Source organism: Crinia signifera, chromosome 2 (assembly GCF_055691185.1).
Source record: "Crinia signifera chromosome 2, ASM5569118v1, whole genome shotgun sequence".
NCBI classification, from domain to species: domain Eukaryota; kingdom Metazoa; phylum Chordata; class Amphibia; order Anura; family Myobatrachidae; genus Crinia; species Crinia signifera.
Window position 1 is genome coordinate 369,708,291 of NC_139218.1, and position 144,179 is coordinate 369,852,469.

A 144,179-nucleotide genomic window follows, 5' to 3' on the forward strand; every position below is an offset into this window, starting at 1 on the left:
TGGCAAATGTTATGGAGGGCCTATTTTCATGGTAGTGTCGGAGCCCATTAATTCATGTGGATCATTATTAAAATCCATGCCTAGAAGAATTCCAGCCGCATTAAGGGTAAACAGCAACCCAACAAAATACTAACCCATGTCATAATCATTTGGCCACAATGTGGTGTATATACAAAGATTGTGAATCTCTCCAGTAACTTCTGACATGCCTATGGTCATGTCTGGAAATGACACGGATACTTTTCTTGTAAAGAAACAGTAAATCGCAGAAGTTCTGCTTAGTAGATCAAAAAGTTTTGCTTCCACAGATTACTCATGTCTATCATAAAATTCCATACACAAACAAAAAGGGGTAAATTCTTATTATGAACCATAATTTTGACCAAAAATATGGGGTACTTGTTTCCTAGCACAGCGCCCACTACTCCAATTGCGTAATGGGCTATTCAGGGTAGTGAAATCGCATCGCATGCCATTATTGTGCATGGCATGCGATGCGTTTTTTTTTTTACCATCCTATCTTTTTAATGGGCTAAGTCAATGAATACTTTAAAAAGATATTTTGCAATGGGATGCCATTTTTTATCGCATCCTGGGCCAGATTCTCTAAGCTTCAAAAGTGATAAAATAGAGAGTGATAAACAGCCAGCCAATCAGCTCCTGCCTGACATTTTTTAAACACAGTCTGTGATATGGCAGGTAGGAGCTGATTGGCTGGCTGTTTATCACTCTGGATTTTATCACTTTTGAAGCTTAGAGAATCTGGCCCAGGATCTTTTTAATGTATTCACTGACTTAGCCCATTAAAAAGACAGGATGCGATAAAAAAATCGCATTGCATGCCAGTAATGGCACCAGCTGCAGCATCCCACATGCCCCCATCTGCCACGCCCCACCACAGCTCGCACCCCACATGCCCCTGGCACCTCACTGCCATGCCCCATCACAGCTTGCACCCCACATGCCCCAGCACCTCCCTGCGATGCCCCACCACAGCTTGCACCCCACATGCCCCCAGCACCTCCTTGCTATACCCCACCACAGATTTCCCCCTACATGCCCCGGCCCCCCAGCACCTCCCTGCCATGCCCCCCACATGCCCCCAGCACCTCCCGGCGATGCCCCACCACAGCTTGCACCCCACATGCCCCCAGCACCTCCTTGCTATACCCCACCACCAGCTGCAGCAGCCTGCTAATCCCTACATACCCCCAGCACCTCCCTACCATGCTTCACCACCAGCAGCAATGCACATGCCCCACCACCAGCTGCAGCATCCCACATGCCTACTTTCTCCCTGCCATGTCCTTATTACCAGCTACAACCCACATGCCTAGCGTCTCCCTGCCATGCCCCATCACCAGCTGCACCCCACATGCCCTTAAGCAGAGACAGTAACGGCCCCAGCAGCTGAGCTTGCTAGCTACAGATTCGGGACCCGGTTCGGGGTAATGCGAGAGAGTGGTCACATGATCTGGTCACATGATCGGACTTCTCCTAATGACATTAGTTGTACATTTACCGAAGGGGGTGTATCGCTACTGTATCGGTTCCGTACAGGACGGTTTGCGACAGCCAGAAAGCTGATGTTTCGCACTTTGCGGCCACATGTGTCTCGCTGTACGGCAGCGCAGTAATGGCGGCGTACGGGAGCAGTTTTCAGAGTGAGCAGAGCATCGAAGAGAAGAAAGAGAGTAAGAGGAGAGCCCGGGAGCAGCTGCTGAGCCAGGTACTGTACTGTACTTCACTGCACTGTCCGGATCTATCTGCATTCACAGCGCTGTCTGACTATATCCCTGCTCCAGACCCCCTGCCCTCTACTGAGCAGATCCACCTGTCACACCACCTTACTCAGCAATGCCACCTTTACTAGCTCCCTGCCCTCTACCCAGCAGTGCCACTCTTACCAGCCCCCTGTCCAGTAGTGCCACATCTGCCTCCTGCCCTTTACCCAGCAGTGCCACTCTTACCAGCATCCTGCCTTCTGCCCAGCAGTTCCACATCTGCCTCATGCCCTTTACCCAGCAGTGCCACCCTTACCAGCTCCCTGCTCTCTACCCAGCATTACCATTCTTACCAGCACCCTGCCCTCTACACAGCAGTGCCACCTCTTCTAGTCCCCTGCCCTCTACCCAGCAGTGCCACTCTTTCCAGCCCCCTGCCTTCTGCTCAGCAGTGCCACATCTGCCTACTGCCATTTACCCAGCAGTGCCACTCTTACCAGCACCCTGCTCTTTACTCAGCAGTGCCACCTCTGCCCGCGCCTTGCCCTCTACTCTGCAGTGCCACCCTTTGTTTTTAGCAACCAGTGAGGCCTTTGGGGACACAAAAGACCACATGGGCTGAGACCAGGATTATGCTGCAAGCCACATAAAGCTGGGGAACTTTTGTACCACGGATGCGCTAAATAAAGCAAATGTACATAATATCCATGGAATGATTTTAACTTTGTTTTCATTATTCTAGGCTAAAGAAGAGTATGAAAAAGAAGAAAGGAGAAAAGAGCAGAGACGGTTACGTGGTGAAGACACGTGGATGCTGAATGATGTCACTCAACGACTTGAGCAGATACAAGAGGTAAAGTATTAATTATGTTTTCGTTGTGCATTAAGATAGTGGTTCCCGAGCTGGGTGCCACGGGTTGGTGGTCCGGTGTCAATCAAAATTTTTAATCTCAATGTGATAGGCCACACCATGCCAATGACTGCAAATCATAAAAGGCAGCAGAGACCTAAACCTGCTTACCACCACATATTTGTACCAAAGGGTGATGGTTAAGCACAATACAGGGTACTTGTATGTTAGCTGGGCGCCCACTATAGTTAGTACGCTCATACCCCCCACTATCCATGTGGGTGTGGAGTTGATTTTATATAGTGTGGTGAGCGCAGCGAGCCCGAAGCGTGGCGAGCGGACGCGGAAAACTAAGCAAATAGCTTAGTGGGCGCCCAACTAACATATAAGTACCCAATACAGGAAAAAAAAAATTCTGGTACTCTAGGGTGCCGTGGTTCAGGAAAAATTGGGAACCAATGCACTAGGTTTGCGAAAGACAAATTGTCTAGAGAACTAGACTGGAATGTATGACTTTCGAGAAGCAGCTCGTTGATGCTGTTCTACTTCTTAAGGTTAATGATACCATGCATAACCTAGTCCGCACCAGTGCATAACTTAGGCCCTTATTCTGATCGGTGCGGCCGGATCCGAATATGCAGCCAGGACCGTGCGTGCGAAACCCCGCCTTCCATACGGATCGCCAACTCCGTCCGTACGCGGTAAGAAGCAGGCCGAACGGACCGCACGTGTATTTTTCATGGAATACGCCTCCTCCATCTCAGGGAACCTCCCCCATCATTCGATGGTCGCAGACCATCGAATGCAGGACCGAGTGGTCCACCAGCTCCCGCAACCTCAGACCACACGGGCATTTCTCCGTGCAAAAGCAGGGATCTGGGCGGGCAGCTGACATCCGGCGATGTCATATGTCCGCCCCCTACACGTGCGTCACGGCCGCATTACCATACGTACACCCAGCGTTTGTATGGGAACGCCCATGAAACGCGGGGCGTACGCATATGGTAATGAGCCCAAATAGCCCTTCACGCCCCTCTCCACCCCCTGTTCGGAGTGTTCACATTTCATGCGGGATTTGGCCGTACGCCCCGCTCGCACATGCGCAGAGACGCCTCTGCACATGCGCAGACACAAAACATCTGCGGTACGAACACATGCGGATATTACCGCACCAACCAGAATAAGGGCTTTAGTGACGTCATCCAATTGTGTGTGGCCTAATTCTGACGGTAATCGCTGTGACTGCTTGCAAATTTAAATTGAAAAAACTGTTGTTTTTTTATTTTATTTTGCTTTTCTGTTTTAAAACCGGCCACACACTATGCACCCCTTGTGTACAGTAAGGGGTTCATAGTGCAAACAAATGTCATTGATGACCTGAAACTAAAGATAAACCTGTACCCAAAAAGAGCTTGTAATCTAGGATAATGCGAGGTGCAATACTGGTGCACACTGGCAGATAGGTGCAAGCACTTGTGTATGTAAATTGTGGTTACAGGCTGGTCGGGGGTTACTGGTGCATGTAAGCTTTGCGGTAAAGGCAGGTATGTAGTATAGGTTACATCTGGCCCCATAATTGTTTCCTTGCAAAATTGCATGCCTTTTGCTTTTACAGGAAAATTGGCAAGGCTTGATGTATGGAATGCTCACGTCTGTTCAATAAAGAGCAAGGGTTTGTAAAAGAATATAAGTGGCCTAATAGCTTGGGACATTTGGGGACATTGACTGACTCTACCATCGCACCATCGGTTCCCAGACCGATCCCAGCTATTGGTCCCTGAGCCACGCCATCGGTTCCCAGACCGACCAGATATCACCAGTTACCATACTGACTCTGCCATCCTCAGCTTGCTCTAGTTTCCCAGTGTTTGCTATCCACAGTTGTTTCCAAGCCACCATCGGACCCACCATCGATGGTTGAACACCCCATTGATTTCCAGTGCCTGAGCATTCCACAGTCCCCACAGAGAAACCTGGGCAGAGGGTTTGTGACCTGCTTGTCAGGCACAGAAAAGACCATATCCCTTTGCAGGGGTCACTGGTGAAAACCCCAGGCAATTAGACTCTGCGCCTCTGCTTCGGGTCTCACCAATTCTCTATTTCCTTTGTATGTTCTTCCAGAGCTCTCCATCACATGAGCTATAATTATCTCAGACCACCTAGCTTCTGGTTTCCTGCGCCCTCCACTGGCTCACCCAGGTCATTACCGGGAACACGACCAGACAAGCTCGTAGCAAATGATTCTTGGTGGATGTTTGTAGACCTCAGCAGTCAGATGTCACCGGTGTCTGTGTAGAGGCCTGTCATGAAGCATATCGGGATGATTCTCCGCCCAGTAACGAAACATTTGATTGGTAAAGTAGCCAGACAGATGAAAGTGAGCTTTGTCAGGAAGCTGCAGCGATAAAGTCGCAAGTGACCTTCAGGGTGACGCCAAACTTCAGATATCGACTACAAATGGACGATATTCCAAACCAATTGAAAATAAACTGTATTCCATGCACTTATAGATCATGTACTATAATTTTGAGTAGTGTTTAATTGTATATTGGTGTAGTTTTGCACTTGAGACAAACATCGCCTTCACATCTAAATAAAAATTATAATAAATATACAAAAACAGTTAACATGTCTTCTGCCTCTCCCCAACCAAATACAACTATCACTAGAGCTCTCCCACCCTAACACATTTTACTTCTTAAGTTGTTGCGTACTTTGGGCTCTGCGTCCATTTGCAATAGCTACTGTCATTTAAGGGAACATAAACATTCTAAAGCGGCTAATAGTTCTCAAGAGATGGTCTATGAAATCCTTCATCAGACCTATCTCTCCCCTAGACTGACTTCGGTACTTATATGTTAGTTGGGCTCCCCCTATAGTTAGTACGCTCATACCCCCACTATCCACGTCGGCGTTGAGTTGATTTTATATAGTGTGGGAAGCGCAGCGAGCCACCGAGCCCGAAGCGTGGCGAGCGGACGCGGAAAACTAAGCAAATAGCTTAGTGGGCACCCAACTAACATATAAGTACCCTAACTTCTTATTGGTGTCTCCTGAGACTCCGCTTATCCATAATATGAGGGCATGGAGACTGACTTCTTTCATGGTTTCTGGCGCTGCTAATCTGTACAACATTTTTGGGTCGGCCTAGGATATTATGGCAATGCCACCCTAGATATTCCCTCCTGAGTTACCTCACAGTGGGCAATATTTGCTCCTTGGCAGTACAAGCAAATGTTCCACAGCTAGATAGGAAGTTGCTAATAATTTTGGCAGCTGTGAGTAGCGGAGCAATATTACACTAGAGCAGGGGTTCTTAAACTATGTTATTGTAACACCTCGTTGGACACTAAAAAAATATTATAAGTTACCACTGTATAGTCACCACACTTGTGATCTGCAGACTGCACATTCATTGTGGAGGCACAAAATGGAAGTGACCAATTCAGTTGCTTAATTTCTTAAACAAAAGCAGAGGCAAGCTCCTTTTTGAAATCCCTGAACTGCGTGTGTTTTTTAATATGTGCATGTGATTGTTAGTTTTCCAGATCATAGCTTGTACTCCCACATCTTGTCTTTTTCCATAGACGTATCTGCTTATGTGCACATCTGGTCCTTCGTTGGCAGGCGCAGTGCCCCTCTAAACAGCAGCCTGTCAGTGATTTGGGGGCACTGCCTGTAAATTGACTGTAAGAAGCTGATTGATTAGTACTTTATCTCTCTCATATCTTTGATAAATCTCCCCCATTGTGGCCATCACTGTACAGTCCTTTGTCCACAGGTAACAGCTCTATGCTCCCCTTCATGTCCAGCCCAGTATAGTCCTTGGACTATTTATATACCCTCTTGCCTATCACAGCGCTGTTCTGTGCCCAGTATAGCCTTGTGCCAGTCACAGCATTGTTGAGTACCCTGTATAGCACCATGCCTGTCACAGCACTGTTCTGTGCTCCGTGTAGCCCCATGCCTGTCACAGCACTGTTCTGTGCCCAGTGTAGCCTTGTGCCTGTCACAGCACTGTTCTGTGCTCCGTGTAGCCCCATGCCTGTCACAGCACTGTTCTGTGCCCAGTGTAGCCTTGTGCCTGTCACAGCACTGTTCTGTGCCCAGTGTAGCCTTGTGCCTGTCACAGCACTGTTCTGTGCCCAGTGTAGCCTTGTGCCTGTCACAGCACTGTTCTGTGCCCCGTGTAGCCATATGCCTGTCACAGCACTGTTCTGTGCTCCGTGTAGCCATATGCCTGTCACAGCACTGTTCTGTGCCCCGTGTAGCCTCTGTACTATACTGTACTGTCCTGTGCCTGCCCCCCCCCATCTCCTGCCATTATTGCTTTGCCCTACATATATATATAATATCTGGTCCATCCTTACAGCTCTATGCCCACAACAATATTATTATTGTGCCCATGCCCACAAAATCTATGCCTGTGGTCCAGTATAATCGTTCCCATGCCCATCATTAGATCCACCATGTGGCCACTATGATTAGGTCTGTGAATATCATTGTCATGGACCTCACAGGGTTACCCCTATGCCAATACTTTTATCCTTATACTGTATCCCCTACGGTACTGCTCAGTGCTACACATATCAGCAAGTTTGTCACACTACGAAAGCATCCACTGTGCACTGTGCCAGTGTGAAGCTGAGCTGTCTGTAACACTGTTTACTCCCACAGTGAGTCGCCTCTGACATATTTGGGAGTGGACCGCAAACAGAAAGTCACCGCTCAGCCTGACAGTCACCGCTCAGCCTGACAGTCACCGCTCAGCCTGACAGTCACCGCTCAGCCTGACCGTCACCGCTCAGCCTGACCGTCACCGCTCAGCCTGACCGTCACCGCACAGCCTGACCGTCACCGCTCAGCCTGACCGTCACCGCTCAGCCTGACCGTCACCGCTCAGCCTGACCGTCACCGCTCAGCCTGACCGTCACCGCTCAGCCTGACCGTCACCGCTCAGCCTGACCGTCACCGCTCAGCCTGACCGTCACCGCTCAGCCTGACCGTCACCGCTCAGCCTGACCGTCACCGCTCAGCCTGACCGTCACCGCTCAGCCTGACCGTCACCGCTCAGCCTGACCGTCACCGCTCAGCCTGACCGTCACCGCTCAGCCTGACCGTCACCGCTCAGCCTGACCGTCACCGCTCAGCCTGACCGTCACCGCTCAGCCTGACCGTCACCGCTCAGCCTGACCGTCACCGCTCAGCCTGACCGTCACCGCTCAGCCTGACCGTCACCGCTCAGCCTGACCGTCACCGCTCAGCCTGACCGTCACCGCTCAGCCTGACCGTCACCGCTCAGCCTGACCGTCACCGCTCAGCCTGACCGTCACCGCTCAGCCTGACCGTCACCGCTCAGCCTGACCGTCACCGCTCAGCCTGACCGTCACCGCTCAGCCTGACCGTCACCGCTCAGCCTGACCGTCACCGCTCAGCCTGACCGTCACCGCTCAGCCTGACCGTCACCGCTCAGCCTGACCGTCACCGCTCAGCCTGACCGTCACCGCTCAGCCTGACCGTCACCGCTCAGCCTGACCGTCACCGCTCAGCCTGACCGTCACCGCTCAGCCTGACAGTAAAAACCGCCGTACAAATTTGCAAATAAATTGTGAATTGATCGTTGACCCTTCTCCGTCCGCAAACCCATTTGCAATTCCTGAAACATCTGCGGCGGAGGCTGGAAGTGGTCAGCACTGACGCCAGAGACCCTGGCCACCGCTCTGGACCTGTAAAATGAGTATGGATTCTGCCGGTGCTGGTTTTTAGGACGCTGTCGTGTATATATGTACAGTCTGTTTATTTTGTGTAATCGCCTTTTTTGCTAGTTAGTTTTAGAATATACTTTTATGTGCTAAACTTTTATCTGCACATTGGGCCTGATTCAGACCTGTTTGCTAGGCTGCGTATGTTCGCAACCATAGCGAAAAAGTAAACCTCGCTCGAATGTCCCCCCGCCACGCGAATCCCCTCGCATGCGGCCGCACAGTTGCTGGCCATCCGCCGATAAAAGTCAGTCTAGATTGATGGTTATCTTGGCCGGAGATGGCCGAATTTGTGGTGGGCGCTGAGATCATGTGACGTCAGTCGCCGACACCCCAAGCAGGCATCGACATGCATTGGGTTCCTCCGCTCCAGCCCACTGCCCGCCCCTCCTGGAGCGAACGACCTGGCGAGTGTGAAACTCACTGAAGCCGTTCGCTCCACCCCGCATATTCAGGCATGCACAAACCCCGACCATCATCTGAATCGGCCCCATTACATGGTGCTAAAGGCCCCCTGTTGTGATGAACTGTATTTTAGGTATATTATTATTATTATTATTATTTATAACCTATAATTTGTGAATGTTATTGGAAGCTTTATTTATTTCACGTGTTCCTTTTTACTTATCATAACTTGGATTGTCACGTTCTATTAAGAATTATTATGAAATGGCGTCTGACGTCCCCACCGACCCCGGACATGGCGTCTGACATCCCTACCCGCTTATGTTTGTTCATCTGCAGCAAGACTAACATTAAATATCCACTAATATTTTGTAAGCCTGGTTATACTCCCTTCGGGGGCAGGATTATGTTTAAGCTTGTCTGAGCATCGGAATGGTCTGTTATTCATTTGAATGTCCCCGTAACCCTGCTGCTGAGGAGACGGGTTCAGCATTTTCCTGGCTAGTTACATTTATTTTTATTTTTTTTTTTTTACATATTTAAATGAAATAAATAAAATGTTTATAAAGAATAATATAATAAGTCACCTACCACATCAAATGAGCAGACGCCTGTGTCTATTGATGCCAGGATGGGGGAGGGGATCTGCTTATTAGATAACTCACTGTAGTACGTTACCGTCAGGTCATGACCAGAAAATCTGGGAGCCTTGTTTGTAAGAATGTGTGTAAGAACCAGGGTGTACAGGGATGTGCACCAAAAGGTCCACTTGAGTTTTTCATGTTTTTTTTACCCCTCCGACAGACAGGAATTTTATTCCCTATTATCCACTATGGCAGGACAGGCCAACCTGTGGCTCTTCACTCCCTTATAGCAAAACTGTGGCAAGGCATGATGGGATTTGTAGTTTGACAACATCTGCAGAGCCACAGGTTGGCCAGGCCTGCACTATGGTGTGGTGGGAGAATATAATAGTGTGCCTGAAGCATGGCGAGCACAGTGATACACTTTGATGGTGACTGTGTGGACCATGTTGACCTTCGAGACACAAAAACGTGAAAAACTCACATCAACCTTTTGACTGTCGACCTAATGCTTGTGTTGACCTTCCAACCCTTTCGACTTTAGCCATAGTTGACATATTTCACGTGTGTCTACCTAGGCCATGTCATCCTTCAGTGGTCAACTCAATGCATGTCAACCCATACCCTTTTGCTTACTCGCCACCTACTGTATTCTGCCCGCAAACCTTCTTGGCCACAAGATCCCTATTTTTCTTTCTGTATAAAAGGTGGCTATTCTTTTGATAATAAATAATGAGCAGATGTATTCAGCCTGGTCAAGTGATAATGTGGAAGGTGTTAATGCACCAGCCCAATGAGCCCTGTTTTGCAAAAATGACAGTTAGGAGTTGACTGGTTGGTGCATTATCAGCTTCCACTTTAATGTTAAACTTAAAAATGCAGTTGTATAGTATTGTAATTATGGGGTAGATGTATGAAGCAGTGATAAAGTGCCTGTTACTTTATCACTGTCCAGTGTTTTTCTTTTATTTTTTTTATTTTTATTGTGATTATAGCACATTGTATTGCTTTTATGCCAAGCAACATTTTATGTAATAGTAATTACGTTCATTATATATATATATATATATGTATTTTTTCATGCACATCGTGTCTTGAGAAAAATGTCAACATGACATTGAAACGTCGACTGCACCAGCAGCGATGTTGCATGTAAGACTGCACCAGCAGCGATGTTGCATGTAAGACTGCACCAGCAGCGATGTTGCATGTAAATTGATTCTATTTGCATCCATAAAAAGATTTATAAAGTCCTCTGGAGTGACGCCGTTTTTTACCACGTTTGCAAATTCTGTGGATGGCACCCGGGGCAGCTGATTGAAAGTTATTGGGAGTGCCGGCTTTAAACCAACTCCATATATATATATATATATCTTTCAAATGTTGCGGTACATATATGCCTGCCTCAGGAGCATTACAGCTAACAGAATTTTAGCAAAATGGTTGCGTGAGGACCTGTTATGTCTGCATTATGGCAGAAGCTTCCTGTTCCCTCATACCCCTTCACCTTTCTGTTGCTACAGGAACATTCTGGAAAGAAGAAAAAGGGCAAAAAATCGAAGAAAGAGAAAAAGAAAAAGAGTAAAAAGACCAAATCTGAGAATAGCGGCGCCTCAGACGGCTCCACGGTACGAAGCTCACGTCCTAGCGAAAGAGATGTATTTATTTATTCGGCCTGTTTGGCCTCATGCTGTAATTTAATTTAGAAGCTATAGAAGGAAAGTATGCTGCTGAGCTGCAGTGTTTATTTCCACAGAAGGGCACCATTATCATGGTATAATTTCTCCTCCCGGTGCCATTAATCCTACTGTGACTGATAAATCCTAAATAAATAGTAAGATATGCTATCCCATGATGCTTTGCTGTCAGGCCTCCATTAAGGAGATTACGTTTGTGTCTCTTACCTGTAAAGAATACGGCAGTGTGACCTTCTTTCCAGCAATTAACCTTGGTGTTTGCTTAAAGATGTAATCATTCATCTGATTCCAATATAGACTGCTAATTAATGCCAAGTCTTTCCTTCATGTTTAATCATCACATCTATTCAGTTTGTGATATTACTGTCCGCTGCCCCGTCTGCACATGTAAATTCTCCTCAGTATTCGATAAGTCTACAAAATGGCTGTCTCTGCTAACGCCATAGTGACCTGCAAACTCCATTCCCCTGAATATTATTCCAACATACAAATATGGCAGTACTCCCTGATTCAGTGGGATCTCTGTGCACGGACACTAAGGGTGAGCATTTGGACGGATCCATATGAATGTAGTGTTTATTCTAACACCCGCCATATTTGAAAACCCATGAAGTTCCTCTTCCCTGCCTGGGGTGTCGCTGTCTGCTGTAGTGCTTCTAGCACAGTGTGGTCTGTATATCAACACTGATATGCAAACCAGACCTGTGCTAGAAACACCAGAGCAGACAGTGACACGCCAGGCAGGAAAGAGGAACTGCATGGGTTTTCCAATATAGCGGGTGCTAGAATGAACACTATGAATGTATGCAACTCTGAATATGTGCATCCCATTCTGAGGCAGATGCAACAGGTGCTGGATGACTGCCCGACAGGCGGATCCCGACTCACAGGGGCTATTCTCCCTCTTTGCGGTCCACGTCTCCCAGGAGGAAGAATAGAACCTGTGGCGATTGAAGCAAGCCACGAGCCCTCAAGGGGCTTGTTTGCGTTCGCCCCCCTGTCAGAGCACAGCCAGGATTCCGATGTCAGGATACTGACCGTCGAGATCCCCCCCTGTTGGACCGCCATACCACACCGATGCAACTGGCCGGATCTGTCATCCTGTGAAATCGGAAGCTTCATGTTGAGAATTAGGTGCAAAACTAGTGAGCGCAGTCACTAGACTAGACTAGACTTATTGGTGTTGTGGGTTTGTATGTAACGCTCGGTGCGATTCAAGGGTCAAGAGTGATCCCTTGGACCTAGCATGGGTCTGGCGCATACTTCCCTACCCTCCTGGGAGGGGTGATGATCCCGGCCCCCTGGGAAAGTGGGCAAGTCTCCTGGAGCTGTCCTCATCCCGATGCAAATTACCGAGTACAATTGGTGGTCCAGGAGGCCAGTGACATAATTGGAGCTGCATTGTATCCTTGTAGCCACACCCACACTGTACAATGACCATAATCTTGGCATTGTAAAGCGGGGTGTGTGTTTACAGTGATGCAACTACACCACCCACAGCCTCTTGCTCCTCTTCCCTGCTCTCTATGCCTGCTTATTGTTATGTTATACCCATATTTTTATTATTAAGTGTATGTGACTTCATCCATATACTCCAAACTGTGTGTCCATAAACTCCCAGAGGATTCTGGGACATTTATCTCCCTTCTTTACACAGTTGCTGTCACTTAGTAATTGGTCTTCTGTTTGCAGGATTCCGAGAGTGAATGGGTCGTAGCAGAATCTGCCCAACCAGCTGCCGAAACGAAGGCCTGGAAAGTCCAAGCGGAGGCTCCTGTAAGGGAAACCGGCCCAGCAGCTGAGGTATTGTACTGCTTCATTACCAAGGCTTTTATGTCACTGTCCTTTGCCAGGGCAGTATATAGGACTCTCGATGCCCAATAGTAAGAACAGTTTATATAAATAACGCTAATGCACTGTTTCACGGAAGATTAATGAGTCTAAATGCATTGGTCTCGGTCATATTGATCACTGTGCTGTACATTATTGCATCTCGGAGATGCCTATTGACTGGCTTTATCGACAAACAGCCACGCAGTGACGGGAGAGTGCTGCCTAACTGCTGGCGGTCAGTACAGAGACTTATTCCTGGACTGCCACATCCAATCATTCCCAGTGTAATGACGTTTTAAGGAACACCGTTTGCAGTTTATTTGCAGCCTAGAGACCGTATATTATAAATCTGCTGGCAGCACAGCCGTCCGACTTAAAGGGGCCCAAAAGCTGCGATGCCGGTTGTAAACCTTTTCCCTTTCAATTTCAGATCCTCAGCAGAGTTTTGTTTTCTAGTTGTCCTATTTGACTTCTGTAATGATATTATGATGGTATTTATGTGGGTACAAAATGTACAGGAAGACTTTGTGTGCAGTGACCGTTCCTGCTACACGAAGCCACTAAACAGCCGGTATAGGGCAGATCTGTCCCGCGAGCCCTCTGTGCGATCATAGGACACCTGTGATCGCAAGCCACTCGCTGTGTGATTGACGGCGGGCGGTCAGTTGGGGGTCGTGCTGCCGGGAGTTCTCTGGACGTACACCAGAAAACACAGGCGTTCCCACTGCCTTTGCGGCACTGAGTAAGTCAGCGCTGCGAGCAGCAGGAAAGTCATTTAATGTGAGTGTGTTTCCCCCCTGTGTGCACGGTTGTGAGCGGGGTCCCAGCGTAGCGGGGGTGCTCGGCGCGGCGGCGTTTCCCTGCTCACCGGACTTCGAACACTCACAGTCTATCGAGCAGATCTGAACCAGGCCCCATGTGCGGGGAACGTCTTCACCTAATGCATCAAACTATCCCCAAGACCTCAGTCACTGCAGGACATGACGTTTTGTGACGCTTTTCTGCCAGAAACCTTGTTGGGATTTTGCTACTAATTTAAGCTAAGATGGAAAGTGACTTATTGTCTGAGCGTTTCCTTTGCTTCACGCGCCAATGTGCAGTTGTTTCCCAGCCACGGTGCGTCCTAGCTGCCTGCTCATCTAGGAATTTAATAGCACGCAGCCATCTGGGCCCACGAGCGAAATGTCCTATTAAGCCGGAGGACGCAGGTGTTCACAGTTCCCACTAGCTGCTGCCATGATGAGTTGCGCCAATGCCCCTCCCCTGGTACATGTTTGCCTGGCACACATGGGTTAATTTCTCCAGCATTCACTTTTTATATTTGTGAATACTTTATACTTTCCAAAGATTATTGTGATTCGTTCAGACCAGAGGTTCTCTGCCTGGGTAGGGGACATTGGGTGGACATGCATTAGGTCGACCATTAAAGGTCCACATGGCTTCGGTCAACACCTGAAATAGGTTGACATGTCTACGGTTGACAAAAGCATTAGGCCAACAATGGCTAGGTCGACAGTGAAAGTGTTGACATGGGATTTTCACTTTTTTCGTCCCAAATGTTGACCGCTGCACTCGCCATGCTTTGGGCACACTATTATATTCTCCCTCCACACCCTAGGGCAGGGGTGGGGAACCTCAGGCCCGGGGGCTGTATGTGGCCCCCGTGGCCGGTCTGAGTGGCCCTCCCACCCACCCGGCGGCTTTGCCAGGAGTCAAGTACAGGGGAATCTCGCGAGAGGACGATAGTGCTTGCGAGATTCCTATTAATCAACAGCAGCCGGACACTGTCAGTCCTATTCAGCGGCAGCCGCTGGAGTGTGGGACGGCTGCAGCAGGCCAATTTGTAAGACATTTTTACATATGGCCCCCGAAGGATTTTTTTCCCCATACAAACGGCCCTTGGCACAAAAAAGGTTCTCCAACCCTGCCCTAGGGCATGAAATACCGCTTGTCGGCACACGTCGGTTCAAAAGAAAGGGTGAAAACCCCATGTCGACCTTAGACATGTCAACATATTTCATATGTCGACCTTCAGGGGTCGACCCAATGCATGTCGACCTTTGCTGTGTCGACTAAAAAACCGCATACCCTCTGCCCTGGGTACTCGCATTCTGCCCCACCACGGTTTTATATTGTACTTTAGACGCACCAAATAGCCTGTCTTTGTGCACACCAGGGCCCTAGCATGGTCTATGTCAGTGGTGTCAAACTCATGGCCCTCCAGCTGTTGTGGAACTACATGCCCCAGCATGCCCTGCCATGGCTCATACCACATTGGGGTATATTCAATGTGGCGGCGAGGGAGGGGGGGTTGTACGGCGGGGATGTCTTATTTTCGGCAAAGAAAATCCATCCTTGCCGTCCAACCATCCTCACCGTATTCAATGTATAGAAATTGTCACTGTCTGATCCCCTTAAACGGCGAGGTTTGCCACAAATACAGCGAGTCCCGCCATTTTGAAGGCCACACTTGCTGTTTCCGCCTCGCCGAAAGGAACCAGCAAGATGGAAATGGCGAGTGAAGGGGAAAGCTTTGAATTCTGTGACGACAAGCTATCGGCACTGTTTACCATATAGCTCGCCGCCAGGGACTGCCGACGGTATTGATTGTACCCCATTATGTATAAAACATGGCGGATGCAGTGTGACGACTCGTTCCAGCATGGCTTCCTATAGCACTGGCTCACTAGTGTATACTAATAATGTGACGGAAGTCAGAAACAGCTTGACGATTTCTCAATGTACTGTATAGGGATATACTACCAGCTCAGATTTAGGCAAATTCAGCAAAGTTTATTGGATGGCCCTTCACAGTACAGATAGTGGCCCAAAACATACTGTGAAAGCAACTCCAGAGTTTTTGACGCAAACAGCTGGAATATTCTACAATGGCTGAATCGTCATCTGGTCTCACAACCCGGTCACGCATGCATTTTACTTGCTGAAGAGTGATATGGGGTATTCCATATGCTCCGATATTTCCCGACAGGAGCAGTATCGGCACTCACCAAATCAATACTGCCGTTAACAACAGCATTGGAGGGTGTCAGATCCGACTTAAAAAAAAAAAAAAAAGTCCAATCTGTTTTGTCGTAAACACTGCGGATTGTTCAATTTACAGTCATTTTTCAACAATCTGCTGCCGTTTTCATCGATCAACGGACTTTCCAACACTTGGCAGCCCAAACATTGAATTCTGACTATCGAGTTACTGTTGGATCAAACGAAAATGGCCTGGGATTCCGACTGTCCAAATATCATGGACATTTCCGACAGTCGGAATCCCATATTGAATACCCTCCATAGGCTTAAACTACAAACTACTGCAGTAAAGGCCTGACAGAGCATAACCAAGGAGAAAACCCAGCAATTTGGGGATATCCATTAGTACCAGACATCAGGCAGTCATTGTCTGCAAAGGATTCTCACAAAGGTTTAAAAATGAGCTTTCTATTTAGGTTTTTGTTAAATTTGTCCAATTACATTTGAGGCCCTGATAACAGAGGACTGTGTATACAAATGGTGGCCATTCCTGAACGTATCATATGATATTTTTATTCAATCCCTTGAATTAAAGTCAGACGATTTTAGGTTGAATTTACATTCCACCTATTCAATTAAAGTTCTGATTTTTCGACTCTGTTTTACAAAAGGGAATCGCCATCAGTGGGGAAAAAGTCCACAATGCAATAAGGAAAGACCTTTTTGCCTGCTAGCTGAAAAATCAAACAAATTGATTTCCCCCCCTTTTATTATTGCAGACTTAGGTATTCCGTTTCTGCATTGAAGAGGTACACTGCCTCCTGAGGTGGTGGGGTAGATGTACTAAGAGGGAGTTTTATTGAAGATGGGTTGTCCATAGCAACCAATCCCATGCTACTTATTTAGCACCTTCTAGAAAATAATAGCTAGCATCTGAATGTACGCTGTGGGTATGAGTGGTATTCACACCTAGGTTTCCATAGGATTGTATGCATAGGCGTGCGCACATAGAGTGTTAGGGGTGCACAGGCACCCCCTAATGCTGTGCCCGCCCTTATAAACACCTCCCTGCCGCTAGCAACCAACAATACTGTTTACCAAAGACTTTTGCTTTTTAGAACTGTATTCTATTAAAAGAAGAGCCCATCATTCAATTCTGTGTGTTTTGCATTGTTAATTGTACTAGACCATTGTCATATCACTACATACCTGTGTCATCCATATATGTTTTTGACTTTATTTGCATGAACTGTTACAGAGAGTAATAAGAAGATTAAAAACTGACTGAAATAGGCTGAGAGACTTTTATATTGTAGTGAGTGCCAATAGATGATGGTAGACACGCCTGATTGGTGGTGTTAGACGCACCCAATGGGTGTTGTTAGACATGCACAATAGGTGGTGCACCCCCTAATAAAACGTGCTGCGCACGCCTATGATTGTATGGTGTGAACATTGCCACAGTGTGGCATACTGTCAAACAACAATGGGATATGGTCATATTGTCGACACCACTTAGGTTGACACCGTTGGGTCGACAGGTGTCTAGGTCGACATAGGTAAAGGTCAACAGGTGTCTAGGTCCACATAAGACAAGGTCGACGTGGGTTTAGGTCGACGTGGGTTTAGGTCGACGTGGGTTTAGGTCGACGTGGGTTTAGGTCGACGTGGGTTTAGGTCGACGTGTTTAGGTCAACATAGCGTTAGGTCGACATGGGTTAGGTCGGAAAGTCGACATGTTTTTTTTTTTTTACTGTTTTTTGAGCGACATGTGCCGACAGGAGGAATTTCATGCCCTACCATCCACTAGGGAGAGCGTTGCGAGGCACCGTGCCTGAAGCATAGCGAGCGGCTGCGGTTGACTTCCATCTGTGTCCATGTCGACTGTGTCGACATTCAGGTCAAAGAACATTAAAAAAAGCCATGTTGACCTTCCGACTTGTTGACCTAACACTATGTTGACCTAGACACCTGTCGACCTTCACCTATGTTGACCTAACGGTGTCGAGCTAATAACTGTCGACCTAAGTGTGGTCGATGAAATGATCAACACCCATAACAACATACATGGACATATTTGTATGTTCAACTCTCCCTCGGAACCAGTGTTTTTTAAATCTGGAAATATGGACACCAGGCAAACTGATGTGACCCCCTTCTAACTACGGCTGTTCATCTAGACCAGTGATGGCTAACCTTGACACTCCAGCTGTTGTTGAACTACACATCCCAGCATGCCCTGCATCAGTTTTAGCATGGCCAAATAGCAAAATTGTAGCATGGCATGCTGTCATGTGTAGTTCAACAACAGCTGGAGTGTCAAGGTTAGCCATCACTGGTCTAGATTCTACCCGTCATTAAACCGGTGTTCTACGTTATGGAGAACCAATCGTACAAACTATAACACACTGTAGCCGTTCATCAGGCTGTAAAATCTGCCCTAGATAGTTTTGGCTCCGGCTACATGAAAAGACCGATCCGCACCCTCACTGCAATGTTTCATTTCAAAATAGAACCGCTCTATTGCTGATCTCTGTAGTGCTACATGTGAGCGTTCCCCATAAACAGCAGTAGCAGCTACGTGTGATGAGGTCTTAGCTGCCTGATTGGTTGGAAGCTTCTCTAATGCCCCTCACTTTATGCATATACACCATAAAATATGAGCTTGTTTCCGGGTCTTGTCTGGTGCACACATCCATGTGAAACAAGCCAGAAGCACTCCCGACTCTTACGTGAGAATCCTGCATAATATAAGGTGCTAGCGGTGCACCGATGTCGCCGAATCCACTTAGGTACCTGACAGATCTTGTGTGGTCTGCGAAAGCTTTTTACCCATGAGAACAAAGAGCCGCTGTATGTTTTTGTAATGCTAAATGAACCCGCGCTTCCATTTCAGAGGGACGAGTGGATGACCTTAGACTTTATGTCTCTGAAAGCAACATCAACAGCCGCATTAAGAGCAGAAAAACAAAAGGAAAAAACGGTGGAGCGTGAAAAAGCCGAAGCCGTAGAAAAGGTAAGAAAGTCATTCATCTGGAAGCCGTGTAAACTGGAGTCTTCGGTGAATTGCATTTAATAGTTCAGTTGGCAAACTTTGTGTTCCCAAGTTCTGTATTGGGCTGCCGGTATTGATTTGTTTCTGGAATGTGTATTTAATGCATTATTTAAAGCAGTGGTCCTCAAGTACCCCCAACAGTGCATGTTTTCCAGGTCTCCACACCGGCGCCCTTATTCAGCGCTCGCAGATCTGAGACACCTGTGCGAGGTCAGGACGTCCCCCACACCCGCGTCACCAGGCAATTTGCTTGGTAATGCCCAGCATTCTCATGGGAACACCCTTGAAACGCTGGGCGTTTCCATATGCAAATTGCCCAGCCCACCGCCCCACGCCTGGACTTCTGTGGGTTCTCGCACACAGCGGCTGCACATATGTGCATTAAAAACCAGGGGACCGATTGAATCTGAATAACCCCCAAAATCACAAGTGAACTAATTAGGGCCACCTGTGGGTAATGAGTGCACCTGTGCCCCTACCTGTGTTTTAAACATGAACAGTTGGGGGTACTTGACCAAGGTTGAGAACCACTGATTTAACCCCTTGAGTGGTGGGTTTTGTTGGGGCAGGACAAACCTACTAGGGCAGGTTTGTCCTGCCCCAGCAAAACCCACCACAGAATCTAGGAAGCCGCCGCTCCCCCCTCCTCACCTCAGCTCCCCCCCCTCACCTCCGCTCCGGCGTTAGTACGCCGGAGCTCCCCTGACGCTGCTTCCCCCTGCCGCCTGTCAGTCATCACACAGGCGGCAGGCTTGGGGATGTTTCCCGGCGGCTTGGGAGGACTCCGCAAACTCTCCCGAGTCGCGCCCCCCCCCCCGAGCCGCGCCAACCATCCCCGAGCCTTCATCACAGTGAATGGCGGCAGGAACGCTCCGGGTACGATCGCCGGAGGGGGTGGGAGGCGACAGGAGGGGGGGTGACGGGGGGGCCCTAAAGGTAGTGCGCCAGTGGTGCTCCGCTGGAGGTACCACTGGTGCTCACCTAATGTAAAGTGGTATGCCCGCTGCGGCAAGGGGTTAAAGGATAATTCCATCCAAGCTGACATACTAAGGGATCTATTTACTGAACCTTGTATGAAGCTAAAGTGGACCCAGGGCCAGAATAACAATGGGGCGGATGGAGATGCAGCTCCAGGCCTCCTTATAAAATTTGTCCCACCATCATGACCGCATGATGATCACCAGACCGACACCAGCCGGTCACATGGTTGGCCATAAATCATACGTTTTAAAATGCATTCCTATTTTACACATTTATGCAAAGTTTGTACTTTTATATATACATTTATGGAGACACTGGGGCTTATAGTGTGTGGGTTCTACATGGCATTGGCCTCGCCTGTCTACTTCTCATAGGCCCTTGAACATGTTTCAGCTCCAGGTCTATTAGGCCCTTATTCTGACCCTGAGTGAACTGAGATAAAGTACTGGCCAATCAGCTCACAACTGTCAAAGTTCAGGTTGTGTTTGAAAAATCATAGTTGGGAGCTGGTTGGCTGGTACTTTATCTCTGTCCATTTTTTCCTCCTTCCATGTCTTAGTAAATAGCTTTGAGGCTGATCTTCTTAGCTACATGTTCTTAGTCTGCTGATCTGCTCTTTTGTTCCCTCCATTGGTTGCCTGTATTGTACTGTATTCAATATAAAATACTTCTACTCACATTCAAGGCCATTAACCTGACTACACCGACTTATATCTCTTTGCTTATCTCAAAATATATCCCCACCCGACCTCTCCTCTCTGCACAAGATCTACGTCTCTCATCCACACTCATTACTAGATCCCATTCACAATTGCAGGACTTCCATCAGGCAGCATATGGAATACCCTTCCACGTACACTAAGGTGCATACACACTGTACAATTTTTTTTGACCAATTTCATTGAAAGACATTTCCCTTGAACCCAGTGTCCTGGACGAAAAATGTTGACGAAAGACGAAAGATCTAGCTACAGTTTATAGGCTCTTTTTGAAAGATATCCAAATTGAGCTGCATGCACAGTTGACGAACAACCTTGATGAACAACTGGCGGGTATGCGCATCATCATTCATCGTTCATCTCAAACACACTGAAAGATATTTTGACCAATTTCGTTCAGATTGGCCGAGATGAACGAAATTGGTCAAAAAAATTGTAGTGTGTATGCACCTTAAGACTCTCCTCTAGCTTCCAAACTTTCAAGCATTCCCTGAAAAGTCTCCTCTTTAGGCTAGCTTATCGTATTCCAGGACCCCCACACAACCTCCAGTAGCATTCATATCTCATTGCATCCCATCAGGACTTGTAATCTGGTAGGACTGCCATGCTATGGAATTCTAGGTACTTGTGGATTAACACGGCTCCCACGATGTGCATCGCATAGCAAAAAATGATTTTTAACAGAAAAGCATCCAAATGCATTGAAATTAGTATCAAACATGTTCAATGGCCCCCAAATGTCATTTTTGAGGCTGTACCACCCCCACCATCAACGCGAACCCGAAGCGTGGCGAGCGCAGCGGTACCCGTCCTACGACCTTTTCATACCCCCACTATCCACGTCGGCGTGGAGTTAAGAATAGAAAGTGTGGCGAGCGCAGCGAGCCACCGAGCCCGAAGCATGGCGAGCGGACACGGATACCTTCACAGGTATCCGCGTCCCCTCACGGGCTTCACAGGTGTCCGCGTCCCCTCGCGGGCCTCGCTGCGCTCACCACGCTTCGGGCTCAGTGGCTCGCTGCGCTCGCCACACTTTCTATTCTCAACTCCACGCCGACGTGGATAGTGGGGGTATGAAAAGGTCGTAGGACGCGTACCGCCGCCGCCGCTCGCCACGCTTCGGGTTCGCGTTGATAGTGGGGGTGGTACAGCCTCAAAAATGACATTTGGGGGCCATTGAACATGTTTGATACTAATTTCAATGCATTTGGATGCTTTTCTGTTAAAGATCGCATGCGATTTTGTAAAAGATGGTAAAAAACTGCAAAAATCGCATGCCACTATATATGGCATGCGATGGGAGCCGTGATAATCCACAAGTACCAAATTCTATCCTTATGCATCCCTCCTATTATTCCCTATCCAATTGTAAGCTTGCAAGCAGGGCCCTCTTACCTCTGTCTGTTTGTTACTACCCAGTTTGTATGATCACTGTTTCCTATTATAAAGCATAACACAATTTTCTGCGCTCTATAAGTAACTATAAATAAATAAAATTGACCCTTCAATAAGAGAAGGAAAAGCATTCAAGGGTAGAGGGTAAAGGCTTTCCGCTTATCCAGTTTACTAGGAGGTTGAAAGTGGCTTATTGAAACTGATCCCTAACATACACACTGAGCAATTTTCCCCCTGGCAAGCGATTGTCACAGAGGGCGAACGATGATTCGGTACCGCGCATCAGCCCTCATTGTCCGGCCATACACACTGTTCGGCTTTGGAGCTGAAAGCTGCTCAAATGACAAAACTGAGCTGCTTTCAGCTCAAAGTCGCCCAGTGTGTATGGGCCTTAAGAGACTTCTTTATTTCTTTACTGTCTTTTATTTGACTTCCTTCGCGTCAGCTGCCCATGAAAGACGCCGCAGTATATAGCGGTGCCCGGTGCTTCCCCGGCAGTGCAGAGCCTTCGGGGCGGCCGGGCCCGCCCCCTTCAGTGATGACGGCGACCGGGCCCGCCCCTTTTTTTGACGGTGGCCAGGCCCGCCACTTTTTCGGGGCCCCTTTTGTGACGTTGGCGGCCTGGGACCGCCCAGACCAGTGACGTCACCGGGCCCGGTCCGCCCCATTGACGCTGCCCCCATGCAGCGGCGCCCTGCCCGCCCCTGTTCCTAGAAGGAACACTAACACTCTTAATATAACAGGTACTGATGGAAGAAATCCATGGGAAATACTAGTTGAGAAGATTGAGATCTTGGATGATGTGATCATGTGACTGCCCATGTGCGGTTTGCACAGAATGATTTGTGTGTTTTCATTTTGCTAATCATTTAATGATAAATCCTGGTGAAATGAAACCTTGCTTATAAATAATGTATCTGCCGTCTTCCCGCTTCCTCCGTATTTATCTGTTATCAGGCTGTAATGTTGCTGTCTCTGCTGGGGAATATTGTTTGCCTTTGCATCTTATAAACATAACCTGTAAGCTGCGCGCGGAGCTCACTGCCTGAGGCATTTCTCTGTACCGCTGCTCTGGCGATCAGGGAGCTTTAATGTTCCTGCTGACAATATTTGTCTCTCGCTGGGGCTTTCTCAAGGTCATGCATCACACAGACTAGACAGCATTGAACTCTATGCATGTGTTCTTTCGCTGCTCTCGGCTTAATCTCCTCACGCGCAAATTGAAATGTATTGTTCAAGTTTGCTGCGTCACGTTATTAAAGTCGCTGCAGGTTCATTTTCTGCTTGGGCCGTTTGTATGGCCTGTGTTATAGTCCATGGTATGACGTTGGCATTCATTAATAGATCATTTGCAGTTGTCGCGTCTTGGTTTGAACTAATCTGACCGGTAGAAAAGTTAGGGGCCGATGTATTAAGCCTGGTAAAGTGTAACGTGATAATGCATCAGCTGTGTTTGAAAAATAACAGTTGAGTCAATTGGCTGGTGCGTTATCACATACCACTTTATCACTTTACCAGGCTGTGTTTGAAAAATGACAGGAACTGGTTGGTTGGTGCTTTATCCTTCTTTCTCCAAGGCTTAGGACATAGAACCCTGTCTCTGGTTTGCAGTATGCTTATACCATCCTTATGGTAATAAATGAAGGAGATTAAATGCAAATGATTAATAATGACAGATGGTACTGCCTCCTCTGTCGTCCCTCTCCTTCTTCCTGTTCCCACCTGGCACATCTCTTCAGTCTCTCCTTCTCATCTGGCACTGTCCTTCTGCCTTCGAGGATGCCCTTGTCTCCCCTGTTCTTAAAAAACCTACCCTTGATTCTATCTCTCTCTCTCCATCCACCGTCCAATCCCTCTCCTTCCTTTTGCCTCCAAACTCCTTGAGTACATTGTCTATAACCGCCTTGCTGCGTTTCTTCCATCCCACTCACTGCTTGATCCACTCCAGTCTGGCTTCCATCCTCTCCACTCCACTGAAACTGCTCTCACAAAAGTATGCAATGATCTTCATGCTGCCAAATCTAAGGACCACTACTCCTTGCTTATTTAACTTGACCTCTCTGTTGCTTTTGACACGGTGGACCACCCTCTCCTTCTCCAATTCCTTCACTCCCTTGGTCTGCGTGATACTGCTTACTCCTGGCTATCTTCCTGCCTCTCTGACCGCTCTTTCTCTGTCTCCTCTCATTACTCCGCCTCCCCTGCACGTCCACTGACAGTAAGTGTCCCCCAAGGCTCTTCTTGGTCCTTTCCTTTTATCTCTCTATACTTCATCGCTAGGTGAGCTCATTCAACCTCCATTGTAACCTCTATGCTGATGATACTCAAATCTACCTCTCCTCTCCTGACCTCTCTCCCTCTCTCTTCACTTGTATTTCCAGCTGTCTCTCTGCTATCTCATCTTGCATGTTCCAGCACTTTCTTAAACTTAACATGTCTAATGGTGCCCAAACACCGTGTGATGCGCGCTCCCGCACACATCGCATCGCACAGCACATAAACTATGCGCTGCCTGTATTTTTTTAACTAGATTGCATCGCATCTAGTTCAAAATGCATGCATTTTGAACTGGATGCGATCTATTTTAAAACGCACGGTGTGCAGTGCACCGTGTATGGGCACCATAAGACCTGAGCTGATCACCCCCCCCCACCGATAACCCCACCTCCCATAATTTCACTCACCATTGATGGAACGACTATCTCTTCTAGCATTCTTGACTCCTCCCTCTCCTTTAAACGGTATACGTCATTAGGACGACATGCATTGGGTTGACCACTGAAGGTCGACAATGGCTAGGTCGCTACTCAAAAAGTCGACATGAGTTTTTTTAAAAAAAATTAATTTTTGTGCCGACAGTCGGTATTTCATGCCCTACCAAAAATGTGAAAAACTCATGTTGACCTTTTGACTGTCAACCTAGCCATTGTCGACCTAGTATGAGTCGACCCAATGACCCATACCCCTTTAAACCACCCATTCAACACCTCTCACAGGGCCAGATTCTCTAAGCTTCAAAAGCGATAAAATGGAGAGTGATCAACGGCCAGCCAATCAGCTCCTGTCTGACATTTTTCAAACACAGTCGGTGACATGGCAGGTAGGAGCTGATTGGCTGGCTGTTTATCACTCTCCATTTTATCACTTTTGAAGCTTAGAGAATCTGGCCCTGTGAGAGGTGTTGAATGGGTGGTTTAAAGGGGTATGGGTCATTGGGTCGACTCATACTAGGTCGACAATGGCTAGGTTGACAGTCAAAAGGTCAACATGAGTTTTTCACATTTTTGGTAGGGCATGAAATACTGACTGTCGGCACAAAAATGTATTTTTTTTTTTTAAACTCATGTCGACCTTTTGAGTAGCGACCTAGCCATTGTCGGTCAACTGTCAGTGAGTCCAGGACAGTAATGTTTGGGGTGGCAGTTGTCGTGGCTCCCCTTTTTGAATATTGGACTGTGCTGCAGGCTCACATCTGCAGGAACAGAGCATTTTGTACCTAATGGAATGAGTCATGTTGGAGTATACTGTAATTTATCACACTAGATGCTTAGTGTTCAATCTAGTCCCCACCGTCTTTGAAAATCTTCCCTGCCTGGGGTGTCGCTGTCTGCTGTAGTGCTTCTTGCAAAGTGTGGTCTGTATATCAGCACTGATAAGGAAACCAGACCTGTGCTAGAAACACCACAGCAGACAGCGACACCCCAGGCAGGGAAGAGAAACTGCATGGGTTTTCAAAGATGGCGGGTGCTAGAATGAACACTAGATGCTGTAACATTGCGATTCTGCATTTCCCCCCGGCAGGTATTGCTCATTCTTCTACTGTGTGACTCTGCTGTTAGATGATGATAGGGAGTTTATCAATTCCACACTGATTATTTAAGCCCCTCTTATATTTCTCACATTCTAGATCTGCTTTGTACGGACTGGGGGATTTAATTCAGATATTTACAGCTGATACATGAATGGACAAATGTAGCTTTTTTGCATTACTTTCTGTATACATGCAAGGTGATATAGACTACATATGCCTATGCGTAGATAGGGCAGAACAGTCCCTGCACCATTGCAAACATCTTTACAGCCACAACATACTGTAGTTCTCCACCAGTGATCCTACATGTCATTGGTCATCCAGAGGGCGAGATATACTAAGCCTTGAAAAGTGATAAAATGGAGAGTGGTATGCCACCAACCAATCAGCTCCTACCTGTCATATTTCAAACACAGCCTCTGGCATGGCAGGTAGGAGCTGATTGGCTGGTGGTTTATCACTCTCCATTTTATCACTTTTCAAGCTTAGTACATCTGGCCCTCAATGTGTGATCAGACTGGTCTGGTTCACATCAGTGTCGGGCCTGTACAATTTTCCCTTATACACATACAGTTGGCCTCTTCAGTTGACTGGGGCAATAGGTGGTTGTGCCAAATGATGTGCATGCTGCATACATACTGTAGGTACTGTGTGATGGTTGCTGCCAGGCATGCCCTATTACTTTTCTTTTCATCATAAGTGAAGTAACATTTTAAGCATACAGATGGGTCAGGTCCCATCTTGGCAGGGGATGGCGCTGGCGTCGCCAGCCGCCATCCCCCGCCAGCGCCATGGCGATGGTGAGAAGGGGACGCGCGCGCACGAGAGGCGCGCGCGTGTCCCCTTCCGACGGCGCTTCCATCCGTTCCCCCGGGTCCCCGCCGCCTGCCCGCATCCCCCCCTAACCCTGTCCGTCTCCCTGAGGCGGAGACGGACAGGGTTTCCGTCGCGCTGGCGACGGAGACTGAGACGCGCGTGCGTCTCAGTGTATTCGCTGGTGCGGCTGCTGGCGGGTCACCAGCGAGGACGTTCTGGCGACCCGCCAGCCAGGATGGGACCTGACCCATCCGTACTTGCATTTTTCTGAGCTACTGTATCTTACAAATCATTATTACATTTTCAAGATCTCTATCACTTAGTTGCACTATACACTCACACACCTTAACACCAGAGACTCATACCCACCTTAACACTCCATGTGATGGCAGGTGAAAGAAGGAAGTGTGGATGTTTACAGGTCACACAGAGCTCAGAGGCAGTATTTCAAAGCACCACTGCTCCCTATACATCATGTGACTGTGATGGCCTTGACCATGTACATCATTTTTAATCGTTAATAACAGACAATAGAAAACAAACCAGGGAAGATGATAAATACCGACATTCTACTTTCAGCTATTTTTTTTCTTGGGTTTCCTTTTGCAAATGGGTTTCTTCACTGTTTCTAGTCTCCTGCTCAGTTGTGAAATAAGGGACCTGGCGCATACTGTGTTCTCTCTGATCTATTACACTTCTTACAAAACCGTTTTGGAGAGATTGCAGAGTTTATTGAAAATGAGCGTTTGTATTTATTTCAGGAAAAGCTTCTAGCCAGGGAATTAAACCCATTTTGGAAGGACGGTGGTTCAGGATTGCCACCAGCGGAGGGAGATGTAACCTCAGTTAAAAAAGGTAAATGCAATTTCCATTGCCGTGGCATCCTATGCTTAGCTTGTCTGCTGGTATATATCACTGTCACACTGAGGAGTCCGAGGGGCCCGAGAGAGTAGAGATTGCTGTTCTGCTGCCACAGAAATGTATTCTGATACAATTTTTATCTTTTTCATCTTTAAACCGTGTATTGCATTAACAGAAAAATATTAATCCTTCTCATGCTGGCGTCCCTCAGAGAACGGTTTTATAAAGTTCCCAGTTCTTTCTGCTGTAAATCGGAGGCGACTTTTCAGTTCGCAAGATGGAAAAATTGAGATTTAAGCCCCCAAACTTACTAGCTGACTGGGCGATGCCACCCATATCGTTCAGTTACGTCATATTTGGTCAAATTGACCTGCATGTTCTGCAGACCTCAATCATTGTTAATCGTGCACGTAGTTAACGATATTAAGACCCTTATTCAGTTCTGATCGCAGTACAAATTTGTTCTCAAAACGGGCAAAACCATGTGCACTGCAGGTGGGGCAGATGTAACATGTGCAGAGAGAGTTAGATTTGTGTGAGTTATTCTGTTTCTGTGCAGGGCAAATACTGGCTGCATTATTTTTACACTGCAATTTAGATTTCAGTTTCAACACACCCCACCCAAATTTAACTCTCTCTGCGCATGTTACATCTGCCCCACCTGCAGTGCACATGGTTTTGCCAATTTTGAGAACAAATTTGTACTGCGATCAGATCTGAATAAGGGCCGTAGTGTACACACCAGGTGATATTGTGAAAGATATAGCTCAGAAAGGAGCTTGGTGAGCGAAGCGTTATGCTAATTGGAGGTCCGAGAGCTGAGGTGGACTCCAAAAATAAGTGAAAAAACTTGCGTCGACCTTGGGCATGTCCATCTTTTGGACCTAGACATTGTTGACCTGCTATACCACACCTGTTGGCAAGAATTTTGGAACGTTGTGTGTGTGTATACAGTATGTATACCTTTCCTCACCTCTCTGAGAACCCATGTTCTAATAATGTTTCACCGTTTGACACCAAGAACCGTGGCACTCCTCTCTGTGCAGCGATAGGATATCGGTCTATAGTATTTAGAATTTTTCCATAGTCGGGAATATCCACATACGGTAGTGTCATGATCAGATTTCTTGGGGATTGTACAGAAGACTAAACAGAGAATGTATTAATGTTATATTTATACCATATACCAGTGATCTTAACCTTTTTACCTTGCGGCACACAAAATAAGATTTTAAAATTGACAAGGCACACCATGAGATCCCCACAGGGCAAAACACATTGGCCCCCACAGGAAAAAAAACAAACCTGTTTTATTTATTTATTAACAGTTTCTTATATAGCGCAGCATATTCCGTTGCGCTTTACAATAGCAGACAGTGAAACAACAAAACAGGGTATTTACAGACAGTCAAAATGTAGGAGGGCCCTGCTCGCAAGCTTACAATCCCTATATAAGAAACAATCACACTGGTCCCCACAGGTAACAAAAAAAATACATTGGCCATTTACATGAAAAGAAGAGACCAGTAAATAACACTTGCACTGGTGGTGGCTGTAAACTAGTTTGGGCATCTCTAGATCTGGAGGCACACTTGAGAACAGCTCAAGGCACACTAGCGTGCCACGGCACAGTGGTTGAAAAACACTGCCATATACACTGTATTCGTTTGGTGGCAATTTTCAATTCAACCCATTCAATTACAGTGCTGATTTGGTGAAAAAAACAGCACAAACAAAAAACACCTGGATAGGCGAATCCTAATGTTTTTACCTATTTTTAGTTTTTGTAAAGTAATCCGCATCCCCTCGCGGGGCCCGCTGCGCTCGCCACGCTTCGGGCTTGGTAGCTCCCTGCGCCCGCCACACTATATAAAATCAACTCCATGCCGACGTGGATAGTGGCACAAACAGCCTGCACTAATTTAAAATGATATGGGCACGCCCCCATCAGTGATGTTGGTGGGGCCGTCCCACCGACATTACTGAAGCCGTTACCCAGCCCTGATCCTAGCGGAATTACTACACATGCCTCATATCATTTCAGTCAATGTAGTCTGTGCTTCTTATTCACTTAGCGATGTAAATACAATGCAATTTCAGGCCACATTGTACAGGAGCTGGAGGCTCTTAAGCAAACTCTGTGCCGCAATTCATAATGTACCAAAGCTTTACCTGGAAAGACACACTAGTATGTACATGTTAAAAATTTCAATTCAGGTGATCATAAAAAAAGATGCCGTCACATTCTTCTGATTATTCAATTATTAATATGAAGGCTCAACAGCAAAATGTAATATAGCTTTGATCCCCTCGGCATATTGTAGCTTGGTCTCCATGGCAATAAAGCTTGAAGACAAAAGTTGGGATTTCCTTGCTGTCCTACCCAGTGTCCTATATTGTCACGTTTGTCCTCTAGTTCAGCTTGTTGAAGACGGGGGCCTGAGCTGGTTAAAAAAATCCTTGCAGAGAATGAAGGAACAGTCCGAAAGAGAGAAGAGGAGCCTGGAGGACATCGTGGCTCAAAGATACGGTGTAAGAATAATACAGCGACACGTTCTATATTTGCATCTTGTATTTTTTTTCCCCGTTATCAAAATGTGTAGTGAAATGTACAGACATACTGATGTGTCCTCATATACTAGTGGTACAGTCACTCCAAACAACCCTTCTCAGCGCAACAGCTCCCATCCGACTCGACTTGCGTTACTTGTCTTTGTGCAAAAGTATGTCTTTATGAGACTGCTCTGATTAATTTGATGTACAACATTTGTATATCTGTGCAACTGAGCCGAAGGGCTTTGAGGCAGTGGGTGCTGTTTTTATTTAATTTTTTTTGGGTGGGGGGTTTAACATCATGTTCCGCTTCGTATAAAGATTTGCACACGGACAAGATTTCCGGGTTTGTCTCATTGCAGTAAAGATGCAGATTCTTGTGATAAAGATGCAACAACACACTGAGGTGTAGATGTATGAAGCAGACATAAGGGAGGAGAAGTGATAAAGTGCCTGGTACATTATCACTGGCCAATCAGCTCATAACTGTCCCCTTTTAAACCCTGCCTTTAATTTAACAGTCAGGAGCTGATTGGCTGGTGATAAAGTACTGTACCAGGCGCTTTATCACTTCTCCTCCCTTATCACTGCTTTGTACATCTACCCCAGTGTGGCTCTCTTATGCAAAACCTCTTTCACTGCATGGCGTATTGAGGCTAAGGGGGGTATTCAATCGGTTGACCGGGTTGGAAGTTCGACACAAGCATTAGTCGACAATGGCAAGGTCGACATGTGGTTTGTTTTGAGCCGACGTGCCAACAGGCAGTATTTCATGCCCTACCATCCACTCGGGTGTGGAGGGAGAATAGAACAGTGGCTAGCGCAGCAGTACAATTTGACAGTGTCCATGTCAACATTTGGGACCAAAAAAAAAAAGTGAAAAACTCTTGTCAACTTTTTTACTGTCGACTTGTCATTATCAACCTTCCAACCCTGTCGACCTTAGCTATATCGATCTATTTCAGCTGTTGACCTAATGCATGTTGCTCTAAATTGCTTCGACCCAATGACCCGTACACTCCTATTTTTATCAACTTTAATTGTTTGCTGTTTTTATACATTTATTTTTTATTTTTTATCCTGGGCAGTCTATGGAAATCTTCCAAAATAAAATGGAAGCTGCAGAAAAAGCCGCATCGCACTATCCCCAAAGAGAACGCGAAGACCGGAGAGATAGCTGGAGGAGCAAAGACTCGCGGAGATTTGTAAAACCCGATGACTACGAAACCAACCGAGATCATTACAGGGACAATCGCAGACACGATCGATCTTTCCAAAGACCTTTCGGGGAACATCGCTTGGATAAACCAAATGCGGAGGAAAGCTATTCCAAGGGAACAGAACCAGAACGTACAGGTTATCTAGCAAAAGATTTTAAAGAGACTGCTGATCTGAAGAGGAGTTCTTCCAAACTCAAGCACCAGTTCTTAAAACCATCTGAAGCAGAGGATAATGCGTCCTTTGCCACTGGATTTAATCCCCAAAGACATAGGTCCGGCTTATCGCATGAGGACTCAGCAAAAAATCGTTCCTCACAACCTACAAGTGATGATCCTCAGCCATCATGGAGGAGGACATCCTCAAAAAGCCAACCTGAAACGAAGACGCAATCTAGTAATGTAGACTGTAAAATCCCCAAGACGAGTACAGAAGCCAATAATAAGGATTCAGGTGTAAAGGATTCTCCGTCTTCTGAAGCCAGACCACCATCTCCACGGTAATGTCATTCAGAGAATAAGCTTTTTCAACATTGTAGTTACGTTTTCTAATGTAGTTGTGCTGTATATTTTAGTTTATATGGCGCCACATAAGTTCCGCAGTGATGTGCACATGCATAGAACATATAGTATAGAATTACACAAGTGAACAATTCAGGCTGATACGAACAGGTGCACAAATGAACATAAATACATAATTACAGTCTACAAATGACGCACGCAGCGATGCAGGAATCTCAGAGTGCAATCACATCCCGGTAGGAGGCGATTGCAGTTTGATGGACAGCGGTGGGCAGCATTTAGGGGGTATGGTCCAGACCACGCAGGCACGTCTGGAATGGTTTCGGTGCAGCTGCGTGACGTCACACGCAGCTGCTGAAACACGAAAAATAACGGCACAGTGCCTGCCTTCGCAGCCAGAGGTGACTGCAAATATATATACAATTAACCTGCTGGGCAGCCTTGCCCTGTGCTGGGGTCGGCCCTCAGCATGCGAGAGACATGAATTGCAGCTTTCGGCAAGGACCGGCGTCGGAAAATGGAGGATTTCCTGGCGTATTTGTAGGAACTGCGGCGGCCGGCTTTCGCGACCCCATGGGTTACACAGCCGGCCAATAGTGTCACATGTAACTGAATTCTCTGTCTCAAGACACAGCACAGATCACTGATACAAGGAGAAATCTAATTATGTCCAATGCCTCGTGCTGCATAACACACTAATGCATCGCTGCTGCAGATATTGGTCATTGGGTCGACTGCTCAAGGTCGACACAGACAAAGGTCGACACCAGCATTAGATCGACATTGGGAATGTCGTCATGGGTTCTTCACTCTCCCCCCCCCCCACAAATGTAGATATAGGCAACATGGACACCTTATCAGTGCACTGCGTCCCCTAACGTGGCTCGCACGGTTCCTTGCTGCACTCTGCACACTAATTTATTCTCCCTTCACGCCCTGAAGGATGTTAGGGCATGAAATACCGCCTGCCGACACATGTCGGCTCAAAGAAAAAGCAAAAAACCCCATGTTGACTTTTTGACTGTTTTCCCGATGTCGACCTAATACTTGTGTTGACATTTTGACCCAGTCGACCTTAGACATGTCATCTGTGTCGACCTCCAGTGGTCAACTCAATGTATGTTGACCTTTTAATAGCATCGACCCACTTTCCAGTCACTTCTGAATTGTACCCCGGTGTGCATGAATACTGTAATCTAGATAGCGCACCATGTTTTAAGGTGGACGCTCTTGATGGTAGACGTTTGTGATTCCACATTAATATCTTTGTCACTTACCAATAACATATCTTTCTGTGTTTCTCATCCCAGTAGTTGTGCATCATTCCGCTATTTACAGTATTCAATGCATACAGTTTGTCCTACAAGAAAATTGAATACGTTCGATCCCTTGAGGCTAAAATAGAACATTCTCTATAACAGATTTCCGCCGTAACCCGTTTTGCTGATACGTTTTGTGCTATATATATATTTTTTTTCTCCACGTTTTTTATCCGGCAACCTTTCTACAGCGGCTGTTTGAAATAATTTAGACGAAGAAGTGTTTGCAATAATACAGGCTTTGTAGCGAGCCGCAGAGGTCAGGCCGTTCTCTTTTAAGACCTGCCATGTTGCGAATAGGTTAAGAAAACAGCATAAAAGAGGAGTGCTGCTGAAAGCTTTCCTAATTGATAACCACCTGCTGCTTCCAGTGGTTTTGCAAGCCCAAATCTCAGAAACCAGCAGAGAGGAAATATTTCCCCCCCCCCTCAAACCGCGCGGCTTCTCTGCTCTCTGGTTTCCTGCGGCTCGGCGGACCAGATCTATTAGGTTTTTATCTTTTCTTCTCCGTGTGTTATACGGCAGACTGAGTTACACCGCTCTCCTCTGATATTAGTGCCGGAGAGCTGCTGTGTAATGCGACGTCTTCTCCTCTCCATTCCCATAATGACCGCGCTCGCCTCGCAGAGAATAAATGAGCTCTTTTCCTAATGATTGTTCTACTTGGTCATTGTCCGCACACAAACAAACGTCCATGAGTCATTGTGCCCATTTACTAAAGGGCAAGGAAAAAAACTCTACTTTTTAAAAAAATTATTTCCGAATCTCATCCAGGGTGAGTTGTGACGGAGGCCTTGGGAAGACCAACAGGAATGGCAGCCCCCTTCACTGTTGTCTCCGGCATCCTAGTGTTCTATGACCATTACTAATATATGTTGTACAATGTGTCGTATAGTAAATCTTTCAGTAACTATAAAAAGGATGCAGGGGCATTTTTTAAGCGAGCACACTAGATCGCTTTTGGGCTCAACACATAGCGATGTGTGTAGGGCGGCCTAGCTTTGCTAGGTCAGGCAGTTCTGCGCCTCTGTCGCTCAGCAACACAGCTGACAGCCCACACACAGCGAGCTGACAGCGCCAGTGTTCTCCGGTGAGAGAACCCTGGCGATGCCGATAATGATGGACACTGCTTATCAATCTCGGCCAGCGACACTTGGGGACGCGCATTGCTGTCGCTATAGCCCCTACACACACTGATGTAGGGGCATTTTCTAAGCTACTTTGCCAAACTAAGCAAAGTCGCTTAGAAAATGCCTTAATACCGGCATGTGTGTAGGCCCTATTAGAAAATGCCCCTACATCGCTCCGTGTGTAGCGGCGATAGCTGTGCCTGTCACTATCGCCCGGTGATTAATATCCAGCACGCTGGATATTAATCAGTCAGGCCCAGTATTTTCACCGGAGAACTTCTGACAAGTTCTTAATGGTTACAGTTATAAAGTTTGCGGGCAGGTGCGGTAATGGGCGGTGATTGAGCAGTTCTTGTGCTAAACAAGAAGATTCTCTCCAATGTCTATTTGTCTGATTTTAGTCTTAAATCTCTGGAACGTACAGTATGTGTGATTCATGGTTCATTTATTATCTTCTGGCCAAAATATTCCTATGGGACATAGCAGACAGCTTTTATATTAGATTTGGGAAAGCTTGTTCGTTGCGCCTGTATTTTTGTGTACAGCAGCTCTGTTAGAATTTTTCAATGTTGCAGGGGTAAGAGTACTAAAGGATTTTAGCTTTTTTTAGGAGCTTTTATATAGTGATTTTTATTTCTATTTGTCCAGGGGAGGATGAGGGTAACGACACCTGAGTTAATGGCTATAGTCTTGTAAAACCCAAATTAGCAAGGTATTATTTCCTCCTTTTAGAGTAACATCGGCACTCAATGCTTTTGTGTGAGCCGCCGGAGTGAACTAAATACTTGCACGTGGCAACGGGGTCGGCCCTGCAAGGATGAGCGTGGCTACATCTGTGTGACACACATTAGAACCATACAGTGTACACAGAAGTAAACATTTCAGGAACTGAAAAACCGAAATAGCGCAGGTAACCATTAGCAGCGCAATACGATTACGTGTGAGAGGAGATGCAGGTACAGACAGCAGGAGGGAGCTGAGGTGCAAGGGAAGACGGCCCTGCTCCAAGAAGCTTACAGTCTATAGGAAGGGATAGACAGGTGGCATGAGGTGTAGACAAGGATGTCTGAAGGTATGAAGTGAACAACAAGTTAAGAGTAAGGCCTCGGTACTAGGTTATTCGGAAGAGAATGCTTTGATGAACAGATGGGTTTTCAGTACCTGTTTAAAGCTCTGCAAGGTGGATATGCATGTCCCGGGGAGTGCCACTGTGTGCTTATTTGCTGACATCTGTCTACTTCGTCCAGAAGGCACCCCCAGTCGTCAACATCTGTGGCTCGTGTTGGAGCTGGGAGCCTGTGCGTGGCTCGTGTTGGAGCTGAGAGCCTGTGCGTGGTTCGTGTTGGAGCTGGGAGCCTGTGTGTGGCTCGTGTTGGAGCTGGGAGCCTGTGCGTGGCCCGTGTTGGAGCTGGGAGCCTGTGTGTGGCTCGTGTTGGAGCTGGGAGCCTGTGCGTGGCTCGTGTTGGAGCTGGGAGCCTGTGCGTGGCTCGTGTTGGAGCTGGGAGCCTGTGCGTGGCTCGTGTTGGAGCTGGAAGCCTGTGCGTGGCTCGTGTTGGAGCTGGGAGCCTGTGTATGGTGCTGCTTGGTGCTGGGAGACTGTGTGGCTCATGTTGGGTTCAGTGCCTGTGTGTGGCACTGGGTGGAGCTTGGAGCCTGTTCATGGTGCCTGTTGGTGCTGGGAGACTGTGTGTGGCTCAAGTTGGGGCTCTTTGTGTGGCAATGGGTGGAGCTTGGAGCCTGTGCATGGTGCCTGTTGGTGCTGGGAGACTGTGTGTGGCTCGTGTTGGGGCTCTATGTGTGGCAATGGGTGGAGCTTGGAGCCTGTGCATGGTGCCTGTAGATGCTGGGAGACTGTGCGTGGCTCATGTTGGGGCTGGGAGTCTGCGTGTAGAACATGCTGGAGCTGGGAGCCAGTGCATGGTGCCTGTTGGTGCTGGGAGACTGTGTGTGACTCGTGTTGGGGCTCTATGTGTGGCAATGGGTGGAGCTTGGAGCCTGTGCATGGTGCCTCTTGGTGCTGGGAGACTGTGCGTGGCTCATGTTGGGGCTGGGAGTCTGTGTGTAGAACATGCTGGAGCTGGTAGCCTATTCTGGCTCAGGTAAACAAGCACCTGCACTTATGAATACATTTATAATTCACCATATGCCAGTCTGGCACAGGTCTGCATCCTAAATATAGACCTTGCTACACTTGTATACTACATTTTAAATGGTCTCCTTCAATAGAAGATAATAGTGATAAAACCTAAGGCATTGAAAAGATGTATTCCCCAACATACAATATTTTTCAGTATAGATATCTAGTATATTGAATACATTTTTATCTAATTCCTTAAGCTAAGCAGTCATTAAAAATAGTTCATACAGTCCTTAATAAATACATTTTCTGTGTATTATTTGTGTATAAGAAGTCCTAGACTGGGGCATAAATACCCACCAATCATCAACCACTTGATGGGCTATTTATTATTATTATTGTTATTATTATTTATATGGCGCCACAAAGGTTCCGCAGCATATAACAATACATAAATGAGAAAAAATCCACAAGAAAATTGAGAATTATAGTACAAGGCAATTTAGGACAAGTACATGACAAATATAGTTGCATCAGTGGACAGGACACTGAAGCGCTGACACTAAGTTTATGAGGCGATGTTTCGGGGGTTACACCCCTTTCTGTGTGGTTTGAAAAAGGGGTGTAAGCCCCGAAACACTGCCTAATAAACTTCACAGGTTTTTTTTTACACCAGTTGATGGTCTCCGAGCGCCGCCCTCTCTCCAGAAGAATACATATGTTGGGACTTTGGCCCATCCAAGGAAGGCACCTGAGCAAGGACATATAACTATACCGTACTAATATGCAACATGGTCCCAATACCAGGAGCGAACTGCGACCCGAGAAGGAAGTTTGCAGATTGGCAATTAGTACAACGGATAAACCAGTTGCAACCCACTTCACTTTTAGTATTTTTTTTCTAATATTTTTTGTTTTTCACAAAAAAAAACATATAAATATGTGCACATGCTCGGTGTAATGGATCTTTTGGCTTCTGTTTCTATTTACTGTATTTGGCACATTGGACTTAGGGCGTTATTGTGGGCCACACACAACGCTGCAAAACGTTGCCATAAACAGCTCCGTCTGTTACTTTCATTTGGTACATTCCAGTGGAGCTCCTCTCCTCCCCATCTGCATTGCATACAAGTGCCGCTGCACTAGAGAAGGCACATAATCTTTGGTTTACAGGAGTGCCGTGTCAATTTCTACATATACACTCTAAGCCATGGGTCTTCAAACTGTGGCCCTCCAGATGTTTGGAACTACATGTCCCAGCATGCCCTGACCGTTTTGGCGTGCTCTTATAGGAAAAAATGTGGCCATGCATGTTGGAACATGTAGTTTCACAACATTTGGAGGGCCACAGTTTGAATACCCATGCTCTAAGCTAAGCACATGAGGAGGGAAGGCCCTGCTTGTGAGAGCTTACATTCTCAAGGAGTGGAGCAGACAGACAGGAGTGACACAGAAGGGGTTGAATATTCTTTATTTGCATCCTATCTTTATAATAAGGAAGGAGCCATTATTCCGTATTGCTCCGTCCTTTCTCCATATCTCTTCCTGTTAGTAGAAAGCATTAGGAATGCAAACCATCTTAAATTTCTTTTGGACCGATGCCCAAATTGATTACAAACCCTGGCGCATTTCGTCCTCAATACTTCTTTATAAAGATCTATTTTAAAGGTTGCAGACTTGCTCCATGATGGCTTCTGGTGGATTTATTTTAGGGAAAAAAAACAAGCTTTCAGATGTATGTTACTAGGAGCCACCCTACTTATATGTATCCTCCTAAAATGGACCTGATCAATAAGTCGGTACCTGTGTATTACGTAAGAGGACCTGTCCACAATTGTGGCATTCCATTTTGAAAAAGTTCTATAGAGAAAGTGTGTTCTGTTGCTAGGTTTCCCCAGAAGAGACTTTGGTAGCTATAGATAGAGAACGCATCACCCTTTTCAATGATTTAAAACCTGGTCTCTTCAGATGCTTGTTGAATATAAATGAAGCGTTTGCAGTTATACTTCATAGTCTGCTATAACGAACAGAGCGCGTCTTCCCAAGTAACAGTCATGGGGATTGTCTCGTGACAGAACAGGCGTGTGTGGGGATCCGTAAAACTTAAGGGAACTGAATTGTTATACAGGACTCTGCAATGTGAATTGTTCTAGATGGCATTAAACCATCACAGGAAATCTATGGAAGATGACAGCTTGCAGTTCGTTATGACCTAATTTAAACACAGAACTTGTTCAGTCCCTGTTTTAAAGGATCTATTTATAGAACTCTATACATTGAGTGATGTTGTGGACTTTCCCTGGCTCATTGTTATGTAATGCTGGCGATGACATGACGTACGTACAGCAGTAGACTTAGAAGGATGTGAACTAGATCAACCTGAATTCTAGACTAGCATGGTAAATTCAAGAAGGGATATTGGGTCGTTGATTCTTCACTGTAGGTAGGGATGCCAATCTCGGGATCGGCGGGATCCCGGGATTTAGGGCATTTTTGGCCGGGATTACGGGATTCAGATGCGCATGTGTGTACTGCTGAGTGGGCCGGGAGGAGGCGGTTAAATTGAAGTCTGGGCAGACGCGGCGGTGGTTTAACACTGTGTGGTTGCGCAGCGTGACCTCTAATATGGCAACAAGGTTGTGTGGCTGCGCAGCGTGTGGCTGCGCAGCGTGTGGTGAGAGATCACCTCCCGCTGCGCAGCCACACACTGATTGGCCGGACACCGCATCTGGCTGTACACCGAGTTACCCACCTCCTCCCCAGCCCGCCGAGTAACAGTTACCTCGCCTCCTCCACCACGTCTGGCCGGACAGTGACACCTAGTTACACGCCTCCTCCCTGGCCCACCGAGTGACAGTCACCTCGCCTCCTCCACCACATTTCCTCTATGCTTAGAGGTAATTTATAAATTATTGGGCATATCAGGAGGCCAATCCCGAGATTGACCGTTTTTCAATCCCGAATCCCAGGATTGAAAAAAAATGGCCCGGGATTGGCCTCCCTAACTGTAGGGCATGTAAATAAGTGTCATATGCCCCTGAAGATTAACATTCTTTACCCCTGCACTAAGAAATATATTTTCACTGGGATCTATTACTGAAGAGTTGGCCAGTGTTGAGTAAGACGTAAATTCTCGCTATGACTTGACTTCGTGGTTCAGACCCAGCTGCACAACTGGACATCCAGCCGCCAATATAAGTGTTTTCTACCAGATATTTAACTGGGTGCAAAATTACATTCACCCCTCCTTGGTACCGAGGTTGGGAGATAGGCAGATGGCCCATTCAGACTTGATTTGGTGTTGGATCCTCTGACCAATTAACTTGTGCTCTTTTAGCCATTTGGCCACGGTTAGTAACCTATGGTGCTCCAAGAACATTGAAAACAGTTGCCAATCTTCCTAATCATGAACATCCCAACAAATTAACCTAATGACCAGCCAGCGTTATGCTTTAAGAAATCGTAATGGACCCCAGAGCCAGATCCTAGGATCTACTTTATAGTCCTACGGTCGGTTGAACTTTAAATAAAAATAAAAAATAGCTTTCTAGAGCGCACGTCGTTGCAACTCTCCGCTGTTATATTTGGGCCATGGACTTTTGATGACAGTTTATTATTTTGTTAATACATAATGACAAGGTCAATATTGTTCTTTGTCATATGTTATTAGTGTCATCCAATTTCAGGACTTTGAGGGGACTAGATGATTATTAATCATACAGTGATCTATAAATAACAAAATTATAATAGTGTATACTTTCTTTTACTTATGATAGATATGTATCATTACGTTCAATAAGGTATAGATTTAATCATATGTTGCTTATTAACTAGTGAAGTATGTTCCTTGCTGACTTCATGCATTTTGTACACAGTATGTTAATACATATTAGAATCGCATCATTTTTACTTGCGTTTGATCCTTTTTTTATTTTCATTTTTGATGTGTTTATAGTTGTCAGAAAGATGTCTGATTTATGGGATCTCTTTATGTTGGGTAATACAAAGATAATTTTTTTTTTCTTTAGACAAACAAATTTGGAAGAGGGGAACATGAAATACCAAGCTTTTTGGCATCTCTGAATCCAGATTTAAAGTGCAGTAATATTTAAACTCGAAACACTTTATGCTTAGTTGACCGTTAAGAGCAAAACAGTTTCCTTAGTAAATACACTCCCTTATACCCCTTTCACATCGCACTTTTAAAACGGTATATTGCCGTTTTTTTTCCATTTTAAAACGTTTAAGGCTGCCATGTGAAAGTGCCAGAGTTGATTTACCGGTTAAAGTTAACCGGTATTTCAATACGGTTAAAAAGCAGAGTCCTACACGTTTTAAAGCTGTTTTTTTTGGCAGTTTGAACAGCTCTATTTCAATGGCTTGAAACGTGTCCCTTGGGGGTTAAACGGGTTGAATGTTTCAATGGTATTAAATGATTTTTAAAACTGTTTTCTTTTTCGTCCACTAGGGGGCACAGGAGTTCACGCTGGGTATGAGAGGTGAGGTAGCAGAGCGTGCACCAAAGGGTTACAAAAATGTACCTTCTCCCTCATAACCCGCCCCCTGACCCTGGGTCACCAGTTTTTTCTTTGGTGCCAAGGAGAGAGCAGCACCATTATCGCGGCTGTTAGAACAGCCATGGGTTAGAGCTGCTGCGGCGGGTGCTCTTTTAGTGAATCACCGGCAGTGCAGCTCCATCATTCGGCGGCGGCAGCGCTGGCGACTGGGCTGGGGACTTCCGTCGCGGGACCCTCTCTCGGAGGCTCCCGCATGCTGCACTCCGTCCCCGGGCAGGTAAGCGGTGGTTCCCTGCTTGCAGGGAGCCGCGTCTAGCAGCGATCCCCCCCGTTTGTATGGGAGTCAGCGGGGGGGCAGGCAGTGGGGGTCTGGACTGCTCCACCTTTCCACTAGATCACCAGGGACAATTAGTCCGGCTATGTCCCGGGGGTTGATGCCTGAGGGGGAGGTTAGACAGCCTGGGAACCTACAGCCATACACATTGGAAATGTTGTATATTGGGCCTGGTTAGTACTTGAGTGGGAGACCACATAGGAACACCAGGTGCTGTAGGTTAGTCCCTCCCCCACCACTGGGGAAGTGCTGAGGCTTGCTCTCTGATTGCCCCAGGTGTCCCAGCTCCTCGTTAAGGTCCTAATCAGCAGCCATTCTGGCACTTGCTGGGTTTAGAGACGGAGGCTGCTGGGATTCTCCCCCACACCCTGCTCCTGGAAGCCTGGTGTGTGTGTAGTATTTCTCCTCTCCTGCTGCTGGCTGGATTGTTGAGCTCTGCTGATGTCTTCTTTCCAATATCATTGGAAGCTTGAAGACAGCCTGGGATCTACAGCTAATGCTGTATATTGGGCCTGGTTAGTACTTGAGTGGGTGACCACATAGGAACACCAGGTGATGTAGGATTGCCCCAGGTGTCCCAGCTCCTCATTAAGGTCCTAATCAGCAGCCATTCTGGCACTTGCTGGGTTTAGAGACGGAGGCTGCTGGGATTCTCCCCCACACCCTGCTCCTGGAGCCTGGTGTGTGTGTGGTATTTCTCCTCTCCTGCTGCTGGCTGTATTGTTGAGCTCTGCGGATGTCTTATTTCCATTATCATTGGAAGCTTGAAGACAGCCTGGGATCTACAGCTAATGCTGTATATTGGGCCTGGTTAGTACTTGAGTGGGTGACCACATAGGAACACCAGGTGATGTAGGATTGCCCCAGGTGTCCCAGCTCCTCATTAAGGTCCTAATCAGCAGCCATTCTGGCACTTGCTGGGTTTAGAGACGGAGGCTGCTGGGATTCTCCCCCACACCCTGCTCCTAGAGCCTGGTGTGTGTGTGGTATTTCTCCTCTCCTGCTGCTGGCTGGATTGTTGTGCTCTGCTGATGTCTTCTTTCCAATATCATTGGAATCTTGAAGACAGCTTGGGATCTACAGCTAATGCTGTATATTGGGCCTGGTTAGTACTTGAGTGGGTGACCACATAGGAACACCAGGTGCTGTAGGAGTACGGAGGGTGTAATGGTTAGCATTACTGCCTCACAGCACTGAGGTCCTGGGTTCAATTCCCACCATGGCCCTAACTGTGCGGATTTTGTATATTCTTCCCGTACTTGAGTGGGTTTCCTCCCACAATCCCCCCCCCCAAAAAATATTTTTGCCCCAGGTGTCCCAGCTCCTCATTAAGGTCCTAATCAGCAGCCATTCTGGCACTTGCTGGGTTTAGAGATGGAGGCTGCTGGGATTCTCCCCCACACCCTGCTTCTGGAGCCTGGTGTTTGTGGTATTTATCCTCTCCTGCGGCTGGCTGGATTGTTGGGCTCTGATGCTGTCTTCCTTCCAATATCATTGGAAGAGATGAAAGTTTGAAACACTGTCACCATTCATAGTATTGGCTTTGCATATACGGTGTCTCCTTTTCAGCTTGCTGAATTGTTGAGTTTATCTGCCCATACCAAATGGCTTTGCTAAAGCTTTTTGGGTAAGGCTGCAAGTGTGTTGCTTGGGTGTCAGTGTTGTAACTGCTGGTGTTTTTTGTCTTTTATCATGGACAGTATGCCTAAGGCGAAACCTGGCAAGGAGACCCCATCTCCGATGCAGCGTACCTGTAGGGTATGTGTGGACATACTCTCTCGGCAGGAGGAGGATATCTGTTCCAGGTGTTTTGCCCTTGAAGCAGATCTTCTGCCGCCTTCACAGCAGGAACCGGCCTGGGCTTCGACCTTGACTCAGGTATTGACATATTGACCGCTTGTCAACTCCTTACCTCCTGCGCCCCTGCCCCCTGTGCCCATGCCCTCTGTGGCAGTGGCCAGCACCAGTGTTGGGGCAGCTCCTGCTTATGTAGAGCCCCCTTTGTGGCAATCCTTTGCACAATCTGTGCAGGGGTTGACGGCTACTCGGGCGGGCAGGGATTCCAGGAGGCAGTGTAGGCAGCAGAGTCCCGATGCGGGTTCTCCGCGTTCCGATTCGGATTCCAGCTCAGAGGGGAGTTCTTACTCTTCAGTGGCGGAATCCGCAGGGTCCGATGACACTTTGTCCTCAGCGGAGGTAGAGTCTCTGATGCAGGAGGTTAAGGCAGTCCTCCAGAGAGAGGATGAGGCTCCTGCCCCTAAAAGTAAAGACCTGCTTTTTAAGCGTCTTAAGAAAGTATCGGCCCAGCTCCCGCCTCCGGCCCTCATGGAGGATTTATTGGAGACTGCGTGGTCTCAACCGTTTAGAAGGTTCCAGCTTTCCAAGCGACTTACTACTTTTTAACCTGTTCCTCCCTCAGAGAGGGCTAAGTGGGAAAATCCTCCCCGGGCGGATGATCATGTTGCGCGATTAGCTCGCGCTTCAGTACTGCCCATTTCGGATTCTTCATCTTTGAAGGACCCCTCTGAGAATTTCCTCAGGACTGCTTTTTCACAGGCAGGGGCCATTAGGTGTACCACGCTTGCCGCGTCATGGGTGGCCAAGGCAGTGTCTGAGTGGGCGGGCAAGGTGGAGAGAGGTTTGTCCGACGGCACTAGTCCTTCCTCTAGATTTTCCTCATCCACTAAGGGAGCCAAGCCCTGCACCAAGCAGCCCTGGGCTACCAGACGTCCAGTGGCTAAACAGGTCAGGGAGGTGGTCTCCAGGGGCTATGCCCTGACATTCCGGTTCCCCCCTCCTCAGTGTTATTTTTCCACGGGTCTTCCAAAGGACCCAGCGAAATGACTAGTGCTACAGCTTTCCATCTGCTCTCTTTTGGACTCGAACGTCATTGTTCCGGTTCCTCAGGAGCAGAGGGGTCAGGGGTTCTTCTCCACCCTATTCTTGATTCAAAAACTGGATGGTTCTCACCGTCCTATCCTGAATCTGAAGTCGCTCACTATTTTTCTGCGAGTGCCAAAGTTTCGCATGGAGTCCCTGCGTTCGATCATTCTCTCACTGGAGCCAGGGGACTTCATGGCCTCGCTAGATATACTTCACATCCCCATCCGACAGGAACATCAGCACTTTGAGGTTCGCCCTTCGGGTCGAACACTTCCAGTTCAGGGCGCTACCTTTTGGTCTATCTACGGCTCCCAGGGTGTTCACCAAGGTGATGGCGGTCAGGGCTGCACACCTGCACCGGCTGGGGGTTCGGATGATTCCATACCTGGACGGCCCACTGATTTTGGAAAGTCCCCAGACCTACTACGGAGTCATTTGCAGGTCGTGATTACACTTCTGTTATCTCACGGTTGGAGGATAACCTGGAAGAAATCGTTTCTTACTCCTTCCCAAAGGACACTTCACTTGGGAGCTCGGCTGGGCACTCGGTTGTAGAGAGTATATCTTCCAGAGGATAAGATCCACTCCCTTCAGAGGAAGATTCATTCCCTTATAGGTCACAGAAGGGTCTCAGTACACAAGTGTATGGTGGTGTCTTCGACATGGTAGAGTATACACAGTTTCACTCGCGCCCACTTCGGCTTTACACTCTCAGCCAGTGGACAGGAGATCATACTCGTCTAAGTAGTCAATTGATCACACTGCCCCCGAAGGTTCGCCTGTCTCTCACATGGTGGTTAAAGACAGACAACGTGTCTCAGGGCCGCCCGTTTTGGATTCCAACCTGAGTCTTGCTTACCACGGATGCCAGCCTACGGGGCTGGGGAGCGGTTTGCAATTCTCAATCTTTTCAGGGTCGCTGGACGGCTCAGGAGAGTCTCCTTCCGATCAATCTCCTGGTGCCTGCTTCGGCAGCACATATACTAAAATTGGAACGATACAGAGAAGATTAGCATGGCCCCTGCGCAAGGATGACACGCAAATTCGTGAAGCGTTCCATATTTAAAAAAAAAAAAAGAATTGAGAGCAATCCTTTTGGCTCTTCAGAGGTTGGGGTCCCTCATCCGAGGGTGCCCTGTAAAGATCCGGTCCGACAGCACCACGCCTGTGGCATTTATCAACAGGCAGGGCGGGACATGCAGCAAAGAAGCGATAAAAGAAGTCTCCAAGATATTCAGGTGGGCGGAGAAGCAGATTTCTGCAGTCTTCATCCCAGGGGTTCTCAATTTTGAGGCAGACTTTTTAAGTCGGCAAGATAGTGTACGCATTCCCCCTGTTTCAACTCCTACTTCGCCTTCTGTGGAAGTTCAGGAAGGAGGGAGGAATGATGATCCTAGTGGCCCCAGATTGGCCCCGTCGAGGTTGGTACGCGGATCTATGGAACCTGTTGGTAGCCTCTCCTCTGAGTCTACCTCTGCGTCCAGACCTAATTTCACAGGGGCCATTCCGACATTGACGGGCTGGCTGTTGAGGTGTCCCTCTTTAGAGGTTTTCCGGGCACTTCAATCGTCTCCTTTCGAGCCTCTGGAGGAGGTGGATCTGAAATGGCTATCCTGGAAGGTGGCTTCTTGTTGGCTATTTCCTTAGCACGAAGGGGGTCTGACATGAGTGCATTATCATGGAAACCGTCTTTTCTGGTATTTTACCCGGACAGGGTGGTTCTTTGTACCAAACTGGATTTTCTTCCAAAGGTGGTGCCTGAGTTTCACCTTAACCAGGAAATAGTGGTGCCTTCTTTTCCAGGTTCTTCTGAAGCTGAAGCTTCTCTTGATGTAGTCCGTGCGTTGCAGATTTATCTTCGCAGGACTAAGTCAACTTGTAAGTCGGGTTCACTGTTTGGGCTTTATGGGGCCAATAAGAGGGGCTGGCCCGCTTCCAAGCAGTCCTTGGCGAGATGGCTCAGATCAGTGGTTCGCCAAGCGTATCTTTCCGCACTGATTACTCCCCCGGAGGGGATTACTGCACATTCTACCAGGTCTGTGGGTACATCCTGGGCCGCTAATCGAGGCGCCTCGGCTGAACAGCTCTGTAAGGCGGCTACATGGTCCTCTTCCCAGACCTTTATCAAGTTTTATGCATTTGATACCTTTGCATCGGCTAATGCACAGTTTGGTAGACATGTGCTTTCCGCAGTCCAGGAGCGTCCCCCACCCGTGAGGGGACAGCTTTAGGACGTCCCAGCGTGAACTCCTGTGCCCCCTAGTGGACGAAAAAGAAAATAGGATTTATGGTCTTACCTTGATAAATCCCTTTCTTTGAGTCCATAGGGGGCACAGGACGCCCTCCCAGACGCACCTGGTAGCGGGGCTTCCTATGTAGGAAAGTTCCATGGCTTTAGGGCCTGTATGCTATGTGGGTGTGCGTTTGCTCTTCCTTCTTCTCTGGCTCTGCTCCTACCTTGGGCTTGCTAACGAAACTGGTGACCCAGGGTCAGGGGGCGGGTTATGAGGGAGAAGGGAGGCAGGGAGCATGCTGGGTACATTTTTGTAACCCTTTGGTGCACGCTCTGCTACCTCACCTCTCATACCCAGCGTGAACTCCTGTGCCCCCTATGGACTCAAAGAAAGGGATTTATCAAGGTAAGACCATAAATCCTATTTTCACCTGCAATGTGAAAGGTCACGAGGCTCAGACCCGTTTTAAAGTCCCATTTAAGAATACCGTGTCATTACCCATTTCTGCAATGTGAAAGCAGTATTAGAGTATCTACTGCACTGGGCCTCTTTTCACTGTTTACGTGCAGTCATTTTCAATATCTTGAGCACCCCCCCCCCCCCTCCAACCACCAGCAACAATAGCAAGTGTTAGTGAGTGTCTTTAATACATTTAATGACTAGGGGGTATCCTATTAACCGTGACTGCTGATTGAGGTTCGCTCGTGGCTTTCTAATGCCGTTTTCATATCGCAAACACAGGCCGGAACCTGGGTGGAATTGCCGGCTTGCTCAGTCCAGGTTATAAGGTTTGGTTTCTTCACAACGCACCTCAACCCAGATTGTTACATCAGCAACCCAGCAATAACTCTGCTCCAAGATGTGATGTGAAAGGGGCCTAATTAGGCCCCATAAGCCAAATCCCTTTAGTCGGGCAAGCCAATAGAGTAGCCCTATTAAAAAAACATCGGAAAAAAACATGATTTCCCCCTAATCCTACTCTGCTCCGTCATAGCACAGCATAAACCAGTAAGCCATCTTGACATAAGTGGTATTGGTATAATAAAGTAATCCCATAGTTCATTCATAAATCGGCATAATTATGGCTAGAATACAGTATTAATGACCATAAGGTCCGTGTACTGCAAATACAGATGTGTCCTCTTACACCGAGCCTCAGTGCCAGTGAGGAGTTACATTCTCTGTGATGTGACTAGGATGCACAGGGGGACTGTTGGTTGATTTGATATCAACACTTGTATATGTGTGCACAAATGAGTCTGTATACAAATTGCAATGGAGTGTGGCGTATAAAATAGCAATGTACACTGCTGTGCAGCACTTTGTGTCCAGATTCATTCAGAGACTCCATCGGACACCGATATGTACGCATCGCATATCCGATTAATCATTCTCCTGGTGTGTCCTAGTCGTGCATCATTGCAACAAAGACCTTTTCAACAAAATAAGGCTGATGCTAGCAGTCTCTCTGCGGACTTGGCGTGAGTAAAGAAATAGTGCATGAGGACAAATGTACGTGGTGGAGTTTGGTATTCTTACCCTTATATTGTATCTTCCAGACCCGATTCAAGTTCTCCACCAGTCAGATTACTTTCTGAAGAAGAGATGAATAGGCTTGGTGCCAAGATTGTCAAAGCGGAAATAATGGGTAACACGGTATGTCCTTTTTTTTTTTCCCCACAAAAAAGAAAGTGACTAGGTCACACAGTAGCGCTGTTTATTAATAAGGGATCAGATTACATTTATTATTGAGTTAAGCTGCAGCCACTAAACCGAGAGAATGTGTACATCTGTACGTTAGAACAAGAGTGGTGTGTTCTGATTGTAATAATACTATCACCACCAGATGGCGCTGCTATACTCAATTATATACAAATTTTAGGGAGTCATTCAAATAGAAAATGTTTAAATCTTTCTTTTAATAAAAAGAAACACAATTAAAACATACAATTCATATATAATTACACTCAAAAAAGGACATACAAGACACACAACATATAACATATAAAAAGGCACGGACTAGCATGCGGGACTTGTAAATATTGCTCACTTACAGCCTCAATAGAAGAACTATTGCCTTAAAATCTTGCACTTCTAGCCAAACAAGCCTCACAACTAGTCCATGCCTTTTTATATGTTATATGTTGTGTGTCTTGTATGTCCTTTTTGAGTGTAATTATATATGAATTGTATATTTTAATTGTGTTGCTTTTTATTAAAAGAAAGCTTTATACATTTTCTATTTGAATGACTCACTATAATTTGTATATAATTGAGTACAGCAGCGCCATCTGGTGGTGATAGTGTTATTACAATCACCACACACCACTCTTCTTTTTTTTTTCCCCCATACCCTGTATTCTGCTATCTCCCACACCAGTTACTACAGTTTCATAGTCCATGAGGCAACCTCCTTAGGGTAGCAAATCGCAGGATCCTGGAATTTGGCCCCTAAAACGCCGGTATTTCAATCCCAAGATTGGAGTGATTGATGTGCGAGAGAAGAGGGCTGTGAGAACAGGAGGGAGGAGGGCCCTTCTAGAAGGAGCTTACAGTCTAGAGGGAAAGGATACACAGATGTATGTCAAATATTTTAAACTGGATCTTCTTCAAGAAAAAAGGGAGAGCAGAGACACCTCAATAAAAGCCAAGTGTCCTTCCCAGGACTCCCTAAGTATTTCAGAGACAGTCCTCTAAAACCTTTTTTCTGGTTGCTGTAGCGTGTCTATCACCCCAAAGCCTTAACATGTTTCATTGGGGCAGATGTATTAAGCTTTACCAGAGATAAATTCAAGGGTGATAAAGAGAGATAAACGTCCAGCCAATCACCTGCCAACTGCCATGTTACAGGCTGTGTTTGAAAAAAGTCAGTAAGGAGCTGATTGGCTGGACGTTTATCTCTCCTTATCACCCTGGCATTTATCTCTTGTTAAGGCTTAATACATCTGCCCCAATATGTTATATGTTTCTGAAAATGACCGGTCTTCAACAAACATGTTTTGGGGAAGACAAAAAGACAAAAAGAAGGGGGTGGGCAGCGCTAATTGAGGTACTGTTGATAAGCAATAAGAGCAATTAAAAATGAAAAAATGGAAGATTGGTTAGATCTATGACAATTTAATACAATTACTAAAATATATGAAGCCAGAAGGCTAAAAACAATGAACAATAATAAATGTAAACGATAAAAATATCAATGACATCTCACCACACCGAACCACATGGGGAAGACCCTGGAAGTCCCAAATGTTCAGAGGATGTGCACAGGTGGTGCCCACTCGATGGTGGGGATGAACCGGAATGTCCAAGAGGTGGTGTTGATACGGTCCCCAAGCTGCAGTATGGAGGGAGGGCACAGAGATGTGGATGCCAGGAGTGGCCCAAGATGGCACGAATCACCAACTCCTGTCGCCAGATGTAGTAGGCGGGTGTCCTCAACCTCTACTATTTGTGCAGAAATATTTGTAATCCAATGGAATGAGCGGGGGGCCAGTGAAGCTGGTGTTGGACTTCCGGAGAAAAATATTGGAGGAATTTCCTCAGAGTGGGGAGCCAGTGAATCTGGTGGTGGACATTCCAGGCTGTAAATGGAGTAATATCCTCAGAGTGGTTCACCTAGGTAAGTGGTGGGGTGGGTGAGGCAGAAATCCTGACCGGTTTCGCTGCTCCAGGCAGCTTTATCAAAGGATTTTGTGTTTTGGGGAAGTTGTTATCACGTGTATTCAATTGTTAATACTTGCCGGAAGACTGTTTTCCAACTCTAATCCTGTATTTATTTAAACTACATCATGTTGGATGTTCTCAAAATAGGTGACTAGAAATGTACTCCCAGGTCCTATAGATGTCGCGGTTAATAAATCCACTAAAGACTGCAGTACAGAGAAACTATTTCACCGGCGTCTCTACCTTTTTATTAATGTTGTTGTTTACAGCAATAATGCAGTCTCTCTAGGGTGCAATGTATTGTAATCTTGTATATTATATTCCCACACAACCGCAAAATTAATTGTTTAATTATATTGCAGACTTGGCAGTAATGAGTAAATCTGTGGTGTTATTATAACTGCATAAAGATTGGTTACCCAGTTTATACATTAGTATTGATGGTTTTTATTACGTGATACTCGACCGCATGCAGATTTTACGTGGATGATGCTGAAAAGAAATCAATTCAGTTTGAGCCTATTTTAAAAAAAACATTTCTACAAATGTAGTATTTAGAAATCCCAATATGATCAATCCTGTGGGTAAAGGGGGGGTGGGGGATACAATTACCCCATAAAACATCGGGAGCGGAGAACGAAGCCGCATCCGATCTCCTGCCTCTTCACTTCTTGGTCTGAAAACGTTTTGATGCATACACACTTACCTATTGTCAGCCCGGTGTGTAGTGCCTGAGGTCACCCCTGGTACGTGTGCCTGGCCAGAACACTGTCAGTCACCGGTGGCTACTGCCGCAAGCATATGCACACACAGCACGATGCACCTATATATCGGCCATTGGCTGCGCAGCAGGACCAATGAGATGTGTGCGAACACCTCCCGCATATATAGGGTGTACAATGCCATTAGATTACCTATACAATTATATGACATACAATGAGGTTTTAGGCACCCCCCCCCCCCCCACTATCCACACCACCCCGAAGCGTGGCGAGCGGCGGCGGTACGCGTCCTCCGACCTTTTCATACCCCCACTATCCACATCGGCGTGGAGTTGATTTTATATAGTGTGGCGAGCGCAACGAGCCACCGAGCCCGAAGTGTGGCGAGCGGACGCGGATTACTTTACATGTATTCTGCGTCCCCTCGTGGGGCTCGCTGCACTCGCCACACTGCGATCGCCACACTATATACAATCAACTCCACGCCGACGTGGATAGTAGGGGTATAAAAAGGTCGGAGGACGCGTTCCGCCACCCTTCGCAGGGCTCGCTGCGCTCGCCACGCTTCGGGGTGGCGTAGATAGTGGGGGTGTGCCTTAAACGTCATTGTATGTCATTATTGTATACCTAATGGCATTGTACACCCTATAAAATATATAAGAGAGCACTGAATACATTACATAGGAAAATCAGATCGCAGAGCACGGCCCTTAAAATGGCCCGTGCGATGCAATGCGATTTCCCTACACAGAATACGCAAGTAAAGATGGTGTAATGGTTAGCATTACTGCCTCACAGCGCTGAGGTCATGGGTTCTATCCCCACCATACCCCTAACTGTGTGGAGTTTGTATATTCTCCCCGTGCATGCGTGGGTTTCCTCCGGGTACTCCGGTTTCCTCCCACGATCCAAAAATATACTGGTAGGCTAATTGGCTTCCAACTAAATTAACCCTAGAATGTCTGTGTGTGCATGTACATGTGGTAGGTGAATATAGATTGTAAGCTCCAATGGGGCAGGGACTGATGTGAATATTCAAATATTCTCTGTTAAGCGCTGTGTAATATGTAAGCGCTATATAAGAAACCGTTAATAAATAAATAAGTACCAAGAGTATTATATGGTACAAAAAATGCAGTATGTATGATTTACCTGTAGCAGTATGAATTTATTTAGTCTGCAATATTTTTCAGCTCACTGGGAAACTTGTTTGACTTGACCTTATTTTTGTACACATTCTGTTCAGGAACTGGCCTCAAAACTTCGAGCTCAATTAGAAGACGCCCGTCAGCAGCGACAAAATCAGCCGCAAGCTCCTGAGAAACACAGCCGGGTGAAAGCAGAGGTAAATCATTGCCGAGGAGCTTAAAGCGCATCTGTCTGTATTCTAGCTATACCGCTGACTGAGACGGTATTTGTAGGGGCGGTCCTTCCATTCGCCAAGCATCTGCGAGGGGGAGGTGGCGGCCTTTATCTGAGGCGCTGGTTTGTGGTGAATTTGTCAGCCCCCAAATATGAAACTAACAGGTTTTATGTTACTTTTTTACTTGGATTCCATGTTTGGCTGTTAAGCACATCGATTTGTTTATTTCATTTCTTGTGCTTGGTTTATTCACGAGTTGGAAATAAACTGAACGGAACACTTGCCGACACCATACACTTGCCGGTACACTAAACAGGTCTTAGGTTGACACCTAAAATAGATAGAGATGGGTAAGGTTGACACAAGTCAAAAGGTCAATGTGAGTTTTTCACGTTTTTTTTTTGAGCTGACATGTGCAACGGTATTTCATGCCTTAGCATCCACTACGGCGTGGTGGGAAAATAAAATAGTGCCCGAAGCACGGCGAGCGGACATGGTCCCCATGTCAAAGGTGTCGACATTTGTGACAAAAAAACGCGGAGAACTCATGTTGACCTTTTGACTTTCGACCTTTCCATTGTTGACCTTCCCATTGTTGACCTAATGCTTGTGTCAGCCCTCTGACCGTGTTGACCTTACCTAATTTGGTCTTCCCAATGACTCATACCCCTACCGCGTTAGCTGGCAAGTACCGGGGGGGGGGGGGAGATTACTGGATTACCGTTTTTGTATCTTTCACAACGGGTTCAATGTGATAATGGTAATTGACCAGTAATATACCATTTAAACATGCAATGTGAAAGGGGTAAAACTTGCTCCGACCCGGTTGAAGAAACGTTTAAAAAACCGGGTCAAAGCAGGTTTTTCAGTGTGAAAGCAGCATATGTGGTGTCCCAGATGCATTCACCGCACTTTGGTACGGCTGCTGCTAAATGTGTGTGTGTATAGAGGCACTGGGGGGTATCCAATTATCGGTACTCTTTACCTAGAAGGGCGCCCATCGCGGGCATCGCATGCACTAAAAAATCGCATGCGATGCGACCGACGCGATGACCGCGATTTCCCATAGGGAACAATGTTAAATGTCCCAATTGACCCGATTTTCCATAGGGAACAATGTTAAATGGCCCTGAAGTGTGAAATGGCCCCCCCAATTGTTAACGCCACCCCACAATCAATGTCAACCCGAAGCGTGGCGAGCGGCGGCGGTACGCGTCCTCCGACCTTTTCCTACCCCCACTATCCACGTCGGCGTGGAGTTGAGAATAAAAAGTGTGGCGAGCGCAGCGAGCCACCGCGCGGACGCCTTCACAGGTATACGCGTCCCCTCGCTGCGCTCGCCACACTTTCTATTCTCAACTCCACGCCGACGTGGATAGTGGGGGTATGAAAAGGTCGGAGGACGCGTACCGTCGTCCCTCGCGGGCTCGCTGCGCTCGCCACGCTTCGGGTTGACGTTGATCATGGGGTGGCGTTAACAATTGGGGGGGCCATTTCACACTTCAGGGCGCATGTTTGGCCTCTGTGGGCCATTTAACATTGTTCCCTATGGAAAATCGGGTCAATTGGGACATTTAACATGGTTCCCTATGGGAAATCGCGGTCATCGCGTCGGTCGCATCGCATGCGATTTTTTGGTTGCATGCGATGCGACCGACGCAATTTTTTTTCCTTACGATGCCCACGATCAAAATTGTGGGCGCCCTTCTAGGTAAAGAGTACCCAATTATCTGCAGTAATTTGCCATGGGTTATTGACTCCCTGGGGGCTGTCCAGTTCGCCCTGATAAGCATTTCATCTGCTAATCCCTTTATGAAGGCCACACTAGCAATTAACATAGGGGCTCAGATCAGATACCCATTGCCACTTAAACTATATATGCCGGGCTGACTTTAGAACTTGGCCATGTAACCAAATCTTTCTATAAAGTTCGGATCACTCCATCCAGTCTATTTAGGGTGGGAGTCTTAACCCTTTGAGTGCCAATGTTGCTGCGAGCGATCCTCAAAATATCCGCTAATAATCCCAGCGTCCCTCACAGCGACTGTGCTTTTAGTATAAATACAAATACAGCCAAGTCAATGAATTGAAGATTCGTTAAGTATTGCACCCGAAAGAGGAACAGTCGCTGTGAGTGACGCTGGCGTTCTTAACAGATTATTTGAGGATCTCTCACAGAAACGTTGTCACTCAAAGGGTTAATGTACTGTATAGACCAGTAGTAATGTGGTAGGGCCTTCTGTAGGGACTCCCCTGCGAGAACAGCGGCACTCTGCAAATATAGATGATAATTTCAGCAGGGTATTAATGCTATATAGTCACTCGCTGAGCCCGCTCGAAGCAAAACCTTTGACAGCTAGTCTGTTACCTTGCCTTGTGTTTCTGTATGTGTATGTGTGAAAGATGTAGTTTCACTCGCTGCCAGCAGATGGCAGTGTTTCGGTTACACACTGACACTACACATATGTATATATAAGATCAGGCATAATAGCCTATGATGATGTATTAAGCATCAAAATATTACAAAAGTTTCACGGCGCCCGATATATCGGATGCAATATCGGCTGCGATATCGGCCGATATATCGATGCGATCCGAAGCGATTTTGGACCTGTTCATAACCCCACTATCCACTACGCATGGAGTTGATTTTATATAGTGTGGCGAGCCCCCGAGCCCGAAGCGTGGCGAGCGGATGCGGATTACTGCATTCGCCACACTATATGAAATCAACTCCATGGATCGCTTCAGATCGCATCGATATATTGCATCCGATATATCGGGCGCCGTGAAACTACACAAGTACCCACTACTCTTCTGAATTTATCATCTTTAATTATTAGTGTTTTTTTTTCATGGTTATTATACAATAGATAACATAATTATAAAATATACATATATGGATTAAAAAAAATATAATTTAAATTAGTTCTGGTCCTTAAGGGGAATATCACCTGGATTGTTAAGTACGTCCTCACCAATGTAGATGTATACAGAGAGGTCTGCTGAAAAGACACTGCAGTGGTTGTGTGTCCGTTGGTGCTGCTATGTGTTCCCAGCAGTCGTATTACCCGCTGAGCAGTGACTGGGTACAATGGGCAGGATTGTATATTTTTGTGGTTTTTATGATCCGAATGACCCATTTATTCTCATTTAAAATACACGACGTCCATCTGTTTGCAATGTAACGTCTATTTATAGCTAGATATGGATATTACCCTCGGCCCTTTCAGTAGGAGAGAACGTTTCACGTTCCTCAGTTCCTTGCTTAGTTAGCGTTAGAGGGGAACCATTAGGAATTCTGTTTAAGGATCCCGGCCAAGCATGTCCACCCAGATTGCAATTGATTTTTCCATTAGTAAGTTAAATAGAATGAATAATGTACGGGTATATGTTCTCTTCAGCTTCGTCAATAGCTATAATACCCTGTATACAGCATGCCTTGTTTGGTGACCGTCATTTGTTAATGCTGCGTACATAGTCAGCACTCTTGCTGAGCTGTACGTCAGACCATCTGCTGCTAGCTGGAGATGAATGCTGATGCCTACACCTGGGAACTAGGAGCCACAGACTTTCCGGTGCAGAAGAGAAGCTAGAGAAAATAAATGACAGCTTTGTGTTTTGGAAAAGTTGCTGAGAGTTTCGTAGATATAGTCATTAATGGATCTCTGAAGGTTGGACATGATCATACGCCAGTCGCTTTATAACCAAGCACTGCCAGCATCTATACTTGCCATTAATACGCTTTGCATGCATCCTTTCACAGTTACTAAATCCCAGCTTTCTCAACTCCTAATATCTTTTACAACCGGCTATACCATGAGATCACTTTATAATATGTTATTCCAGTTTAGATGACAGGAGGAGGACTGCAGAGCTTGCAGTCCTATCACATGCTGTAAGCAATAGCTGAACTCTTGTGGATGCAGAGTGCAGAGGGGGCAGTCGCTACTAGACCAGGTGTGGGGAAGCTGTGACCTGCTTTCACCTCCCAGTGGGGCAGATGTATTAAGCCTGGGGAAGAGATAAACTGGAGATAAAGTGGAAGGAGATAAAGAACCAGCCAATCAGCTGTGTTTGAAATATGAGAGTTGGGAGTTGATTGGCTGTGTGTTAACCTCCTTCCACTTTATCTCCAGTTTATCTCTTCGCCAGGCTTAATACATTTGCCCCATTGCTCCCACAGCACTGCCTGAAAATGCCTCTGCGTGGTCCATGCTAACAATAGGAAACCCCCCCCCCCCCCTCTTTTTTTTTGGGGGGGGGGGGGGGGAGAACACTGGGGGGGGACTGGAATTTACGTCTTTAGAAGCTTTAGCAAATTTACCCTTATTTCTCAATTGGTCAAAAAGTCAACCCATACTTTATCATCCACATGGGCTATGACTGGGCAAGGCACCGTCTCGAAGCATATAAACCGGGCGTTGAGCACTAATTGGGAGTCCCATGTCCTACAAGATAAGAATGAACATCCAAAAACCTAAAAAATCATGTGTTTGACATTTTGCTTGTGTTGACCTTTTTTCATGACGACCATTTGGGGGCGACATAGAGAATTGTCAACTTAATGAACCAAAACCAAGAGAAAAGAGACTATTGTCTAAAATGTAGTGATAAAGACTCTTGGAGAACCCCTTTTGAGATCAGTATGACATTGCTATTACATTTCTAATTTTAGAGCTTCTCTGATTAGGCAAATGGTTCCCAAACGTTGTCCTCAAGGCACCTGAAAGGTCCATGCTTTCGGTATATTCATGCTTGTCCACAGGTGTCTCCATTAGTACCTCAGTCAGATTGGTTTAACCATCTGTGCTGAGTAGGGTGGCCAATCCCAGGATTTTGGGATTAGACTACGCATGCAGTCTAAGGCCGCGCAGGGTCTGAGCACTCGCTCAGACTCTGCTTGGCTGTGAGGCTCTGCGCAGCGTGTCCCGCTGGCCACACCCCCACACTGCTGCTGTACAGTTTCCGGCCTCACTGACGGGGAATCCCAGACCCTCTGCCGCTCCCTCCTGACCGCACCGCTGCTGTTCAGTCCTGGCCTGCTCTACAGTTTAATGCCACACCGCTGGTGAATCCCGGACCCTCCCCTGGCACCCGCCCACCCACTCCTGTCCTTGTAAGTAAATGGGTGGGGTGCTTTTTTATTTTAGCTTTTTTTGCTTTTTTTTTAAGGAGGCCGATCCTGGGATTAAGCATTACTTAATCCCAAATCCCAGGATTGAAAAAAATGCCCCGTGATTGGCATCCCTAGTGCTGAGCCATGGACATACTTAAAATCTGGACCGTTAGGGTGCCATGAGGACCACACTTTTTGAAATGTGACAGTTGGGGATACACAGTGCACCTGCTGTTTGAATGAAGAAAAAAAAAAGAACTACCAAGATGTAGTGACTTGGTCTGCTCAGGGATGGGGAAAGTCAGGCTCCAAGAGAAAAACACCAAAAAAACAACAGAATGGTAGCGCTCAAACGATGAGTAAATAACGTAATAATATAAAAAATGAACAGTGGGATTGTCTGTACAGAAATCAAATTTGTTTAATAGCCAAAAAAACAACATAAGCATAATATCACAAAAAATCACAATACAGTATGTACCCATGGTTGAAAATTGTTTGGACCACCACCATCCTTTTGGACAGTCTCATCGCATCAGCCTGCTAATCGAGCCCATCTAACCACCGAGCAATCATGAGCGACTTTGCCAGGACTCTGCTATTCTTCCAGCGGTTAGGGTTGTTGGTAATACTTTGCATAGCTTTGACTGCCATTAAGGAACTTTGCTTCCATGAACTCTTTTGTACCACCAGTGACTATAGGAAGAAGCTTACAGGTCATTATTGCTGTGGTTAATAGGTACATATTGTGATCTATTGGTCCTATTTTGCTTATGTTGTTTTTAGATTATTAGACAAATTGTATTTCTCTACCGGCAATCCCACCTGCTGGGTGACCTGGAAAACAAGGACTGTCCAGGGGTACTTAAGGACTGGATTGGGATCCACTGCTCGAGATGAAGTAATAATACCATTCCCACCCATGCTTGTCTTTAAAGTGCGCAAACAACATTTGATACTGCAGAACGTGAGGCCCGATGTACAGATTATGAATTGGTTGACTAAAAACTAAAGAGTTCTAAGATTGTTTTAATACAAATAATTGAAACTATCATCAGGAGGGAAATTCAGTTCTTCTGCATGCCCCCTGCTGGCCATCTATAGTAATGGGCATCAATCGGAGTTATTCAAATGTTGCTCCGAGGAAACAACCATTACCCACGGCACACACACATTTATTATGTGTGAGAAAAAAATGTGTTTCAAGTCCATAGTTATGGCACCCAAAACAAGACGTTTAGATGCCCATGTATTCAGCCACGTTAAATGCGAATGGGTATCTGATCAGGGCAACAATTGAATTGCACTGATAGGCACCAGTTAGCATAGATGCTCAGCAAGTGGCGCACAGGAGAATTGGATCCCCCCCGTTGTTTTAAATTTTGAAACTAAAAACTTCTGTTTCGCGGAAGTTCTTTTTCAGTAGTTTGAATCTGTGACTTCACCTCAGCTATCCTATTTTGGCTTTAAAGTATATATGTAAATGAGTCTCATGTTTTATAATTGAGATTCTACAATAATTAACTTGAGACTTCTTCGTGTTAATAATTTATGGAATCCACTAGACATGTATTTTATCTGCAATTTCAATATTTTATTATTTATAAGCCGTTACGATCACTGTTCTTATTACTTCTAAAAGTTGAAACTGTGAAATAACACTCCTGGAAGCTCTGGTGTCTCCTGAGGCCCAATTTTTAATTATTATTTTGGTGAGTAACGTTTGTCGGTAACCAAATTGGCATAGAATTACTTACATAGGCAGTAGCGTAGTAATACACGCCGCCCGATCAGTCGGGACATATATCACAAATGGGCGTGTGCGTTTTCAAGATCCCGCCTCCTGAGCTGTGAATGACAGGCTGCTCCTGGCGCCGGCTTTACGGGCGGTTGGTAGATCACCCATTCAAACAGCATGAATGTGTTACACAGCTGACGCCATATATCTGTGAATGACGCCGTTCACAGATATATCGTTAGTGCTCAATGGCCGATCGATATATTGGAAACGGCTGATATATACTGTAGGCCAGTGTGTATGCACCTTTTCTCTCCTAAATCTGAGCTCTTTTTAATGTTTTTGCTTTTTATTTTTTTGCACGTCACATCTCACTATGTGAATAAGCTGAATTAGTTTCTTTCCTTCCTGTTCCCGTTAAAAGCAATTAAGCTCCACCAGGGTGCAATTGAATTTTAATTACTTCATCCTTATTTGTATCTCCAGCACATCAGCTGTGGCTATTGCATGCAAAGATATGACCAAAGTAATTTAAAAGTATCTAAAAATAAATCACCTGCACTGAAGCTATTAGCATATCATTGACAGTAATTTGCTGTGGTCCTCTCACTCTGTGCTCCTTTACATTAGAAGTCGTACTCGGGTGTATTGTGTATTGATGTGGAAAATGAATTTATAGTAATAGAGATGCAGGAAGTGAAGCGCTTTGGCCCTTTCTTGAAGGGTTATCTTAGCCAGACGCGTCCTGATTGCCAGCTACAGTTACACTAAGGCTTCTAGCACCGGAAGCTTGCAGCGACCAAACTTTTTATTCTGCTTCTATGTGGTTGATATTTAAGTTCCGTATCAAAGGAAAAAGAAAATATATATTTTTTTCATTTTAGTTTCAAAAGCTATTTCCATGATACAGATGTGTCCGCGTACACCTAGCCTCAATACGCGTGAGAGACACCTGGCATGAGGGAGCCGCCAGTTCCAGTACGACTCTGTTAGTGCGGGCATCTTTTTTTGGTACTCTTTACCTAGAAGGGCGCCCACGATTTTGATCGTGGGCATCGTTAGTAAAAAATCCCGCGATTTCCCATAGGGAACAATGTTAAATGTCCCAATTGACCCGATTTTACTGTTCAATGTCTCAATTGACCCGATTTTTCCATAGGAAACAATGTTAAATGGCCCACAGAGGCCAAATAGCCACCCTGAAGTGTGAAATGTCCCCCACAATTGTTAACGCCACCCCACGATCAACGTGAACCCGAAGCGTGGCGAGCGCAGCGGTACGCGTCCTACGACCTTTTCATACCCCCACTATCCACGCCGGCGTGGAGTTGAGAACAGAAAGTGTGGCGAGCGCAGCGAGCCCCACGAGGGGACGCGGACAGCTGTGAAGCCCGTGAGGGGACGCGTATACCTGTGAAGGTGTCCGCGTCCCCTCGCGGGGCTCGCTGCGCTCGCCACACTTTCTATTCTCAACTCCACGCCGACGTGGATAGTGGGGGTATGAAAAGGGTCGTAGGACGCGTACCGACGCCCCTCGCCGGCTCGCTACGCTCGCCACGCTTCGGGTTTACGTTGATCGTGGGGTGGCGTTAACAATTGTGGGGGCCATTTCACACTTCAGGGTGCCTATTTGGCTTCTGTGGCCCATTTAACATTGTTTCCTATGGAAAAATCGGGTCAATTGAGACATTGAACAGGAAAATCGGGTCAATTGGGACATTTAACATTGTTCCCTATGGGAAATCGCGGGCATCGCGTCGGTCGCATCGCACCCGATTTTTTTAGTGCATGCGATGCCCGCGATGGGCGCCCTTCTAGGTAAAGAGTACCCTTTTTTATTATTTACTTTAATTTTTTTAACACGTGCATGCAAACTCCTGGGCTTTTTTTGCAGATGAGCCCACCTCAACCCGGGATTTTTTTTTTTTTTTTGGGGTCGGTCTGAGACCCAGGTATTTTTCCCGCTTGCTAATCCTAGAAATCTCCTGGTTTGCCTTGGAACTAGGACCTCCTGGTGCTTTTAGAGATTACAATTTAATCACCTTGTAAATTTACATGTGCCAGACAAAAGTATGTAGTAACGCCGCCCTAATGTTGGGAATCCTTGTCTGATTTCCTCTATATCACTGGTAATCCAGCGTCATCTGCTATGTTACTGGTAACTTAGTAATGGGGGTATGGCTATGATTAGGCTGTGGCGGCTGTGAGGGGGCTGGTAGGCTGCACGAGAGTTAGGTTTAGGCCCTAATAGGGTATGGCTAGGGTTAGGCTGCGGTGGGTGTGAGGGGGCTGGTAGGCTGCAGGAGGGTTAGGTTTAGGCCCTAATGGGGTATGGCTAGGATTAGGCATCAGTGGGTGTGAGGGGGCTGGTAGGCTGCACGAAGGTTAGGTTTAGGCCCTCATGGGGTATGGCTAGGATTAGGATGCGGTGGGTATGAGGGGGCAGGTAGGCTGCAAGAAGGGATGATTATGGTTATGGGGGGAGGGTAAGAATACTTACTACCTGCGCGTAGGGATTCTGCATATCTGGATGCCCTTGCCAGTCTACTGTCTAGTCTGATTTCCTCTATATCACTGGTAATCCAGCATCATCTGCTATGTTACTGGTAACATTAAATGAGTTCCCCCTGGTTCTGCATGGACTTTCTAATACTTTTTTTCTTTTTATTCATTATTATGATACTCCACAATAGACCAAACTCTCATTTTGAATTCAGTCCAGTTTCATTTTTGATTCAGTAAAATTTAAGAATTTTATTAAATAACCATCAGTGTGGATGGTGTCCGGATTACGAAAAACAGTAGACCGGCAAGGGCATCCAGATATGCAGAATCCCTACGCGCAGGTAGTAAGTATTCGTACCCTCCCCCCATAACCATAATCATCCCTTCTTGCAACCTACCTGCCCCCTCATACCCACCGCAGCCTAATCCTAGCCATACCCTATTAGGGCCTAAACCTAACTCTCGTGCAGCCTACCAGCCCCCTCACAGCCGCCACAGCCTAATCCTAGCCATACCCCCATTAGGCCCTATCCCTCCCTTCCTAGTCCCTAACCCTCCTGCAGCCTACTTGCCCCCTCACATCCACTGATGCCTAATCCTAGCCATACCCCGTTAGGGCCTATCCCTCCCTTCCTAGTCCCTAACCCTCCTGCAGCCTACCTGCCCCCTCACACCCACCGATGCCTAATCCTAGCCATACCCCATTAGGGCATAACCCTCCCTTCTTATTCCCTAACCCTCCTGCAGCCTACCTGCCCCCTCACACCCACCGCAGCCTAATCCTAGCCATACCCAGTTAGTGCCTAACCCTAAAAATGATGTTGACACTAGACAAGAAATTCAAAGTCATCGCCCAGAAGGGACCAACCAAGCGATATCTTTTCCTTTCTCTTCTAGTGTGTACACTCAATATTGTTAACGATGCACGCTTGCGCGCATCATTACCAGCTGGTCCCTGTGATGTCACTGAACGATATGTGTACACTGAGTATTGTTTGCCCGGTAGTTCAGAGGGAAACACTGCTGAACTAGCTCATACTAATTGCGCTATTGAGTCATTTCTGCCTTCCTTTTCATGTCTTTGTCTGTTACTTGCCAGGATCCCGATCCCAGAGTACTCTGTTGGCCTGTTAGAAATAAAAGTTAAGATAATTAATAATGCATTCAATGTAAAACATTTGTCATTTACATTCAGTTGCCAATGTTGATTCTCATTGTCTCATTACTTCTGAGCACCATCCTAAAATATGGCATAATAAGTAGCAATTAAACTGTCTTGCTGGAATTAATTGTGTATATTTTTGGGAGGGGAAAGGAGAGGGAGGGGGGGGGGGTTGTTTTTAAGATAAGCTTTCTCAGACTAGATAGGAACATTTTCCTTATTGTCTCCTAGCTTTCAGGCTTTTTGCCTTTGACAAATTTCCAGAGGGAACACTCGGTAGGGGAGAGAGCGGGTTATAGGAAACAGAGCGCGTTTTTATCGGATAATGCTACAATCTCTGCAGCTATTGTCATTGTTCTGTCTGCATTGTCTCCCAAGTGTTCCTGCATCTCCACCTTTGTGTTATATTCCATGGGCAGTGTCTGTAGCCTCCTTGGCTGGCATACTAAATATCCTCGTTCAGTGCCAGGAAGCATCTATTCATTATTGAACCCGTTTAAAAACATTGACCATTTCTGTGAACTTTATACTTGAAATGCAGTCTACGGAATTCTCGATTAGCCGTTTCATTTATGCAAAGAATCCTTTTTTTGTACATTTTTCAGTGGTTAGGAATGAATTGGTATATACTATTGTCATGTGCTCCCATACAGTACATTCCCAGATCTTTAGGTGTGTACCCAGCTTAACTGTGTAGCGTCAGACATCTTTTTTTTTTTTTTTTTTTACTTTTTCCATTAAAAAGCCTCTGCTTTGAAAAACAGTGAAAATAGGACGCACAAGCAGCTTCTGTTGATTAAAGTGATATACTGAATCGATATTCAGTGTGTGACTGCCGCTGTATCTGCAAAAGAAATGGAACAGTAATGTTTTCCTGGCAATTCCGTCATATGCAGTTACACCACAATCAGACATGGAATATAAGCATGCCACATATTTTAACCAGTAGCAGCTGTGTGTGCATCCTAGTCTCTCCATTTTACAAATAAGACCCGATTTTAAGATGATAAGCACTACTGAGTAGCATGACTAGTATGGCTGTATAACGCGAGAGGAGGCTAGATGTACGTGGACACATCTGTAGTCCGGCGGGGTTAGTGTGTCTTGAGAACCCATGGGTGGGGAATGCCTGTCTAATGGGGTGTACACACGGACCGACCCAGCGGCTGTTGATACCTATTAGATATGGAAAGCCGCCGGGTTGCCGGCCATCGGCCAGGATGGACGGTGCGCGGGGGAGGGGGGATGCTGCATTGAGTAGCATGTAGTGTTCCCTCTAAGCTTCTTTTGCAGGGTGCCGCCCCCCTGCCCATTTTTGAAACCTCAAAATGCACCCAGCCCTTTTTGTGTGTAGCACTGTGCGCTCTTATGTAGGGTACACACCAGGACGACCACCGTCGTTCACGACCGATAGACGACCATGGAACGATTTCCCTTGGACTTCCCGGGAGCTCCCAGGCAGTCCCCAGCAAACGATTAGCAAAAATTGTGTTTTTTTGCGGAACGATCTAGATCCGATCCCGATGCGCCCGCGATGGTCGTTAAGACGGTCGGATCGCTGGTTTTTGTTTTTTTTGCAAGAACACATGCGACCGTCGTCAGATGGGCCTTTGAAATTTGAATGACGGGGCTGGACTAGCAGAGGGGGGAGGACTAGCAGAGGGGGATAGGAATAGCAGCAGCCATTTTAAACCAGTGTATTTCTGCTTTGTTACTAGTGAGGCTTGGTTTATACCTGCTGAACGCTGGACATAGCTATTTACACATTACTTTGTTTTGCCTGCCATTACAAAGTGTCTTTTAACCCTGCACTATGGAGAATGCAGTGATGGGTAGTCACCAGCAACAGTACCCGCAGGAGAGAAAGATCATGCTGGACAAAGCAGTGGCTACTTCAGCGTCAGACTCGTTCGCACATGCCACTGCTCAGGGACATCAGGGAGAATAACCCAGACGATTTTCGTAACTTCTTGAGGATGGATGATGCCACATTCCAGGAATTGCTGCGTCTGGTGACTCCCCACATCGAGAAGCAGGATACCAAGTATCGCATGGCTATCCCTGCTGAGGAACGGCTGGTGGTGACCCTGAGGTTTCTGGCGACAGGACGGTCTCTTGCTGACCTAAAGTTTGGATCCCTCATCTCCCCGCAAGCTTTGGGCCTCATCATCCCGGAGACCTGCAAAGCCATTGTGAAGGTGCTGCAGTACCAGTATTGCAAGGTAAGATGAAATATACACTGTACACTTTATTGTGCAAACAAAATATTTTTATTTATAATTTAGGCCTAGGACAGAAACAGGTTTTTTAGGCCTTTCATGGTTAAAACATGTAAAATAGTAAATAGATTGTGTCAACACAAATATATTATAATACCATATATAAAAGATATTGTACAAAAACACACACTATATATAAAGATTTAAGTATGTATGACCCAGTTTAAACTTTCCCACTAAGTACGGGCTACTGTGTGGCAGAGGATGTCTGCCGCAGATAAGTAAAGGCTGCGGCCCACATAGCGCATGGCGCAGATGCAATGGTCCCGGCCCCATTGATGTGCGCCATACGCCATGTGAGCAGTGGCCATCACATACCTGCAGCTGAGACCATGTCTGCCGCACAGTACCCCATACTATTTGCAAAGACAAAAGGGTAATAAATGGAGTTTGCTCTCCAGATTGAGGAGAATCCTGTTCTCCCTCTGGTAATGCAGGTACAGGTAGCAGCATATAAAAAGAAAAAAAAGACACTCTGGTAACTTCTGAAACAGGCCCTTACAACAGTAGGGATAAGGTACTGTGCGGCAGAGGATGTCTGCTGCAGATATGTAAAGGCTGCGGCCCACATGGCGCATGGCGCAGATGCAATGGTCCCGGCCCCATTGATGTGCGCCATACGCCATGTGAGCAGTGGCCATCACATACCTGCAGCTGAGACCATGTCTGCCGCACAGTACCCCATACTATTGGCAAAGACAAAAGGGCAATAAATGGAGTTTGCTATCCAGATTGAGGAGAATCCTGTTCTCCCTCTGGTAATGCAGGTACAGGTAGCAGCATATAAATAAACAAAAATACACACTGTGGCCCTTGTGTGGCAGAGGATGTCTGCTGCAGATATGTAAAGGCTGCGGCCCACATGGCGCATGGCGCAGATGCAATGGTCCCGGCCCCATTGATGTGCGCCATACGCCATGTGAGCAGTGGCCATCACATACCTGCAGCTGAGACCATGTCGATGGTAAATGATAAAGTAGCCTATTTTTTAAGACAGATCCTCAAAAACAGGACACTCTGGATCTTCTATCAGTAAAGAACTGTAGAATTGACGGTACTTGGGGGGTTGAGAAGGCTGTGTAGGTGTTGACTGGGTATGTGTTGGAATTGTGCTCGACTGGCCTGCTACGGTGGCAGGCGGAGTAGGCACTGGTGATTCTAATGACAGTGGTGTGTCTGGTGCACTACCAATGCCAACTATTTTAGTGCCACTGTTGAGATACCCTAAACTGCCATTATACACCAACTCCATGCATAACTTTTCAAAAGTAAGTTGCTGGTCAGGAGCCATGTTGCGAACACACTCTGCCACATAAGTGAAGTAGTTGTCATGTTTGTCCGGGTTTCTTTGCAGGACTTGATGTGCCCGCATCATAAATTCTTCATGTGCCGCTGCTTCTCCTTTTTTTCCTTTGCCACGCATTTTTTTGGCACGGGGGAGTGGTGGAGTGGGTTCCAGGGTGGGTGGCGGAGTGCGTGCCGGAGTAGGAACTTCGTTCGATGTGCATGCATTCTCAGATAGGACAGATAGGTCTGGGGTTGCAGGTGGGTAGTCACCAAGCTGTAAAAAAATTGAACATGTTTACTAATCAATTCTATTTACTTCTAATTTCAGTTCCCTACCAGCGTGAATGAATGGAAAGTCATCGCAGAGGAGTTTGAACAGCGATGGAACTTCCCAAATTGCGGTGGAGCCATTGATGGCAAACATGTCCGCATAGCCCAGCCTATCAATAGTGGTTCCTACTATTTTAATTACAAGGGCTATTTTAGCATTGTACTAATGGCTGTTGTTAATGCGAACTATGAGTTTATCTTCCTGGATGTAGGAAGGAATGGCCGTGCATCGGATGGTGGCACTTTCAAGGACACAAAGTTCTACGAAAGGCTCATAGCGAACACCCTTCACTTGCCGTCTGTCCAGGAAACTAAACAGGGGCTTAACTTTGTTTTTGTGGCTGACGAGGCTTTTGGCCTGCACGAGCATGTCATGAAGCCATATGCGCAAAGGGGGTTGAACCATGACAAAAGGATCTTTAACTACAGGCTATCCAGGGCACGGCGTGTTGTGGAAAATGCTTTTGGCATCCTGGCAAGCCGGTTTCGCATTTTCCACACTGCCATTAACCTGAGGGTGGACAAAATTGACTGGGTTGTCACGGCGTGCTGTGTCCTGCACAATTTGCTCCGCAGAAAAGCCACACAGCAAAGGGCTACAGGCACAGCACTCCAAGAAGACCAAGAACTGCCAGAGGAGGTAGTGCAGATATCCTCCTTGCAAACCCCAACACAACGCTACACAGGGAGTGCACGAGCCAAACAGGTGAGGGAAGAGTACATGGCCTACTTTAATGGGGAGGGCGCTGTGGATTGGCAGGAGGAATCAATTAGATAGCCAAAAAAATAGACTCACCGATGCAGACTGCGAATTCTCCTCCTCCTCCTGCGCCGTGACTTCTTGGTTTTCATGTTCTACCATAAGGACTACTCCTGTCCTCATCGACTCCTGGCTGAGGGTGAATGCCAACCGGTCATAGTACCAGAGCGATGTTTGATACATCTCGTCGACTCCAGCACCAGACTTCTTTGCAGCCTCCATCTTCTTGTGTTCCTTTAAGAACACCGTGCGCATATTCTGGATGCGTTTCCTCACCCATTCAACATTGGCCTCTGGATGAAATGGAAGACTGTAGCGTGCCAACTCCTCCAAGGCTTGGTTTCTTTTCATTTTGTTTGAATACTCCTTGGATTTTGTTCTCCACAGGCATTCGTGTGTACGATATTTTTCAATAAACCCTTCCAAAAACTCTTGTTCCTTTGCGTTGGACATTGGGACTGTAAAAAGATAAAACCATTTTAGTTGTTATAGTTATACCCATGTTTTGTTTCATATTTAAATTTTTATAGTTATAGTTATACCCATGTTTTGTTTCATATTTAAATTTTTATAGTTACACCAGTTACCTAGTTCTTATGTTTTAAGTATTTAAAATGTTAATAAACTTTTATGAAAACCACTATACATTTTATTGTGCAGATTGCTATTCACACACACAGGTGAATGGGGCCTAGCAGAGAGGAGTGCATGGAATACTGCAATGGTGGACAATGGTTTATGTATATATATCTATATATACACAAACACACACACACACAGGTGAATGGGGCCTAGCAGAGAGGAGTGCATGGAATACTGCAATGGTGGACAATGGTTTATGTATATATATCTATATATACACAAACACACACACACACACAGGTGAATGGGGCCTAGCAGAGAGGAGTGCATGGAATACTGCAATGGTGGACAATGGTTTATGTATATATATCTATATATACACAAACACACACACACAGGTGAATGGGGCCTAGCAGAGAGGAGTGCATGGAATACTGCAATGGTGGACAATGGTTTATGTATATATATCTATATATACACAAACACACACACACACACAGGTGAATGGGGCCTAGCAGAGAGGAGTGCATGGAATACTGCAATGGTGGACAATGGTTTATGTATATATATCTATATATACACAAACACACACACACACACACACAGGTGAATGGGGCCTAGCAGAGAGGAGTGCTTGGAATACTGCAATGGTGGACACTGGTTATATGTATACACACACACATGGGGCCCACCCAAAAAAAACAGTGACATGGTCGGGTGCACGGTTGCCAAACCAGTGCTTTATACACACTATATACATTGGTGGCAACAGTGGGCATGCATAGAAGAGCATTGGGAGTGCAAACATACCAGGTTGTTGTTCTGGGAGATGAGACAAGAAGGAGAGTCCAACTGCTGCGCCAGCGCTGTTTGCTATGTGGAAAAACATGGCGCCGGGGGAGTGTTTAGGAAATGCCACTCAAATAGGCTGGATCAAACGACGGACGCACCGACGGACGGACGACGGAGGCGGCAAAAAACACTCACGATCTGCATACGATTGACGGTCGGTCGGCCTGGGATTGACGGATCCTACCTGCAGCACGTAGGACCAAAGATGCGACCAAACGAGCAGCGTGAACGCGCATTGGATCGGAATCGGATCAAATAAATGGCAAAAACACACGATAGTACACACAATCTGCATACAACCGGTCGGAATCGGATCTAAATTGACAGAATCGTGCCCTAGTCGTCCTGGTGTGTACCTAGCATTACACTGCCCCCCCACCGCACTGACATACCGCTGAGAACTTTTGGTGTGTGCCATCATGTGTAATGGGTATTACGGTGTATGCCATCATGTGTAATGGGCGTTATGGTGTGTGGTATAACGTGTAAGAGGCATTACAGTGTGTGGTATAATGTATAATTGTCATTACGACAGAATATGTAATTGGTATAACAGAGTATGACCATGTTTAATGGGTGTAATCCTAACGCAGGGTGCAATTTTTTTTTTATATATATATGTTTTGGGGTTTTTCTGCTTCTAATGTAAATCTCTAATATAAAATGTGCCCTGCCTGGTGGTCAGCACCCTGCCCTAAAAAGATCCTAGAATGAACACTAAACATGGCTCTGCTTTCGATCCTGATGTCGCAGTGCGATTCAGTGTCATTTTTGATTCGATTTGGACTATGTAGTCCAAACCGAATTGAAAATGACACTGTATCGCACCGTGTGTACACAGCAGTAGGCAGTAAGCGCATATGTTTTGTTGAGCACACAGAAAATCAAAGGTCCTAAAGCCCCAGTTATAAACAGAAACTCGTAAGCTTGCCGTAGTCGCATTTGTAACACTCCTGTGATTCTCGCTCTCTCTGATCTCAGCGTCCACATGGCGCTGACCACTTGTAAGACAGCATCTCGGCACAGTAGAAAGCAGCGCATTTCTAAATGCATTAATAGCACGTGACTCACAAATCACAGCCTGCTTAGTGCTTTATCAGATAATAGCTTCATCACAGATGGCCTCCTGCGTTCCCATTCTAGTTCATTGTGGTTTTACTACTTTTTCATTTTACCAAAGAAAAATCTCCCAAAGCGGAGAGGCCTAATCATTTTGTTAAAGGGCAGAAAAACACAGTAAGATTCATTAGCAATAAATGTTAAATGCCTTCTGCACATATGAATAATTTAATACGCACTTCAGAAGGAAAAACGCCAGCTCTGTGACTTAAATACCTTATGCGCGGTTTACTGCTGAGGAAGTTTTATTATGAGTTTATGTAAATGTGAGCCACCTTCTGCAGCACAAATGGGGAATACTGTATGATGTCACGAATGGCTGTTAGCATAGCATTCTGGGAGTTCTGTTTGAACGGTTGCTGACGAGTCGTGATTCAGACTCGAGCTGTAGAATATAGTATGATTGTTAATAAAAACTCTTTACAATTCTTTTATTTATAAATATACATTTTTTTATTTTTTTTTAAAGGGACCCAGCACGAGAGAAGAACAAGAGGTTCTCCTAACCAGGACGGATCAATCTGGGCGCGCTTGGCCTCTGAAATCAATGGGCGAATCAGTGGAACCAAGGGGAGGAAGAAGAAAAAGACAGATGGTAAATTTCCATTTTTGTGGATTAATGCGTCGCTGGGTTGGCACATTCTTTACAGTAGGTGTGTACTTACTGTACCAGTGTTCGCTCTCAGTGAAAAAATGAGAGAGGAGAACAAGAGGGCTTCATGGATAAAGAGGGAATGCGAGAAAGAGAGGAGCCAAAAAGATGGTGTCGGAGAAAGGGGAAGGTGCATGAAGAGGGAGGGGTGTGAGTGAGCAGGAGTAATACGGCCTACACACATGCCAATATTAAGGCATTTTCTAAGCGATTTTGCTTAGTTTGGCAAAGTCGCTTAGCAAATGCCCTCACATCGGTGTATGTGTGGGGGCTGTATCGGCAGCCGTGCGCGTCCCCGCGCGTCTTTATCGCTGGCCGAGATTGATGGACAGTGTCCATCAATCTCGGCATCGGCAGTGTTCTCCCACCGGAGAACACTGGCGCTGTCTGCTCGCTTAGCACACAGAGCTGACAGCTCGCTCTGTGTGTGGGCTGTCAGCTCTGGGTGCTATGCGATAGCGGCGCAGCACAGCCCGACCTAGCATAGCTAGGTAGCCCTGCACACATCGCTATGTGTGTAGGGCCCATAAGAGAACATCAGGGAGAGAGAGAAAGAAAGGATCAAGTGAGTGTGAGTGTTGGGGAGAGAAAGGGGAAGAGGGCGTGTCAGAGAAAGAGAGAATGTATGAGGGAAAGCGAGACCGCACCAAGTATAAATAAAGGAGTGAAAGAGAGCAAGGGAGAGAATGTCAGAGAGAGAGGAAGCATGGGGAAACAGGTGGGGATAAGAGAGAGAGGAGAGAGAGAGACTAGGGTCAGCGAGAGGTGAGACGAAGGAAGAGTAAAGGCCCCCACATACTAGAACGATTTTTTGGCCTATTGTCCGATTTCCAGCCGATTGGGATTTTTACCGATAATCGGCAATAATCGGCCGATTATTGGTAAAAAATATCGGACGATAGGCCAAAAAATGGTTCTAGTGTGTGGGGGCCTTAAGCGAGGGATGACAAAAAGAGGGGGCAGGGGAGAGTGAAAGAGGAGATATACAGCAGGGGAGAAGAGAAGTTGACTAACAGGGTGGGTGATGAGAGCACAGGTCCGCTCTAGGTCCCTGGCACCATCCGCTGCTCCACTCTAGGTCCCTGGCACCATCCGCTGCTCCACTCTAGGTCCCTGGCACCATCCGCTGCTCCACTCTAGGTCCCTGGCACCATCCGCTGCTGCACTTTAGGTCCCTGGTGCCTTCCGCTGCTCCGCTTTAGGTCCCCGGTGCCGGCCGCTGCTCCGCTTTAGGTTCCCTGCGCCGGCCGCTGCTGTGCTCTCCTGCTCCCCGGCTAGGCTGTTACATCCTCATGAACCCACTCCGCCCACTAGCTCTCCTGTTTCTTAGTAGAGAAAGAAACTCTCTACTTAGCAGAGTGGGTTCCAGGGACCCACTCATTTTGTAAAATAGGGTTCCGGGACCGCATTTTTGGGGTAAAATACACGCTATAGCGCGTATTTGCGATCACTGCTTACCTTTAGTCACAGGTGCAAGTAGCTGATGATCTTCACCGAAACTCACAAGCATCATCCGCCGGATTTTCTTGCTAGACAAAAGCAGAGATGGAAGGTGCACACTCTGTGTATCATTGGACATTTTTATAAATGCCTTCACAAATGATCGTTCTAAGACCGTAAGTTGAGCGATGATTCTGTGATATACTGTAAGTTGTACTTCTGTCTTGCAGGCTGAGACGCATATTGATAAGGAGAGGGTCCGATACTTCCATGATGACGATAACCAGAGTCTTCAAGATCTTGTCAAGAGGGAGAAGATGGGAACAGCCGAAGACCAAAATAAACTGTATATGAAAATGATGTCCAAGGTAACATCCAGCATCCTTCAGGCTTTGTCTTGTCTCGCTGCGTCAGGCCTGGGACTTGCATAGATTAGCAGAAATGGTTGGTATGGAATTCTGTAGCTTTGCACTGGATTGGCCCCTTCAAGAAGGTTCTGGTGACCTATATCTCATTAGCCAGACATTTTGTTGTGGTCCTCTCACATTTGCCCTAAGGTTTTCTGAGGCTGTAATATGAAGTAGAGGAGTAATCGGTTTAAAGTCATCCCGTTAGTTTGGCCTTATGATTAATTAATGTTCCTTTGTGGGAAAAATAAGCGTTGTGAGTTACATTTTTAGGTGTCAGAAGTGGGATCTTTGATGGGAAAGCTGGGACACATTGGGGTAAATTTTCTAAGATGGGAATACTATTGAAAATTGTATGTTGCTCATAACAACCAATCAGAGCCTACTTCTTATTTATTTAGTACCTACTAGAAGATAATAGATAAAATCTGATAGGTTGTTATGGACAACATCCCATCTTCAATAGAACACCAATCTTAGTAAATTTACCCCACAACAAATACACACAGTCTGTACCCAGGGGAACCTCCCACAATGCATTGTAATAGAACGTGCCCAGTTTTATAATTCCCTGTTACGATCTCCACGTGATCAGAATCATGTTAGAATATACCACTTATAAGAGTATTTTCCTATTTCTACAGAATGCATTCACTTTATACAGTGACTAGATGTTACCATCGTCCACTTTCTCTACAGTACTGTAGTACTAGACCACAGGTTCTCAAAGTCGGTCCTCAGGACCCCACACAGTGCATATTTTGCAGGTCTCACAGAATGACAAGTGAAATAATTAGCTCCACCTGTGGATATTTTAAAATGTGTCAGTCAGTAATGAGTGCACCTGCAGCGTGATCTGGAACACGTGAACTGTGTGGGATCCTGAGGACTGAGGGGCAGATTTATTAAGCTCAGTGAAGTGATAAAGTGTCTGTTTTTTATCACCGGCCAATCAGCTCCTACTTGTGAAGTTACAGGCCTGGTTTGAAAAATGACAGGTAGGAACTGATTGGCCGGTGATAAAAACCAGACACTTTATCACTTCACCGAGCTTAATAAATCTACCCCTGAGAACCACCGTACTAGGCCTATTAGAGTTTGTAGCGATATAATAGCAACTGTGCAGTTCTCAAGTGTCCTGGAGGTACTTAGCAAGCTGGCTTTGTGCTTTGGCCCAGCGTCAAAGATTTATGTAAATCCAATATTTATTACTGGGATCCTGCGATGTCACTCACAGTGCGGGTGCAGACGCTTAGGGCCTTAGAGGTAGCATGCTCCGGATAACGGGGGGGGGGGGGGGGGGGGATATTTTTGCTCATCTGCTTCGTCTACAGTAAATCATTCAGTATTTCTGGAGCTACATAACGCTACTGATCGATGTTCCGCTGCCATGTAATTAGATCTGTATGAAATGGTTTTAAAAAGTTTCCGTTGCACCTGCTTATGCGAAGCTATCGGTGACTCCAGCACAAATACGCTTGTCACTTCCAGAACGCCGCCGCAGTGTCCTAATATCATACATTATACAGAGATGTAGCAAGATATCATAACTGATTGTGAAGCCTGAGCCGTCCCATCATCCGCCAGCGCTGCCGTTACTGCTTACAGTCAGAGCTCAGTTTGGCTAATCTCTTCTGACTGATGCCAAATGCGTGAAATCATTACTAAGTACAGATGTCTACGTTGTCATGCGTTCCGCTGCGGCCAGTGGAACGTGTCATGAGGTCTGTGCATGGTTCTTACTAAATTAAATCTCTGCTTCGGCAGCACGCTCCGTTCGTGACCTGACTGGAGATTGGCAGATTGTCCAAATAATTGGAGCCGCTGTTTGCCCACCTCATGTCACATACCATATGACACATGCATAAAACATTTGTGACCGTAATCGCTGACAGTTTGCAATCATAAAGTGGAGATGTTGCGCATGAAGTGTAATACTGGAAAGGGCTTACGGCTAAATATTATGCAGATCGATCTCTTAGGAAAAGTAAGATCTGTAATATCTGTAATCCCCGCATAAAGGTTCTGTAGTGTGTAATAGTGGGTACACACGGTGAGATGTGCACTATACAGAAGGAGCCGGTCTTCTCTTTGGCCGGTACTCGTCAGATGGCTTTCACTGGCGAGCGCCGGCGATAGAGACTGGGACGCGCGTGCGTCTCATGCGCACGAGCGTCCCAGTATCACTGCGGCTGGGCAGCGTCTCTCTGCCCGTCTCCGCTTCAGGGAGACGCTGCCCAGGGTGGGGGGCGGCGAGGTGGACCGGTGGTGGGGGAGGCATCGGGGACCCCCGGCAAGCTCCATGACCACGGTGGGAACCGGCCATGCGGAAGCAAAATCAAATGGAAATCGAATGCTTTTATTAGGGTTCGATGCAGATTCGATCCCAGTGCGTGCTCCCTTGTAGTGGAAATTGAATAGAAAAAAGTCTTGGAAAGCAAGACTATGGGGGTATTCATCAAATATAGCGGTGGGCACCTATTCAATGCTGTCTTTCCCAACAGCATTAAACAGGCATCTCGGAAAATACAAGCCCGACTTTAAAAACAGTCGGGCTCGTTTTGCCGAGATCGGCCTTGGATTGTCGAGCTCACGGGCCGGATCTCGATGATCCACGGCCGTTTCTCGCGGCCATGCCCTCTTTTCGCACACTTGACAGGCGGGACATTGAATCCCGCCTGCCAAGATGCAGTCGAGCGGGTTGAGAACAGGACCAGGCCATGACTGTCAGGCCGGCCCAACAGCCGTGTCCTGGGATTGGATACCCCCTGTATAGTATTTATAGCATATATCAGTAGGTAGTGCAAATCTAATGTGTTCACTGCTGCATTTAATTCGATCCCGATTTGAATGCAAATTTTACATCGAAAAGGAGTAGAAAAAACATCAGAAAGGGCCAACCAGACCAAATCTAATCGAATCGAACCGCTATAGCCACAGCAGGGATTGCACAGTACATAGATAGAAATCTTTGACATTTCTACGCCGCTTTTTCATTAAGGGGGAGTATTTATCAAAGCTTGGAGACAGAAAAAGTGAAGAGATATAGGGGGACGATTCTGGATCACATGTAGTGATCCAAATTCAGCACCTGCCCAGATGGTCAGGGTCTGCGCATGTGCGAATGGCCACTGCGAGTTGCTCACTCATTAGGTCATTAGGACAACATGCATTAGGTACATTGAATAGGAGAGGACAAATATCAGAGGGTACATTGTATATAAGGGACACACACACACACACATTGGAAAGTACATTGTATATGGGTGCCGGATGACTGCCTGACAGGGAAGATCCTGACTGATATGGGCTATTCTCCCACAACCACCATAGAGGGAGAACAGAACCTGTGGCGAGTCAGAGCCGGAGAGGTTCCCCATTGGCCTGTCAGGATACAGTGCGGCACTGCACCCATATGAGCAACATCCTGCACACCGCCCCCTCCGTGCATACCTAGCCAGGCACTCCTATCCACAAAGATCCCACTCTGAAGACTTTCCAAACAGCCCCAACGTCCCGTCCCCCCCCCTTTAATCTTTATGCACTTAATTGATGGTATTTCCTCATGCTAAGATGGAAAAAACAAGGGAAGATTGGAGAAAAGGTGGAAGAATGGGAGGAGAGGGGAATAATGAGGGGAGAATGATTAGATCTGAGGGTAGACATAGGGGAAACAGTAGCTGCATTATAACTTGTGATCCTTTATATCAATGCTCCAATTTACTAGCTTATTTATTATATACTTTGGGCAACATTTAAAAGGTTAATGATTTTTAATGTCGTTTATAACCTGAAGCCTCTGCATATGCCTCCAGTTTTGTTCAGGTTTAGTGTTAATGTGGAATGCTCACAGTAGGCTTAACTGAGTTATGCATTAAGCTGACAATTAAGTTAGAATTAAGGAAGTTATTGTAATATTCTGTAAGCGTCTGTAGGTAGAGAGCAAGCTATTGTTTGCACCTAATCATTTAATCATCTGCCCCTTCGGGAAAAGAAATCTGTAGAACATTCGCATTTATAATACTGTGTAGAGCAATATGCGAGCAATCAAACCGCGGCTCAGTCCTAATCAGTGTTATCCAAGCTGACGCGCTAGATGTAGGCTCTCGGTGGCAGTATATTTATACATCTCTAAAGGTCCATACACACGGGGCGATTTGCCCAGCGTGTATGGACAGCGATGATCGTTTTCATCGCTGGGGGGAAAGCCGCTCAGTGCATACACACTGAGCCGCTTTGCCCCTGCCCGGCGCAGACAGCGGGGGGCGGACGGCTTTGCGTAATACCAGCAGATGAGCGGCTTTCCCGGCAATGATGCGGGAGCGCGCAGCAGCGCTCACCGCTGGGCCATACACACTGGGCGGCTTTGAGCTGAAAGCCGCTCAAACTTGCTGTTTTGAGCGGCTTTCAGCGCAAAGCCGCCCAGTGTGTATGGGCCTTAAGACTTCTATGAAAAACCTTATTAACCTCCTTCCTGGTGTAATATTTTTTGATGGTTTAATTTGTAGCATCGCCAATTTGCTCAGCATTGTGCGGTGAATCTGGGCCCAATTCTTAATTGGCGATGTTAATGGTATTGAGCTTTTCCTTGACACCATTGCACATTCAGAAAAATCCCTTAAGATCTCCCTAAAGGCACTTGTGTCCTGCGGTGTGTACGCAGAGAGGCGCAGGTGTAACTGAAATGTACGGTATCGGGAATGTAATGGAAATGTGCTGGACGGAGACAGTTCAGATGTTTTACGGGCATGGTTATAAAGTGTCCCGGCCGTGTTTTCATGCACAAAGAATGTTAATTGCTCACATTGCCGACCATACTGACACAGAAAATCTGCCCTTAACACACTGCTGGGGCAAATTTCCATGGTGTGACTGGTGGCATCTAAAGAAGCACCAAGCTACATCTAGCCTCAATACGCCATGCAGAGCGAGATGCCTGGCAAGAGCCGCAAGGTCCCTTGCAATGCTGCTTTTTTTTTGGGGGGTTGGGCACTGAAAAATCCTCTTAGCCGCAATAAGATATGAGTAGGACGCACAAGGAGACCTTTTTTTTCTCAAATGACCAAAACCATGCTGCCCTGCAGGTGGGCCAGATGTAACTGAGTCTGTATACAGAGAACAAAAAAACTTGTATCGGGGAATAAAGCTGTGGCTGCTACATTGTAGCCCTTGCTGTACAGATTTGGTGACTCCGTCGCACACATGTATACAATTGTCTTATCAAAATAATCGGCACAGTCTTTTTGTGTGTCCTAAGGGCATTGTGAATTACATGAATTTTTAGTAAAATTAGGTCACCTGGACGCGGTTGGGAAGCCGTTACTTATGGCCACCACTATGCGAAGAACCTCGCTCAAAATGCTAAATTTTATTGCAATGGTTATTATTAATAAATTGGGAGTTTGAATTGTGCACCTGCAACCTTGTCTTTGTATGCAGTACTACTGACAGGTCTCCGCAGGGTCGCACCTCTCATTACCGGTGTGCACCCCAGGACCCCGCCCCTGTATTTTCAATAAAAAGATGATCAGGGATATTAACTACTGTATGTTAAAAATAGTGGAAAGAAATTGAAAAGTTCCTTTAGGCGCAAAGGTGTTTATTAGAATAAAAACAATCAATCACAAAAACATCAAATAGGATAAAAGATACAAAAAATCCCTCTCACCCAGTGTCGGTGGTGGAGCCACAGATGGCAAAGGCAGAGTGTCCTAAAAATAGATCCACCCTGCAGGCTCCACGGGCTTAGCACTGGGCTGGGTCCTGGATAGTAGCAGCAGTCCTGGGCCAACGCGTTTCGATTCTCTGGGAATCTTTGTCAAGGCTAATGTAGTTCTGTAGGAGGCTGCTATTTATGTGGAAAAAGTGCGGGAAAAAAGGTGGGCGTGATCTAGGACCGAGCCCCGGAACTAGATATCCATTGGTGGTTCATTGTGTCTCTCAAAATGAATGTATACCTCCTATGGATTGGAGACACACACGGTCACATTCATTGGTGGTTCTGTGTGGTGCACTCCTTCATTTGCGGAAGTTGCGGACTTCCGGTTTCAGACCTCCGATTTCCGGAAGTGCGGACGGCGGAAGTGTGCGTCTATAACTTCCTGTCCCGCCGGCTAGATGATCCTGGTCATCTTGGTTCCGGCGCGCATTCAGATGTTATTGTTCTGCTGACTTCCGGATTTCACAGCGTCAGGGAGTGGTGGAAACATCGGTGGCCATCTTTGATGTGGGAACCACGAATTTCCATATTCAATATGCCGATAGACCCTCATGGAAGAAAAATATTGTGTTAGGAATTGTTTTGATAAGAATTATTATGATAAAAGATGCAAAGTTCATAAAGTGATAAAAAATATTAAAAATGGTAAAGGAACAAATGGGTTAAAAGGCAAATGGATAAAAATCATAAAAATTTATAAAAATTTATAAAAACCACTTTAACTCAAAGTCCTTGTTGAGACCATGTGGCACTAAAGTTTTTAATCTAAAAATCCACTCCATCTCTCTTTTTGCCAACATAGTCTCAGAGTCTCGGTGTTTCCAGGTGGTTTTAATATTTTCTATTGCCATAAAGTCCCGTATGTGAGCACTGGAGCAATTGTGTATGGTGCTGAAATGCTCCGCCAAGGAATGAGTTTGTACTCCTTTTTTGATATTGCGGAGATGTTCCATCATCCGAGTTTTCATCGCTCTACTGGTACGTCCAATATAAAATAAACCGCAGGAGCATTCAATTAAATAAATAACATTGGGTGTGTGGCAAGTAATAAATTGTGAAATTTTATAGTCTTTGTCCTTGATGGTAAAGGTGTCTCTTTTGGATTTCTTTGACTTTACTGTTTTACACATGCCACATGTGCCACACCTATGAAAACCTTTCGTGCGTATCCGAGATGTATCGGTATTCGGTAACGCACTTGTCACTAGTCTGGTTTGTAAATTATCTGCTCTGCGGTAGATGAATTGCGGTTGTGCCGGTAAGATACTATCCAAGATTGGATCTTTCTTCAAAAGTGGCCAGTGCTTTTTTAGAATTGTTTCCAATTTCTTTTGATGGGGACCATATTTGGTTATAAACGCCAATTCAGAGGTACGTTTTGGCTTCTTCTCCTTTCTTTCTTTGGTAATTATTCTTAAGAGGTTTCCATCGATTTTAGACACATCTTCTCTAACGGCAGTAATCTGTTCAGAGTCATACCCTCTTGCTCTGAAATTCAGTGCCATTGTGAATTACATGAATTTTTAGTAAAATTAGGTCACCTGGACGCGGTTGGGAAGCCGTTACTTATGGCCACCACTATGCGAAGAACCTCGCTCAAAATGCTAAATTTTATTGCAATGGTTATTATTAATAAATTGGGAGTTTGAATTGTGCACCTGCAACCTTGTCTTTGTATGCAGTACTACTGACAGGTCTCCGCAGGGTCGCACCTCTCATTACCGGTGTGCACCCCAGGACCCCGCCCCTGTATTTTCAATAAAAAGATGATCAGGGATATTAACTACTGTATGTTAAAAATGCCTGATTCCAACCAAAAACTGTAAGGATCATGATTTTTTTTTAAACAAATTCAACATTCTTAATCCATTGGGGGAAACAGACCGCCCACTATGATTCTGATAATTTTATTTTTTTAATTGTCGAAGAGGGAAGATGTTAGTTTTTAATATATGAGGGCAGGGTGCTGATCACCAGGCAGGGCGCCGACCACCGAGCAGGGCACTTTTTTCAATCGGGAGGGCACATTTTATATTAGAAATTTACATTAGAAGCAAAAAAAAAAAAAAATATATATATATATATATATATATATATAAATCGCACACTGCACTAGGATTACACCCATTAAACATTGTCGCTCTCTGCTATGCCCCTTACATATTATGTTGTAATGACGATTACACATTATGGCACACACTGTAATATCATACACCATAATGGCCATTACACATGATTGCATACACCGTAATACCCATTACACATGATGGCACACACCAAAACATCACAGTGGCATTTCAGCGCAGTGGGGGGCATCGTAAGGGCGCACAGTGCCACACACAAAGAGGGCAGGGTGCGTTTTCAGTTTTAAAAAAACGGGCAGTGTGCAGCACCCTGCAAAAAAAGCTTAGAGGGAACACTAAGCTATCCTTTTTAGTTTTAATGACAACGTCTGACCTACCGCCCACAACAGTTCAATAAACGAACATAAACGTATCTTTTTCTTTTAACTTATTGTAGACGTTTTGTAGACTTTTTTTTTTTTTTTACTATGTTTTTACGGTTTCTGTAATGCCGATCCTATTTCTTCTTTATGACCACATCAATCTTTTAATTTAATCAACGCTAGTGTGTTAATTACTTTTTGTGTTTTTTAATTTATTTGTTGTGTATATGTTTAAAAACCATTTGAAGTATTTTTTTTTTCTTTTAAACTTTGTAAGTATTATGTGCTGCATACAATGCATTGGGTCAATCCCAAAAGGTTCGGCAAGAAGACTAGCCTGGGATCTCTGTGTAGGTCATGGTCAGATGACTTCCTCTCCAGGGAGGAACCTGCGCGTTTCAGGTTCAGTTGGCCACTTACCTGGAAATGCCAGGACTGTCAGACATGTCTCCAGGAGAAGGAGAACTGGCTCATGGGCTTGTTTTGTTTTCAGATGTGGGGATTTCACTGTCATGCCCTGAAGTTCCGTTCATTGACTTTAGGGCTTAAGGGCTCAATACTCGTTGACTTGACCAAAAGCATAAATTGGTTTGTAACCGCTTTCAGATTTCTTATTTTTCTGATTTTAAAGGCCGTGGGGTTAAATGCGTTGTTCAGCCTTCAAATTAAACATAAAGGTTACAAATATTTAATTGTAAAAGCTGATATTTAAATTGAATTTATTATTAATTGATGATGAGAACAGGTGGGACAAAGTTAACCAGAATAACATGTTGTACGTTACTGGATGTTAATAGTTTTTCTCTTCTTTGCCATCAAATGATAATGTCATTTTAAATATTTATTTTTCATCCGCTATTTAATAAGGCAACTGAAATGACTGGAACAGCATCAATGATTTTATCTGCAGAACGTTAGGAGACGAGGGGAGGTCACATTCTTAAAATGACGCTGCAGCTCTGCAGTGATATTCCGGAATGTTAAATCTATGGTTCATTCTGTGTACTTGATTCTAACAGTATACCAACTTTGTTGGTATAGTTTTGCCGCACGTTATCGGCGGTGCCGCATATCGTATAGCGGGTACAGGGCATAGGAAAGGCCAAGTACCTGTAATTGCTTCTAGACAAAAGATGTGCAAATACATACATACATTTTTTTTTTTTCTGTGTAGGGTAAATACTGGCTGCTTTTGAATGTAGCCCACAAATACTGGTCAGCTTCTTACTCCTTAGCCTAAAATAAGACTAGGATGACTTTAGGAGAATATAAATGAATATGATGATAATTTATAAGTAACTGCCAATAAGTAAATAAATGTAAGGCGTTTATGGGTTTGTAATACAGACATACTTGCAGAGTTTACCTTACGCTGTAAGAAACAAAGCGGTTAAACAATAAATGACACATTTGACTTGCATATTATACAGATGTAGAGGAATATTGTGAGCGACACATTGTCATCCCTCTCCTGCTATGTGCACTACATCACTCATCCCGGCTCCTCCTCCTCCTTCCCCAAAAAGATGACCGTTTTGGCATGCTAGCCCTCTCCAAACTTGAGGACCAATGCCTGGTCAGCACACCATGAGAACCCTAGCCACAGCTAGTCATGCTCATTAAGGAATAACGGTACATAATTCTGAAGTAAGTTTTGTGCTCCAGACTACAAAATGCCGACCTACCGTATCACAAGCTAATTGGCTTAAAATAAATAAAAGGATAAGGAAGCCACTATGGTACCACCCGTCTATTACTATTGTAAATATTATAAACGCATAAAGGCATTGCTTTACATAGTACAAACATAACACACACACACACGCATAAAATACACCATTCCTTGTAGATGTGATATTGAGTATTGTAGAGGGTGCTGATTGGTCAGAGCCGTTATTGAAAGGTTTGAAAACCTAATTAAGTGCTCGGAAATGTAATGAGCTTGTCAGAAGAGATGTGATTTCAGGGAACCCTTGAGGTTTTGTTGGATAAAGAAAAGTCCTGCTGTACAAGGGGATGCGGTCATTTGGTCTACTGCATTATGGTCGACAGTCATTAGGTCGACATGCTAAAAAATCGACATGACTCTAGGTCGACATGGGAAAAGGTCGACATGATTCTAGTTCGAAAGGTCATTAGTTCGACAGGTCATTAGTTCGACAAGGTCATTAGTTCGACATTGTCTATGTCGACATTCACAAGGTCGACATGGAGTTTTTCACTGTTTTTTGAGCCAACATGTGCCGACAGGCGGTATTTCATGCCCTACCATCCACTAGGGCGTGGTGGGAGAATAAAATAGTGTGCCGAGCGTAGCGAGGCACCGTGCCCGACGCGAGGGGATGCAGTGCACTTTAAACTGTGTCCATGTCGACTGTGTTGACATTCAGGTAAAAAAACAGTGAAAAACCCCATGTCGACCTTGTGAATGTCGACATAGACAATGTCGAACTAATGACCTTGTCGAACTAATGACCTGTCGAACTAATGACCTTTCGACCTAGAATCATGTCGACCTTTTCCCATGTCGACCTAGAGTCATGTCGACCTTTTAGCATGTCGACCTAATGGATTCGACCTAATGACTTTCGACCATAATGCAATAGACCAAATGATCCCAACCCTGTACAAGGATGGGAAAGGAACGGAATGGGATCAGCTGGAAAAAGTTCTGGAAGGCGGAATATGGGGTTCTAATAAAGGGAGATGAAAGATGCACATACGTTGGGCGATCATGTGGTACATGAAGACGTGCTTTGGGGAAATTGTATTCATTGTTGTACATGTTCATAGACCTATGTTCTGTTGTCTTACACAGAAGTACAGGCAGACAATTTATTGACTAATAGAGTAGGACAGCTTTAGCTGCAATTGTTCTGTGAGGAGATGAGCACGCTGGAACTGAGGAATAAATAGATTGTTGCTGAAGAGCGTCTGCTCTTCACTGGATACGGCCATAAGTCAACCACTGAAGCTCAACAAGGCTCAGGTCGACACAATCCTGACACAATCATTAGGTCAACAATGGGAAGTTTTCACGTTTTTTTTTTTTTTGCAGACAGTATTTCATACCCTGCCATCCACTAGGGTATGGAGGGAGAATATAGTAGGGTGCTGAGGCACTGTGACTACAATCGATACACTCTTGTGTCCGAGCCCAGCGATTAGGTATACACCTTCCTGCCAGAGGGATATCCCGGCCTGTGCAAATTTGCTTAGAGCACGGCTTGAATGATTATTTTACTGTGTGCAGTCTGCTCGTAGCCCAGGACTTACTTGGTGCCTGTGATAGGGACAGGCTGATGGGGACCATAGCCGCCGTTGCACGACTTCCCCTACAAAACCCTTGGGCACTTCTGTGTTTTCCCTGACACTCACAGAAAACAGCCGTTTACCAACCACAAATGCCGGCTACCTGTCATTAAAGTTGCGTACTGCCAGAGATTTTAAAAAAAAGTAGCACGATTTCATTGCAGGACGCATGCAAAAAAGACGTTACATGACTTGGCGTGGAATGGACTTAGACAGTAATTAGGCAGACACCACTTAGGGGGGATATTCAATCAACGGCGGGCATCTTCCGTCGGGAAGATGCCCGCCGGGCCCTATTCAATGCTGTCTTCCCCGACAGCATTTAGCAGGGTATCTCGGCAGAACGGGGTGTGGTATGATTCACCGACAGTCGGGATCCCGACAGTCATTATCCCGACGTCGGGATCCCGACTGCCTGGTCTCAGACAGCGTGGCCAGCGCATCAAAGCCCCTTGCGGGCTCGCTGCGCTCGCCACCTATTCTATTCTCCCTCTATGGGGGTTGTGGACCCCCACGAGGGAAAATAGCCGTCGGCCGTCGGGAACCTGGCCGTCAGTGTTTTAACAGTCGGGATCCCGACGTCGGGTTAATGACTGTCGGGATCCCGACTGTCTGGACCCCGTCCGGCAGCCGGCAGAACGAGCCCGACATCACAAGCTGTCGGGCTCGTTCTGCCGAGAACAGCCGGGAAGTGACGAGCTGCCGGCTGCAGCTCGCCTCTTCCCGGCCGCAACTCGTGGCCACGCCCCCTTCTCGCACCCCGACAGGCGGGACATTGAATCCCGCCTGCATGTTCTCGGTCGAGCTGACCGAGAACGGGACTGGGTCACGGCGGTCTAGCAAGCTCGACTGCCGTGGCCCTCACATTGAATGCATGAAGTTCGACATGACTGAAGGTCGACAGGTCATTAGGTTAACCCAAGCATTAGACCCAAGTGGGGATGGTTGACAGGCAAAAGGTTGACATGTTTTTTTTTCACCTTTTTTATCCCGAATTTTGACACAGTCGACATGGACACTAAAACATAGCACCCGACCCCTCGCATGGCTTGCTGCGCTCGCCATGCTTCGGGCTCGGTGCCTCTCTACGCTCGGCAAAAAACACCTATGTCGACCTTTTGACTGTCGACCTTCCCATGTCGACCTAATGACCTGTTGCCCTAACCCATGTGGACCTAGTAGTGTCAACCTAATTCTTGTTGACCTAGTTACTGGAGACCTAGTGAACCATATCCCCTTGGCAAAACTCTCTCACGTCAGTTGTGAGACTAGATGTATGAGAACTTTGCTGAATACTGCTTCCAAAACATCCTTCTTGCTGCGTATTTCTTGTAAATGTGTGATTTTTATTGGGGGGGGGGGTGTAGTGTTCTGTTTTTTTTTTTTCACTAGGTAAAATTCTGAGAAATGTCTCATGTGTAGGGTGGAAGCTAGCAGGTGAATGATTTATTCTTAAAGATGCTAATAACAGTAAGCCTTATGGACAGCATCGCTTCTGGCTCTCAGTCCTGGAATGGAGCCATGTACTTTCTGAAGAAAACTCTCATGACATTGAACAAAATGACCGCAAACAAATTCTGAGTAAACTTCCATGCTGACATCAAAGTCGCACACCATCCGCTGCCAAGTGAGAGATTTAAACCCATAGTTTTAGTAAAATCTGTGTACAGGTTTGTTTACTGTATGTTTTTAATTTGTGAAATTAATTATAATCATCATTTTATATCTTTTAAAAAAATTTATACAGTTGCGTCACTAATGCCAGTGACACCTGGTGCAACTTCACAGGTGATGTGTGTTGCTTTCTAGGCAAGGTGGTGTGGCTTCACGGCCCAAATCTGGGTCGCTGTTCTGGCTCCTACACACTGACAGGAGCAGGGTGCTGCACGTAATGGTAGAGCAGCACTCGACTCCTGTTACTGAGGAGGAGCCGGCACATTGGTTTCACCGCTCAATGGATGACACTTAATGCAGCCCATTCTAATGATTAAATTGATTTGATTAAATCTCTTGATTTTGCCAAAATACTCATCTAAATGTTTCAATTGACCGGTGATACAGTTACAGATGTAACATAGTAACATAGGGGGTTATTTTGGTTCACTCTTTGTGACAAATTCCTTCTTAAGCTGCCCATACACGGTCCGTTTAACGGATCCGTTTGGGACTTAAACAGCACACATCGGATCGGATCGCATCCCTAGTGCATGCAGTGTGCATGCACTGCGATCCGATACGATGTGTACCTAGTACAAAAAGTATGTGCAGCACATACTTTTTGTACCGTACTATGTGATGTGCGGGAGCGCGCATCGCATAGTACAGAACGGATGCCGGCGAACGTCTCCGTGTATGGGCAGCTTAAGATGGACAAAACCATGTGCACTGCAGGTGGGGCAGATATAATATGTGCAGAGAGAGTTAGATTTGGGTGGGGTTTTTCTTCAAAGTGAGATCTATATTGCAGTCTAAAAATAAATCACTCAGTATTTTCCCTGCACAGAAACAAAATAACTCACCCAAAACTAATTCTATCTGCACCTGTTGCATCTGCCCCCCTGCAGTACACATGGTTTTGTCCAGCTGAGAAGGAATTTGCCTCTAAGAGTGAACTAGAATAAGACCCATAGTAATTAAGGCTGGAAAAAGACGTTAGTCCATCAAGTTCAACCTATTAAACTTGTAACTACTGACTTGAGTAAGTCATATCTGTAGGATTCCCTCAGTGGCCAAAAATGCATCCAGTTTTGATTTAAATTCATTAACAGTAGTTGCTGTAATCACACCCACTGGCAATGAGTTCCAGAATTTTACTGCTCTAATGGTGAAGAATCCCCTTCTTAATTCAGTACGGAAATTATTTTCATCAAGCATCAGTGCATTCCCGCTTGTCCTAAGTATAGGCCTGTTCGTGAACAACATACTAATCATATCGCCTCTCAACCTCCATTTCTCCAGTGAAAATATATTCAGCTTGGTTAACCTATCTTTGTATTCTAGTGATTCGAGACCAGTGATTCGAGACCTTTTACTAGCTTAGTTGCCCTTCTCTGTACTGGTTCCAATTCATTTTTGTCCTTTTTAAGGTGTGGTGCCCAGAACTGAACACAATATTCCAAGTGTGGTCTCACCAATGCCTTGTCAAGAGGCACTATCACATTGGCATGCCTTGACTCCATTCCCCTTTTAATGCATGCCAGTGTCCGGTTTGCTTTTTCTGCTGCACTTGAGCAGTGTGCACTATTACCCAATTTTTCACCTATGATGACCCCCAAGTCCTTCTCTACAGCAGAATTCCCTATAATAACTCCATTTGGATCCGATACGTAATCCCGGCGGTCGGGATCCCGGCGGTCGGAATCCCGACACTGGAATCCCGACCGCCGAAATCCCGACATGGGGGGGGGACGTGGATCGCCCCCCCCCCCTTGCGGGCTCGCTGCGCTCGCCACGCAGCGGGCCCGGTGCCTCGCTACGCTCGGCACGCTATTTTATTCTCCCTCTATGGGTGTCGTGGACACCCACGGAGGGAGAAAGTTTCGGGATTTCGGACGGTCGGGATTCCAGTGTCGGGATTCTGAACGCCGGGATCCCGACCGCCGGCAAATTGACCGCATCCCCTCCATTTAGCCTATAAGTAGCTTGTAAATTTTTTGTTCCCATAATGAATTACTTCACAATTTTAAACGTTAAACTGCATTTTCCACCTTTCCACCCAGCTTTCCAGTTTATTTAAGTCAATTTGTAGTGTTTCCACATCCTCACCTGAGTTAATTTCCTTACTCAATTTTGTGTCGTCTGCAAATATTTCAATTTTACTCACTGTTACTTCCAATATCATTAATGAATATATTTAAACGAGGTGGGTCCCAATATTGAACCTTGCGGGACTTCACTTTGGACCTTACCCCAGCTGGAATGTATGCCATTTACCACCATTTTTTATGTCCCTGATTGTGCAAACAGTTTTTAATCCAACACAAATTTTATCTCCTAACCCTAAATTACCTAATGTCATTAATAACCTTTTATGAGGCACAGTGTCAAAAGCTTTAGCGAAATCAAGCAGTATTACATTAACAGATTTCCCTAAGTCCAGCCCCCTACGCATTTCCTCATAGAAGCTAATTAAATTAGTCTGATCTGATCTATTTTTGATGAACCCATGCTGAACCTATCTTATTTATTATAATTTTCTCCTGTTCTAAGAAATGTTGGATACTATCTCTTACTATTCCTTCTAATATTTTTCCCACAATGGATGTTAGGCTGACCAGTCTATAATTTTCAGGGTTAGTTTTGCTACCTTTCTTCCATATTGGTACTACGTTAGCTATACGCTAGTCCCTTGGTACTGTCCCCGAGTTTATTGATTTCTCGAATATCAGATGGTAGTGCTATGACAGAACTCAATTCTTTTAGTATCCTAGGGTGTTTTTCGTCCGGGCCAGGAGATTTGTTACTATTTAGGTTCTTTAATCTATTTTTGACTATTTCCTCACTCAAACATACAGTTTGGGAGCAATCAAGAGCCAAGCATTTAATCTTTGGGAGATCTTCTGAAGATTCTTCGCATATAAATACAGAAGCAAAAAATTAATTGAATAATTACGCTTTCTCTTTTCCTTCTATCACCAGGGTACCCTGCTTATTTTTAGGGGGCCAATATTTTCCTTCCCTGACCATTTCCCATTTATATAACTCAAACTTTTTGGGATTTGATTTGCTATATGCTGCTTTTTTACATTCAGTCTCTAATTTAGCCATCTTGGTTGTATTTTTACATTTCTTATTACATTTTTTTATATGCGGCAAATGATTTAGGCGTCCCATCTTGTTTAAACACTTTGAATGCCCTCAAAACAAAATGATAGAAAGTGAATTTTGTACATGCAGAGTATTGTCAATGATGTAATGTCGACATTGGCCATCTCGACAAGTTGACAAAGCTTTTTTGCATGTTTTTCGAGTCTACCTCTAACTGCCTGCCAACCATGTGGATGTTGACATATTGAATGTCAAAGTTCTGTCCATGTAGAAAGTGCTGACATGCCTGTATGTGTATGGCTTGTGCAGTGTTGATCATTGTCAGTGTTTTTTGTTTTTTTTCCTTCACTTGCGTGTTTTCTGGTTGGAAGCATTGTAGTTGTAAACGGTCTGTGTCTGTCTTTCTCCTAGCTCACAGAGAAGACCGACAAAGACTACTACACCCTGGATGATATGTTTGTCTCAAAAGCATCAAAGAAAGAGAGTGCAAATGAGGAAGCGGAGAGGGAGAGACAGCAAGCCATATCTGAGCATCGGAGGCTGGCCGCCAGGATGGACAAATGCCCGTACTGCTTCGATAACGCAGAGCTCCCAAAGCATCTTATCATTGCTATTGGTGTGAAGGTAAGAAGACTGTATGGCATGACGACTGCTACTCAAACCCCAATGTCCATTTAAATGTACGAAAATACTGGAAATATTTTCCGGCTGAGGCTGGAGGATCAAAATATCCAATTAGAACTAATTAGCGTACCCCCTGTGCCATTGCCTTCGGCGAGTGTCACACGCACCAAGGCGTTCACATGGGGAGGGGAGGGGTGGCATCAGGGGGTGGTTTTATGGCCGTCCCCCTTCAAATGCAGGCGTGGCATTCCCTGCTAAGGGTGGGTGGCTAACGTAACATGATGTCAAGGTGGGATACGGTCATTGGGTCTACAGAAAGTTGGTCGAAAAGCGTTGGGCCGACATGGGTTTAGGTCGGCAGGTCATTAGGTCGACACAAGCATTAGGTTGACAGGGTCTAGGTCAAAGGCTCGTCATGGGTTTTCCCCTTCTTTTTTTGACCCGACATGTGCTGACAGGCAGTATTTCATGCCCTAGCATCCACTAAGGCGTGGTGGGAGAACAGAATAGTGTGCCGAGCACAGCGAGGGGATGCGGTGCACTGGAAACTTTGTCCATGTCGACTGTGTTGACATTCGGATAAAAAAAACTGTGAAAAACCCATTTTGACCTTTAGACTGTCGACCGCATGCTTGTGTCGACCTATTGACCCATGTTGACCTAAAGGTGTCAACCTAAATCTTGTCGACCAACTTGCTGTATACCGGAACGATCCCAGAACGTCAGTGCACGCCCCCTTTTCGCCGATCTCAGATGGAAATAAAAGTCAGGATTCGCAAAAACGCGCTATAGCGCGTATTTTACCCTAAAACGGCCCCCGGGGACTCAGTTTTTAAAACTAAAGGGGTCCCCGAGGACGCGCTGTACTAATCCTGTCAGCCGCCGCTGCGAGCCAATCACTGTGACTGCAGCGGCCGCCGGGACCTAATCACTGAACAGTGGCCGCCGGGACCCAATCACTAAACAGTGGCCGCCGGCAGCCAATCACTGTAGGTTTTATACAGTTTGCTGCCGCTGCGCACCACGCACCCTGCATGAGAGCAGGTTACCGTTTCAAACTCTGCATCCTAAGTCCACTCCGCTGCTGAGAGAGAGGGTGGGGGGGGACGACGACAGGATGGGATGCTGTAACAGCCGCTCTCAGCAGAGTAGATGAGCGCGCTGTCAGGGTGGCGGGGGACTGGATGTGGCTAATGCAACTCAGAGCAGCGTGTCAGCTATTCCAGCCACATCCAGTCCCCCGCCGCGCTGATAGCCCGCTCACCTACTCTGCTGAGCAGCATGTCGGCATGTTTTCCAGGCCCCCCCCCCCCCCCCCCACCCCACTGTGACAACGAACCTAATATGCCCCCCCCCCCCCCCAATGGCAACCAGCATAAAACGTCCCCTCCCCATGTGGCAACCAGCATAAAATGCCCCCATCCCCCCCAGCATGTGACCCCTGCAAGGAGCATGTAACCCCTAGCAACAAGCATGTAAGTAAGCAGCACTTATGTGCTATAATATATACTGGGCATTACAGTGTGTGCTTTAATGTGTACTGGGCATTACGGGGTGTGTGCTTTAATGTGTACTGGGCATTACGGGGTGTGTGCTTTAATGTGTACTGGCCATTACGGGGTGTGTGCTTTAATGTGTAACATACAGTAGAAACATAGAATTTGACGGCAGATAAGAACCACTTGGTCCATCTAGTCTGCCCCTTTTTTAAACATGTTACCTCAAACCATATTTGATCCTTATTTTTTTGTAAGGATATCAATATGCCTATCCCAAGCATGTTTAAATTGTACTACTGTATTTGCCTCTACCACCTCTGATGGGAGGCTATTCCACTTATCTACTACTCTTTCTGTGAAGTAATTCTTCCTCAAATTTCCCCTGAATCTTCCTCCCTCTAGTTTCAGTGCATGTCCTCGTGTTCTGCTGCTCCTCTTCCTGTGAAGAATGTCTCCCACCTGTACCTTGTTAAAACCCTTGATATATTTGAAAGTTTCTATCATGTCCCCCCTTTCCCTTCTCTGCTCTAAAGTATACATATTAAGATCTTTTAGTCTTTCCTGGTACGTTTTGTGATGTAGGCCATGCACCATTTTAGTTGCCCTTCTTTGTACAGTCTCTAATGTATTTATATCCTTCTGGAGATATGGCCTCCAGAACTGAACACAATACTCTAGATGAGGTCGTACCAATGACCTATACAGTGGCATTATTACTTCTTTCTTTCTACTGCTGATACCTCTCCCTATGCAACCAAGCATCTGACTTGCCTTCTTCATTGCTTTGTTACATTGCCTACCTGCCTTTAAGTCCCCTGAAATAGTGACATCTAGATCCCTCTCTTCCTCAGTAGTTTCCATTATAGTGCCATTTACTGTATACTATATTTAGTCTTTGGATTTTTGCAACCCAAGTGCATGATTTTGCATTTTTTGGCATTAAACTGTAGTTGCCATGCTCTTGACCATTCCTCTAATCTACCTAGGTCATCAATCATTTGTTTTACCCCTCCTGGTGTGTCTACCCTGTTGCATACCTTTGTGTCATCTGCAAAAAGGCACATTTTACCCTCAATTCCATTTGCAATATCACCAATAAAGATATTAAAAAGCACTGGTCCAAGTACAGATCCCTGGGGTACTCCACTTGTAACCTTTCCCTCCTTTGACTGTACTCCGTTTACTACAACTCTCTGTTTTCTGTCCTGCAACCATGCTCTTATCCATTCAACTATCTTAGAATCCAATCCCAAACTTTCAAGCTTATTTAACAGTCTGCGATGTGGGACAGTGTCAAAAGCCTTACTAAAGTCTAGATAAGCTACATCTACAGCCCCACCTTGATCTATTACTTTAGTCACCCAGTCAAAAAAGTCAATAAGATTTGTTTGACATGATCTTCCCCCAGTAAACCCATGCTGTTTTGGATCCTGTAAATTGCTGGTTTTGAGATATTCTACAACTCTTTCTTTTAAGAGTGTTTCCATCAATTTCCCTACTACTGATGTAAGGCTCACTGGTCGATAGTTGCTTACCTCTTCTTTGCTTCCACTTTTGTGCAGTGGGACTACATTCGCTGTTTTCCAGTCCTCTGGGATTACTCCAGTAGCTAGTGACTGGCTGAATAATTCTGTTATTGGTTTTACCAGCTCCCCTTTGAGCTCTTTTAGTATCCTTGGATGTATCCCATCTGGCCCCATTGATTTATCCCCTTTCAGTTTTGAGAGTTCTGTGAGGACTTTCTCCTCTGTAAATGTACTTGTTTCTCCCTCAGTTTTCTGACTATACTTGCAACTTAATTGTGGCCCCTTCCCCTCTCTTTCAGCAGTGAATACTGAGCAGAAATAATTATTAATATTATCTGCTATTACATTGTCCCCCTCAAGAAAACTTCCACTCTGTCTTTAGTCTTATTATTCCACTTTTTGTTTTTCTCCTTTCACTTATATACCTAAAAAAAGTTTCCCCCCTTTACCCACTGATTGGGCCATTTTCTCTTCAGCCTGTGCTTTTGCACATCTGATTACCTTCTTAGCCTCCTTCTGTCTAACAAGATACACCTCTTTGTCCTCATTCTTCTGCGTCTTCTTAAATTTCTTAAAGGCCAACTTTTTTGCTTTCACAATAGTTCGCAAACCACAATGGCTTCCTTTTTCGTGTGTTTTTCCTATGTGTACTGGGCATTACGGGGTGTGCTGTAATGTGTACTGGGCATTATGGGGTGTGCTGTAATGTGTACTGGGCATTACGGGGTGTGCTGTAATGTGTACTGGGCATTACGGGGTGTGCTGTAATGTGTACTGGGCATTACGGGGTGTGCTGTAATGTGTACTGGGCATAACGGGGTGTGCTGTAATGTGTACTGGGCATAACGGGGTGTGCTGTAATGTGTACTGGGCATAACGGGGTGTGCTGTAATGTGTACTGGGCATTACGGGGTGTGCTGTAATGTGTACTGGGCATAACGGGGTGTGCTGTAATGTGTACTGGGCATTACGGGGTGTGCTGTAATGTGTACTGGGCATTACGGGGTGTGCTGTAATGTGTACTGGGCATTACGGTGTGTGCTGTAATGTGTACTACTATGTGACACCACTTCCCCCCCAAAAAACATGCCATAAATTTTTAGGCGCGCACTGTCCCTGTTTTCAGGTTTAGTTAGTTTCTAGTATATATGTACCTTTATGCGAGTGGGCCAATTGATACCCCCCCCCCTGACCCACATGTGCCATGCTAGGGAGAAGGGGAGAGGAGGATTTATTCCGTTGGGACCCAGAAAAGGTCCGGTAGGACCCCAATTTTTAGAAGTGAAGGGTCCCCGGGACCCACTTTTTTGGGTGGTTTTCGCGAACACTGTAAAAGTCCATTCATACCGATTTTATTACTGAAGGGGAGAGAAATCATTCGATGGTTGGTGGCCATCGAATGATTTCTCTCCCCTTCGTCTGCATGCGTGGTGATGTGGGAGAGGGGGCGGGCATTCAGAGGGGTGGCAGGCGGCGCTGGCCTGTTCACTAGGTTGCAAGTGAACGCAGCCTAGCGAACAGGTCTGAATTAGGCCCATAGAATTGAATGGCAGCCCGGAACCACTTACCCATGTAGTCTGCCCCGTACACACGCACACTTACACACTAGGGCACTGTTTTTTTAACCACTGTGTCATGGCACACTAGTGTGCCAAGGGCTGTTCTCAAGTGTGCCCCCAGATCTAGAGATGCCCAAACCAGTTTACAGCCACCAGCAGTTCAACTGTTATTTACTGGTCTCTTCTTTTCATGTAAAGGGACAATGTATTTTGTTTTTGTTACCTGTGGGGAACCAATGTGATTGTTTTTTTTATATGGGGCCAATAGGTTTGGGTTTTTTCCTGGGGGGGGGGGGGCGGGGGCAATGTGTTTTGCCATGTGGGGATCTCATGGTGTGCCTTGGAAATGTTAAGAATCTTATTTATACCCCTTTCAGACAGAAAAATCCCAAAAAGCCAGGTATTGCCCGGATACAAAAACCCGGGTACAACTAGGCAGCAAGGGGCTGACCCCCTTTCACACAGGAGCAAAAACCCGGGTATTTCCTGTGTCGACCCCTTTCACACAGAAGCCGGATTTTTCGTGCAAAACTCTGTGTGTCATAAGAAAAGGACAGTTTTAAAGGCACACCGAGATGAGATCATGAAAACCTGACCACCTGTTGCTGGGTACGCACAATGCCCCTTGAAGTGAGGATCTTGGCAATATTGGTGTAGACTACAGCGTCCTTCACTGTGCCAGTAATCTGTTTTCGGATTTCTTCCTCCCCTCTGACATTGAACAGCTCACGGATCTCCTCATCTTTCCAATGTGCCATGGCCATTTACTGCTGCGCTGCACGCCACTGCCACGTGCGCTCAGCCAATCAGGGAACCTGAAAAGATCAGCCAATCAGCATGATTTTTCAATAGTCGGGAGAAAAACACGGGTCGGAGCCTTTCACACAGCCGCAAACACGTGTCTGACACGGGAAAAACCGAGGTAAATACCTGGGTCGAAGTCCCGGAACTTTAGACCCGTGTTGACCCTTTCAGACAGAAGAAAAACCCGGGTCGACACGGCAAGAGCAGGGAAATTCCCGGGTCTTTTTTTCTGTCTGAAAGGGGTATTAGTGTGCTGCAAGGTAAAAAGGTTGAAAGTCACTGCACTAGGGGGTCGATCCTGTTAGTGCCATTCGGTTGCTGTTTAAAAGCTGAAAACGGCACCCGAATTAAGCCGAACTTGCACCCTTTGCTGGGCCGAATTCACTTAAAATTGCTCGCACCCCTATGGAGTTGCGAGCACTTTTAAGCAAATTCAGTCCGCCGTAAAGTGCGCCCGGTGCTGTGATAAGATCCACCCCCTAGGACTTGTGTTTCAATATACTAATAGACAAAGGGTCTTTCCCGCATAGAATAAAAATCTCCCCCCCCCCCCCCCAGCAACTTTGACCATGTATTTTCAGCTCCTATAAGCTCAGGAAACGTATACTGTCACTGTTAGTAGCGGTGTTATATAAAGCTGTTTGTATATTAGGTTTAGTGCTCAGTTAGTGTTGTTATTCAGCAGTTTTGTGGGAGTACAGTATGATTAATGGCACTATGGCCTGTGAACATACTAAAGGTTTCCAGCCAGGAATGGATGCGTCAGGGGAAAGACAGCTTAATGTAACATGTTTTTCTCAAGTACAAATATCCGCACACTTGGGTATTGTCTGAACACTTCCCAAACAAGCCAAGCTCGCTTTGTACTCACAGCATGACTTTGCTTAGCATAAGAAAACAATATTGTCTTCCAGCAGCCGTCCGGTATAATGGAGATTTGAAAACAATGTCCATTTTGGCTGTGACCTTTTACTAGTGGATGGAATTGCCAGAAGTGCGCGTAAAAGGATCGTTCCACATGATGATAATAGTTATTTAAACAGAAGTTATTGCTAAAACCTAGGGGCATACTGCGATAGCCTTGGGGCATAAGGTACTTCTTGTACCAATATTGTAGCAATACCCATGGCTATTAAGTTACAGTCCACAGTAAGCCCACATTCTCCATTTACCTGGGGATGTATAGAGGTTTTTTTTTGCTTTGCCCCGGCCGGGAGGGAATTAACCCATAACTTCAGGCACTAAAGAATCTTAGGTTACTGTGATTTAGCCTTGGGTTTAAGGCCCGTACACCACTGCGAGGGGAGAAGTTGCAGTTGTTCCTTTTTTGAAGCCACCAGGAACTCACCGGTGGCTGGATCACATACAATATAACATATGCTGTTCTTTTGCATACAATGCATCCGTTTTCACCACTGCCGGAGGCTTCTGGGCTAATTGGATTTGTTTTTGCACTCCTGGAAACATTCGGAAGGCTCCATGTTTACTGAGAGACCATAGAGCGCAGGCAGTTATACCAGAAGGGCATTTTTCTGCGTGAAAGGTAGGGACATGGCCACGGTGACACAAATCACATCTTTGAGACACAACAGCCTTAGTGGACATGCCGAGGCATGATAATGAAAGTAGGGTAGTAGTAGTAGTACGTTTATTTATAAGGTGCTACAAAGTGTCCGCAGCGCCGTACATAGCAAACAAGAAACAAATTACAAGGTAACGTACAGGGTGTGTTGATAAAATACAGCATAAATAGGGGTATAGCTGGTAGAACTAAAATCAGCATCAGTTCAGAAGTAGGTGTCGAAATTGTCGAGGAGACTGAAGATGAAGTAGAGGAAGGGAAGAACAGGGCAGGAGCGCTGGTGAGGTAAAGAGGTGGGGTGAGTACGTGAGGAAGGAGGACCCTACTCATAAGAGTTAACAGACTAAAAGGAGGTGGGTGGACAAACAAAAACAATAGGATAAGTAGGAACGGATGGGAACGGAGGCAGGCTAGGAGGATCAAAAGAGGTTAGGAGGAGGGATAGGCTAGTCGAAAAAAAGTGGGTTTTAAGGGAGCTCTGAAGGAGGTAAGGGAATCAGAAAGCCTGATAGGTGGCGGAAGGTTGTTCCAGTGCAGGAGGGCAGCGCGAGAGAAGTCTTGGACACGGGAGTGGGAGGAGGTGATTAGGTGAGAGGTCAGTCAGCGGCGGAGCGAAGAGGACGGGAGGGAGTGTGGATAGAGATCAGTGAAGAGAGGTAAGGAGCGGTGGAGGAGGAGAGAGCCTTGTAGGTGGTGGTGAGGAGTTTAAAGAGAACTCGGAAAGGAATGGGGAGCCAGTGAAGAGATAGACAGAGGGGGGAGGCGGAGGTAGAGTGGCGGGAGAGGAAGATGAGCCTAGCAGTAGCGTTAAGAATGGATTGGAGAGGTGCAAGGCGGGTAAACCTGCGCCACCTATAAAGGCGTACTGTATTTATTTGTGACTTTTTGCCTCCAGTCAACTCAATGATGATAAAATAACAAACAAACAAAATCAGGTGCTAATAAGTTTGTCAAAATAAAATCTAGTTTAATAAAACTATTAACTGTCCTAAAGGTCTTTTACAGCTCCCAAAACACTGTGGTTGTGATTGCACACATACTAATGGAATTGCCTTTTGACGTGCAAGATAAATATAAAGAATTTGTGCTAATAATCATGAATGTCTGATATAGGAATCACCACACAAATTTAATATACTATGGAAATGTTATTATAATTTAACTTGCTATCATAAGGCAACCGGTTGCTCATGTAATGAATCCTCAGAATCAATCATACATATATACTATTTCAAACATTAAAAAATAATAATAATTATGAACCCTTCGAGGAAGAGCTGTTCTATGCGGTGAATTATTTGTCACTTAATTCTATCAGATGACCTGGTGTCCCAGTTAGGCGAATAAAAGTTCCAGAGGTTATAAATGTTCATGTATTTTAACTTAGGGGGGTATTCAGTCCGGCGTCACGATTGTCGGGCTAGCCCAACAGCCGTTACCCGGTCCCGTTCTCGGCCGGATTGACGTCCGCTCGGCAGGCAAGATTCAATGCCCCGCCTGCCGAGCGCCGAAAAGGGGGCATGGCTGCGAGAAATGGCCAGAAATTGTCACGCTACGGCCGGAAGATCGACAATTCCCAGACGTTCTCAGTAGAATGGGCCGGCTGCTTGTAAAGTCAGGCCCGTTCTGCTGAGATCCCTGTTCAATGCTGTAGAGGAAGAGAGCATTGAGTAGGGCCCCACCTCTATTTCCCCTGTCGGAAATAGCGTTGGGAAATTGAATGCCCCCCGCCTTTGTATAGCCTTGATCATCCAAGTAGTCAGACTGTCAATGTGTCGCCAGTAGCACTCCTTTCTGTATTACACCATAATATCCAATGTCACCTGTGCAAATAAGGATCAGTGTACTAAGACAAATGAGGGCGTGGGTTTCATAAAGCCTCTTAAAGACCTGTATTATAGCGGGTTTCCCCCTACTTGTTTTGTCCCTAGGAATTGGAGCTTTTTCAAAGCGTGCCCGGCACAGTGAGTGGCGTCAAGAGGGGCTGTGCTTTTTACCCGGGTCTGCTGGAGGGGCCTGGGCCCCGCTCCCCCCTCTCCCGTTGCAGGGATCTGGGCAGTGGGGAGAGAGACAGCTGCATCGGCAGCCTGTACTCTCACTCCCTCACATTTATTTTGTTTTCACGGGATGTGTCCACGCCCCTGTCCGGTGGCCATGCCCCCTCCATTTTACCGGGGCCCAGCTGACCTGTCGGCTTCCCTGGGCACAATTCTCACAGTGGAACTAAGAGATTTGGAGCTTTCAGCTAAATACATGAATCCTCTCTGGCCTGGTCTAATACACAGCAGAATTTTTTACCTTTTTTCACCTACTGTCTGGAGTATAGTGAGGCATACAGATGTGCCCTCCATCAACCTGTCTCTTGTGCCATGCAGATTGAGATGCCTGGTGTGAGTGAGCTGACATATCCAATACCACTCCATTAGTGTGTGAATACGATACACAAGCAGACCCTGCTGATTAAAATTATATGCATCGTGCCTATATTCAGAATTCTATAGCATTGTACATGCAGATAAAGCCAAATTCACACTCAGAATGTAGGCATGACGCATATGATTTTACCCAGCATAAGCTGCTTGTGCATCTTATTCACCGCGTTTCGTGAATAAGATGCAAACTTGGCGCTATTGATCCCATACCATGTAGGTACATCTGTATGCCAGTCTGACTCTACACAGATATAGGTATGATCAATGTGATCCTTGTACCTCCATAACACTGACAAATATTTCCTGGGTTATTGCACAGGAATGCTCAACAACCCAGGAAATTGGTCAGTGTGAAAGGGTCCTGAAAGATTGTCCGGGGGCCAACTTTTTTTATTACGTTTTATAAATTTTTTGTTTTTATTTATTTTACAGTATGTGGCGTTTGGTAAAGTGTTTATGTATAATTGGTTATGAGGATTTATTACATGAGCATCTTGTTGACTTATAAAATTAAATTGTAATAACTTTATTACAGTATATTCATTTGTATGGTGATTCCTATATCACACTTTCATGATTATTAGCCCAAATTCCATAATTTTACAATGATAAATTAAGTATGAATATAACTTTTTACTAATTAATTATCTAAAAAATACAATTACACAATATTCCATTCTTTTTTTTTTTTTTTATTGCGTCTTTATTTAAATTTTTTTTCATATAAAAAAAAACACAAAACACATCCACAAACATTAGTATACATAATATAATACCAAAACAGGAAATAACATGCCCGACCTGTTGCCTTGAACTGTATACCCTAGACAATACCCACAGACGAGGACAAAGACACATACACATTCACAGCGAACCAGCACATACTTCACCTAACGGGGCCTCTCATGTTACTCTGACGTATTCTGCCTTGATCTATTGCACACAGCCCGTTATAATGTCCCCCTATCAACTTTTCCCCCTCTATGCTATGCACCCTATAGGATATTTTCCCAACCGCAGCATCCCGTGCTAACCACTATCTTTAGTATAGCATATATATGATCATTCCCACGCCTAAAAGCATCTTGCTATCCCTCGGTTACATTCTACCCCTTAACTAGCCAAGAACACCCGCTGTGGGACTGGAAAGCCTAGCCCTTCAGTGCGCATACCTAACGTGTAACCTCTATTTTTTCCCTTTATATATTTCTTTATTTATTTACTATTTACTTATCTTTACTACACAATATTCCATTCTGTGTAAAGGCTTTCATTGTTTTTTTATGAGTCACCACAAGGGTTCTTTAGCACCGAGCAAATACCTTACAATGGTTAATGTGTTACTTGACTAGAGTCTAATACAAACACATTAACGGTTTCACATAAATATAACGTTACTGTATTATTATATTAATGAATGGGTCACATATTAACTTATTATTATTATTATTATTTTTATATGAAATGTTCAGAGCATTATCATTATTTTACTGTATATTATTTTTTTATTATTATCATTAATATTTTGAATGTGGCATAGCATATTATTATTATTATTTTACTGAATGGGGCACATAACATTATAATTATCTAACTAACTAAGTAGGTGACTTTATTATTATTATTATTATTATTATTATTATTATTATTTGTAATTGTTAGCATTATTCATTTACTGGCACTGAATATTATTTATTATTTTTATTATCATCATTATTATAACTATTATTTTAAATGTGGCATAGAATATTATCATTATTATAATTTTACTGAATAGGGGCAGATTATTTTAATAATAATAATTATTATTATTATTGTTATTTACTGAATTGGGTCCAGACTATTTTACTAAAGGGCAGAGGTTATCACTTTACTACAGGGATCAAATTAAGGGAAAAAATATTACTATTTATTAGACTAAAAGGGTCCCTTTAATTTTACTTCCCTGGTGACCTACAGTATGGACCAAATTTTTTAAGTTAGGGGCTTGTGCGCAGATGGACATAAACATATATATATTTTTTTATAAAATAAAAGGCTGCCTACAAAAACCATTTCATCCTGGTAGCACAAGGCCTATTCCAGACACCCCTGGGCCAGCAGCACCTGTGCGTTTCACAGTGTGATCCAAATGTGACCGCTGCTCCAACGGAGCTCTGCAACGCACCCGCATAGTTCATTGGCTCTGTCACAGGAGCTTTGTTAAGATCTGTAATAGGAAACAGGACGTCTCATGAATGGAAACACACAAGTTACGGCGCACCCACTACTGCTGCTGGACTGTGACATGGAACCTGCCGGTGAACACTGATTCTGAATGCTCGTGAGTCTGACAAACCGGCCATTCACGCACAGGGTAGCTGGAGCCATGCCAATTCTCTGTGGGCTTCCCTACACACACACAATATTTGTTTAACCTTTTTTTTTAAGGAGTGGGGCAGCACATTCCAACTTTCCTCCAGGTAATTGGGATGAAGTTACGCCCTTGCTCGCTTCTGCAGAGAGTGCATGTCAGGGAGACACTGTGGGCATTTGGGGGAAAACGCTACTGTTGAGAGGGTTCTACCATGAGCACTCATTGCAACAATGTATTAAAGGCCTAATTTTTCTTTAGCATGATCGGGGGAGGAGAAATAGTGTTTTTGCTCCTTTGCCCACCATTCACTTGTTCTTCCCCTGGCTTAAGGCTTATTTGAGGCTCCCTGCTGCAATCACAGCTGTGCGTATCAGGGTGAGCTTCTACAAGCAGTGTTCTTCAGGGCACTGCTATCTTTATTTAGTCTGTAGGGGTGTACACATGCTTCGATTTTGACAGGTTTTCTATTCCAGATGGACAGCTCTCAATGTAGCCAATCGCTACTGTGCGCCATCCGACAGAAGAGGGCACGCATGAGACGCTCGCGTGCCCCGTTCTGATGGAGCCCGTCTCCGCCAGCTCCCCACTGCTCCCCCATCACCCCCTACAGCCCCCACTCATCCTTCCCATCTCCCTGAAGGGGAGACAGGCAGGGAAGCCACTCCCAGCCACTCTCCGCCGCCAGGCCGACAGGATTGCGCAAGCGTGTAAGACACTTGCGCGTCCCCATCAGATGGAGCTCCGGTCCACCAGCCTGTGCCAGCTCAGGACATCTGGTGATCCTGCAGGCCATCTGACAGTCGCTCTATCTGTAGATTTTTCTTATAGAGGCAAAATAGAATCAAAATGGAATGGTTTGTAAGACTCTTTCGATCCGCATTTGATTCGATGCCCCCCGTTTTCTCTATATCGAAAATAAAAAAAAGACTGTGCAGGCAAGGGAATATTGAATTTGATCGAGTGTGTACACTGTGCCTTGAATGCACATCGAAATCAATATTGAATGTGAAATCAAAAAGGGGGGGAAAAGGGGGGGGGGTTTGCGGGATATCAATGCATGTGTACACACCTTATTAGGCAAGGTACATCAGATCACATGGGGACCATTTTTAAACAGCAGTTTAACAATGGTCCGTACAGAACTCTGAAATGTAGTGTAAAATTGGACAACACGTGATAAACAGCTGGAAAACACGGTCATAAATGTTCAGCGTAACTTGTAAACCAGAAGAACTCAATAAGCAATTCTGTCACGTTTCTGACACTCCGTCTAAGCAAAAGGGATTTTCACAAATAATTTCCCCAAAAGCTGATGCCGCTGCCACCGGATCACCCTAAAACACGATCATTGATTGCTGCAAAAGTGTGTTAGCGAGAATTCATTCTACCAAACGTGTCTTACAGCCTTTTCCGCCAAGAAACGAAAGGTTCTGAACAGGACGACAAAGTCTCGAGATGACACTACTTTTCTTTTTCCATCAGATTACAGCAAGATTAGTTTGTAGCTGGAAGCCATAGACTGAATCAGGTTAGCATGAAATTGCTGCACAGATGAAATTCAGCAGTAGCAGCATAACCAGTATGGGGCAATGGGTACTGCCTTGGCATCGGCAAGATGAAAACTGACATTGTGTTCTTGAGAAAAGGCTTTGTACATTAATGCTCGTTGCCGCTGCTGCGTGATTGAATTGTATTCTAGGAAAGAAAGGGCCTCTTTCATAGAGCGGAGATAACAGCATGTGTCAGAGTCGTTCTAGTTTATTTGGTGATTACGTGTCACACACAACGGTTGGGGTTACAAAATATCACTGCGCTTTATTATGTCCTATATTCCAAGAATATGTCATGATAAAATTCTACTCCATAAAAACCAGCGATTGTGTTCTAAGGACAGAAGATAAAAAAGTTACTGCAGTTCCAAAAAGTTTGGGCTATAAAGAGTTTTCTCGCTTAATAGGTAGAAGGCGACTTTGTTTTGTTTATTTTCACTATTACTTTGTTGTACTATTGTAAAAGGGAGAGGCGCAGAATATTTAGATGGTAACTTGGTAATACTGGAGAAAGAGAGCAGGGTGTACAATGCTATTTTCGTGAGACACGTGTTACCCACAGCAGACTAAAGGTAGAGATGTGCAGGTTCGAATTTACTCTGATTTACCCGGAAGTCAAAACTGTATCTTATTGGCTATCGGCTGTCACTTGATTTGGAGTCAAAACATGTGACAACCGATAGCCAATGACTAAATCCGAGTAAATCCAAACCTGCATATCTCTAGACTACGGTGATATGTACTAAGCCTTGGCAAGTAATCAAGTGGAGAGAGAAGCTGTTGACCTGTACACCTACCTACCATGTCACAGGAATACATACACTTTGCCAGCATTTGGGTTACCGGCGGTCAGAAGACTGACACCGGCATCCTGATGCTGAGGATTTTGGAAGATGCCCAGTAAGCACCCCAGTCTAAAGGCTATGCACTATGCAATTTGGGCATGATTTGACCCGATCCGGATGAATCTGGCCGTGAAATCGGGCCAAATCGCACATGTAGACATTCCCTCCGACCCGATGCGTGGTCCTGTGCGGGAGGACGGACAGGCTGCACGGACTGGGGATGCTGGCTAACCGAGCCGGGCGGAAAGAGCAGGGAACCAGGGAGCCGGGCAGGGGAAGACGTTAAAAAAAAAAAAAAAAAAAGCCCATACAAATGAATAGACAGCCATTGATTGGCTGAGACCTCTCTGTATGGGCTTCTTTTTTTCTTTGTAAGTGCTCCACTGCTCCCGCCATCGGCGCGCTGCCCGGCAGCAGCTTCCCCTGCCAGGCTCTGTTCCCTGTGGGAAGTTGCATGCACTCCCATATGCAAAACTTGGCACATGAAGTGCCTAATCGCATGTGATCCCTACCGGGGAGCTGCCGGGACAATCAGGTCCTACTTGTCCTTAGGACAAGGCGGACTAATTTATGGGGGCCTTAACACTCTATCTCTCCCTCTTTCCTCTTTAGTGCCTGACCCTAAACCCCCCTCCCCAAGACTAATCCAAACCTCCCCCCAACCCTAACCCCACGTACCACCCTAGTGCATAGATATAACCCCTCCAGGAGACCCAGCATTCTTACAACCCAGCTTCGGCATTCTGTTCCATGTCAGAGTACCAGAGTTGGTATTATAGCCAGCAGCCGGCATTCCAACCGGCTGTATATTGACTGCATCCTGTTACAGGCTGCGTTTGATAAATGACAGCAGCTAATTGGTAGTTTCTCTCCACTTTATCACTCTCCAAGGATTAGTACATTTGCACCTAATTCTTTCACAAAGGGTCTGCCTCTAGGGTGGGCTTGGAAATATTTGCATATCCCGCTGACCTCTGCTCAGGCTTGGCATGGAGGGTACAGACAGGTAAATAAGCTTACTGACATTGCAGTAGAAGCCAAATCACCATTATACAGTACAGCGTGTGGCCAGAAGTATTTCTTCAGACCTTCCTGCATCAGGCACCTATTACTGTACTTGCTGGATTGGGCACATTATAGTAAATGTACTGCAATACCTGGTGCTGCACCTATAGACTTTATTATGTGGCTCCTTAATTATCATGATGACAATAAAATCATGTAAGAATGGTGGAGATTATTGATGCTAGGGGGACAGTACTGCTGCTGGGGGATAGGGGGACATTACTGCTGCTGGGTGGGATAGGCGGACATTACTGCTGCTGGGGGGATAGGGGGACATTACTGCTGCTGGGGGGGATAGGGGGACAGTACTGCTGCTGGGGGATAGGGGGACAGTACTGCTGCTGGGGGGATAGGGGGACATTACTGCTGCTGGGGGGATAGGGGGACATTACTACTGCTGGGGGGATAGGGGGACATTACTGCTGCTGGGGGGATAGGGGGACAGTACTGCTGCTGGGGGGATAGGGGGACATTACTGCTGCTGGGGGATAGGGGGACAGTACTGCTGCTGGGGAGTTAGGGGTTAGTACTGCTGCTGGGGGATAGGGGGACATTACTGCTGCTGGGGGATAGGGGGACAGTACTGCTGCTGGGGAGTTAGGGGTTAGTACTGCTGCTGGGGGATAGGGGGACATTACTGCTGCTGGGGGGATAGGGGGACATTACTGCTGCTGGGGGGATAGGGGGACATTACTGCTGCTGGGGGATAGGGGGACAGTACTGCTGCTGGGGAGATAGGGGGACAGTACTGCTGCTGGGGGGGTAGGGGGACAGTACTGCTGCTGGGGGGGGTAGGGGGACAGTACTGCTGCTGGGAGGGATAGGGGGACAGTACTGCTGCTGGGGGGATAGGGGGACAGTACTGCTGCTGGGGGGATAGGGGGACATTACTGCTGCTGGGGGGATAGGGGGACAGTACTGCTGCTGGGGGGATAGGGGGACAGTACTGCTGCTGGGGGGATAGGGGGACAGTACTGCTGCTGGGGGGATAGGGGGACAGTACTGCTGCTGGGGGGATAGGGGGACAGTACTGCTGCTGGGGGGATAGGGGGACAGTACTGCTGCTGGGGGGATAGGGGGACAGTACTGCTGCTGGGGAGATAGGGGGACAGTACTGCTGCTGGGGGGATAAGGGGACATTACTGCTGCTGGGGGGGGATAGGGGGACATTACTGCTGCTTGGGGGGATAGGGGGACATTACTGCTGCTGGGGGGACATTACTGCTGCTGGGGGAGAGAGATACATTACTGCTGCTGGGGGGAGATACGTTACAACTGCTGGGGGGATAGGGGGACATTGCTGCTGCTGGGGAGAGAGGGGGACATTACTGGTGCCGGCTGTGCAGGTATAAAGCACTATTAAAACTCCATTCCTCACTTCACTTGTACAAGTGGGATTCCGACCGTCTTAATTCGAGCCGTTTCCAATTCGCTCGACTGAAATTTCCGTTTGAATTCAACGTTCTGAGTGTCAAAGTCAGAAGATTGGCAAAAATGGCCGCATATTGGCGAAAAACGGCTGAAAATTCGACAATCCGTGGCCATTTCTACCAAAACCTATCCGATTTCTTTTAAAGTGCCTTCAATGTTGTTGGAAATGGCAGCATTGAATAGGCAAGGGCCACTATTTCCACAGGCGGAAATAGCGGCCAAGATTAAATAAAGGAGAAAAACGTGGAAGATTTTGTTCAGAATATGAGAGAGCCCCGTTTAGATTAGTCACCCATTTTAGAGGACATTCTTAAATAATAATCTGACACCTTTTTACATACATATATATACTCCATGTGTGCTGTTCTCCAGAAAAACAATCTTTTTTTTTTTTTTTTTTTTAACCCTTTGAGTGAATTTGTCAAAATGGGTGTGAAAATTGCCAAGCAAACCTTTTTATTCACCATAATGTCCTGTAATGATGACCTTTATATAAGAAATAAAATCTTTTTTACACAAGATTTTTTTATTTATTATTTATATAACAAATGTGAGCGACGCTGGCATTTTAGCAGATATTTTTGCACATCGCTCACATGTTAGCACTCAAAGGGTTAAGTCATAAACCAGAATGATTTATTAAAAGAATATGTCTGAGGATGGGTGACATACTTGTAGTGGAAATGTCTTGTCTACCACTCAGAACAAATGTTTATAGTGACAGCATACCTCCCAACATAATCCTCTCCAGGAGGGACACAATGCTCTGTTCCTGGTCTTCCCTCTTAAAATTAGGATTGCCATCACCTTCTTAATAATGAACCTGTTTAAAACAGGTGATGAAAGAACAGTCTGAAAGGTCCAGAGTTAATTGGTACTTGTGTTTTATCTGGGCGCCCGATTTTTTTCATTGCATGCCACTACTTGCAATGCAATGCGATTTTTCATTGTAAAGACCCAATTTTTAATTGTACAGTCAGCCATGGGTAATTTCATACCCCCACTATCCAACTCGGTGGCTCGCTGCGCTCACCACACTATATAAAATCAACTCCATGTGTAGTTGGATAGTGAGGGTATGAAATCACCCATGGCTGACTGTACAATTAAAAATCGGGTCTTTACAATGAAAAATTGGATTGCATCGCATTGCATGCCTTAAGTAGTGGCATGCAATGAAAAAATCGCACAAGTACCAGTGAATTTACCATTTTAAAATAACTGGTATTTTAAAACGGTAAAAAAGTAGGGTCCTACCCGTTTCAGACCCAGTTTTTTTGCGGTCTGAAACGGTACCCAGGCAGCAGTGAGCACTATTTCTCCCGCTCTGTGCGTATTTAATGAGGGGGACCGCTCATTATACATGCACATATGTAATGAGCCACTCATTACATATGCACATATGTAATGAGCGGGACCGCTCATTAAATATGCAATGCGCTGGGTCCCGCTTAGAGTGGGACCAGCTGATGCTCAGACACCCTACCCTATCCTTAACCTCTGGTCTCCATTCATAGCCTGCAGTCCCGTGATTATCTCCTCCCTGCCTCTCATCATGCTGCTTTCACACCGCAAACCTGCTTTAGACCTGGTATTTACATGCGGTGTGAAAGGGGTTAAACTTGCTCTGACCCGTTTAAACAAACATTTTAAATACCTGACAAGCGACTGGATCACATACAATGTATCATATGGGATCCCATTCATGGCTTCGAGATCCGATAGATCCTTGTGGCAGCCACTGCGATCTGCCAGTGTGATGAGAGATGCACAGGAATGCGCATCGCAATCACAGGAAAAGGCCGTGCGATATGACACTACATGCGATTCATCACAACAATTCTTCGCACAAGTGGGTGGGGGCCTTTACCTGAGAAAAGATACACATCTTTGGGGAGATCGCAACTCACCCCTAAAAGCACTAAAGGAATGAAAGCTCATATAGATATGCGGACTGCCGTCGAGATCTGGTAACATTATTGCTGCTCGTTATCATTTTGGAGGAAGCCCGAGTCCTTGGGGATCACACTTTCAGAAATTGATGATTATTGTTTAGTGATATTAGAGTCTATATTTTAGCTCTTGTTTGTTAGAATATAAGATTGTTTCCTAATAAAAACAATTGAATGTCTATTTTTTCACCCAGCGCTGGTATCTCTATACAGTATTTGCACAGTGCAACTTGGGCTAGGCGTGACCAACCTCAAAACCGTTCTATTACCAACTAAGATCCACCAAAACGCACAATGTTTACGGTCCTGAGAGACACATTTGAGAACAGATCTAGAGCTTAATTCGTCAAACTGGCAACTTTCTTTTGAACAACTCAAACACAAGTAGGAGATATTCATATACAGTATCTCCAAAGGCCCTCATTAGAAATTCCATACTTACTGATAATAATGTGCCCCCACGTTGATTTGATATTATTCCTAAATTTTAATTTTCCAAATATAACATCTATAATTAATAATAATTAGCCAACAAAAGTTTGTGCGAATTATATGCCAAGCAGTATATTTTATAATACTGTAAAGGGGTCCGAAAGGTGGAAGTAGAAGATAATGTGATGTTTGTTTCCTTAGGTGTACCTGTGTCTCCCCAACCACCTGTCACTCACAGACGGCCATTGTCTTATCGTACCATTACAGCATTATACTGCAGCCACTTTGTTGGATGAAGACATATGGAATGAAATTCAGGTCAGTGATTTATTCCTAACCTATACATCGAGCAATCTTGCATTATATACCAGGGCTGGCGTATAATAAAAGCTATAGCTTTTAAACGATAATTGCTTTTTATTTTTTTTTAAGACCTACATCTATTTTTTATTTTTCTCCACATTAACAACATATTTTGTGGACTTTCTCTGCCCATCCGTTCCATAATGTGTGTGTGTGTGTGTGTGTGTGTGTGTGTGTGCGCCAGTCAAATTATTTATGCACTGTGGGGGGAATTTACTAAGAATACGAATAGCGACTCCTGATATTCCATGTATTTATACACCTTGCAATGCAGACTTGCTTAATTATGCATTTTCAGTTTTAAATGATCCTTTTAAGGTCCATACACACTGGGCGATTTTGCCCAACCTGTATGGACAACAGTGATGGGTAAAATAGCTGGGCTGAAAAGTGGACGACTTTCCATAGCAGGACGCTATGGAAAGCCATCTACCCCATTGCTCATCTGCTAGAAATACCAGCAGATGTGCGGTGGCCTCCGACGATGATGCGGGAACACTCATCGCCGGCCCGTACACACTGGGCGGCTTTTGAACTGAAAGCAGCTTAAACTACAAAACTGAGCCGCTTTCAGCGCAATATCGCTCAGTGTGTATGGGCCTTGACTCTTCCCATTACACATTCGCACCAGGCAACCAATGAGTTACATTCGCTAGGAGTAATTAGTTTATAGGTACTTATACCTAATGGTATGAAAACAAATAAACAATTATTTCAGGAGATCGAAAAGAGGGGCAGATTTAGTAAGAATGGTGAAGTGATAAAGTGGAAGGTGATAACACAGCAGCCAATTGGCTCCTGTCATTTTTCAAAACCCAGCTCGTAACTTGACAGTTCGATTCTGATAGTCTCTTGCATTGTCACAGGCGACTTTATCACTTCACTATCACTCACACTAAATCTGCCCCAGAATTTGAAAGGGTTGAACGTCTTTGCATTTGAACGGATGCAGGATGTCTGTTTGTTACATGTGAATGAAAAATCTCAAAACAGAAACTGTGGCACGTTTAATTGAGATGAGGGTTAAATGGTGTCAGAGTGTGGATGGAAGCCGCTGAAATTCTGGCACTTAACCCGCTTCTGCTAACAACTGGCAGCCCATTTAGAGAGGACATTCTCTGCATTAAGCAGGAGCAGGCCCGTTTGTCATGAAAATCACTTTACAAAATGAGCAAGTAAAGGTCAATTAGCTGCTGACAAAGTGGTAAGAAAATCATTTGTTTTCATGAAGTGTTTGGAATTCCGAAGCATTATTCTTTATTCGGATTTTCTAATTGCTCATTCTTCTCTTCATTATAATGTCCGTCTGATGCGAGCGGTCGTCTGAGGCGTCACGTATGCAGTTTGTAGGCTGCTTTTGCTTTTTTTTTTCGGTTCCAATTATGACTTTAATTGAAAAATTATTAAAACATGGCAGCCACCATGTCATGTTGTGTTCCTTGTCTCCCGTCATATACGTAAGTGGGAGCAGCCGCCATTGGAGCAGAAGCAGTGCCGCGAGACCATGGAGGCGAGAGATTGGCTGAACAAGGAAGGGCATTCCAGAGGCGACCATCACTTGATTTTTCTGCGCTCGTGTTTTAAATACTGAAAGTGATGTTGAGAACAAATACAATAAACCTCAACGCTGTCTTAAATTATCCAGACATCTAATTTCATTGTCTTGAGGGTTCATATGACAGCAAATAAATATTCTGTAATCATTTAGCGAATATTGCACGAGGGGCTGCAGATGATTGCAAAGAAAATTAAATTCTGTGTAGCACGGGGATTAGTCATATTTAACAAAATGTTCTCTATGGTTTTATTAACAAACTTTAATTATGTAGATTAGTCAAGATAATGATAGAGATCAGAGTGATGTTTCATAGACCATGAAATGGATAATGTACTGAAGGGGGTAGCAGCCATTTAAAAAAAAAATAAACATTTTCTACCCATTCACACGCCCGTCCTACAGATGTGTCCCATATATCATTGCTGTTCTCTTGGCGCACCGGGACCATTGAGACCATAGCATCGGGTGGCTTTTTTATTGTGTCTTTGTCTGCTGGAAGCGCTTCTTAGTGGCAAGGAGATTTCGGCTGATTCCACCCAATTCCGATGGATTGGTCCGAGAAATCGGCCCAAATCTGATGTGTTTTGACATCAGTTCTCGATCCGATGTGCATCGGATTGGAGGTCAGACGGGCAGACCATAAGATGCGTAGGAATCGGAAAATCAGGCAGATTGGTGAATGATATTTCCAGTTTGTGCAGTCTGTGCATAACCCAGAGCCTACTCTGCTTGTGCGAGACAGACTGACGAGCCCAGGGGTGACATCACATACCCTGCCTAAAAAAAACATTTGGGCACGCCTGCGTTTTTCATGAAATTCCCAAAAAACGTCCGTTTACCACTCCCAAACACCAGCTTCCTGCCAATCTATTTTTTTTGTGCTTTTCGGCATCGCCTTCAATCCATGGGCTTCCATTAATGATTGCGGTTTGTTCTGAATTACCCCCCCCCCCTTATTTTTTTCTTTTTGTATATTATGTCAGTATATTACGCTTAATGTGTTTGCAGTTGTTTGATGCGATGTGTACTTTCCTTAGTATACATTTTTTTTTATTTTTTTTATTGTTTTCTAAATGTGTTCTTTTGGCTGGTGTTTTAAAGGTAAATTTCCTTCCTAAAATGTGGTTTAGATTTGGCATCAATTATTCTATTTGTTTGAGGTTTTAAGAAGTGCTTGATTGTGATCAGTAATCATGGTCCGTGACACCTCCCGTGGTCAGTGTGCTGGCTCCTATACATTAATCCCACTTGCCTGATTCTAGCAGCGCCAATGTCTGTGCCACTTCCCTATTTTGCATCGGAACAGTACATAGTGACGGCCACCCTATCCTAGAATTTAGCATTCTTGTTCATGTCTTCTAGACGTTCCGCAGAGCGTTGGTGAAGATGTTTGAAGAAAAAGGGTTGGATTGCGTTTTTCTTGAAACAAACATGAGCATAAAGAAACGGTTTCACCTGGTCTATGAATGTATCCCCCTCCCAAAGGAAATTGGAGATATGGCGCCGATTTATTTCAAGGTTAGTAATTCTTACGCGTTTTGGAGGTTTTGAACCATTCTCTGTAGTGTTTCTGCTTTATTTAATTTTACTGTTTGTTTTTCAAATTTAGTTTATTATTAGCTGTTACTAAATGTATGTTGATTTATCCTGCATGGAAACTCTGTTCCTGTGCCTTGCTAAGTGTTCATTATACATTCTTTCTGACCATGGCAACCTGTGTACTGCATATATTGTGACTGATCCTAGAAACCACATTGTCCGTACACGGTCTCCTGCATACACAACATTTCCTCTCACCCTGGAGACCCGTCATTAGGATACATTGTGGAAACCAGTGCTGCTTACATTCTGGTTGTCCCTAGCAACCAACTTTAAACACTATAGATCTGTCTAGCAACCATCTTTCGTCATATATAGTTTCTCACTCTAGCACCCAGCGTACAGTCTCTCTCAGCAAGCAACTAGCAACTGTGGGGCAGATTTATTAAGCTCGGTGAAGTGATAAAGTGTTTGGTTTTTTATCACCGGCCAATCGGCTTCTACCTGTCATTTTTCAAGCCAAGCCTGTAACTTCATAGTTAGGAGCTGATTGGCCAGTGATAAAAAAAAACAATCAGCTCCTAACTGTGAAGTTACAGGCTTGGTTTGAAAAATGACAGGTAGGAGGTGATTGGCTGGTGATAAAAACCAAACACTTTATCACTTCACCGAGCTTAATAAATCTACCCCTTTATGTTGCAATCTAGAGTATGGTATAAATTACATCCTACCTTCTAACCTCACTGCATTGTACATCCTCTCTTACCCTCACTACTAGCTATCACCATGCATTTTTCCTAACCTTGGCGACTAATGTCTAGTACATTCTCAACAGGCCGGGCAATTAGGTTGTGTTAACACGTTCCCTTTCTTCCTGGCATCCAGATGTTGTTAAACATTGGGCCAGATGCACTAAGCTTCAAAAGTGATCAAATGGAGAGTAATAAATAGCCAGCCAATCAGCTCCTACCTGCCATGTCACAGACTGTGTTTGAAAAATGACAGGCAGGAGCTGATTGGTTGGTTGTTTATCACTCTCTGTTGTATCACTTTTGAAGCTTAGTACATCTGGCCCATTAATTGTGACACCAGTGATCAGTGTTCAGCCTGGCAATCAACTTTCAATATACATTTCTTCCTAGCCTGGCTGCCATTATATTACATCTGGGATAGGAACTTTCAGCAACTCTGGGTTCTCCTCATGACACGGTGATAGAGGTGAAGAGACTGGCCTAGATTTGGCATAATCTGTAATGAACTAGTAGGAAAGACTGGCATGTTATCAATCCATATAGCTTAAGTGTTAACTTTGCTAAAAAAAAGTCGACAATTTAAACGTAGGCTGGGTACACACTTATAAGATTTATCCAACGATGTTGCATTGACAGAGCGGCTGATTTGATGAGCTGTACGCACTGCTGGGCTAGATGTCACATCAGCATCAGCATTTAAATTGGCCAGTCCAACTGTGGAGTCTGTGTAGGAGGTCACTTAAGCCAGTGTACAATATATGTGTGTGTGTGTAATATATATATATATATATATATATATATATATATATATATATATATATATATATATATATATATATATATATATATATATATATATATATATATATATATATATATATATGGTTTACACACCCACTGATCTGAGTGATATATTGACCCCTGTGTACCCAGCTGTAAACATATAGTTTATAGCAAGCATTTCAAACTTACGGGCCACATGCCACCCAAATTTTTCTGTCCCTGCATTACTATTCAAAAACCAGACAGAACCTTCATCATCAGTGTCACGTGCTCTACTCCCACCTCCTACGTAAACCTTCCCAGGCTCCTCCATATCCTGAGTGCTGCTCTTTACTGCCACGGTGAGCACTAGAATAGAGAACATAAGCAGCGGGAACATGAGTGTGTTGGTGAGTAAGAGTTTGGTAACGGCAGGGAGTGAAGCGATTGATGTTTGCAGATGGCCAACATCGGAACTGCATACGAATGCACGCAGATCTGAATAAGGCCCTAGGTTCCTAAGCGATCCCATACAGATTGGGGGTAATAATTGTATGCAGGGCTGCATGCCTTGGGGAAAGTGGTGGGTGAAGGTACGGCCAGTGGTACAGTAATTTGAGTGAACACGCAGTACCGCAAACATGTGTAACACACTGCTGATTGCTTGGGCACTCCTGCATTTGCAACCCTACACCACTTTCACCTAGGGATTCCTCAGTAATATTTATTTATTAACAGTTTCTTAAGCTGGCCATACTCTGGGCAACTTCTCCGAGCGGAGCAATCGCCTGCGATCCCCCCCCTTGAGCCACGAGAAACTTCCGGGCAGCAGGACCGCATACAATATATTTTATGCAATCCTTTCGAATATGATCTATTGCATGCGTTCCCATCCCAGCTGACCTGCCTGGCTTGGCTGCCATCCGACAGATCTCTCCTGCTGTGTCGTTGTGACTTGCATGCTCCAGTGCGATGTGCACGAGACCGCACATCACATCGGACCTGCTGTCAAATACATGCGATTTGAACACCTTGTATGCAATTGATCACCGCAATTGCTTAATAAGTGACCAAATCACATGTATATCGCACTAATGTATTTGCACCTTTTATATTAGAGATGTGCAGGCTCGGTTTTACTTCTTAAATCCGGATCTCATTGACTATCGGCTGTCACATGTTTTTGGATCGCCAATAAGATCCAGATTTGAGAACCGATTATATTCGAGCAGCACCAAACCCGCACATCTCTACTTTATATAGAGCAGTAAATTCCATTGCGCTCTATTAGTGGAAATAAAAGTAATCATATAAACTGGGTAATTACATACAGGCATCCATGCCTTCAGTAGCATCAAATCTGATCAATGTACATTTGAAATAATAAAAAAAAAAAAGTTTAGCGTTTTTATTTCTCAATAACTGAATAAACTTCCTTTTTTGAAGAAACTTTATTCAGCACAGAAAACTGATCAGATATTCTGGATGAAAATCTCTTGAAGTCTTGTGGCAGACAGGCTAAAGATCACATCTTTTCAATCAGGCAACAATTCCGCGTATAGAAGGATTTCCTGCAGACTTACTTACATTCATTATCAGAGATTTATGAGTGGATATTACAGAAATGAATCACCGCTCAATGTATTCCGCAGCGATTGGTGAAATGCATTGCAAATAGAACTGGGGGGTGTTGAGGAACACATCGACGTGTGGATCCCAGGCAACATTTCATTAGGCAAAGGGTGTTGTCGCGACCTTGACAGTTGCTGGCCTCGTGCACCCCTATACTGGTACTTTGCTTGTTATGTCACCAAAGTCTATTGCATTTCATCTGGTAATGTCCCCTGTATTCCGGGTAAGACAGTCTCACTCACTGTGTGTTTATAGGATATAGGGTTCCATTTCTTCTGCCCTATAAATGGCAATTTGTAGAACTGTTCTAATTGTACTTTAGGGCCAGATGCATCCAGCTTCAAAAACTAGCAACCAGCCAATCAGCTCCTATCTGACATTTTTAAAACCCAGCCTGTAACATGGCAGTTAGGAGCTGATTGGATGTCTGTTTATCACTCTCCATTTTATCACTTTTTTAAGGCCCTTAGAGAGTCATCAAAGTATAGATATTTTGTTGGAAAACAGACGTTAATTCACAGTAAAATCGCTTCCACCCAGATATGATTTATGACGCAGGGTTTTGTTTGTGTCCCAGAAAGCAATAATGGAGTCTGATGAGGAATGGTCAATGAATAAGAAGCTAATAGATCTATCGACGAAGGATGTCCGGAGATCTGTGAGTAGTTCAATACTGTCTGTTAATCTGCCCTTGGGGGTGGGGGGTGAAAATAGAGGATATTGCGTATAGTAACCGATCAAATTCTACTAGGGGGAGATTCTCTAAACTAAAAATGTGGTAAAAACCCCGTTATCTGGGTTTTTACCTCATTTTGCGATGCTCTAAGCATCCCCCGCTGTTACCGCGGCAGGGGGCATTGCCAGAAAAATCCTCTACCGCAACCCACCCCGCACCGACCCGCCGCCACCCCGCACCGATCCCCCTCACCTGTGTCCGGGCAGCACAGAGCTGTGCTGCCCGGACCTGTGACCTCCTCCTCCCTGCACTATGATCCTCTTCTGGGTGCAGGGAGGAGGAGAGCCCGGCACAGCAGCAGCACTGGGTAAGGAAGGGAGAGGGGAGCCACCTGGACCCGCTGGGATCCGGTGACTCTCACCGCAAAGGACAGTTCTTAATGCAAGAGCTGTCCTTTGCCATAATTATCTCATATGTTAGAACATATGCGATAATTATGTATGCGAAGGGGGGTGGAGCTGGGCCGTGATTGTTAGAGAATCTCCCCCCATATCTGATTGGTTGCTATAACCATCCTCCCCACTTCACTTTTAGAAGCTTTGGTCAATTCACCCCTGTGTGTTTGTGCATCTCTAACCTGTGTGCGCGTGTGTTTGTGTAGCTCAGTCATTTACATTTTAATTTAATATACGCACGAGTGTCATAATGTAGTTTTGCATTACGTAGAAATAAGGGATGGCAGCCAACCTTATACAGACACACTAAAACCTACAAAAAATAATACAAAAACAAAATCACCATACACACTATATGATATGCTGTGAAAAAAACAGGCTTTGGTAAGCACTGAATGATATTGTTGAATAACATAACTGGAACCCCCGCCGAACATGCAGTCACTGATGACATCATCTTATTTGACTGCATGTTCAGATGATAGGAGTTATCGATAATGATCCGCGGGAATGATATAATGGGTACATACTGAACACAATGATATCGTTAATCTAAATCAGTGTTTTTCAACCACTGTGCCCGTGGCACCCTAGTGTGCCTTGAGCTGTTCTCAAGTGTGCCCCCAGATCTAGAGATAGCCATACCTGTTTACAGCCACCACCAGTTCAACTGTTATTTACTGGTCTCTTCTTTTCATGTAAAGGGCCAATGTATTTTATTTTTGTTACCTGTGGGGACCAGTGTGATTGTTTTTTATATGCGGGCCAATAGGTTTGATTTTTTTCCTATGGGGGCCAATGTGTTTTGTCCTATGGGGATCTCATGGTGTGCCTTGGCAATTTTAAATTCTTATTTAGTGTGCCGCAAGGTAACAAGGTTGAAAATCACTGTGAACGTAAATGAACGGGAGGAAATCAGACTGCTAGCCCAAGTCCATTACCATTTCCTCTTGGCACTGTACTGGCATCCCTCTGGTCATCTACATGGATGCATAGTCCTTTATTGTAGTCAAATTTCAAACACTGAGAATCAATCAGAACCACAATGGGATTCTCGGTAGAGTTGCCGAGTAGACTTTTTTTCCATGCAAAACTAAGACTTGTAGATTTTAAAGGCCTCAAAGCACTGTTGTTACTGTTAGGGTGTACACACCGTTCAATTTAGTCTATTTTTCTATTCGATTTTGCTTATATAAGCAAAATTAAATTGAAACCGAATCCCGTTTAGTCTATATCGAATAAATTAATAACTGCCCTTTTCTTTTTTTGGGGGAGCAATATTTAACTACTCTTTAATTACTAGACTTGGCCGTATTTATACTAATAGAACAGTCCCTGTGAGCGGCGCCGGCATTTTTAGCGGATATTTTGAGGATCTCTCACAGCAGCGTTAACACTCAAAAGGTTAAGTGGGTCATGCCGCATTCTGGCCGCTGGGAATCGCCCAGTGTGTATACGGGCCTTTATTAATGTTACATATAACTCAAATATAGTGAGAGGTTCGCTAATTATAGTGGAATGCAAACATTCTTTTAATTTCATATTCCCCATTTGGGAACAATATTGTCAGTAGATAATGATAACGTGTTTGTTAAAACATCAGACCTGCCACACACAGGTAATCGATTACTAAAATGTATTGGATTATTACAAATATTTATCATGGGCTATACAGTGCATTTGAGGGACTGCTGAGCTCGCTGTAAGCGATGATGGCTTTTTTTTTAGCGGATATTTTGACTCACAGCAACGTTGGCTCTGAAAGGGTTAATGAGGCGCTCCCTTGACTGTACATGCGCAGATGATGGGGTAGTTGTTAATGACCCGAGGGATTGTGTATCGGTCATTACAGTATATTGCCCAGTGTGTATGCACTACAGTATATGATTGTGCTAACATTTGTATTGGATTAAACACGGCTTTGTGGTTGGGTTTTAAACTTTGTGTCACAGGTGTGGATATATTGTTAAGTAAAGTGACTGCTTGTTTATAGATAGATATATAGATTTTCTCTTTTTCCATTCCATAAATGTAAGGAATTGAAGATACTGTTTCAAGCCTGTTGTTTTTACAGTTCTAATATAAAATGATTGCCGGCCAATTGCTTGAGATTACCCATCATTTCAATTGGTATGAATTTTGTCTAGCGAGGATTAATTCTCTCCAGTCTTTCTTTTGAGGGGAATATATCAAATCTGATCCACTTGTAAGTGATAGATGAATGCGTTTCCCAGCATTGTAATCCATCATCTGCACAGGATCACCGTATGACCAGCTTGCGGTGCCTTGACATTCATTTGCCATTCTAGACGTCCGGCCTTACTCTATCCGCTCTTGTACATTATACGTCCTTTCTAAGGAGGTCGCGCTGTCTGCAGACTCTGGCTTTTCCTATAATGACAAATCTCGCAGAGTCTTGATCAGCCCATGGGCTCCCTGTGACATTTTCAATGTCAGAATTAATGTCAGTCTCACAAAGATGCCTTTTACTTTTTAATCTATTTCTCACTTGTTGGTCCTGTAATGTTTTTTTTTTTTTAGTTTCGGATTTGTCATCTATCACCATTTTTCCTTTATTTATCAGAAAAGCATTAACAATAATTGTGTAATGAGCTTGTTTTGTTATACTATTAAGCATTTGTATCTGGTGACCTCGTATGGTAACTCGTTTTTTTTTGTTGCTTATTTATTTTTGTTATCGCTAGCTTGAAAGTTACAAATGGAAGGGAAGTCGAAGACTTTCAAATGTTTGACTGTTAATAAATCTGTGTTTGATGCTTTATAGATACTAGTTTGGGGTTATAACAGGCCCACTTGAAGTTTTAATATTACAATTATTTTTAATATCATTTACTTATATGGGTCGACCAAATTAAGGCTGATATACTTTGGGTCAACCACTCAAGGTCCACACATTAAATAAAGTGTCGACACCAGCATTGGCTAAAGTCGACGTGAGTTTTTCCTCTCTTCCACCCCCCCCCCCCTCTCCTTAGCAACTCATACTCGCCTCTGCCGCAACACTTTCACAGCCCATAGCAGCACATCCACATGCACTGTCACTGCAGTCTACCCATTTGGTTCCCACTTGGGTCAACAGGGGTTGTAGCAAAACATTTCAATAGTGAGGTTACTTGGGAATATTTCTTCATGTACCCTTACCGCTAAGGCAGGAAGTGGGAGGAAAACCTCGTCATTCAGGAGCACACTGGTAGACAATGCACACAGGGCTGGAGGGAGCTAAAAATAATAATTCTGTTTTACTTTCTAACATTCCGAAGCTCTGTGGCTCATTCACATGTCCAGTTTCACCATCTGAGTGTGAAGGTAATAAAGTTGTACTGGGCCTAGATAAGTAACACAGAAGTTCCAATAATTGAACTTCTGAGTTACTTCTACGATTCGTACCACCAGTGACCACAAGAGGCCATTCGATGGACCAAGTTACTCCTTAAGAGAAAGTTAAGCTATAATAATCAGTTTCAAACTTGATGGATATGGAGAGGGGGAGCTGTGGAGACAGAGATTGGAGGTAGGATCAGATAGGGTCTAAGCCGTCACTTTGATTGGCTTTTATGTAGTTTCCATATAAATCCGTAACTTTCAGGAAGCTATTGAGATATCAGGTTAGCAAAGCTATGACATACAGTGTAGAACAGTACTGGTCACACTCAGCAGTGTAACGCTATCGAAGATCCTTATGGGACTGAGGTGACCTGTCATTTTCTGTTTTTTACTATTCAGGGTTGCATGACAACTGTCATGATTATAGTTTCATAATGGTTGGAAAAGTCGATATTCTGAGCATGTTATCATATTATTTTTGGTATTTTTTTGATCTTATTATACGATTTCTTAAATCTGTTTTATTTCCAGTGCTCTGCAGCAGTGGGTGATCAGTTTATCACCGTGCACTATAAATACGTTTAAAATTAAACATTTGTTGGTTACAGTATTTTACCGATTTTTGTTTTACGTTTCTATCCTTTTTTCTCTTCAAGGTTCCAAAAGGTTTGCCTTATTTTTCAGTGGATTTTGGTCTCCAAGGAGGTTTTGCTCACGTTATTGAAGATCAGAACAAGTTCCCACATTACTTTGGCAAGGTACAGTTTTTGTCTTTTTTTAGATCACCAATGAATTCAATGTGTCAGATGTTGATTTATTAAATTGGGTTCTGTCAGTTTCTTCTCCTCTGCTGAGTTAACAGAAATATTGAGCTCTACAGCAGAAGAGGGGTGGAGGGAGGGGAGGACGGTGGTTTGGATGCTAATTGCTTCATTTTAACCCTGACAAGTTCATTAGTTAATTGACCAGGATGCAAAAGGGTTCCCTACTGTCTGGGGTGACTCCCCTTTGAAAGTAGTCCAGCATGATTCGCTTCATTATGAACGCCAATTGAGCAACTGCCATTATTGAGATTACTGATCTGTATGATAAATGTATCCTCTGTACGCTGGAGGAACTATCAAGTGGTGGGCCCAGATGAGAGACCGTTGCTGTGAGAGATACTCAAAATATCCACTAAAATTGCTAGCATCGCTCACAGCAACTTTTTGGGTACTGGGTACAATATTTAACTAAACTTTAATTAATTGACTTGGCTGTATACTAAAAGAACAGTCGCTGTGAGCGACACTGGCATTTGTAGCGGATATTTCGAGGATCCCTCACAGCAACATTGGCACTCAAAGAGTTAAAGCAACTTTTTTTTTTTTTAAGCTGGGTTTTAAATCTTAAAACCAGTTTATGTGAGAATTTGCTCGTTATTACGAGAGTTCTGATAATGAAACTCTGCTTTATTTGTTTTGTTCTTGGGAAACTTTCCTAATTTAATATTAAGTCCCAGCAGTACAGGAGGAGACGGCAGCTGCTGAGCGCTTTATGCTTCTCTCCACGTTTCTGTCTCGCAGGAAATCATTGGGGGCATGCTGGATCTGGAGCCCAGGGTCTGGAGGAAAGCTGTCCGGGAGAATTTTGATGACCAAAGGAAGAAAGTTTTACAGTTCGCCCAGTGGTGGAAACCCTTCGATGTCACAAAAGACAAAGATTAATTGCCCTCATATTTATTACTGTACTGCTCCTTTGTGTATATATCAGTATTTAATTCCCTGCTGAACATCACCGTTTGTTTTTTAACATCTTATTTTGCCGTCTTAAAACATTTTCTAAATAAACATTTTGCAATGTGGTTTTAATTCGAAAGACTTTTGTATTACGTGATGACTCATCACAAATGGGGACGACCTTTTCTAGGCATGCTGTAAGATCAGAGGCCAAATTGTAGCACGTTTTTCAAAGCATTTTTCAAAAAGTTTCCGTGACCTATAGAGTGGGGGCTCTATCAAAATATCTATCGCAAAGTGCTAGGAAATATGTTAATGTCTAAATGGAATGGTCTAAAAGAAACAGAAGAAAAAATAATTAGTGAAGCATATGTAGATGAGAACATCCATAGTAGTAGTAGTAGTTTGTTTATTTATAAGGCACCACAAAGTGTCTGCAGCGCCGTACATAGCAAACAAAATCAAATGACAAGGTAAAGTACAGGTTGTGTTGAAAAAATACAGCATAAATAGGGGTATAGCTGGTAGAACTAAAATCAGCATCAGTTCAGAAGTAGGTGTCGAAATTGTCGAGGAGACTGAAGATGAAGTAGAGGAAGGGAATAACAGGGCAGGAGCGCTGGTGAGGTAAAGAGGTAGGGTGAGTACGTGAGGAAGGAGGGCCCTACTCATAAGAGTTAACAGACTAAAAGGAGGTGGGTGGACGAACGAAAAACAATAGGATAAGTAGGAACAGATGGAGGGGTAGGGTAGGCAGGATAGGAGGAGCAAAAGAGGAAAAAAGAAAAACATTACAATGATGGTGTGGAAAATCGTCAAAGGGAATAGAGCAAAGAAAAGGTGGGGAATATATAGCAAAACAGAAGTAAGGAAAGAGAAAGAATGAGAAAATAAAAGGGCAGGAGAAGCTGGGTGACCTCCATACAAGTCTGCAATCAAGAAAGGGAAACGTTTTCAGATATTCAATGTATCGAAATACTAACGTATCAGAGTGTCTATGTGTCAGGGGTTGAATGGTGGGGGAACATTTTGAGAGTTCAGCCAGGGAGAGCAGATTTTGTAAAATGTTTTGGCAGAATTACGTAGTATTGCAGTAATGTACTCCATCTTGTAGACATACCAGATAAGGAATATAATCACCTGCATGGGGGATGGAGAGGACATTTTCCAATAAACTGTTATTTGACATGTCATAGTAGAAACTATCTGATGAAATACTTTATTTTGGTGCCAGGTAAGAGTGGGGAGAGTTAAGGGAGGTAAATATTTAGGATCAGAAGGAATAGTGATTTCACATAGGAGTGAGAGTAAGGTGATTATTTAATATATATATATATATATAAAGTTTTTGACCACCAGATGTGTTAAAAGGTACTTCCTCCTTGCAACCCCTCAAGCATCTATCCGAAGCATCTGGGAACATAGTTTTTAACCGGGAACGTATAAAATACCAACAATAAAGTCATTTATATGGAGCTAGAAGCGTCATTGTTCAACATTTTGGCCCAATCCTTGGCATCCGCAGGGTTCCCTAGGCCTAGCTGCCATGCCAGCTCATGAGGATCCCGGATAGGACCTGATTCCTTACCCAAAAATGTTTAAATATTAGAAATCAGACCCCTAGTGGATGATCGTTTCCCGCAAAGTATTCAAAGGATGTTCAAGGTTTGGTAGTTAGGACAGAGGCAATTTTAGAATTATAGGTACCAAATTTGCATATATTGAAAGAAATCTGTGGATGGGATTGCCATCCCATCATGAATGTCCGAAAACTGGTATCACTGGTAATATCTTTAAGGTACAGTAATATATATTACCCAAAAGCTAGGAAATAAAGGAGGATTTACATAAACCCTGGGGGGGAACGCCAGAATGTGGAATAACTGGATCAGGAGTGATGGATTTGGGGAAACCTTAAAACGCTTATTAACAAAATTCCATATAGCCAGTGAGCGAGAGAACACTGGGTGGGAAAGTGTTGCACGAGGGCGGTTAATCCTGGGAGGGCCACAGCACCAATGAAATTGTGGCTAATACCAACTCTTCTGTCTCGATATTTATCCAGACCATCTTCTGCCCCCAGGACTACACAATTGGTCGGGGAAAGTTGTGTGTGCGTGATAGTATTTTCTAAAATCATGGATACCCAAGCCACCCCCCCTCAAGAAGGACGTTGGAGCAATTTGAGCCTAATCCGCGGGCGTTTTTTGTTCCATATAAAATTCGTAGTTTGACTATACCCAAGCTAAAGTTCAGGGTTATGCCCTAGCTAGTGTGTTCTGTAACAAAGCTATACTCTGGATCAGACATTCGGAATAATGACACGCTCTACGGCCACGAAGTGTGGACAATCATAACACGTCTTTCTACGGTGAACAGACAGAAAAGTCCATGGCAGTTACCCGAACATCTGCCATTTCATTAGGTAAGAAGACAGGTTGCGCAGTATTGACGTTTATTATGGTTCCCTAAATGTTAAAATAATGCATGACCATCACTATTCAGGTACGGCGTGTACTGCAGATCACAGCTATGCAAAGCTATATAAACTTCCCATTACCCCCCAGATCTATATAGAGATGGATTGGCTGAGCTCTCCATTCCTGCGCTGCACCTAGGAAATAATCCGTCCCTACCTTCTCTATCCCAAAACAGAACAAGATTATAGAATGATGTTCTGCTTATATAATATAATGCATTAAGGAATTACATTTCTGGGGATTACACTGCAGTGTATTGTTACCACCGCAAACATGTACTTATTATATTTGGTCTTCTGTTTTGCAGTGCAAATGGAAGAGCTTCAATTATTAAAAGAACCTTCCTAATAATTGGTAGTGTTGTTTACTACAGTCAATTACTGTAGCCAGAGTCAGGAATGAGCCCCCTGCTTTATTCTACTACTACCAATGCAGCAAATAGAATCCTGATACATACAGTATAGAAGGTGTGTGACTGCCTACACCTCAGCGCTAAGTACTGCACGTAAATGGGTCATATTTGTTTTGTTTTAGGCCATGATTATTACTATTATTATGTTTTTGGGTGTTTTTTGCAACTATTACATTGCTTGAAAATTTTCCTGGTTGAGCTGTGCTGCCGGTGTGGGCTTCCCGGGAAGATTTTCGTGCATGCCACTGACATGTAGGTGTGCACGGTCGTGGCTTCCACACACAAACACACACACACGTCGCTCATCCCATCGACCATATGCCACACACACACCCCCATCACTCCTCCCGCTTTGCTGATCACCTTGGAGCCAAACTCCCGTGTGCGACCGAACAGCCAAGTACCCGTATACCCAAGGGCAACCGAATATCCGAGTGCCCCAACTCTCAACTAACCGACTGCCCGAATATCCATGCACCGGAACACCCAAATATCTAAGCGCCTGAGTGCATCTTGTGTCCTAACTCCCAATCCCTGACCGCCAGAGCACATGAATACCTGAGCGTGCTCCCAAATACCCGAACATACCCGGAAGCACTGGAGTGCCTCAAATACTCTGCTGCACGAGCACTTGCATACCCGAGTATGTCTGAACATGCCAGAACGCCCCAACTCCTAAATGCGTACTTACCCTAGTCCCACAGATCTTTAGCTGCATCTTCTGATCTTACCTGCAGCACAGAAGCTCAGAAGATGCACCTAAAGATCTGCGGGAGTTCGGATCGCAATTGCAAACTATTTCCCATAAATCGGACAATAAATCGATCAAAAATAGGTCAAACGGCCAACAAAATTGCTGTAGTGTGTGGGCACCTTTACAGGGGGAATCATTGACCTTAATGCTGTAAGGTGACCTTTTTGCACCCCTGGTGTAGCCCCACAGCCACCTACTGTAGCCTGTGAGACTACTGTTTGGTAATGCACTGGACACCTGGGGATAAATTTACTACAGTTTCTAGAAATTAAGAGTTGATGTTGCCCTTAGCAAACAATCAAGTACATACAAAATGATACCCGTTATAACCGTGCTTGAAAATAGGTGACATGATTAGGACCTCAGTCATTTAGATTTAACCATCTGTGCTTAAGCCTGGGTATCCTTTATCCTGGACTGTTAGGGCTATTTCATGCACTCCGGCTCCGGCCGGGCAGCGAAATCCCGTACGACCAGGAAGCCGTGCAGCAAACAGCAGTTTAGAAAGGAGGAGATGGCCACAGCCTGGCAGCCGTCCCTTCCAGTGGTGGGATCCGGCTGCAACCGGGCGGCCCGGGCTGTCCTGTGTGAATGGACACAATAGTGTCCATTAACAACTACTGCTTTTGGCCGTGTGGGATTTGGCCGTCCCCGTCCGGCAAGAGCCGGAGTGTGTGAAATAGCCCTTACAGGTACCGCAAGGACCCAGTTTAGGAAACACTGGAGTGGATGTATGAAGCAATGATAAGGGAGGAGAAGTGGCCCATGGCAACCAATCCGCTGCTCTGTATCATTTTATATTATGCAAATTATATATGTTACTTCAGTGCTGATTGGTTGCCATGGGCTACGTCTCTGGCTCACTTCTCCCTTATCACCGCTTTCATACTGTACATCTACCCCACTGATTTACTAGATTGTTGCAAGCAACAGTTGTTGTTTATAATCCTAATAAGGAAAACTTTATTCTGTGAACGTTTCTGTAATACAATCTTTAACTTAAATGTACGGTATTTTTCTGAAAGTCTGTACCCCGAAGCTGTTCAACTTTTCGACTCTCAGCCGGTGTAAAAAATGTTCATTTGCACAAACCAAATAATTATTGTTTATCTATTTATTGCTTGTTGCCAGGAGGTGCGTTCCAGAATATTCTGCACAAGGCTGAAATCTTTCTTTTATGATGTATATCCCATGGACAATTCTGTGGGAAAAGAAACCAGATCTGTTTGTGAAGTTATAAATATCACAAGATATTGAAAGAAGAAAATAGCATAAAAAAAAGCCCTGACAATGCAGATTAATCATGCAGGCAAAACATACACTGCAGAATGTGTTTCTGTCACACAGGACTCCAGGCAGTCACATTCACTTCATAAATTGCCCTTCAGTTGACTGAAATGGAGGTCACAAAAATGGCCCCCGTGGAGTCTGGCCAATCGCTGTCAAGTAAATAAAATATAGCCAATCAGTTACTTATCTGTTTGCAATACAAATTTCCACTGCATATTTAATTTGCAATTCGTTTTCAAATTGACATTCCTTTTTCCCAGCAAATTCGCATTTCAGGGCTAATTCAGGTTGGATCGCATAACCAACCCACAGTTTCCCCAATATTTGGGAAATGCGCATGTGTATTACCCTTTCTGCGCTTGTTCAAATGCAGGCAGGGAGGGGGCGGCAGGCAGGGGGATTTATGCAGGCTGGAGGTGCTACACAGGCATGGGGTCGTATGCATTTGCATAGCAAAGCATGACCTATGCCAAACTGCTGCATAAAGCCGGGCGAGTGGCATAATCGAGAGGCGGGGCGGAGCCTTTATAGTGCAGTGAACGTGACCCTGGTTGCGACGACCCAGGATACCTGTTCACACTGCCCCTGGACCCGTGACCATCCTGGGTCAGACCCAGGTCATGAACCGGGATGAAATCCCAGAATGTTGGACCTGGGACAATCTTTCAGGATACCTTTCACTCAGACCAATTTCCTGGGTTGTTCATGTGCAATAACCGGGAAATATTTGTCAGTGTGAATGGGGTATTAGTGAAATAATGTCGCCACATCTAGATGCCCAACCAATAGTGTTATGCCCATTTAGTTATTTTCCATGAATGCCCAAAGGGGTGCGCACAGGGAGATTTGTTAAGTGATGCTAGATCGCTCAGAATGCTCAGCAAGATCGCTCAGCACACAGTAATGTGAGAATGGTGGCCCTGACCGGCGATATTACTAGATTTATCCAGTATGCTATTGCTATGGCCCCTACACACAGCAATGTAGAGCCGTTCTCTAAGCGATCTAGTGAGATTGCATAGAAAATGCCCCTTAATCGCCTTAAGTGATGATCACTATTTTGCTCAGGGTTGCCTACCTTCCCATAATGGGCGGGAGGGTCCCGAAAATTGAGTCCCCCTCCCAGAAAGGTGGGTAACCCTCACCGATTCTTTGGGACCCCCGCTCCACCCCCCCCGATCACGACATCCTCCCCTTGAACGCGGCATTTAAATACCACAATCTGAGGAGGGGGCGTGGCTAAAATGTCATAATTGTGTCATTTTAGCCCCACCCCCTCCATGGATATCTGGGAATCAGGTTATTTTCCATCCCGGGGGCAAGGCTTAATGACATCACTCTCAAGCGCCACCCCCGAGGTGCTGCTGAAAGTCTTCTCCCGGAGAAGAGACTAGAAAAGTAGGAAACCATGATTTTTACTTTCTGATTTGTGCCTAAAAAGTTTCCCCAGTGCTTCAAAAGGGCAATTTCCTGCGTTACTTATTTGAAGGAAGGATTGTTCAAATATACAGCGTGCAGCTAATAAATTATATAGTTGACTTAATTATTTAGAAAACGCAGCTTGTCTAGCAACCCAGTCCATTTAAGCTACCCTAATGTCATCCTGTTCTGCCAGATGTAGAAAATAAGTATTGAGATCCAATTACTAAAGACTAGCAGGTAACTTACATTGCAGGCAGAATAACTATTTAATGAATGCGGTCAAGACATATATGACTCACGTTTTGAAAAACAAAAGTTTTTTTGCACATCGGAATTTCATATAGCCCGGAGATCTGCAGATCTGTCCACAGTATTACCAAATGAATAAAACATTAGAAATTCATTCATCTCTGCCATGTGGTGAAAATAGGGCATCGCTTAATATGAAAGCACAGTTCTCCTGTCGTACCATGGCATTCTTCCCTAATCAGCCTTGAGATACATTAAGATTAATTACATTTTTAACTGCGCGCATTTTGCATTCAAATATTATAATTAGCATTAATTGATATTAATGACTTCTATTAATTAAGTAGCTTTGTAATTGACTCCGTCATCCCGGAAGTCTCAGGGGAGATAAATATTAGTCAACATAGAACTTAAATGATGTAAGAAAAATAATATAGTCTCTAAAACCTTTTGGTATACAAAATAACCCTACAGTAGGTTTTCTCTCCTTTATTATTTATTTATTATTTCTTTGCTTACACTCTCTCCCCCTCTCTCATTTACTCTTTCCAGCTTTTCCCCTCGAAGTTAAGTTTCAATCAGAATAATATTATTACCTACAATATTTATTCATTAATTATTAAGTTATTTATATAGCGCACACATATCCCTACCACGTGTACACGCATGCACATTCATTTTAGCATTTTGTTGGGAGCCAATTAACCTACAAGTACATTTGAGGGTTGTGGGAGGAAACCGGAGTACCCGGAGGAATCCCAAGCAAGTACCGGGAGAATATACAAACTGTGCACAGTTAGGGCCATGGTGGGGATCGAACCCACGACCTCAGTGCTGTGAGGCAGCAATGCTAACCATCCATGCTGCTATATCACATGTAGAGTATTAGTACACAGTGCTATTAGTTTGTCGAGGTATGGGTGTGTATATGTGTGACACTTCTGGATTAGTGCTTATTGTATTTTTTTGGGGGGGTCAATGGTGTCAAACTCATGGTGCTCTTATTTGGCACTGTGAGACCCATCATTAGGTGTTTCTACAAACTATAGTGCATCTATCTCTCCTACCATCCACTCTCCCACTTCCTTCACTGTCTTCAGTGGTTTAATGTGTATCCTACTGTATGTACTTCTGCTGTAGTGATATCATTGTTCTTATGCCTGTATGGGGCTTTGGATACTGCATCTTGTAGAAAATAAAAGGCTAAAATAAAAGGCTAAATGAATATGGCTAAACTTTTACAATTGCGTCCTCATATACCTAGCCTCAATGTGCCACCCGGTGCAAGGTCCACCTAAGACAAGAACATATAAAGAATACCATTCATATAATAATAGCCAAGCAGCACTCTGTCCTTTAGTCACCAGTTACTATTGTAACCCCCCGGCCTTACCCCTCTGCTCAGCGTCCAGTAGCAGGGACCCGCAGATCTTGTCTGCGGTGCGGTCCCGGATCCCCTCCTGGCTACTGCTGCTATGAAAACGGACCATCATAAAATGTCTGCCCTCATACAGCAGACAGTTTTCTGAAACTGTCTGCTGTATGGGGGCAGACATATTGTGATGGTTCATTTTCATAGCAGCAGAAGCCAGGAGGCGAGCCGGAACCGCACCGCAGACAAGATCTGCGGGTCCCTGCTACTGGTTGCAGATTTGCATGTAGTCTTGCATGCTGCTTCATTACCATATTAAACTACCTAATTTGCATGCTAATCTCCCAAGTCATGGACCCATTCCAGGATGCATGGAGGGAATAAGGAATATATTTTTTCTTTGTCAATACCTCTTCAAAGCCTGTACCCAACCAGACCGATCAGATACCACATAATGAACGATGCTCGTGATGTAAACGTCATTCTGTAAAAGACAATGCGTTAATCTTTTAATTACATCAACAGTTTATTCCTGATATGTTTGGACAATTGAGGCTGGGTTTAATACGAACGTTATCATCTAGAAAATGTGAACTAACTTTGTTTTGCTCATTCATTTCCAAATGACATCTTTTGATGCGATTCGATTATATTTATTCCTATCAGAAGAGACAAAAGTTATTGTTCAAGAGACAAAACAAACCCTGAAAGCCCAGAAATTTCATAAAACAGAAACGTCTTATATTGTACTTAAGACATCTGATAAAAGCACTTCGAAGCGGTGCCAAGAAAGCCTTCGGAGCCTAGAACGTGTTCTGTGTGGGCATTTGAATACTTGCAGGTGGTAAAAGGCAGGGAAGAATAGATAAGTAACAAATGAGACACCGGTGATGAGAAGAGGCAGCATAATGGATTCAGTAGAGCGGAGCGGATAAAGTAGGATTAATAATATAGCTGTAAATTCAAAGCATCCTACTAAATAATAAATTGTTTCATATTCTGCAGGTTTGCATTTTATGTTCCATTTATCTTCCTATATGACCCATTTCACCCAGCGCACAATGGACTGATGCCATTTTTCCCACATCGATGGCCGGTGTCATCATTTCCTATGGAAGCCGGTCCTTCTGTGACAGCAAGATAAGCTCTATTGTTTAATAACTGGTTCCATTTAAATGACCCCATGGTCTGAGGCCAGGTAGTAGAACTGTGTTTATTGTACTTCAATAAATGATAATAAAAATGATCAACATGTCACCTCCCTACCAACATTAACGACTCCAGTAGTTAATTAGTTAGAAACAGTTGGGTAAAAAGTTCAATGACACCTTGAATCATGTACAGTTTGCACACAAAAAGTAATGTTCTGGAGTAGAAAAAATAGACAGTTTAGATTAAAATACATGTTTTTATGTGGCATAATCTAGAGCAGGGGTATTCAACATGTGGCATTCCATCGGTGGTGGGACTACACATCACAGCATCAGCACACAGCACACCTGGGAATCCTCATAAGCCATCTTTACCTATTCTTCCCACTCATCTCCCTACCTGTGGCTAATGGGGCGTTCACATGGGCAACTTTGCTCACATGCATGTCAACCTTACAGCTACCTCTATATGTGGCTCTTGCCATCGCTCAACCGTATGCGTAAGAATAATATGAAAGCCTCACATCGGCTGCCGCTGAAATAAAGGTCTTATAATGTGAAGTGCCCCAGTTGCGCTAAAGATTGCACAACTTCATGCAGACATCATATGCTAAGGAAAGATCGTGGTTACTATTGCCCATAATACAATTCTACTATAGTAAGCACATAGAGTGTTTTTTGTAAACAAAAGAAGCGTACCCTACTTACAGTAGGAAGGGCAGCGTAAATACACGTAGCGGTTTCTTTATTCTTCTTTTCCTCCTTCTTGATTTTTTTCCTTTTTCCTGTTTTCTTTCTTTCTGCGGACCAACTCTCACAATATATTCCTCAGTGATGAATATTGTAGGGAAAATATACAATATGTATGGTTAGTGGTTTGTTCACGGTGTAGCAAAAATCAAGAGGAACACCCAGTGATCGAATGAAATGAAGTAGTGGTGATTGAATCGTACCTTACTCACCAAAGTAAAGGTAAGGTACACATATAAAGGTTTCTTTGTCTTGGAGAAGTTCTAATAAACCCAAGAGATGATGGCGTACCCCAACTCACGTCAGTGGAGATTTCTTTACACACGTAGCGTGTTCTTTAAAAGGAGGGGCTTGACCTTGGCCAGAAGACAACAATTTTCCTCTCCAAGTTGTGTAGTGTAAAACGAAAACAATATAATAAAGATGTGTTAAATCTAGTATTTGTGGGTCTCTAAATCATATAGAGAAACACCCGGTGATCATGTGAAATGGAATGGTGGTGATTGTATCGTACCTTACTCACCAGAAATAAAGGTTCTATTTCATAAAGGTACGCCAATATAATCTCCCGTTGTGACCTCCTTCCCTATCTTGCACCCCCTAATGGAAGAATTACCACTGTGGAAAAATTTCACCTCTAGATAAAGATACCTTGATAAGGGTTTAACTGCACTACCACGTGTGAGTTACGGTACGATATGAGTACCTCTTGGTTATAGTAAATTAAAACACCCCTTAATAGAAGAAATCTCTATGCTTTTATGACATAGAGACCCACATAATCAGATCTAACACATCTTTTTATTATATTGTGTTGTTTTTGCACCATATCACTTGGGCCCTTATTCTGATCGGTGCGGATATTCCCGCTTGCGTACGGGCCGCCGATGTTTATCGTCTGCGCATGTGCAGAGGTCACTCTGCGCATGTGCAGGCGATTTCGCCGCATGGATTCTTTATATGCCGCACAGGGGGCGTAGAGGGGCGTGAGGGGCTACTTATCCTCATTACCCTATGCATACGCCCCGCGTTTCATGGGCGTTCCCATGCAAACGCGGGGCGTATGCATGGTAATGAGGCCGTGACGCGTGGGTACGGGGCGGGCATCTGACATCGCCGGATGTCAGCTGCCCGCCCCCATACAAGATTTCACACGGACAAGTGTCCGTGTGGTCTTGTGTTGCGGGACCTGGTGGAGCGTGCGGCCCTGCATTCGATGTTCGGCGACCATCGAATGCAGGGGCTGCTCCCACCATGGAGGAGGCGTATCCCCGTCCACATTCATGCGGACCGCCACATATCCGCATACGGACGGAGGTGGCGATCCGTATGGAAGGCGGGGATTCGCCAAGACGGACATCACCGCATATTTCTGATCGGGCCGCACCGATCAGAATAAGGGCCTTGGAGAGGAAAACCGTTATCTTTGGGCCAAGGTTAAGCCCCCCATATAAAGAACACGCTACGTGTGTAAAGAAATCTTCTCTGACGTGAGTTGGGGTACGCCATTATTTCTTGGGTATCTAGATGAAATAGAACTTCTCCAAGTGAAAGAAACCTTTATATGTGTACCTTACCTTTATTTCTGGTGAGTAAGGTACGATACAATCACCACCATTCCATTTCACATGATCACCGGGTGTTTCTCTATATGATTTAGAGACCCACAAATACTAGATTTAACACATCTTTATTATATTGTTTTCGTTTTACACTACACAACTTGGAGAGGAAAATTGTTGTCTTCTGGCCAAGGTCAAGCCCCTCCTTTTAAAGAACACGCTACGTGTGTAAAGAAATCTCCACTGACGTGAGTTGGGGTACGCCATCATCTCTTGGGTTTATTAGAACTTCTTCAAGACAAAGAAACCTTTATATGTGTACCTTACCTTTACTTTGGTGAGTAAGGTACGATTCAATCACCACTACTTCATTTCATTCGATCACTGGGTGTTCCTCTTGATTTTTGCTACACCGTGAACAAACCACTAACCATACATATTGTATATTTTCCCTACAATATTCATCACTGAGGAATATATTGTGAGAGTTGGTCCGCAGAAAGAAAGAAAACAGGAAAAAGGAAAAAAATCAAGAAGGAGGAAAAGAAGAATAAAGAAACCGCTACGTGTATTTACGCTGCCCTTCCTACTGTAAGTAGGGTACGCTTCTTTTGTTTACAAAAAACACTCTATGTGCTTACTATAGTAGAATTGTATTATGGGCAATAGTAACCACGATCTTTCCTTCTAAATTTCCCCTATATGGTCGAGACATTGCTAAGGAGAATTCAGGAGGACCCATAAGACTACAAATTCATCTTGCGCCCGTGGTTGGAAATCCCCAATTTTTGTGTATTGTATTGTGTTTTCAGTTATTGGGTGATAGCTGGGGGTCTGTACAGTCCATAGGCAGCATAGCGCCATCACAGGTCATTTTCTATATTTTTCGAGAATCATATGCTAAGGGTACAGGTTGTTACCGATGGAGCCGGTGGTCGATTAAGCTCGCCGCGGTGTGTGTGAGATGCGTGCGTGCCCCATTCGTGGCTATCTATGTGCGAGCGTGTGAGATGCTCACGCATTGCTGTCCCGGCAGGTGGTGTGCCAAGGTGGGTCGGCTCAGCTAATAAGAGTGAATCTGTATTTCAACCAGGGCCGGATTATAATGGGGGCACAAGGAGTCAGTACCCCTGGGCCCCCCTCTAGCTAGGGCCCCCTGTGGTTGGCATGTATTTTTTTTTTTTAGCTAAAGGTTTTGTGCATGGGAGTGGGGTAGTGCTGCAGCTTCACCTATCTGCCAATGTGACAATGATTAATGGTGCTGAGCATCGGGAGCCAAGGCACACTGATTGCACAAGTGTGCAGTGCATTACTAGGAGTTGACTAAGTCCCATGACACCAGACGGCAGAGGCTGAGACGTTTGTGCTGAGCTCTGATTGGTGGAGCTCATTACATGCTTCTCAGGCCCATGGAGAACATCAGCAGCAGCATAGTCATGGGAGGGTTTTTAATCAGAGGCAGCACTGGGACTGTGAGGTCTCCTACAGAGTAAGGTGCAGAGGGACAAACACAGGCTTTTTTAAATATAAAATATATATATATCTATATCTGTATATCCCCTGCAGTTACCCATTGACCAAGTTCATACTGCCTTTAATCTGTGTTTTGACAGTGTAATATTCTCCCATTCAGTTTGCGGCCAGTAATAACAAGTGGGAGGGGGCCGCCCTGTCTAAAGAGCCCCGGGCCCCCCGAAGGCTTATTCTGGCACTGATTTCAACAGTCAAAAGATTGACCGCTATTTATCAACTGTCAAATGGTCGACACATCAAAAAGGTTGTCACAAGCATCCCATACACTAATAGCATTAGACTCCATTTTCACAATCTTAATGTTCCCTCTTCTATCTGGCTGTTGGTTTAAAAGCTGTATGATTTAACCCTTTGAGTGTCAACATCACAGTGAGAGATGTACAAAATATCTGCTAGAAATGACGGCGTCACTCATATTTGTTAAATAAATTAAAATAATAAATGTTTTGTAAAAAAAAAATTATATTTCCTATATAAGGTAAACATTACACGTCATTATGTTTGCTTGACAATTTTTACACCTATTTTGGCAAATTCACTTGGCACTCAAAAGGTTAATAAAGACAATGGGGGATATTCAATGCAGGGTCACGACTGTCGGGCTGGCCCACAGCCGTGACCCTGTCCCATTCTCGGCCGGCTCGAAGTTGATTTAGCAGGTGGGATTCAATGTCAAGAATGCGCCGAGAAGCGGGTGTGGCCACGAGAAGTGACTGGAAATTGTTCTTCTGTGGCCGGGAGCTCATCAATTCCCGGCCGCTCAGTGCAGAACGTGCCCGACTGCTTGTGAAGTCGGGCCTGTTCTGCCGAGATCCCTGTTCAATGCTGTAGGGGAAGACAGCACTGAATAGCGGCCCCATCGGAAATAGCGGCGGGAGATGAATATCCCCCAAAATCCCATGACTTTGCAAACTTGATGGCAAATCGCACATAATACCATAATAATAATAAAAAATAGCCTAATGGTAGTTGTCATCTGATTGGCTAGTACAGGTTGAGTATCCCGTATCCAAAATGCTCGGGACCAGGAGAATTTTGGATAACGGATTATTCCGTATTTCGGAATATTTTAATATTTCAATTATGTATTTTGAAGTATCTTGCATGTATGCTGTATAAACACATAAAATACACACACATATATTTGATTACCACATAAAATACACACAAATATATTTTATTTGTTCAAAAAACAAGGTTTCAAAACATGAAACAAAATTTGTGTACTATCTCAGATATTGAATTTGAATGCCAAGCAATCATTTTCTTGCACATATATAGTGCCAGTTACATATCATGTCACCAGTAGTGCTGTTACAAATGTCCCCAGTGAGTTTTTAGCAAAAAAAATATTTTTTTTCACTTTCTGGAATGTGTGGTTTTCGGAATAATTCGGATAACGGATACTCGGATACGGGATACTCAACCTGTACAATACTTTATCTATTTTTATTTTATCATTCCCCAAGGCTTATGCTGGCCACACATCAGACCAACTTTCCTCCAACTAGTTGGTTGGATGGAATAAAAACCTGGTACTGGATTAGGAGCAAATGTAATTTGTAATTAAGTCGTTTGTTTCCCAAATCGGAAAATGCACAACTGTCACTCTGACAATGTACTGTAGTTGGACCATTCACTGAATGTTTTTGTCCATTCTCCTGAGTTTGTGAGCAATTTGCTTATTGGCATTTGTCCCTATACAGTACCAGATTTTCAGTCCAACCAACCAACTAGTTGGATGGTTGGAGGAAAGTTGGTCTGATGTGTGGCCAGCATTAGTCCATCTCCCCCTCAATTTCTGTAGGCCAAAGTCTCCAACTCACAAGTTAATCTGTTGAAATACAACAATGGTATATAGAGTACTTTATTTCCAGCCCAAAAAATGTATAAGAAGACACATAAAAAAATGAAAAAATTGTGTTTAATTTTAACATTTATTTCCTTAACGTTCTAGTATCTGGAAATGTTTCAATTTTATCACACAGGAATTTTTTTTATATATTTGCATATTTGGGCTGAAAAGAATTCCTATGTTAGCTGTTACTCTGCAGAAGGCAGATTGCCTATAAAAAAAATGTCAAGCTCTCAGCCTCTCTGTAATATTTGTTGGCAGACGATCCTTAGTCAAATCATCTGTATTCTTATTGCCATATGCATTGTAAACAGTATAATAAAACAGACACGATCTTGAGCTTGCTAGATACTACAATCTATCTAAAGCACATGGACATAAAGTTGTTTAATAAACGTATTGGCAAATAACTGTGTATGTTTAGCACACGACACAACCCAGCACAGCGTTCCCGCGGCTAGTTAAGGCATCTGTTCTATACCGATCATGCTGAGTTTCGTCACATGAAAACATTTGGTGCAATTTGCAGAAAATGTCCACTGGCGAAAATAGTAGCCAGTTTTGCCAATTCTTCTTCACGTTGATCAATGGTCCGATGAAGACTGGTGTGAAGATATGCAGGGAAACTCATGGTGCATAAAAACCAAGTAGGGATGCCAATCTCAGGAACAGGATTGGTGGGATTCTGGAACTGAGGGCATATTTGGCTGGGATTTGAATCCTGGGATTGGAGCCACCAATTCTGGGATTTTGGGATTGATATGCACACGAGCATTTGATACCTTTCTGCCAGTCAGCGACGAGCATTCGGCAAGCGTAATTTTAGAGGAGCAGGCCACACACCGGCCTGCTCTCTCCGCCATGCCCGCTAAGACACTCGATTCTAAGCAGTTACTAGTGCAGCGTCAGGAGGCCAATCCCTGGGTCCCAGTATTTCAATCCCGGATTCCGACCCAGGATTGGCCTCCCTAGTACTAAACCTTGATGAAAGTGGAAAGAAATAAAGGGGCCTATTTACCAAGGAGTGTTAGTGCTCCAGCCAATCCGCTTCCAATTGACATGTGTTTGAAAAATGACATTTATCATATGCAAAATGTTTTATATAGCTAAAACTTGTTGATAAATTGGCCCCACAGTACCAACCAATCAGCTCCTAAATTTCTTGTCACAGACTAGGGGTCAATCCAATTAGATGTGAAGGGTGGGAGTTGCCATTGCTGTGTCATTTCAACCCCGGCAAATGCACCTGTACTCGCTCCCCTTGAGGGCTGATTTCTGCATGAGCTTGCACAACATGTCCTGGAGCCCTAACAGGTACATGCAACATGATGGTTATAACAATGCTATAACGAGGTAAGAAGACACATAGATACAGGCAAAATGGGCCCGATTGTAGTGAGCTGTTGGACAGCATGGAGTAGGCAGGAAACCAAAGAGGGTGGTATTCAATTGTTTTTCACCAGCATTTCAGCTCACCTTCCCCAGCGGTGGTGAACTGAAATGGGCGTAGGCGTGGCTAAACCTGACCATAATGAGCGCAATATGTGCCACAAAATAGAATATTTCCCTATGACGTTCGTCACTTCAGATGGGAGATCGGATGCGATATAACAATTAAATACCACAACAATGGGATCCCTAGGCAAATCCTATGATAGCAAAAGGAATCCCATTCTATGGAATGGGGGGGGGGAGACCTCTATGTAAAAATACCTAAAGCCTGTAACATTTTTCAAATACCCATTATTGCCAGGGTCTAATTGTCCCATTGTAAGACCAGTACAAGCAAATTTTATTCATACTTTTTTTTTACTCTATCAAATTATCATTTATGAGCAGCTTTGGGGCTTATTCCCCCCCCCCCCCCCCCCCAAAAAAAAAAAAAAACCTGTAATAAAAAGGACTTACGTTTATTGTGTAGATGTTATTGCTTATTTAATAGTGATTTAACCTGAAGTGACGTATGAGCCAATTTGGGTCACAATGACACACAGTAGTTTACAAGCCTCTAAGGCTATTTTAATAAAGCTATTCTACATTCCAAGCACTGCAGAGGTAGTGAGAAGTAGCAGTGGTCTTCCTCAGGGGGAAACGGATGTCGAGCAGGGCATCTAATGTGCGCTTGCTGAGATGTTTCAATAAATTTCAACATTACGGAATAGTGAGTGTTGCTCTATTTTTCTCCATTGCTGCGTCTAAAGCTGTATTTTCTTGTTTATGAAACATCATATATGTTCTAATAGATTATATGGTGAATTTCAAACAAACTTATATATGTGTACTGATTGAAAAGTAATGTTTTTATGTCTCATAGGTAAAGTTGGCAATGCTATGCTGGTTATTGCGACGCTCATGCATTAAAGTGTCCGAACCTGCGGATTGACTGTCATGGGGGCGGAGCTTGGTGACGTTAGCTTTGCCTAGCCTTAGGAATTTGCGACTGAACCTGAATAAGGGTCCATGTCCCCCCTTGTCGGCCCATGTCCCCCCTTGCGGTCACATTTTCCTGAATGCCTTGGTAATCTGTGGCGGAACCTTAATTAGGCCTAAAGTTTTTACAAAGTTTAAATAATTGTTTTTTTTTGTGCTGTACCGCACTGTTTATCAATAACGTACAAGTACTGTAACAATGCAGGCCGTACCCCTCTGTTCATCCATAATATATAATTTCTTAGACAAGGCAGGCTGTACCCCACTGTGTATCAATAACGTATAAGTACTGTGACTCCTCAGGTCACCCCCCACTATGCATCCATAACAAATATTTGCTGGGAGAAGTTAGGCCGTACACCATTGTGTATCAACAACATACAAGTATTGTGACTCTGCTGGTCATATCCCACTGTATATCCATAATGTAGAAGAGACTCTGCATGCCGTACCCTACATGGTGAATCGTGTGTAAATTGATGTAGTTGTAGCACTTTAATATTTAAGACACCTTCTACCAATGAACCTGTATGGCTCTAGATAGTTCCTGAGATCGCCATTCACTCCTGTAGTCCCTGAGATCATCATTAATTCAGGTAGTTTCTGAGATCATCATTTATCATTAGCTCAAGATAACCTATATAATAATGTAACCAATCTCCCTTTTATTCTGATCTATTGAACTTGACTATGTGCATTGAGTCATCCTGCTGCCTTCACATAAGTAATGGTAAAGGTGGGGGGTGACGGGGAGGGTCAACCTCTATGAAATATCACCTGTCTCATTGCTTCAGTGTCCCGGGAAGAGAAGTTACTGCTTGGTTAGGAAAAGGCTATTTCTGCTTACAAGTGATTGTCTTGTCCAATGTGATTCTAAAATCACCCAGGTAGAAACACATTACAGTAATAGCACTAATGCCAGCCTATATCCTATTTTCACTTCAGAGCTCTTGGGATTATTGAAGTGAAACTAAAGGTGCAATTATATAAAAACCACAAAAAGAGTGTACATTTAGATCAGTGATTTTCAACCTTTTTTACCTTGCGGCACACTATATAAGATTTAAAATTGCCAATGCACACCATGAGATCCACACATGGCAAATTGGCCCCACAGGAAAAAAAACAAAACCTATTGGCTCCCATATAAAAATCACACTGGTCCCCACAGGTAACAAAAATAAAATACATTGGCCTTTTACATGAAAAGAACAGACCAGTAAATAACAGTTGAACTGGTGGTGGCTGTAAAATGGTTTGGCCATCTCTAGATGGGGGTGGGGGGGGGGGGGGGGGGCACACTTGGGAACAGCTCAAGGCACACTAGTGTTGAAAACACTGATTTAGATCATGGGCGGTTCTAATTCCAGTGCAACAGACATTCCAGGAAAATATATCATTCAAGTGAGAGATTCCCTATAAAAATAAGAACATTAGTGGGTCTCGACCTTCTTAGCATGGGGTCGCGACTCCATGTTGCTGACCATCAGGCTGATGACTTTTGTAATCTCAGTCAGTGATTCAAGGAGTCTGAAAAATCTGTTGAATTGTCTGTTATTTTAGACTCCTCCCATCATTTTGTGCCTCCACAATGCTGCCATGTATGTGCTGTCTGCTGACTACACATGTGATGTGATGACCTTCTGCAGTAACTTGCTGGGGTTCTGCAGTAACTTTCTGGGGTCCAGAGCAAAATAGTTTGAGGACCCCTGCCCTAGATGTCCTAAGTGGTGGATTCGATCCCAAAATCAAAAAAAAAAGAAAAAGAAAGCTGAATTAAAATGAAATGTAAAACACTTCTGGTTTTACATTTATTTATTTCCATTTGAAATTTGTATTAAACCAACATCGCTCAGTGATTCCAGCCCTAACATTCACTGAGATGTCCCGGATGCTTTTTTTAAAATGTTCTATTCTCCAAGTATAGAGAAAAACCACATAACCTATTATTAACAGAAATTCCCTGAAATAGAAAACAATGTAAAAATACAATTTCCACAATGTTTTCTCAGACTGTAAAAGAAAAATGTCCCCTGTATTCCTTTGGGGGATCCCAGGCACTTTATTTTGCCTACATGAAACAAAAAGTATATGGAAGCTTTTAAAGTTCCACTCTGTAAATCTAGGTCACTCCTATCCGCATTAATGAAAAACATTCCGAATAAATTATTATTTTAAGTAACATTTTTATACCGTACTCTGACATTTCTTTTAAGATTTCCAATTATTTGCAGGATTTTCCTGAAATGGTGCGTTTAATGTTTTGCATGTTTGCCAGCGCAGACTCATTTTAATAAGCTGGTACCAGTTATATAAATATGTATGCATGACTCATTCGGCTAGTGCACACAGGGCTATAAATACAAATTGAAGACCGCTATGTTCTTCTTCAGAAGAATATTTTTGTTGACACCTTTTGACTCTTCGCACAATATAACTGGGCTATAGTGTCTGTTACCAACTCATTACTTAGGATTTTGTTTTTGCATTAAACAAAGGTCGTGGGAATGTTATTTTGGCAGGCAGAATATCTCAAAAATGTATGTAATACTTTTAATGATATGTCCTGGTAAATACTGTTGATAGTTTTGGATCAGTGGGGGTTTTTACCTATGGGCTGCAGGGCTGCAGCCCCCACAGTTAAATCTGCCTAAGTGACGCCAGATGCCGTCTGTGAGTCTGACCTGCCGTCTCATTGGGAGGTGTTCCCTCCCCCCGGGATGCCTCTCTATGCACAGCTGCGGGGCAGCCCCAAAAACGGGTTCTGCCTATGCGCGCAGTACCGCGGATGATACTGTGCATGCACCGGACCAGGGACCCTGACTACGCCTCCGGGGGCTGCTGCAAAAGCAGCCCATAGAGGCTGGGGCCAGCGCATGCGCAGTATGTAAGAAGCTACTTCGCATGCGCTGGCCCCATGCCAGTGGCTGGGACTGGGATTTGCGGGGGCTTAAGTGGGGACCGCAAGCACAGCAGCGGCAGCAGGAGCAGCGGAGGGGGGCCAACATGGTGGCAACCTCCCTCATCCGCAGAGGTATATATATATAATTTTTTTATCACAGGTAGAAAAGGTTGACATGTAAAAAGGTCAACAGTTTCAAAAAGTTGACATGACAATGGTCAACACAAGGTTTTTTCTTATTTTTTTCTAATATTTCTTCATTAACATCTACCTGGACTATAAATGGGAATAGTAACCTGTGATGTGCGAAGTACAGATGGAGCATCTGTCATTGTTGCGAGGGCTGGCGATAGAATCGGCAGCCCTCGCCAGTCCCCAGGCCCCACATCCGTCGAAAGGGTGTGCGCACATGAGGCGCCCATGCGTCCCGTTTCAACAGAGCTCCCCGCTGCCATCAGCCGCCTCCCTGTGCCGTCCACCGCCTTCCCGCACCCCCCTAACCCTGCCCATCTCCCTGAAGCGGAGACGGGCAGGGTTTGCGCTGCCGAGACACCGAGTGACTGGGACGCTCGTGCATGTGAGAAGCTTGCGCGTCCCAGTCTGATGGAGTCCCTCTCAGCCAGCGCTCACCAGTGGGGACATTCTGGCGAGCGCTGGAGCTGAATGAGATGGGCAGATGGAGACCATCATGGCAGCGCCTGTCACCAACAAGAAGGGATACCAAGGAATGCTAGAACCATGTGGAATGTAGAAGGGAGGAAGTGCAGAGGCTGCAGACATGATGGAGACACAGGGTTGTGGGGAGAGATCCTTGGCACAGAGGAGAATGGAGGAGCACTGCAGGTAAGGAACATGGTGGCAAGGGACTCGGGACAGTTTTCTGACAGTTTTGTTTCAAGGAGTTAAAAGCTTGTTTTGGCTTTGGAATTCCATGTTTGGGCAAGGTAATTGAAACATCTCTCATGCTGTTGTGATGTTCCTCAAGCAGTAGAAAATTAAGCTATCAATGGGGTAGATGAGCACTCCAGCAGGTGCCTAAAGATCAATCATGTTTGTTAGGCAGTTGGAGTATTGTCCAGGCCAAATGGCTTGACCAGGTATCCTTATTAAGTGTCCTTCATATTGAAGTGCATTCCCCATGTATCCCTCAGAAAAGGATCTGATTGGTTTGGTAGACCGATCTATGTGACTTTTCAAGTACTTTCTTGGTTAATAATTTAACTTAATTTCTTGGCTCACCAACAGGATAAAGCATTGCATGTCTATACAAGCAATCTCGTGATGCTCTTTAGCATGACTGCACTTTCATTTATACATCTCACATCAATGAGAGACTGACATTATAGATAAACCAGCTCTCCATTACTTGTGTGGTTATTCCACATTTGTGCTTTAATGCTATTGCATTTTAGTGTTATTGCATTTGTGCATTTTCTCTGATTTCTCTGATTGATATACTGCTATTATAGATCATTTGAATATCTTTAATATCTACGTGTATTTATATAGTAATTGGGCCACTTGTACATATTCTTATAGGTGATATATGTTGATTCATTAATCTTGATGTTTTATTGTAACTAAAGGTATATTTTGGTTTCCATTTCTATGTATGCCTCGGGTACTTGTATGGCTCACCTCCTACAGTGTAACACTGGTAGCGTGCCCAACATGGCTGCCTCACCTGGTACTTATGGATGGGATGAAAAATACATGCATCTGACCATGACCCCCGCTGCTTCATAATGATATGCGCCCCCCCCTGCTCACCTGAGTCCAGGCAGCACAGTGCTGTACTGCCTGGACCAGTGACCTCCTTTTCCCTAGCCCTGTACTTCCACTTCTGGGAAGTGAGGAGGAGGCGGAGTCCCTGGTCCTGCAGCAGCAGACGGCCAGGTAAGGGAGGAGGAGTCGCTGGGGAGCCGCCGGCAACCCGCTGCAACATAGCCGGGCGCATCGCAACGGGCAGCTCTTAACGCAAGAGCTGTCCCGATTTGGGGATTGCCCACCCTAGTATCGGTCTATGATTTTCTAGCATGCAATAGAGAAATGATAGCCAGAATTCTATTGGTTGCTACTGGTTCATTTTTAGAAGCTTTAGTAATTTTACTGCTTGATGTGCATTTATACTTAATTTTGCAAATATATGTTAAATATTGATTGAATTTAAACAATTATATTAAACCAATAATCCTTAAATTACATTTTCATAAAACTCCGGGTCCTCCAATGTTATCCTGTGAAGTCGAGAGGTCATATTCTGTAGATATTTTGCAGTCTAGTTAAAAACACAATGAGAAAACTCTGCTATTATTTATTTGTGCTAACGCAGCTAAAACAACGGGCAATGAGCCAATTCAGGAAACATCTGAATAGTACTGTAAAATCAGCAGTCCCAAAAATGACATGAATTTAACCAACTCTTAAATTATATGAATTACTTATTATTATACTAATGACAATTTGGAATGGAATTCGATTAAACAGCGCCATCAGCTGTTACACAGTGGATGTAAAATTGGGTGAAAAAATGTGTAAAAGAAATTATACATAATATATATATATGAAAAGAAAAAATAGTGCGCAAGTCCTTATCTCCTTTGTAAGTAACAGACACTTAAGATCACTTTTTCTAACCGGCAGCTCCAATAATCAGCTTCACAGGCACCTGTATTCACAGGTAAATTGGATCTAGAAGAACAAACAGGAGTGCTCCATAGTGCGTTTATCAAATGTAAAAAGTTTTTATTTTTTTTATAATCCACTTGAAGAAAAGGTATTCAATCACGTACCAGAGTGAGCGGTAGTTTGTTGGAGCGGTTACACTCACATCCACGAACGATCGACGCTAGTCCACGCCCCTATGCGCTTCATCTCCCTCTGAAGAAGTCTCGGTGACGAAACGCATTGGGGGGTGGCCAGAAAAAGTGCACTCTATATGTCATCACATGTGTTAAATATCAGCAGGTCTTCTTTTACGCTTTACACAGAATCTATCACACCCCAACCTCACTTTATAGAACTTATCATGTGGTTTTGTGCTGATAGGGAGCGTGCCGACTTTTGGCATTTGTT

The 144,179-nt window shown here is 44.9% G+C and overlaps 1 protein-coding gene and 1 non-coding gene across 2 annotated transcripts; both read left to right on the forward strand.

The window, feature by feature from the left end:
* The first annotated feature begins 1,183 nt into the window (after positions 1 to 1,183).
* CWF19L2 (CWF19 like cell cycle control factor 2) lies at positions 1,184 to 121,068 on the forward strand. The gene is made up of 18 exons (XM_083170032.1): positions 1,184 to 1,729; positions 2,467 to 2,577; positions 10,849 to 10,953; positions 12,715 to 12,825; positions 18,734 to 18,853; positions 27,376 to 27,469; positions 29,892 to 30,007; positions 31,117 to 31,745; positions 47,821 to 47,917; positions 51,893 to 51,991; positions 70,212 to 70,337; positions 72,065 to 72,202; positions 88,897 to 89,109; positions 108,344 to 108,460; positions 111,426 to 111,581; positions 115,326 to 115,406; positions 119,881 to 119,982; positions 120,790 to 121,068. The coding sequence occupies exons 1-18, from the start codon at positions 1,637 to 1,639 to the stop codon at positions 120,928 to 120,930; spliced, it is 2,649 nt and encodes an 882-aa protein (XP_083026158.1). The 5' UTR covers positions 1,184 to 1,636; the 3' UTR covers positions 120,931 to 121,068.
* On the forward strand, positions 44,987 to 45,093 carry LOC146061778 (U6 spliceosomal RNA). Its single transcript, XR_014471233.1, has one exon. It is a non-coding gene; the product is annotated as a U6 spliceosomal RNA (small nuclear RNA).
* Positions 121,069 to 144,179: the final 23,111 nt, after the last annotated feature.

What these genes read in the sequence shown, in the direction of transcription:
- CWF19L2 (XM_083170032.1), top strand. Translation starts at nt 1,637, where the DNA reads ATGGCGGCGTACGGGAGCAGTTTTCAGAGTGAGCAGAGCATCGAAGAG. An exon ending in AAGCCGAAGCCGTAGAAAAG is followed by an intron (nt 18,854 to 27,375) that starts GTAAGAAAGTCA and finishes TATTTATTTCAG; the next exon opens with GAAAAGCTTCTAGCCAGGGA. An exon ending in TCGTGGCTCAAAGATACGGT is followed by an intron (nt 30,008 to 31,116) that starts GTAAGAATAATA and finishes TATCCTGGGCAG; the next exon opens with TCTATGGAAATCTTCCAAAA.